Raw genomic sequence first — 121,896 nt, forward strand, 5'->3', positions numbered from 1 at the left:
GCTCCAAGCATGCTGGGCAGTCTGGCAGTAGGCACAACCATGCGACCACAAAATGGATAATTCGGGACATCAGCCCATTACAATATGTGCCCAAAGGGAACATGACTGGAAAAGGCCACTGTCCCTATGTATCCTTGGCCTTTGTTGACCTCCCTATAACTCACTTGATATTATACATTTTTGTGCCAAATAATACATCATAATAATGTTAAGTGCTTCAATTTACACAAGCTAGGGTCACTGAGTCAGAATTGACTCAACAGCAGTGGGTAAAGGATTGGAGGTTCTTCTCTGAGTCTTGCAGGCAATCATACATTCTGTGTCTCAGTTCTTGGTCCATCTATTCACTACTTCTATATCTTCCTGTCTTTTTATCTCCATAAAGTGAAACAAACAGTGTCCTCTTTTTTTCAATCCGGCTCTCCGCCTTCATAGCACCCAGGAGACATCAGCCCTGAATTGGAGAGACAAGGTGACCCCTGGTAGTAATACAGCTGATTCGATCAGGGTCCTTGAAAATTCTTTTGCTCACTCACTCGTTCACTCAATACATATTTTTTAAATGCCTTTAAGTCACTCTGTTAAGCACTGTGAGAAAATGAAGATGATTCAGACCCAGGGTCTATCCTGAAGGGGTTACTATTCACCAGCGGAGATAAAACATGCACATAAATAACAACTATAATGCCAGAAGACAGTGTAACCAAATCCACAGAAAAAGAGAGCCTGTAGGAGAAAGACGAAAAGAGAGTTCTCAAGTGCTAGTTGATGGGACCTGAGAAAGTTTCATAGAGAAGGAGGCATCTGAGGATAAGTTAGACCTGAACAGAATCCCTGAATGGTGCACATGGTTAACGGGCTTGGCTGCTAACTGAAAGGTTGAAGATTCAAATCCACTCAGAAGTACCTAAGAAGAAAGGCCTGGCAACCAACTTCTGAAAAATCAGCCATTGAGAACCTTATGGAGCAAAAAAAAAAGAAAGCCCTATGGAGCACAGTTCTACTCTGACACACATGATGTCGCCAGGAGTCAGAATCGACTCCACAACAACTGGTTTTACTGGTTTTACTGGAGGACCTGAAGCTTGGGAAGGGCACAGAAGTTGATTTGTGTGCCCGAGCAAAGATGCAGAGGTGGGACAGTGCACTGTGACCGGATCATACAGTATGTCCTGACGGTTCAGCACGGTGAAAAAAAAATACTAGTCTTGGAATCAAAGCCATTGATCAAACTCCAGCTTGGCTAGCTTTTAGTCCTGCAACCTTAGTCACTTAACTTTAATGAGCTTCAGTTTCCTTTTGTAAAGTGGGAAAGATAATTACTGTTTTAACTTGCTGGGTTATTGCACAAATAAAATATGATAACAGGTAAGTTAAAGTGCATAATTATAACTAAATTCACGCCACCTTTTCTCAAGACTTCTTCCTACTTGCCCAGCATTTCTGCCTCCTGATTGCTTCCCACGGCTTCCTTCACCTTGCCTTCAATACTTCTTCTTCGAACAGAGAAATAATAACAAGAATCTCATAAATAGTCATCCCCTTTCTTCTGAGGCTGAGTGTAGGCGGTATTGTTTCCCTTTTAAAGATGGCTCTAGATTGATGCCCCAGCTAAAGCAATCCACAGAATTTACAACTTTTGATGAGCCCCAGTGAGAAACATTAGCCTTACAAATTCCGGCACATCGGGGTTGGAATTTTGGGCTCTTCTTTCAGTGCCATTTCTCTGTGTTACAGATGTAGACAAGACAGCTTTATCATGGGTCACATATAGATCCTCAAACTGTTCATCCAATGATCAAGTCAGTATTTGAGCTCTAAGTCACAAACTTCAAGCAATTATGTTTGTATGATGAAACTCCTTCTAAGACAAGCCTGTAATCATAGAAAAATATACATATTCATGCACATTGTTATAATGTTGATCTTGATTATTTAAAATTGTATTTCTATAGAGGAATGCCGTCTTCTTAGTCCTGGGTCAAAAGAGCTGGATATAGCAAAAAGAAATTCATTGGGGCAGGATTTATGATTTCATTTTTGTATTCTCAATGCCTAATCTAGTGTCTAGCATATACTAGATACTCAATAAATATTCACTGGATGAACAAATGAGTGAGTGAGTGAAAATGACATCTCTAATCCTGCCTCTAGCTCCAAATTCCATCACAAGCTGGATGGTACATTAAAAAAAAACTCATGCCGTCAAGTAGATTGCTTCCAACTCACAGTGACCCTATAGGACAGAGTAGAACTGCCCCATACGGTTTCCAAGAAGCACCTGGTGGATTCGAACTACCAACCTTTTGGTTAGCAGCTATAGCTCTTAACCGCTATGCCACCAAGGTTTCCGGATGGTCCACTGGTACCTTAAATTCAACAGGTTAAAAATCAAAATCTTCTTCTTCCCCCTCAAAAAAATCCCTGTTTTTACGATTTTCTATTTCTATTAATGGTACTATCATTTTCTGAGTCGCCCCAGCTCAAACCTGCATTTGATTCCTCATCTCAAACTCTGTCCCTTTCTATCAGTTATCAATTCCTGTTGGTGGTTTCCTTAGGATAATCCTCACATCTGTTCCTTATTTTTCATCTATCTCTACTCTTGACCACCTGAGACCATGGGCCAGTTTATCTTCCTATGGTTGTGCTCATTTTGCTACCTTTGTCAGATAAATTGTCTGAACACTTTAACTGGCATTCCAGACCCCCGTGATCTAACCCATTATTACCTTTCTAGCCTAATTTGTACAGGTCCATTACATCAGCCAATCCAATTCAACTAGATTCCTTGTCATTCTCTCCAGGCCCTGCTCCTTTATTCAGACCTGGGAAGCTCTGTCTCCTGAGGTGTCCAGCTCAAACATTCTTCTTTCATAAGTCTTTAACAACTCCTCTAACCAGAGTAAGTACCCACTCCATGAACTTCCAGACTTCTCAGTTCAAGTCTTTCTTATGAAACTTAACACATGTGGTTCTGCATTTTAGAAGTTCGTGAACTTGTTTTTTGTTTGTTTTTTCATCCTTACTAGCTTGAAAATTCATCTGCTTGAAAATATATATGGAATAACTATCATGCTCAAGGAACTGATTGACACTGAGGATACAGCAATGAAGACAGTCATGGCTTCTGCAGTACAGGAGACAGGAGTGTTCAAGGAACAAAATAAAAGGCCAAAATCAGTAAAGAGGGAAGTAGATGAGGCCAGATCAGAGATGTAGGCAGTGCCGGTCCATGAGGGGCTTGCTGTTGTTGTCAGGTGCTGTTGAGTCGGTTCTGATTCATAGTGACCCTACAGGACAAAATACCTGGCTTCATGGAGCTTACGTTGGGGACCCCCACCCAATTGCAATCAAGTCAATTCCTACACACAGCAACCCTAAAGGACAAAGTAGAACTGTGCCATAAGGTTTCCTAGGTGTGTTTAATCCTTACAGAAGCAGACTGCTACATCTTTCTTCCAATGATCGGCTGGTGGGTTCGAGCTGCTGACCTTTCAGTTAGCAGCCAAGAGCTTAACCACTGTACCATCAGGGCTCCTTCTACACTGGGGAAGGCAGACAATAAGGAATACGAACAAGTAAAATGTAAAGTAAATGAGATAGTGATAGGTGCCCAGAAGGAAAAATAAAGCAGGGAAGGGGGTATGAAGCTCTCATTAATCCTCACAGCAACTATATGTGGTAGATACTATTATACTCTTTTTTTAATTAAAAAAATTTTTTGAGGGAAAAAGGAGGCTAAGTAACTTGTCCAAGTTTTATGGAGTTAAAGTAGATACCCTTGCCTCTCTGTCTGTTTTTTTACTGTGGTAACTTGCATGTTGCAGTGATGCTGGAAGCTATTTCATTGGTATTTCAAATGCCAGCAGGGTCACCCGTGGTGGACAAGTTTCAGCAAAGCTTCCAAACTAAGACAGACTAGGAAGAAAGGCCTAATGACTTACTTCTAAAAATTATCCAATGAAAACACTGTTGGTCACAACAGAGCATTGTCTGACTCATTTGCTTTGGACACATCACCAGGAGACATCAACCACTGGAGGAGGACTTCTCGTTTGGTGAAGCAGAGGGTCAGTGAGGGTGAGAGAGACTTTTGGTGAGAGGGACAGTGGCAAGGATAGACTTGAACATGCTGGCAATCGTGAGGATGATGCAGTACTGGGCGACACTTTGTTCTGTTGTACATAAGGTCACCATGAGTTGGAGCTGGCTCATGGCAGCTATCTATCTCTCTTTAAAGTAGATGAACAAGGGATGTACCAAGGGGGTCTGTAGAGGCTTTAGAGCCCAATCCCCAATAATCCCTATCTGCATCCCACCCCAAGCTTTGAAATGAGTCCTTGATGTTAAGAACCCTGGACGTGCAGACCCAATACCTATCAAATCAACACAAAGCACCATCTCATCATGACAGCCACTGCTCTGTGGAAATTCTGGATCTACCATAATATTCTGGAGGGCAGAGCTGGCACAGGATTTGCCCAATGGCAAACCGAAAGAGAGAATTATCACCCGTCTTAAAAACAACCTGTGAGGAAAGGTCAACACAAATGGACTAAACCAAAACCAAAGAAGTTTCCTGAATAAACTGAACACTTCAAAGGCCAGCATAGCAGGGGCAGGGATTTGAGGACCATGGTTTCAGGGGACATCTAAGCCAATTGGCATAATAAAATCTATTAAGAAAACATTGTACATCCCACTTTGGAGAGTTGCATCTGCAGTCTTAAACACTAGCAAGCGACCATCTAAGATGCATCAATTGGTCTTAACCCACCTGGAACAAGGAAAAATGAAGAACACCAAAGGCACAAAATAATTATGAGCCTAAGAGACAAAAAGGACCACATAAACCAGAGCCTACAACAGCCTGAGACCAGAAGAGCTAGATGGTACCTGGCCTCAATCAACAACTGCCCTGACAGGCAACTCAACAGAGAAACCCTGAGGGAGCAGGAGAGCAGTGGGATGCGGAACTCAAATTCTCGTAAAAAGACCAGACTTAAGGGTCAGACTGGGATGGGAGGGACCCCGGAGGCCCTGGATCCCAGACCTTCTGTTAGCCCAAGACAGGAACCATTCTCAAAGCCAACTCTTCAAACAGGGATTGGACTGGTATAAAAAAAAAAATGAGACTGGTGAAGAACAAGCTTCTTGGATCAAGTCGACACATGAGACTATGTTGGCATCTCCTGTCTGGAGGGGAGATGAAAGGGCAGAGGTGGCCAGGAGCTACCCAAATGGACATGAGGAGAGAGAGTAGAGGGAAATACTGTGCTATCTCATTAGAGGGAGAGCAATTAGGAGTGTATAGCAAGGTGTATATAAATTTTTATATGAGAGACTGAAGTGATTTGTAAACTTTCATTTAAAGCACAATAAAAATTCATTTAAAAAAAAACAAACCTGTGAGACTGGTATCATTACCCCCAATGTGGACCCCGAGACTTTAAAGATGGGCAAATTGAGGGAAGTTGTGCTTACACAGTGTCACACAGCCAACAATAGCTGGGGAGGATTCCAACCGACATTTCTCTGTCTTCTGAAGCTAATCTGGATGATGGATCCCACAGCAGGCTAAGGCTTCGTCAACGCTGCACCATGACACCCCTGTCAGAGCTGTATCCTCTGAGGAGAGACATCAGACAGGCCCAGGCCACAGTGGCCTGACTTTAGCACAGGACTTCAGAGAAAGTTGTGTGTTGGAAGAAGTACTTATGAAATCATTTTGGAGGAAAAAAAAAATTCCTCAAAAAGAAACCATCCTCAAAGAAGCAGCAGCAAAGAGGTTGGCTCAAGAGAAAGGAGGTCTTGGGTCCTAAGTATTTTTCCACTCCCTGAATTATATTTTGGCCCCAGCCCCACCCCCACCCTGTGATTAATAGAATTTCAAGAGCTATTCAGTCTCCGAGCCATTTTGCTTTAGGGAGCTCTGATTTGAAAAATGAGACAAGGAGTTTCAGCGCTGTCATCAATAGGAAATAAGGGGATGAAAAGAAATCTATTTAAATGGCTTTGAAATATTCACAATGAGAGCATCAGGCAGTTGCCCTGTTCTGCTCCTCTGCCCCCTTCCCCAGATAACCTGCTGGCATCGGTATAATGAACATAAGATAAGCTTAGACACCCTCAGCAGATGCAAAACCAGGCATAGAATGGCAGACGATGGCCTGAGCTCTTGCCCTCTCAGGAACTTGTGTCTTTAGGGAAATGGTTCAGAAGAGGGTGTCTGCCATGGCTTCTTTCAAGCAACGTGCAAGGTAAGAGGCGTTGGAGAGCAACAGGCACAAAGAGAAGGCATCTGGTTTTAAAGAAGCCTGTAAGGGACTATACGTTGGTATAACATGTTTGGATGTAATTTGACAAGATGCATCAAAAATTAAAATATGGATTCCCTTTGACCCACTCATTCCGCTTCTACGACACTTGTTAGAACAAGGGCCCAGATGTGCACGCGAGGATGTTTGCTGCCGCACTGTCTGTAATTTGAAAAACAGCTGACAAAGTAAGCAGGCATCAGTCAGGAAATGGTTATGTGCATTACGATTCCACTGTACAATGGTAAGTTATGCAGTGAGTCAATAAGATAAGGTAGATTTACGTGTTTCAACCAGGAATAAAGCCCATGTATGTTGTTGTGTTGATGTAAAAAAAAAAAAAAAAATTTTTTTAATGTTATTCTTTGCAAAAAAGTAGGTTGCAAGGCTGTATATATGGTATGATTCCACTTATGTAATACATGCAGATAACATGCTTGTGTTTGCATGTAAAAGATGAGGATGACATATACCAAACTGCCAGCACTCATGGACTCTGAGATGTGGGCTGAGGCTCGGCCTGGGGGAGAACAGACTTTCATTCCTTGCTGCATGTTGTTCTCCAGTAGTTGAATTTTGACAAGCGTGTGATATTTTATATTTTTTTTAAAGACTGGTAGGCCTCATAATGAGGTTAGCCACTCTTGGAGAGAGAAAAATTAAGCAAAACAGACACAGACATACTAGCAAATGAAGCAGTAAGTGGGTAATTATATGGTCCATTTCAGCTATTTCAAAGGAATAAAATTCAATGTAATAAACGATTGAATTATGAAGATTTTACTTTGGGATTTGCAGTACGCATTTGGACTCAAATTGCTTAACTTAATAAATTCTTATAAAAATATACTTTGTTTTTTTTATTTTATAAACGTTTAATTTTCTTTTCTGATCCGTGACTTCCCTCCAAGCCTGAGTACCTGCCTGGTGGGTATTTCCGCCAGGATGTTCCAGTATACTTAAAACTACCATTTATAAAACTAAGTCTATCATCTTCCTAAAATACTTCATTTCTTCCCAGATTATTCCCGTTTTCCCCATCACTCAAGCTTGAAACTCCAACTCTTGTCTTGTTCCCTGGGCAAATTAGAGGTCAAGTACTGCTTATTCTTCATCCACAGTATCTCTTACATCAGTTCCCTCTTTTCCATTTCTAAAGCCAGTCCCTAAATGTAGTCCTCCTTCCTCCTGTCACCTTGACCCTTTAGTATAAGTCTATAACATTGTCTGTATCTCCCCCCGCCTCGCAAGCCCCAACACACCATGTTTTGGTTGTTGTCAGTCGTCATCAAGTCATGGCAACCCTTTGTACAACAGAGTAAAACATCCAGTCCTGCACCACAATCACTGGCATGCTAGAGCCTGTTGTTGCAGCCACTGTGTGTTTTCAGTGCCTTCCAACCTAGTGGGCTCATCTTCCGGCACTATATCAGAAAATAGTCTGCTGTGATCCATAGGGTTTTCACTGGCTAATTTCCAAATGTAGATGGCCAGGCCTTTCTTCCTAGTCTGTCTTAGTCTGGAAGCTCTGCTGAAACCTACCCACCATGGGTGACCCTGCTGGTATTTGAAACACCGGTGAAATAGCTTCCAGCATCATAGCAACATGCAAGCCACCACAGGACAACAAACTGACAGGTGGTGGAGCCACTACCTTTTCGTTGTTTTCAGTTGCCATCGAGTCAATTCTGACTCGTGGCAACCTTATGAGCGTTAGAGTAGAACTGTGCCCCACAGGATTTTCAAGGGCTAATTGGAAATATATTACTAGGTCTTTCTTTGCAGTCTGTCTTAGTCTGGAAGCTCCACTAAAACCTATTGACCATGGGTGACCATGGTGGCCCTAATAGGCTATAAGCTCCTCAAAAGGATTCAGGTTATAGCTATCTGAGCACCTACTATCCTGCCTAGGACACAGTGGGTGCTCGATTAATATATTTTCAGTGAACAACAGAAGGAAAAGAGTAGCTGGTCTTTGTTCCTGGCAGGTTCTCCTTTTCCCACCCCCACCCAATCTTCTTCAATAGTCTCCCTTGTTGATCATTTAAATTCATCATCATCGTCACTGGTGTTTTACCACTTCTCAGATGAGACCATAATCATTTCAAACTCAGTCATGGATGGAATTTAAAGACTTTTTTATTTTCTTGATATATTCAATGGTTTTCAAAGAAAACTTGAAAAATTCAAAGCTATAGAAGCTAAAAAACTCCAGAATGTCCCTAAACTTCTACTGAGACTCTTACAAAACAGTAGAAATATGCATTTATGAATCATTAGAGGGGTAAAGACCCATTCCCTTAATTATCAATCCTTAAATATTATTTTACGAAGGGACTGCAGGATAATGAAGAACAGAGTCATGTAACTTCAAAAATGTCTAGGCAGCTCTCCAACTATGATATTCAGCTATTAGGAACTGTTAATATTCTATTACTCAGAGGCCTTTAGCACATTCTGCTAGCAATATAGATCACATAATATCAAACGACAAGGAGAGAACATGAAGTGTCCTAATTATGGTGTCTTTTAAAAAGGGCTGCCGTGACCTTCTCCCCAGAAGGAGAACTGTATCTTGCAAAGTCTGAAAACACTACAACCATTCTCTCTTAAATGGGCTACCATGGAAAGAGAAAGAACTACCTAAACGGAATAATGGCTAATATTTATTATATTCTTAGTATGTGCCAAGCACAGATCTAAGAGATTTTCACAATATCTTAAATTCTACAAAAAACTTGATGAGACAGGTATTATCATTACCCCCACTGAGTCCCATTGTAAGCAACATGTCCAAGGTTACTGTTATGGATTGAAATGTGTCCTCCAAAAATATATGTTGTAAATCCTAATCCCTATACTGGTTATAATCCCATTTGGGAATAGATTTTGTTATATTAATGAGGCAGTATTAGTGCAGGGTGTGTTTTAAATCAATCTCCTTTGAGAAACGAAAGAGCAGATTAAGCAAGCAAGCATAGATGGGGGCCACATGAAGATCACAAAGGAACCGAGGAACAGAAGCTGAAAAGAGATAAGGACCATCCCAAGAGCCAACAGAGAGAGAGAGCCTTCCCCCAGAGCTGGGTCCTGAATTCAGACTTCTAGCCTCCTAAATTTCAAGAAAATTAATTTCTTTTCATTAAAGCCACCTACTTGTCGTATTTTTGTTATAACAGCGCTAGATAACTAAGACAGCTACATAGCTTCTAAAAAGAAATTCAGGTGTAGTGGATAGAGGGATGCTCCACCCAGACCTTCCTTTAAGGAAGGACTTGTTCCAGCAGCTTCTCAGGGTTTGCCTCAGTTGCAGAGGGCTCCTACCCCAAGAGCACACTCTTCCCAGGACAGCCTGTACCCAATGGTGATTACAGAAGAGGTAAAAAGATCTGGCCTTTTTGGCTTTCTGAGGGACAACTCTGATGAGTCATACACACTCCAGCATTCCCAAGGGGCGGGCTGAGGCTTCTCCTGCTGCCCAAACCTGCTTCCTCCCTCCCCAGTCCACTGGAGTCAATCCCTATAAATACTCTGCATGCCAAACTCCATTCAGAGAACCCAACCCCCGACACCAGGATTTGAACCAAGTCATCTGACTCCATAGCCCTCACTCTTAACTCTTCTGTCTTCCCAGATAGAACCACAGACAGACTAAAAAAAAAAATCCACAAATTATTCTAAAGCCTCACCTTAGCTAATGATTTCTGCCTCCACTTATACCAAACGTTTGTCAGAACTGCTAAGAATAAGTGACATTTTTCTATGCTTTAGTCCAAAATCTGAAAAGAGAAAAATAAATAAATAAATAACAGATCTTCGCTAATATCTAGACCAATATTGGTCCCCAAAATACTTTTTGGAAATTCTAAGATATTCCTACTCGCTATTCTTAATAATCAACTTACCAATCCATATGCTTTCCTCTCCTGTCCATTTTACACCACTCACTGCTTTTAAGTGTGCACTATATGTTTATATGTAGGCCACACTGACAGATTTCATGGCTTCCATTTACTCTTAATGAGTGGTTGCATGCTCAACTTCTTTACCCAAGTAACTTTTAACTTTTCACTTTTCTGTGGAAAAATGCACAAAGGAAACAACAGCAACTCTCTTTCTCTTTCTCCTCTTTTTCTCTTTCTCTGCTTTCTTGCAATAAGCTAATGGGACAACTTAGAAACCAAGGCTAAAACAACAAGAAGTTCTCAGTGGTTTTCCTAATATCACAAGAGCCTAAGTAGAGACCAGCATGGCTTCCTGAATTCTAATGGAGCTGTCACTTGGGCACTGACACATGTTTAAGGTGGTAACATATGATCAAGAACTGAAGGAAGAAGTTCAAGCAGCACTGAAGGCATTGGCAAAAAACAAGGCTCTAGGAATTCATGGAATACTAATTGAGATGTTTCAACAAATGGATGCAACACTGTAAATGCTCACTCGTCTACGCCAAGAAATTTGGAAGACAGTTTCCCTGCCAATAGACTGGAGGAGATTCATATTTGTGCCCATTCCAAAGAAAGGCAATGCAACAGAATTCAGAAATTGCCATACAATATCATTAACATTACACGTAAGTAAAATTTTGCTGAAGATAATTAAAAAACTAGCACAGTGGTACCTCAACAGACAACTGCCAGAATTTCAAGCCAGATTCAGAAGAGGATGAGAAATGAGGGACATGATTGCTGATATCAGATGAATATTGGCCGAAAGCTGAGAATACCAGAAAGAGGTTTACCTGTATTTTGTTGTCTATGCAAATGCATTAGACTGTGTGGCTCATAACAAATTATGGATAACATTGTGAAGAACGGAAATTCCAGAACACTTAACTGTGCTCATGAGGAGCCTGTACATAGACCAAGAGGCAGTCATTCGAACAGAACAAGGGGATACTGCATGGTTCAAAGTCAGGAAAGGTGCATCAGAGTTGTATCCTTTCGCCACACTTATTCAATTTGTATGCTGAGCAAATAGTCTGAGACACTGGACCGTATATGAAGAAGAACGTGGTATCAAGATTGGAGGAAGACTCACTAACAACCTGTGATACGCAGATGACACAACCTTGCTTGCTGAAGGTGAAGAGGACTTGAAGCACTTACTGATGAAGATCAAAGACCACAGCCTTCAGTATGGATTACCCCCAACATAAAGAAAACAAAAATCTTCACAACTGGACCAATAAGCAACATCATGATAAATGGAGAAAAGATTGAAGTTGTCAAGGATTTCATTTTACTTGAGTCCACAATCAATGCCCATGGAAGCAGCAATCAACAAACCAAAAGACAAATTGCATTGGACAAATCTACTGCAAAAAACTTCTTTAAAGTGTTAAAAAGCTAAGATGTCACTTTGAAGACTAAGGTGCACCTGACTTAAGCCATGGCGTTTTCAGTTATCTTATATGCATATGAAAGCTGGACAATGAATAAGGAAGACCGAAGAAGAATTGATGCCTTTCAATTACGAAATTGGCAAAGAATATTGAATATACCGTGAACTGATAGAGGAATGAACAAATCTCTGTTGGAGGAAGTCCAGCCAGAACGCTTCTTAGAAATGAGGATGATAGGACTTTGTCACATGTACTTTGAACATGTTATCAGGAGGGTCAAGTCCCGGGAGAAGAGCATCATGCTTGGTAAAGTACAGGGTCAGCGAAAAAGAGAAAGACCCTCGATGAGATGGATTGACACAGTGGCTACAACAATGGGCTCACACATAGCAACGACGGTGAGGATGGCACAGAGTTTCCTTCTGTTGTACATAAGGTCACTATGAGTCAGAACCTACTCAACTGGCACCTCACAACAACAACATATTGCTTGGAGCTTCAAAAATACTTATCCTTTAACCTGCATTTTTTTTTTTAAATCCACATTTCTAATATGTATTTTATTCATTCAAAAAGGGACATAACTGCTGGAAGTGCTGGTACTCATTCTGATGACTCAGCAGGACTGTTTAAGTACGTCACTTGTGATTTCTCTCTCCTCACCGACAGGAGCCCACAGCTTCCTCTATTCACCATCAGGGAAGAATGAGTCCATGTGCACAGAGGATCCTTGGTGAGAAATGGGTCCATGTTTGATGTCTTGACCTCAAAGATAAAGAATCAATATTAGCACTAGAAATAATGCAGAAAGATACAGAACACAGGTAACACACTGGTTTTGATTCTGTTAGAATTTTATCATTGATTTTGGGTATGCTCTGGCAAAGGAAAGGGGCATTAGATATTCAGTTTAAAGAGAATATGGATTACTCATGCATTGAGATGGTCATATCCACCAAAACTCACTGCTATCAACCAATTCCGACTCATAGTGACCCTACAGGACAGAGTAGAACTGCCCCATAGTTTCCAAGGAGCGCCTAGTGGATTCAAACTGTCAACCTTTTGGTTAGCAGCTGTAACTCTTAACCACTAGGCCACCATGGTTCCCGAGATGGTCATAATAATCTCCTTAAATAGTTGATGACACAGACACCAAGGTCTTGTTCTCCAATCTCATTTGCATCTTCAGCTTTCTCTTGTTTGCTTTGGCTCTTCCTGTATGCCACCGTGGGGAACTGAATTAAACCCAGTTTGTGGTACAAATGTAAACAATGAAAGATGTGAAAAGGATTCCCACTCCTACCCCGCGGTCTTTACGCTGGGTGATTCTCCAATTTCCTAGCCTGTTTGTCCACTTCTTCCCTCTTCCAAGCACTTCGTTCCCTAGCAGGCTGACTTTCTGAGTGTTTCACGGAACAGCTCAAGACTCACTGCCGAAAGGAAGGAACAGCTTTGACCGACATTGGATAAACTCTTCCAGCCAGGCCTTCAAGATCTTCTTAGGCCCCAGCTGGCCCCGCAGAGTTTAAGCATCCAAGGCCAGAGCACTCCCCCTAGCATCTACACGGAGAAGTACAACGACGCCACCCTCAGAACTGGGAAAGATGACTCCTCCGTTCTGGAGGAGGCTTGCTGAAACAGGAGGAAACACTCAAATCTTTTCCTCAAAATTCTGGAGGCCAGATCTCCAGGCTCGAAGTTACCTAATAATAACCTGTGACAGTTTAAACCTAAGTCCTTCCACGCCAAGGCTGGGTGTTCTCTCACACTTGGTTTTAGTAGCATTATGAAGATAATTTCATTCATTCATATCCATACACATTTGTGAAATCAGTCTGACCTTAATTATGATGGGCTCAACAAAAGAGAACTACCCTGACTCGGCTATACATGTAATGACTGGAGAAAATTCACAGAAATCAAAAATATAGCCAACATTCTTTGTGTGCTTACCCTAACAGTAGAAAAGGATCACTGATGTCTAATGAACTGTACATTCCTAACAGTACTAATATCATATCATATATCATATCATATCATATCATATCATATCATATCATATCATATCATGTACTTTTGTGTTTACACAGAGCTCAGGAAGGTAGGGCCAAATAATAACTGCAATTATAATAGCTAACATGTATTTAGCACATATTATTCATCCAGTAAGAAACGAATCAATGCTTAACGTATTAATGACATTAATAAGGATTCATTTAATCCCCATAACAACCCTAGAAGGTATGCACTACTATTATTTCTATTTTATATATGAGGAAACTGAGGCTTAAATTAATGAAATAAATTGCCAAGGGTTAAATAACTAGTAAGCCACAGACCCAGGATTCAAAATCAGGCTGCTCCAGGGCCTGTGCTCTCAACTATGGGATACACAGTGACCATGAGGAAGTCTCTCAACTTCTCAGACATTCAGTTTTCTCCTCTGAAAAGTGAGTAAACCAGTAAACTTCCATAAACATGGAGGCTTGTCGTTTATCTCCTCTGCCTTCCAAAACCAATAAACATCATTTTTTAAAAAGAAGAATGAAAATGATATCCAACCAGAAGTAAAATGAGAATGGGACAGAAGGCAACAACAGATGAATGATTTCAATCTATCTTTTGGAAGATGGGTATTAGGTAGAAGGTAGCTATCTTAAGAGTGCTTGGTATTCCAACCTTAGCACCTTCAGAACAGGAATTCTGGCCAGGAAAGAGCCAGTGTGCCTTGCAGAGCCCCTGAGAAGCTCAGCACTTGAAAGCAAGGATAGGAAGTGAAGCTAAAAACAGGCGCGTATCTTAAAAACCTGTCCTGATTTGTTGATCTCCAGCTTCCCTCCTCTACATTATACAGCCAGATCAGAACTATCTTTCACACACACACACACACACACACACACACATACACGAAGAAGATTATTCTCTGGAGAAAGTGAGCCAGAGAAACTCCGATCTTGAGTATGCCGGGCACAGTAGTATGGCACAGACTTGAAAACAGAGGGAGGGAGGCAGATAATGAAAGTCTAATAATGTACTATAAGAACATCAACCCCTTTCCCCAGAATGCCAACAGACAGGTATACATACACACACACACCCTTTAGAGAGGAGGAGTCTGGAATATTCTTCTATAAGGAACTGAAGGTCTCAAAATACTTTCACATACTGGCATTTGGAGATCACTCTACAGTGAAACACACCAGTTTTACTTATGATAATTATGTAAAACAATTCACTGTTGAGCCAAGAAATGTTCTACAATTGTGTTTCTTTTCTCAACATTCTCCACCACCTCCTCCCACTCCATAGTTAGTAACTACTTTGGTTTTTATTTATTTATTTTCATTTTCTTAGTTTTCCATATATTTATGGCTATTTCCACCTTTCCCCCTTACTAAGATCCCATATATTTGACAAATGCTTTTTCTAAAATCTCCAACATGTCAGACAATATATTAGCTGCATTTCCTTCCTTCAAAGCCTCTCTCCCACAGTTGCCTGTTTTCTTGCTCCAGTTAAGGCTGATGTGCTCTGGGCCTGGTCCACCACAGTCAGCCTGTGACTTCCTTTGCAATTTTCCTGTGTGGGATACCATAAATCTTCACTTTTCATAGAACTCCCTTAAATTGCAGAAACTCCTACTGCAATTGCTTCCTGAGAAAGGGTGTATCTGAGAACCATGGCACTAGAATAGCTCTAAGGTTCCCTCCAAAGAAGAAAGTATGCTATAAAGTATTTTGGTGAACTACTGTTTTGCATATGTGAATTTTATTTTCTTAATATTAACAGTTTAAAATGGCTTAGTCTCTTTCATTAAATCTTTTTAAAATGTATTTTGTGTCTTCCTAGCTTTTGGTGGCCCAGTGGTTAAGAGCTCGGCTGCTAACTCAAAGGTCGGCAATTTGAATCCATGAGCCACTCCTTGGAAACGCCATGAGGCAGCTCTATTCTGTTCTGTTGGGTTGCTATGAGTTGGAATCCACCCGACAGCAAGGAGTTTGGTTCTGGGGGTTTTCATAGCTTTTAGAGTAAACCTTTCCTTATGACTGTGAGTCATCATTCAGCCAACAGAGAAGTCCTGCCTTCATCCTGGCACTTTGCTGGTGTCACAGTCCTGGCCTCAGCAAGCTCATAGTCTGTTGAGTAAAACCATCCTCCTAGACAGTATGCGTTTCAGCCATGGCCAACCTCACCTCTCTCCAGTGCATAGCCCTGATTCCCAGGCCCCACCCAAGTCTCACACCCTCAGCTCCACTTGTCATAAAAGAACTTTGATTAATTTTGTCCCTGACAAACTTTATCAAATATATGTAATGTACTGACCTTTTTTGGAAAAAAAAAATAAATAAAGCTTGTAAACACCTAAAGTTAAATTGTTTTTATTTTACTTAAATATATACAAATAAATATAGACCTATGTACATTATGTATTTAGCTCTTTTTTAACTATAAAAACTACAAATTTACAAAATAAATAAGACATTATAGTTAAGAGATCAGGCACCAGAATCAGAATATATGAGTTCAAATTCTACTTCCACGTTTACTAATTATGTGTCTTTATAAACATTATTTAATCTCTCCAGACCTCAGTTTTCTTATCTGTAAAAGGAAATGATAATTCATACTACATAGGTTGCTTGAGAATTAAATGAAATAATCCACATAAACTACTAATAAGTGCTCTGTAAATGTTAGCCATCATTTACATTGCTTTCATTATTATAAAACCAAACAAAAACCAAACTGAATTAATGTAATGTGATACATATTTTGCTGAAGCCAAGTAACCTGTATGAATATGGTACTAAGCTATAGCACAGGTTCTTTGGAGTCTCGCATGCCCATACTACCATCTGTGTGATAACTTTGTTTACCCACCATATTTTTTCAACTACTGGGAAACTTGCATTTGCTAAGTACACCACGATGGCACATCACCTTCTCCTGGAATGAAATACATCACTGTGCATTGTCTTCCTCTATTCTATTCTTGTCAGATTATAACAAAATATTAGCACAAAAGCAGACTCTGAAATTGCACAACTGTATTTGGTAATAAGATGGTCAGCCAGATTAGCCAGAAAATGTTTACAACATATTTCTTAAATTGTCATCAAAATGATAATACAATAAAGAACCTACCTCTGAAATATCTGAGAAACACTGACCTATGATGCAAAGCTAGGAAGAAGGCTAATGTTGGTGAGTGCCAGAATTTAGATCTTAAATGATAAGCCAACTGTAATAACATGAAAGTTAATAAATACAACTTCAAACTCTTATGCTTAAACAAAACCCAGTATTTTTCTTTGGTGGGGGGGCTTGTTTAAGCAATGAAAGTTAATAAATACGACTTCAAACTCTTATGCTTATGTACAAAAAATAAACCATACAAGCATAATTGGGAAGACATGCCCTGTCAGTTTGCAGTACCGTGGTGCCTAGTGTGTTGCTGTGGTGCTGGAAGCTTTGTCACTGGTATTGCAAATACCAGCAGGGTCACCCATGGTGGACAGTTTTCACTGGAGCTCCTAGACTAAGACAGACTAGGAAGAAGGACCTGGAAGTCTACTTCAGACAAAACTGAACAGTGAAAACCTTATGAATAGCAGCAGAATATTTTCTGATATAGTGCCAGAAGATGACCCCATCAGGTTGGAAGACACTCAAAATACAACTGGGGAAGGGCTGCCTCCTCAAAATAGAGTTGACCTTAATGACGTGGATGGAGTCAAGCTTTCAAAACCTTCATCTGCTGATGTGGCACAACTCAAAATGAGAAGAAACAGCTGAAAACATCCATTAATAATCAGAATGTGGAATGTACAAAGTAGGAATCTAGGAAAATTGGAAATAAACATTGATATCCTAGGCATTAGTGAACTGAAGTGGTCTGATATCGACCATTTTGAATAAGACAATCATGTAGACTAATCAAGAGGTCTACTATGCCAGAAAAGACAAATTGAAGAGGAATGGCATCACGTTTATCCATAAAAAGAACATTTCAAGATCTATGCTGAAGTACAACGCTGTCAGTGATAGGGTAATATCCATATGCCTGCAAGGAAGACCAGTTGCTACAACTATTATTCAAATTTACCCACCAACTGCTAAGGCCAAAAAAAAAAAAAAACAGATGAAGAAATTGAAGATATTTACCGACTTTGGCAGTCTGAAATTGATCAAACATACAATCAAGATGCATTGATAATTACTGGCAGTTGGAATCTGAAAATTGGAGACAAAGAAGAAGGATTGGTAGTTGGAAAATATGGCCTTGGTGACAAAAATGACACCAGAGATAGCATGTTAGAATCTTACAAGACCAATGACTCCTTCTTTGCAAATATCTTCTTTCAACAATGTAAACCAAGACTATACATGTGGACCTCATCAGATGGAATACACAGGAAGCAGATCGACTACATCTGTGGGAAGGGATGATGGAAAAGCTCAATATCATCAGTCAGAACAAGGCTAGGGGCCTACTGTGCAACAGATCATCAATTGCTCTATGCAAGTTCAAGCTGAAGTTGAAGAAAAGTAAAAATTAGAGCAAGTCCAAAACAGCCAAAGTATGACCTTGAATACATCCCTCTTGAATTTAGAGACTATCTCAAGAATAGATTTTATGCACTGAACAATGACCAAAGACCAGACGAGTTGTGGAATGACATCACACTTAAAGAAAGCAAGAGGTCACTAAAAAGGCAGGAGAGAAAGAAAAGACCAGAAAGGATGTCAGAAAAGACTCTGGAAGTTGCTCTTGAACTTAGAGTAGCTAAAAGGAAAGGAAGCAATGATGAAGTCAAAGAGCTGAACAGAAGATTTCAAACGGCGGTTTGAGAAGACAAAGTATTATAATGAACTATGCAAAGACCTGGAGTTAGAAAACCAAAAGGGAAGAACACACTCAGCATTTCTCATGCTGAAATAACTAAAGAGAAAATTCAAGCCTCGAGTTGCAATATTGGAGGATTCTATGGGGAAAATACTAAATGATGCCGGAAGCAGCGAAAGAAAATGGAAAGAAAACACAGAGTCACTGTATCAAAAAAATTGGTTGATGTTCAACCATTTCAGAAGGTAGCATATGACCAAGAACCAATGGTATTGAAAGAAGAGGTCCAAGTTGCACTGGAAGGACTCAAGATTCCAGAAATTGAAAGAATACCAATTGAGATATTTCAACAAACAGATGCAGTGCTGGAAATGCTCACTCATCTATGCCAAGAAATTTGGCCAACCAAGTGGAAGAGATCCATATTTGTACCCATTCCAAAGAAAGGTGATCCAACAGAATGTGGAAATTAATGAATGATATCATTAATATCACACACAAGTAATATTTTGCTGAAGATCATTCAAAAGGAGTTCCACCAGTACATCAACAGGGAACTGCCAGAAATTCAAGTGGGATTCAGAAGAGGACAAGGAATGACGGATATCATTGCTGATGCCTGATAGACCTTGGCTGAGAGCAGAGAACACCAGAAAGATGTTTACCTCTGTTTTATTAACTATGCAAAGGTATTCGACTGTGTGGATCACAACAAATTATGGATAACATTTCAAAGAACGGGAATTCCAAAACACTTAATTTTGCTCATGAGGAAACTGTACTTAGACCAAGAAACAGTTGTTCGGACAGAACAAGGGGATACTGCATGGTTTAAAGTTTTAAAAAAGTGTGTGTCCGGTTTGTATCCTTTCATCATATTTATTCGATCTGTATGCTGAGCAGATAATCCCAGAAGCTGGACTATATGAAGAAGAACGGGGCATCAGATTGGAGGAAGACTCATTACCAAACTGCAATATGCAGATGACACAACCTTGCTTGCTGAAAGTGAAGAGGATATGAAGCATTTACAGATGAAGATCAAAGACCACAGCCTTCCGTATGGATTCTACCTCCACATAAAGAAAACAAAAATCTTCACAACTGGACCAATAAGCAGCATCATGATAAACAGAGAAAAGACTGAGGTTGTCAAGGATTTCATTTTACTTGGATCCGCAATCAACACCCATGGAAGCAGCAGTCAGGACATCAAACAACACATTGCATTAGGCAAATCTGCTGCAAAAGATCTCTTTGTTAAAAATCAAAGATGTCACTTTAAGGACTAAGATATGCCTTACCCAAGCCATGGTGTTTTCAGTTGCCTCATATATATATGAAAGCTGGATAACAAATAAAGAAGCCTGAAGAAGCATTGATGCCTTTGAATATTGAATATAACATGGACTGCCAGAAGAACAAACGTATCTGTCTTAGAAGTACAGCCACAGTGCTCATTAGAAGCAAGGATGGCAAGACTTCGTCTCACATACTTTGGACTTGTTATCAGGAGGGATCAGTCCCTGGAGAAGGACATCATGCTTGGTAAAGAAGAGGGTCAGATAAAAAGAAGACCTTCAACGAGATGGATTGACACAGTGGCCACAATGATGAACTCAAACATAATGATTATGAGGATGGCACAGGACCAGGCAGCGTTTCATTCTGTTGTACATAGGGTTGCTCTGAGTCAGAACTGACTTAATGGCACATAGCAGCAACAACAACATTCTGATAATAGCACGTATTTTGAGAACCAAGAGATTGATGTGACTGTCAGTAGTGTGATGTGCTTGCTAAAAAACTAATGAGATCTTGGATACATTATCAGAAGCAAAGTCTCCAAAATAAAGGGAGCTCTACTCTGCTCTATGCAGATGAGATCACATCTACAGCCATGTATTTGGCTTTTTAATAGGATTATAGACTAATTAGAACAAGTCTACTGTGGTGATTTTTTTTTTTGCTCTGTGCCATTAAGTCAATTCCTACTCACAGAGACCCTATTTGGCAGAATAGAACTGCCCCACAGAGTTTCTGTTACTAGAGCAGATTGCCGGGTCTTTTCTCCCACAAAGTCACTGGTGGGCTCAACTGCTGCACTGTCCTTTAGGTTGGCAGCAAAGTGCTTACCCGTTGTACCACCAGGACTCTTATTTTGGTGACTAAAGACATAGAATTTGGAGTCAGAGATGGAAATTGCAATACTGGTTCTAGCAACTCCAGTATATTAACCTGTGCTTTCGCTTTCTTATCTGAAAATGGAGATATTAATAATACCTAGCTCACAGAAATGTTGAGTAATTAAATGAGAAAATATTTAGTACTTTTTAATGAATTCTAAAAATAAAGTGCTAAGCACAATGTCTGGTGAACAGAAATATTCTCTAAAAAAATAGTTTAAACATTTTTAAGTCCAAAGAAAGGACATGGAAATATGAATTTTCCTTAAATTCATTTCAGATGAAAAGTGATTAATAGATCTAGAAAGATTTTGCTGAGAGAAGAGTCACCTAAGAACATGTTGCAATGTTCAAATATTTGAAGGTTAGGTACGACACAGATGAAAGAACTAGAACCAATAAGTGGAAGTTACAGAGTGGCAGTTTTTTTGTTTTTGTTTTACTCAACATGTTGTTGTTGGTAGGTGCTGCCCAGTCAATTTCAACTCACAGTGACCCTGTGTACAAGAGAATGAAACACTGCCCGGTTAAGCCCATTGTTGCAGCCACTGTTTCAATCTATCTCATTGAGGGTCTTCCTCTTCCTCGATGACCCTCTACCAAGCATGACGTCATTCTCCAGGGACTGATCCCTCCTGATAACATGTCCAAAGTATGTGAGACATAGTCTCACCATCCTTGCTTCTAAGGAACATTCTAGTCATACTTTTTCGAAGACAGAATTGTTCATTCTTCTGGCAGTCCATAGCATATTCAATATTTGTCTCCAACATCACATGTCAAAGGATTCAATTCTTCTTCTGTCTTCCTTATTTAACATCCAGCTTTCCCACGCATATGAGGCACATTAGTCTTCAAGTTGACATCTTTGCTTTTCAACACTTTAAAGAGGTCCTTTGCAGCAGATTTGTCCAGCACAATTTGTCTTCTGATTACGTGACTGCTGCTTTCCTGAGTGTTGATTGTGGATCCAAGTAAAATGAAATCCTTGACAACTTCAATCTTTTCCCCCTTCATCATGATGTTGCTTATTAGTCTAGTTGTGAAGGTTTTTGTTTTATGTTGAGGTATAATCCATACTGAAGGTTGTGGTCTTTGATCTTCATCAGTAAGTGCTTCAAGTCCTCCTCACTTTCAGCAAGGAAGGTTGTGTCATCTGCATAACGCAGGTTGTTAATGAGTCTTCCTCCAATTCTGATGCCCCGTTCTTCTTCATATAGTCCAGCTTCTGGGATTATTTGCTCAGCACGTAGATTGAATAGGCATCGTGAAAGGATACAATCCTGACGTACACCTTTCCTGACTTTAAACCATGCAGTATCCCCTTGTTCTGTTTGAATGACTTCCTCTTGATCTATGTACAGGTTCCTCATGAGAACAATTAAGTGTTTTGGAATTCCCATTCTTCGCAACGTTATCCATAATTTGTTATGATCCATACAGTTGAATGCCTTTGCATAGTTAATAAAACACAGGAAAACATCTTTCTGGTGTTCTCTGCTTTCAGTCAAGATCCATCTAACATCAGCAATGATATCCCTCGTTTCATATACCCTTCTGAATCCAGCTTGAATTTCTGGCAGTTCCCTGTTGATATACTGCTGTAGCTGCTTTTCAATGATCTTCAGCAAAATTTTACTTGTGTGTGAGATTAATGACATTGTTCTATAATTTCCACATTCAGTTGGATCACCTTTCTTTAGAATAGGCATAAATATGAATCTCTTCCAGTCAGTTGGCCAGGTAGCTGCCTCCCAAATTTCTTGACATAGACAAGTGAGTACTTCCAGCGCTGCATTCGTTTGTTGAAACATCTCAGTTGGTATTGCGTCAATTCCTGGAGCCTTGTTTTTCACCAATGCCTTCAGTGCAGCTTGGACTTTTTCCTTCAGTTCCTGATCATATGTTATCTCCTGAAATGGTTGAATGTCAACCAGTTCTTTCTGGTATAGGGACTCTGTGTATTCCTTCCATCTTCTTTTGATGCTTCCTGTGTCATTTAATATTTTCCCCGTAGAATCCTTCAGTATTCCAACTTGAGGCTTGAATTTTTTCTTCAGTTCTTTCAGCTTGAGAAATGCTGAGTGTGTTCTTCCCTTTTTGATTTTCTATCTCCAGGTCTGCGCACATGTCATTATAATACTTTACTTTGTCTTCTCGAGCCACCCTTTGAAATCTTCTGTTCAGCTCCTTGACTTCATCATTTCTTCCTTTTGCTTCAGCTCCTCAACATTCCAGAGAAAGTTTCAGAGTCTCTTCTGACATCCATTTAGGTGTTTTTTTTCTTTCCTGTCTTTTTAATGACCTCTTGGTTTCATCATATATGATCTCCTTGATATCATTCCACAACTTGTCTGTTCTTTGGTCATTACTCAACATAGGAAAAATTTTCAATGACTAGTTCAAAATCTAAGTAGATGCCACAAGAAGTGGTGAGTTTCACAGCAATGGGGAGTTCCTTAACTACTCTGAGAGTCTATAAACCTATGAAGATCCCCTAACGATCCTCCATTCTGTGGAGTCTTTCTGTGGACATGTCATCAGCTTAGCAGTCACTTTAAGGTGGCAAAAACCCTGATGAGCAAAATTCTGTATCTCCAAGTCCCACAGTCATCTCAGTTTTTAATTCCCTGTCCTATAGTCCCTAGGCCAATTGCCCTTCCTTCCTCTCATAAAACTGATATACTTTTCATTTGGGGGGAAATTAGGAGAAAGTCATGACCCAAAACAAAGTCATCGCCTCCTTCAATGTCTAGCCCTAACACAGCCTAATTTGCTTCTACATCAGCCGTATTCTGCCCAAGCCTTCATCCTCTGTTCCAGTGGCACCTAATTAGCCCACTGGAAGTTTACTGTTTTTGCTGCTGTTGCTCTACTGTACTTTTACTGATCCCAAGAGTGAAGCAAGGACTGTAAGGGAGAAGTTTTATGGTGGCAGATGAAAGACATAGCTTGTAAACCATCACTGCTGTCCAGTAATGGAATCGGCTGCCCCTAGGGGTAATTACCGAGACTTCGTGGTTAGAGATGGGCAAACTAGATTACCTTTAAAATCCCTTTCAACCATAAAAATCTATTTAAAAATCTTCAAGTGGAAGTAGATAGCCAGAACTTTCTTCTGAGGCGCCTCTGGGTGGACTCAAACTTCCAACATTTTAGCTAGCACTTGAGCATGTTAACCATTGGCACCACCCAGGGACTCCTAAGAATTTGCACCTGTAAGTGTACAGTGATGTGATAACTCCAAATGGAGTCAAGGAAGAAAAATCACCTAGATGTAAAATAAATGAATCCGGATTGAAATAATATGCCTCTGGCTTGATATAGATGCTTTAATTAGAAAATAAAATAAAACAAAACTTTCAATTTCGTGTAGCTTACTCTGTGCTTTGCCAAAGATTAGTGTATTTTAAAAATAAATGTTTGCAGCACGTTACAAAGGAACAAGGAGTTTCCTAAAAACACACATGCAAATGACAAACAACAAACAAAATCTCTGTAATCTCCAAGTGAATTCCCAGGTCACCAATTATATAACATACTCTAAAAATGTGTAACAAGGCTTGACTTTCGTTCCTGATTCTACTTTCAGGTCATAAAAAATTCACCCAGTAGGGCATGAAATTTAATTCATAGGAGGTAGTTAGAAACACAAATGTATGTAGAAAAGAAGCTACTGTTGGATCATTCCAAGGCAGTTCCTGAAATAACCAACTGTAGCAACCAGTTAAAACTCTGCGTTTCTCCAGACTTACTGTACCAGTAGAGACTAGATAAACCCCCAGGACTACTGCCCTTTGAAACTCTTTGAACTTGAAACTCAAACCCCTCCCAGAGGTCACCCTTCAGCCATATGACAAATTGGCCCATAAAATAAATAACACCTGTCTTGGTTATCTACTTGCTATAACAGAAATACCACAAGTGGATGGCTTTAACAAAGAAATTTGTTTTCTCACAGTCTAGTAGGCTGGAAGTCAAAATTCAGGGTGTCAACTTCGAGGCAAGGCCTTCTCTCTCTGTTGGCTCTGGAGGAAGGTCCTTCTTATCAATCTTCCCCTGGACTAGGAGCTTCTCTGCACAGTAACCCCAGGTCCAAAGGATAAGTTCCACTCCTAGCACTATTTTCTTGGTGGTATGAGGTCCCCCGTCTCTCTGCTCACTTCTCCCTTTTATACCTCAAAAGAGATTGCTCGAGACACAATCCAATCTTATAGATTGAGTCCTGCCTCATTAACATAACTGCCGACTCATTAACATCATAGAGGTAGGATTTACAACATATAGGAAAATCATATCAGATGACAAAAATGGTGGACAATCACACAAAACTGGGAATCATGACCTAGCCAAATTGATACACATATTTTGGGGGGGGACACAATTCAATCCATGACAACACCCATGGATACTATGCACCTCAAAATAATCATCTAAGTGAAACCAAATGGTAAACATTTACCCTAGACTGAAGATGAGAAGGCAAAGGGGGACAGGGAAGCAAGATTAATGGGAACAGAATAACCAGAAAAGGAATAATGAAAACACTGATGTATCGTGAAAAATCTAACCATTGCCACTCAACTATATGTACAGAAATTGTGAAATAAGAACATAATTTCCTGTGTAAACTTTCACCAAGAACACAATATTTAAAAAAAAAAAACAAAACTCTACCTTTCTGACTTTATCACACGAGGAGCAATGGTGTCTTGTTCAACAATTTTATTCTTTCAGCATTATCAGGCACTTATGTGAAGATGAATGTGGAGGCTTTTGACATACTTCCTTCATATTCTTACAAGTATACACCCCTTCCAGAGAACATTCATTCTCTTCTTTTACAAAGAGCAAGATAATCTCAACTCTTGGAATTTCTTCTTTATTAAACAGGCAACTTGTGAATGGGCTGAAAAAAAAAATCATTAAATACATTCCTCTAGTCATGCAGTAACTTAGTTGCCATGGAAATCTTTGGTAAACTTGAAAAGTACTTTAGAGGGGTCGTTTCTAAGGCTTGTGTCTAAAATTCTAGAAATTTAAAAGTTCTGGAGGATAAAGAGGCTGAAAATACTTTTCTCTTCAATGCCTAACCATAAAGTCATCGAATTTAGCACAGCTCTTCACAATATGACATCCATTACACCTCTGACAATGATCACTTCATCATTTCCCACCTCAAGATCGTTCTCATAAACTGCCCATATCTCCCCAACCAAGTGAAAGCATTAATTCAGGTCTCTGTGGCAGTGCGGGGAACTAATTCATGAAATAAGCACTTTCTCGTAATAATCCTCAAAGCTTTTCACAATTGAGCACTGTAATTTTGGCCTTCCATCAATAATAGGGTGACAAAGTACACTCTGAGGCAGTTTAACAAAGGAACATCAGACAACTGAGGACTTGAACACATCCAGGCTGCTATACAAGGAAGCTGCTGTTGGGCAGGAGGCACTAATGACTCACAGCTCTCACTCACTCTGTTCATGAGCCATGGCAGCGCTCAAAAGGTTTCAGGAAACACTGTCTGGAAGACTTTTTGGCTAATAGCTATACTTGACAACTGACCTTTAATCTTTATTTCAAATTTTCATCCCGTCAGTAGCCAAGGATAATACACAATTATTTCTGAAATATGATTTCATGGCCTGAAGATGTTCTAAAGATTTTTCATCCAAAGAAAGATGCTATTATTGGCTTTACCAGACTCTGACTATATCTTGGATTTTTTTTAAAGAACTTAATAAAGTAAAATTAATGGTTTTGCTAAAACTGAATAAGTGGTCACACACTATTTGTTTCCTCTTCTGTGGTGCTCTCTCAGCCACATCATAGTAGGATAGCACTCACGAACAGCTGTGTGGTAGAAAAAGCACTGGTCTGGAAGGTAAGAGTCTGGTTTAACCTTAAGCAGACCACTTAATATCCCTTAGTCTATTGTCTCATCTGTGATCTATGGGGATTCAACTAAATTGGAGGGTATGTGGCTCCAACCAGTGTAGCTGGAGCACCAAAGGAGTGAAATGATGAGTTAGGCAAGGCCAGACCATACCATGCCTTGTAGAATTCCTCAAAGATTCTGATATTTACCCTAAGAGCAATAGGATTTAATCCACTGAAGGATTTCAGCAAGGGAGTGATGCAATCAGAGATGGATTTTTTTGGGAAGCTCACTGTACAGTTTGGGTTGAAGACCAAAGCAGATACATGGAGACTCAGTAGCCCAGGTAACAGACAGTAACCGCTTAAACTAAGGCAATGGCAATGAAGATGGAAATAAAAGAGAATGGATTTGAGAGGAATTTAGGAGGTAAAATCAAGAGCACTTGATGATGAAGGGTAGGGAAGGGACTTGTCAAAAATGGCTCCAAAGTTGATGGCTCATGCAACCAACTGGTTGGTGAACACATTGGCTAGAACGGAAAACACTGAAAGAGAACCAGGTATAAGAGAAAGGTTATAGTTCAGCTTTGGACAAATTGAGTTAGAAGTGCTTCTAAAATATCCAAATGGGGATGTCAACATATTAGATGGGTCTGGAAGGGATCTAAGCTGGAGATAAATATGAAAGTCACTGGTGGACGGAAGGCAACTGAAGCCATGGGTATGGAGTGAGTATAGAGTCAGGAAAGAACAGGCCCAAGAGCCAAGCTCTTGGAAGCTCCAACATTTAACAGCTGAGGACAGAAGTATGGTTTTTGAAAGGAGCTAGAAAGAAAGAAACCACATACATGTGAGGAAAATCACATGTGGTGTTACAGAATACAAGGAGAGAAATAGTTCTTGGAGAGGGAGCTCAACATTGAACTTAGTGACATGACGGTCATTGATGACCTCAGTGAAATTGCTCAGTGGAGTGGTGGGCTCAGAGCACGATTATATTGAGTTCTTTGAAAGTTTTTAAAAGTTAACCCAAAAGTTTTTAAAAGTCAACCCAAAAGTTAACCCACATAGTAACTTACCTTAAAAGAATATTGAAGGAGAGAGTCATCAAAAGAACACCTGAATAAATCGTGTCTTAAAAAAAAATGGATTCTGGGCAGATATCTGTTAAAGATCCAAAGTACTTTGTAAATAAAACTACAGTACATTCCCACACACCCAACCCCCATACCCAGAAGTAGTATCCCTTGGTTGAGAATTTATTAAAGTATAGGACAAGCCTTCATAATTCACAATCTCAACAAACCTTAGAGCTTTATTATACCATATTCTCATAATCTATGCCAGGAAACCACTAAACACATGAAAGTGCCTTACCGCAAGGACTTTTGGCATTTACTCATCATCAAGGACATTCACAAAGTACATTCTACGTACAAGGGACTGTGCTGGATGCTGATGCACCAAGAAAATGCCTGTAGATCAGTTTAAGCCTATGAAGGGACTACCCTGAGGGGCCCTACCTAGGTATGACATCACACTTACTCCCAAAGCAGGAAAATGCCCTGCATACCTACTAGAACATCCTCCTGTCCTGTTGCTTGATCTTAGAGTCACAAGTCAGAGTCGTGAGTCCCAGTCTCCATTTTGACACTTTCTGGGTATGTGAACTTAGGCACTTTGCAAGCTTGTTGTCCTCATCTGCAAAAGACAGGTAATATCTTTTTTTTTATAGTACTTTAGAAGCTTTACAGAGCAAACTAGCTTCCATTGAACAGTTTGTACACATATTGTTTTGTGACACTGGTTACCAACCCCACGACATGTCAAAACTCTCCCTTCTCAACCTCCGGTTCCCACTCACCAACTTTCCTGTCCCCTCCTGCCTTCTTGTCCTTGCCCCTGGGCTGGTGTGCCCTTTCAGTCTCGTTTTGTCTTATGGGCCTGTCTAATTTTTGACTAAAGGTTGAACCTCAGGAATGACTTCATTACTGAGCTAAAATGGTGTCTGGAGGCCATACTCTAGGGGTTTCTGCAGTCTCTGTCAGGCCAGTTAGTCTGGTCTTTCTTTTGAGTTAGAATTTTGTTCTCCATTTTTCTCCAACTCTGTTCAGGACCCTGTATTGTGATCCCTGTCAGAACAGTAGGTTGTGGTAGCCAGGCATCATCTAGTTGTACCGGACTCAGTCTGGTGGAGGCTGTGGCAGTGGACCATCAGTCCTTTGGGCTAATCTTTGCCCTATGTCTTTAGTTTTCTTCATTCTCCCTTGCTCCCGATAGGGTGAGACCAGTGGAGTATCTTAGATGGCCACTCACAAGCTTTCAAGACCCCATGTGCTATTCACCAAAGTAGAATGTAGAGCATTTTCTTTATAAACTATATTATGCCAATTGAGCTAGATATTCCCTGAGACCATGGTCCCCACAGCCCCCAGCCCAGCAATTCAGCCCCTCAGGGAGTTTGGATGTGTCTATGGAGCTTTCATGACCTTGCCTTGCAGAAGTTGTGCTGGCTTCCCCAGTATCGTGTACTGACTTACCCTTCACCATAGTTACCATTTATCTGTTGTGTATTTAGTGTTTTTCCATCCTCACTCTTCCCTTAGCTTGTAACCATCAAAGATGGCTTCTTTCTGTGTGTAAACCTTTTCATGAGTTTTTATAATAGTGGTCTCACAAAATTTGTCCTTTTGTGTTGACTTATTTCACTCAGCATAATGCCTTCCAGATTCCTCTATGTTGTGAGATGCTTCACAGATTCATCATTGTTCTTTATCATTGCATAGTACTCCACTGTGTGTATGTACCATAGTTTATTTATCCATTCATCTTTTGATGGGCATCTAGGTCGTTTCCATCTTTTTGCTATTGTGAACAATGCTGCAATGAACATGGGTGTGCATATGTCTATTCACATGATGGCTCTTATTTCTCTAGGATATATTCCTAGGAGTGGCGTTGCTGGATCATATGGTATTTCTATTTCTAGCTTCCTAAGGAAATGCCATATCATTTTCCGAAATGGCTGTACCATTTTGAATTCCCACCAGCAGTGCATAAGAGTTCCAATCTGCAGTCTCTCCAACATTTGTTATTCTGTTTTTCTGATTCATTGCATTAATGCCGGGATAAAAGACAGGTAATACATATCTTTAGATGGCATCAGGATGATCAAATGAGATGATACGTGGAAAGCACTTTGTAAACATGGAGCACTGTGCATGAATGTCCCTGCCCTCTCTGCCTTGGGGAAGCAGTCACATTGCAGAACTGGACATTCCAGCCTGCTCCACTGTGGACAAACCCTCAGGAGTAGCAATGAATAAATCAACCCCCCTCTTAAATACATGAAGCCAGCTATCACATCAGATGATGGCCGTGCTTGCAGGCCTCCTTTAGCCTTAATTATTGTTGCTGTTAGTTGCTGTCTAGTCAATTCAAACTCATAGTGACCAATCAGTTACCATTAAGTCAATTTGACTCATGGTGACCCTACATGTGTCAGAGTAGAACTGTGGTCCACAGAGTTTTCAATGGCTGATTTTTTGGAAGTAGATCACCAGGCCTTTTTTCCAAGGTGTCCCTAGTGAACTCAAACCACCAACCTTTTGATTAACAGATGAATATGCTAAGAGTTTGTGCCATTCCCCATTGCCATTGAGTCAATTCTGATTCATGGCAATCCCACGTGTTACAAAGAACTGCTCCATAGAGTTTTCTTGGCTATAATCTTTAAGAAAGCAGATTGCCAGACCTTTCTTCCACGATGCCCTGGGTATGTTTAAACCACCAACATTTAGGTTAGTAGTTGAATGCAAATGGTTTCTGTCACCCAGGGCCCCTATTTAGTAATATTCCCTCTTAAACACTTCTTTCTCCCAATAATGTCACTTTCTATCACTACTAGCTTAAGTTTTCATCAGGCTGCTCCCTTCTATCCTTCTCTACAATTTTCCAATTAGGCTCTTCTTCTAAGAGAATTGAGAGCAGGAAGGCAGGGAGGAGGCTGTAGAGTCCCCTGAACTTTCTGAAACATACGTTCCATGAGGAGGGTGGCTGCTATTGGAAGAAGCCTCATCAGTTTTCCAGCTGCCTCTGTGTGTGTATCTTGCTACGGACAGTGATTATGCAAATGTGATATTTGTTTTAATGAGCACGTCAAGAGTGTTTTGCTATAACATTAAATATGATTGAGTGTGGTATTAAAGGAACAACTTGATGACAACTGCATAAGAATATTTGAAGCTGTAAAAATAGAGGTCTGGCAAACTTCTTGTCTAATAGTAGCACAATCTCTGCTGGACAATAGGAGCCTGAATATTCTGTAAACCAATTCCCCTGATAGGAAAAAAAATACAGATATTCACAGTCCTTACCTATTCATCACTTCTGCCAAACTCCTTTGGAGGCACAAGAGAGAAGATTAAGTGGCCTGGGACTCCAATTGACCGGTTGACTAATCTCATAGGGGCAGTCTTTGAACCATTTTGGGACTTCCCCTGGAACTGTCCTGGGGCTGAGTAAACGTATTTTTTATTATGGAGACACAGCATGGCAGGGTGGCTTTGGAGTCAGACCACATTTGAGATGAATTCTGGTTATTGCCCTTTCCTTGTCATGTAATCCTAGAAAAGTTACTTACTCTTTGTGGACCTGGGTTTTCTCAACTGTATAGTGAAGACAAAGAATAAAGCCTACTTCATGGAGTGTTGTAAGAATTGAAGGAGTAAAGCACTCAGCACAGTACATGGGCCTTCAGTAAGTTGTTCATGTTCTTAGAGGCGAGGACTGCCAAAGGCATTACTTTCTGTTCACTGTCTTAGAAGCTGGGGAGAACATTTGACCCTAGGTTTTCCCTTCTATATTTTCCTCCCAACTCCAGCTTCAGCCTTCCTCACCCTAACTGCCCTTCTCCACCTGTCTTGCAAAATGTCAAACTCTCTTCTGAAGCATATCAGTAAATCTGAACTGACCAAAACTCTGGGGACTGCTGATCTCTTCTCTCACAGCATTGACAGTTATCTGATGGGGACAGGGGAGGAGCTTATTAAAAAGGAGGCTCTCCTATTTCAGCCCCCGGTATTTTATTATACATGGTTGGGTAGGGAGAAAAGATGGCTGCTATAGGGAAGAGTCTTGTCATTCTCTGAGACACAAACAGAGGCAGCAGTAAGGAAACCCACACATCAAAATTGAGCCAGTCACCCAGATAATAACTTTTAGCCAAAATCATTTGCATGTCTTTGATTTGGTGATTAGACTCTTCCTACCACAACACACTTCTACATATTTCACACAAATCACATAAGGTTGGTGGTGAAGAAGCAAACATCATGGGCTACCACTTGACAATTTTACCTTCCTATTCCTGACTCTAGAAAAAATATGTGATGGGAAATGCACAAACTACAACAAAAAAAGTTGACAGAGTATCTAAATTCTTAAGACAAATTTTAGAAAATCTGAAAGCTTCTGAGCAGCTTCTGTTATCATAAAGACAAAAACATATTTCATTATCTAGGAAGTCTGAGGATCAACAAGGACCAACAAGTCTGACCTTTAGGCTTACTCTCTTTCCAGCATTATCTAAGTCCTTTGTAACTTTGGGGCCAGCATTGGTAAAATTGGGAAGATTCTACTCTGTGCTTTTCAAGTTCTTATGGAGAATTCCTGTTCAATTCCCTCTCCTTAAAATGTCAAAGTCCTTATATGTACATATAAAAGTTTGCCTTATGAATTAAGGTCATCTATTTCCTGTGCCATCAGTCAGCCAGTGATAGTTTCAGGACTTGATCAGATAAAGCTGGATGTGTGTTTAGTCAATGGCTTCCTCGGGTTTTAAGTTTGTGTTCCTCTTGGGTTTTATTATAAAACAGATTTATACACTTCAAATACTGGAAGCTTTTTTGAAATGAAAATGTCTGAAATTTTTAGAGTAGCTTGCTAGACTATAAGATCCACATATCATCCAAAAACTTTAATAATTAAAGGCCTCTACCTCTCCCTCATGAAAAATGTAGCCAGAATTCCTAATGAAATAAAGTGATTTGAACTTTTAACTCATATAACATAGGATTAAATGTTTCCACACCAGTTTGCTCAAAAAGATACAAAAGGCCTAAATAATTCATTGACGGTCAAGAGTTAGATATCATTGTCAAACCCCAAAAATAGGGTTAAACTGAATGAGCAGAAAAATGATGTATAAAGTCAGATACAGCTTGGTGAGGCCTGCCCAAATGGGCAGCACTATAACACCTCACCCCTCACAGCAGAAATAGCAATTCGTCATCATATGCTACTATCTTTTTTATTTAAGAATAGCATTTAACAACCTTATTTTAGAATCTGATTCATTATCATTTTTAGGAAATATAAAGGCCTAAAACCTCTCCCAGACTATGTGCGATTACACTTAATTAAAGTTCACATCTTTCGCAGAAAGGTGGAACATCAGCTCTAATTTTATATACTAGTGAGCATCAGACTGCAGGTCAGGAGACCCAGGTCCTATTCCTGACTCTGTCACTACTTTTCTGGCTTGTCTTAGATGCCTCACTTCTTCCATCCATAATATACAGGCATTAACACCTGGACCTTGTCAGATTTCATAGGAACAGGTTATATCATCAGCATTTGCATATGTCACCATCCTATTTGCTGGAAATACAATAGTGAACAAGACAGACACATTCTTGATCTCACAGAGCTTACACTTACTCAAACACTGTTACTGCTATTCAATAACTAAGATGACACTTTCAGGATCCACTGTGGACACTTGAAGTCAATAAGTCAACCAACAAGTCAACAAATATTTATTGGATATTTACAATGTGCAAGGCATTGCACTAGATGCAGTGAGAAATAAAAATGTCCCTCACTAGACCATATGCTGCAAGAGGATAGAGGTTATGCTCATCATTACACTTCTCTATCCGCATTATACAGCAGAGGGCCTGGTACTCTTCAGGTGCTTGATATATATTTGGTGAATAAAAAAAGTCAGTATGTGAGTGGGAAAAAATCATGGGCCCTGTTCTCAGGGAGTTAGAATCAAACAGGGAATTTAAAGCACCTTTGATCCATGTATCAACCACAATAAACGAAATATGTTATTAAAAGATATGAAGGAGTTTGGGGAGGCAGAGGGAAACACCTGCCTGGCATAACCAAGGTCCTATCACATCAGAGCACTTTTCCTTTCAATACCTACAAATCAAAGTGCTCACGAAGTTTTCAGTAAGAAGCAAGAATTTATTTTCATGTAATTCACCAGTTTTTATGACTCCGTCTTACACAAGAAGCTGGTAAGAGCAATTGCTTCTGGGGAGAGGCATTAGAAGTCTGGAGGTTCAGGGATCTGATGGCCTGATCTGGGGTAGGAAAGATATGTTTTTCACTGTGTACTCTTTAGAGTCATTTCAATCCTATATCTTGGACATTTATGCTTTTTTATGTAAAATACTAACATTAAAATAAATTTTAAAATAAAAATAAATGACTCCTGATCCTCTTTACAAAAATTCCCTAAATGTGATCTGAAAGGTACATTAACTTCTTGGTCTCTTGTACTTTTTTTATTCAAAGGACATAAAGACACAACAGACATAAAGATGATTAATGTTCCGTACTAAAAACATCAATCACACAGCAGACTATACTGCTGTTGTTGTTGGTTCTCATCACTTGGCTCTGAGTCATGGTGACTCGGTCCTGCACCATGTTCACGACCTTTGGTGTGCTGGGGCCCTTAGTTTCAGCCACTATGTCAATCCATCTCATTGAGGGTTTCCCTCATTCTCACTGACCCTCTACCAAACATGAAGTCCTTTTCTAGAGACTGGTCTTTTCTAACGATGTGTCCAAAGTAAGCATTCTGAAGTCTTGCCATCCTCACTTTTAATGAGTATTCTGGTTGTACGTCTTCCAGGATCGATTTATTTGTTCTTCTGGCAGTCCCCAATATATTCATGTTCTTTGCCAACACCACAATTTGAATAAACTACCAATTTAATATAAAATTTAATTAAACTACCAAAGCACCTTTGCAACTTGAAACTCCAACCATTCCTTTTGGGGACATAAATTTTGTAAATATGAAATTTCCCTCCCAGCTAATCATCCCTCACCACAGAGACTTCCTTCCCACTGACACAAGGACCATAATTGGGTCTTGCTACTTCAGATAATATATGATTGTTATACTGAGGCTTGAAACAGACAAGAAATTGAAAGACACCACATTATGGATGAAATTATAAGCATACTTATTAAACAGTTAATTAAATATAAAGAACTAATAATATCCAATTGTGCAGATGGTACATTTTTAACTACCAATCCTTTCTCCACAACATTAAGTCAGGTTCTTGGTCTGGCTCTATTATGCTCTATGTTTTAACCTTGGGTCTTCTTCTAATGAATTGCAATTTATGCATATATTCTTATGCCACAGATATTTGTGGTGGCAACGCCCCAGATTTAAAGTTTTCCTAGACTCCTTTGAAGCTAGATGTGGCCAATGAGAAATATTGTGTCCCTTTCTGAAAGATTCCCCAGCTGCGAGATGCAACCCTTTTGTCCTTTCTTTCGCTTCCTTCTAGGAAGTGGTTTTGAGGATAAAAGGCACCTTCTGAGGATGGTAGCACAGCAAGGTAGCAGGCTGGGTGCCGGATGAGGTCATGGAGCTTCCATCCTGTAGAAAACTTGGTTGCCTCCTATGAATTTCTTTAATGTGGGAGGATAAACCATTGTGTGCTTAAGCCACTGTTATTTAGGGTTCCTGTTGTATGCTGTTTATATAAGTTTTCCTCCTCTCTCCTCTACATATCCTTTCTTCTTCGTGCTCACTTTTCTGTAATTCCTATACTTTCATACACTGGGATATACTCTAGGAGCCCAAATGAGGATATCAGGTCTAGGGGAGAGTCCCTCCTTGTCAATAACCACGGGCATTCCTTGGCTTGTAGACAGATGTCCGCATGGCCTCTTCCTCCTCTGTGTTGTCTGTGTGTCTATTCTGCTCTTTTTATAAGACACCACTCAGAAGGGACGAGGTTTAGGACCCACCCTACTCCAGAATGCCCTCATTGACATAACAAATGAAAACCGTTATTTCCAAACAGACTGACAGTCACAGGTACAGGGGTTAGGACTTCAACATATAGGACACAATACTAGGTGTTCTCTGTCTCTGGCTGCGGTGGCTGCTTCATCAGTCCTATCACGCTGCAATCTTCTACACAAAATGCTATACACTCTGCACTTCTGCGATTTTGCAGTAAGTTCCCACTAGGAACATCAGCTTCCTGAGGGCAGGGGTGGGCTAGTTTACTGTTGTATTGCTAGAACTTAGAGCAGACCACTGAACAGGTGTCTTAGGTAATTATATTTAGGCCCAGATTAACCTTTAGGTGCAAAGTAATGTTTTCTAAATTTCTACACCAAGGAAGCTGTAAACCTAGAGATCTTTGCAAATAGTCAGAATGTATGGCAACGATCAATGAGTACTGAGGGGTGAGATCTCCTGCGCACTCCTGGTCACTATGGCTCTCACCTGGCTTCACTCATGTACATTACCTGCTTGATTTTTGGGGGCATTGGAGTTACCATGCCCAATCTAGCAATTGTTCTCATAGGTTCAAGACCTCGGAGCTATGTTTTCAATCTACTATATCAAAGAAAAAGTAACTTGATTCAGCATGCCATGGAGAATCTGATACTAGAGGATCTTTAGAAAGCACTTGTGCCATTTTTAAATCATAAAGTCCAAACTCTTGTGGTGTTTCTAGTTATTTCCAAAATTCTATCTATGTCTGACTTTGGTTCTGCTGAGCAAAATGTTTATCTTTTAAACTATAGCAGTCACTTTTCATTTATTCCCATTTCTAAAATGATATCACATTATATTTATAAAATTTAGTTGTTCAAAACATTCCAAGTTTGCTTTATACGTTACATCTAAATTCAGCAAGACAGCAGAAGGACTGAGAGTCCAGAACAGAAACAAGAGACCATAAGGAATCATGATTTAATTACGAGAGAGCCTGCCTGAGGTCGTTGGCCCAGAGCATTCCCCAAATGGGCTCAGACCTAACCTGTGTCACCCAAAGAGGATAGGATCCAGGAGAGGGGAGAGGCAAAGAAGAGGGAGTCAGAAAGAGCCACCTCTGACAACTCTCAGCCTCAAGCACCCACGCCACCTTGACTCCAGTATTCACAGAAAGAGATCACAGCTGGGGCCCCAGTACAATAAAGGTGGTTGTCCTAGATCTTAGTTCCCTAGGCAAGGACAGTCCCCTTCTCTTGTAAGCCAGGAGATGACAGCATCACCGAAGGAAAATTTGAATTTTTCTAATTAAAACTCATGAGCTTATGACTCCCACTGGTTGTTACTAAGAATACCAGGAAGGGCTTCATAAATATTCAAACTTTTGTCCTCCACTTTATTTAGATGGTACCTCGTTCAGAGGGAACAGTGGTGGCTCAGTGGTAGAATTCTCACCTTTCATATGGGAGACCCTGTTTCAATTCCTAGCCAATGCACCTCACAAGCACCTAGTACCCATCTGTCAGTGGAGGCTTGCGTGTTACTATGATGCTGAACAGGTCTCAGTGGAGCTTCCAGACTGAGAAGAAAGGCCTGCCAATCTACTTTCAGAAAATCTGCCAATGAAAACACTATGGATCTCAATGATTCAATCCCATTGTGGCATGTGGTCCCCATGAGTTGGAAGCCAACACAAGTGCAGCTAACAACAACATTCCATTCAGAGCTTGCTTCCCCCGAGAGGCACTGGGTCTTATTCCCAAACTATTGATAGACAGTTGTGTAGATCATTTCCCTCTTCTTTTTCTAAAAGTATAGGAGGTATGATGGGAAGAAATCAAACATATATGCTACAGTATGTTACAACGTCTGGAAAGTTCTGTCACACTTTTCATATGCTTTCCCATAATGGCATTTTGCCTTTTCAGTTAGATTGACAGCTCCTGTAACACAGGCATCTTGTCTTTCTTTCACGAATCTTCCATAGCACTTGGTGTTGGTGTTCCATTGCATTTACCAAGTATTTGTTGATTCATGTTTGATACAAGCCAAAAAAGGAAAAAAATAAAGATATCCTATCATGTGTCCATTTTCAAGGCTGCAAACAGCATAAGACACTGTCACCGAGGCTTAGCAGAAACTCTGCAGTGTGCAGTGTAAGTATATGGTTAACCCGGGAGCTGTAAACAGAAAAGAAAAATACAATGTAACAAAATGTTCTCAACACTTATTTGCCTGCAAGAAATTGAGAAATTACCGTTTGGAAAGTATTGACAGTGTCTGCTAAATTGTCTGCTATTAAATACATTGTCAAGGGAATAAGCCCTTTTGTTACATATTGTAGGAAAACAGCTTTAAACAAGACACCAAGGGGAGGGGAAGAGAGGAGAAAAGATATTTGTTAAAACGTCCTTTGTTAAAACGGCAGTTGCCATTTCCCCTTTATTTTTACAGCTGTTAAAAGACCATTAAGGCAATAGCCAATAGTGCCAAATATTTCAAAATAAATACCTACATAAGTATATATTTATTTATATTTGGGTATTTTTATTCTAGGGTATAATATTGCCTTATTTAGCAACTCTTTTTACAACAGCTATGTAAGACAACCCACAGAATTGCCTCAAAGGAATTCTAACTGCTCTAGAAAAATCTTAGAAAATAATTGAATTCCTCCACAGGAGGGTTTCCAGTAAATCAATTACTGTTAACCAGTTGTCTTTGAACTCTAACCTGGCTGAGCACTGGAACAACAGCCTCCAGGCACAGCCCAGATTTACCGGAAACACTGATGAAATGCCTCAAGCCATGGGGAACAGGATAGGTGGTTAGACTCTCTCCAAAAACTCACAAGAAGCAGAAACAAGAGCTGAAGTGTAGCATTCCTGTGCTATCTTTAAGTCAAAGGAGGAAAGACACGTAGCAAGAGGCTATTGGCCTGCTCCCGCTCTAGATGCAGGATGCTGTTCAATGAGAAAGCACAATGAGAAGTCTCCTTGACTTTCTCCTGGTCCTGTGCATTTGACAAACATCTCTACATTGCTTCCCTTCCTGTGACCTTCCATCCACTCCATGGTTCCAGGTTCTCATCATTCCTCACTTGAACTATGGCAGCTGTCTCCTAGTTGGACTTCCTGTTTCCAGCCCCTCTCCCTTTAACTGACACGAAAGTGAGCTTCCCAGTTGGGGGGCAGGGGGCACTTGTGGGTCACTGGTAATAAATTCATTCAGTGGTAAAATTCTTGCCTTCAAATAAGGAAGGCTTGGGATCCATTCCCAGCCAATACACCTCATGAGCCATCTGTCTGTGGAGGCTTGGTTTTAGTAGAGCTCCCAGATTAAGATGGATTAAGAAGAAAGGCCTGGTGAGCTATTTCTGAAAAACCAGCCAATGAAAATCCTGTGGATCACAATAGTATGCTCCACAGCTGATCATGGAGGTGATGCAGTAGCAGGCACCGTTTCATTCTGTTGTGCATGAGTCAGGGGCTAACAACGAGAGGAAAAGAGAAAGTATGTAAAAAACAATTGTGATCCATAAGTCTACTAAAATATACAGCTATACCTAAGCATATGATGGTATTATGTTTGTGTAAGTTTAAAAAAAAAAAAAATACTTCTCAAGAGCAGGAAAGAAAATCAAAAAAACAGTGTGAATAATACCTTTAAAGTGCAGAAAGACAATAACTATCAATCTAGTTTCATATTCAACTAAACTAAATTTCATTAACTAGGGTAAAATAAAGACATTTTCAGATAAACAAAAGCTGCAAGACATTACTGAAGGATTTTATGATGAGGTTCTTCAGGAAGATAGAAAATGAACCCAAAAGAATTTTTGAAAGACAAGAAGGAAAAATGATCAAATAAATTGGTAACTACTAAACAAATAGGTAAATTTAAACATATTACCTGTTGTTGTTGTTGTTAGATGCCACAGAGTCAGTTCTGACTCACAGCGACCCTATGTACAACAGAGGGAAACACTGCCTGGTCCTGCACCATTCTCACAATCGTTGCTATTTTTGAGCCCATTGTTGCAACCGCTGTGTCAATTCATCCCATGGAAGGCCCTTCTCATTTTCGCTGACCCTCTACATTACCAACCAGAATGTCTTTCTTCAGGGACTGGTCCTTCCTGATAATACGTTTGTGTTAGGCTGGGTTCTCTAGAGAAGCAAAACCACTAAAACATACAAATATTGAGAGAAATGGCTCATGCTGTCATAGAGGCTGGAACATCCCAAGTCTGTGAGTCAGGATAGAGGCTTCTCATGATTCATGTAGCCGCAGGGACTGGTGAAACCAAGATTGGCAGGTCAGAGAGCAGGGCTGTTGCTCACAGGCTGTGAAGATCAGTGAATTCCAAGACCAGCAGGCAAGACCACAGGTAAGCTGCTAGCTCAAGTCCCAAGAACTGGAGGTCAGACGAACAGGAGCCAACAACAGGATCCAGTGCAAGCAAAAGGCCCATAAGCCTTGCCAGAATATCCACTTATATTAGATGCAGGCCACATACCCAAGGAAACTCCCTTTCAGCTGATTGGCTACTCACAGCAGATCCCATCATAAAGCTGATCACAATATCATATGACTGCCAAACCACTGAGAATCACGACCCAGCCAAGTTGACATACAACCTTAACCATTGCAGTCCACCCCTTGTCAAATTGGCATCTATACATATCTCCTTAAACCACACATAATCTCTGAATAAAGACCACTAAAAAGTCATACCTGCACCTGACATGATACAACGAACATACGTACAACCGAAAATGCACTAGCCCTGTTTACGTCTTATATTTTATAAGTGTAGAAAACAAAATATTTGAGGCACACATACAAAGCACAAATACCATAACAAATACAGTCCTCGTTTCTGCAACTAGTCGCATGGTTGTAACTGGTATTTAGAACTACATTCTTCTACCACCCATTCCATATTCCCTGTGCCCTCAGCAAGCAGCTCAGCTGGTAGTGGTTCTTTGCCTGGTGGGGTTACCCAAACCTTCATTCCTGAAGGGCCTGGGCCACTAGTAGTCATATCAGAATTGGGTTGCTGCAGTTTTCCATTGACTTTAATCACAGGGCATGGTAATACTAAGAGACTTCCTAAGGGATCTGCTGCATTCCAGACATAACCTTCTTTACCTCCATTATGCAATATCAATCCAAGCTCCTTTTGGTAATCAGGATCAGTCACAACAGCCAGTGTGGAAGCTCCTTTCTTTGCCTGTTGATCCAGAGGCATAAGGAGCCCAAAGTAGCCAGGTGGTATTATTAGCTTCCAGTTCAATAGAATCAGTGATGTGTCTCCAGGTAGGAGCATTCCTTCCTTTGGAACTAAGACCTCTAGGCCTGCAAAGCATAAGGTCACAGAGACAGGAAGCAAAAACCTTGCGAGTGGGTCACTAGGGGTAATAGTGAGTGGTGCCACTCCCATTTCCACCCCTTGATTCCTGGACCTATGAATACTAGCTATGGGAGAAACAGCACCATATATCAGACACTGGTTTAAAGCATTTAAAGCCTCCTGGATAACATTGCCCCAATGCTGCAAGGTATTGCCACCTAGCTGGTGCCATAATTGTGTCTTTAGAAGGCCATTCCATCATTCTATAAACCCAGCTGCTTCAGGATGATGGGAAACATGGTAAGACCAGTGAATTCCATGAGCACGGGCCCATTGACACACTTTATTTGCTATGAGGTGAGTCCCTTGATCCGAGGTGATGGTGTGTGGGATACCATGACGGTGGATAAGGCATTCTGTAAGTCCACGGATGGTGGTTTTGGCAGAAGCATTGCTTGCAGAGAAGGCAAATCCATATCCAGAGTAAGTGTATATTCCATAAGAACAAAATGCTGCCCTTTCCATGATGGAAGTTGTCCAGTGTGATCAATGCTACCAGGTTGCTAGCTGATCACCTCGCAGGATGATGCAATATCAGGGACTCAGTGTTGGTCTCTGCTGCTGGCAGGTTGTGCACTCAGCAGTGGCTGTGGCCAAGTCGTCCTTAGTGAGTGGAAGTCTGTGTTGCTGAGCCCATGCATAATATCCATCCCTGCCACCATAGCCACTTTGTTTGTGAGACCATTAAGCAATGATGGGAGTAGTTGGGGAAAGAGGATGACCAGTTTCCACAGAACACATCATTCTAATCACTTGACTGTTAAAATTCTCCACTGCTGAAGTCATCCTTTGGTGAACATTCCTATGTGACACAAATAACTTCCCTTAAGAGAGGTCTGTCTACATACCTCTTCCCCATACCTCCTTGTCTCCAATTTTCCAATTATGTTCCTTCCAAGTCCCTGACCATCCAGCCAAACCATTAGCCACAGCCCATGAATCAGTATACAATTGCACATCTGGCCATTTCTCCTTCCAAGCAAAGTGAACAACCAGGTGCACTGCTCAAAGTTCTGCCCATTGGGAGGATTTCCCTTCACCATTTTCCTTCAAGGAGGTCCCAGAAAGGGGCGGTAGTGCTGCCACTGTCCACTTTCAAGTGGTACCTGTATATCATCCAGAATTGTCTGCAAGCCAGGCATGCGTTTTCTCTTCCTCAGTCAACTGATCAGGAACTGATAAGGAACTCCCCATGAGGCCATAGGTGCAGGCTGGGAGGTGAGAGGTAATATGACAGGAGTGGAGACCATGGGCATTTGGGCCCCTTCCTCGGGCAACTTAATCGAGCCTTTGGGTCATGCTCGGACCCAGCCTTGTATATACCACTTCTATTTAATGACGGAGTGCTGCTATGCACATCCAACTTTATGACTCCGTGGGTCAGACACCACCCAGTTCATGATGGATAACTCAGGCCGCATGGTGACATGGTGTCCCATGGTTAAGCATTCACTCTCTACTAAGGCCTGGTAACAAGCTAAATCTGTTTCTCAAAAGCAGAGTAGTATCTGCAGAGGATGGAAGGGCTTTGCTCCAAAATCCTAAGGATCTGTGCTGTGATTCAACAATAGGGAACTGCCAAAGACTGCAAACAGCATCTCTATCTGCCACTGACACTTCAAGCACCATTGGATCAGCCAGATCATATGGCCTAAGGGGCAGAATGGCTTGCATGGTAGCCTGAACCTGTTGCAGAGCCCTCTGTTATTCTGGGCCCCACTCAAAACTAGCAGCTTTTCAACTCATTTAATAAACAGGCCAGAGTAGCACACCCAAATGAGGAATATGTTGCCTCCAAAATCTAAAGAGACCCACTAGGTGTTATGCCTCCTTTTTAGTTGTGGCACAAGCCAGATGCAATAATTTATTCTTCACTGGGCCCCTAGAAATTTCACTGAGGTGGAAGGCACCTGAATTGTTGTGGGATTGATTTCCCACCCTTTAGCACACAAATGTTTTACCAATAAATCTAGAGTAATTGACCCTTCTTCTTTACTAGGCCCAATCAGCATAATGTCATCAAGGTAATGGACCAATGTGACATCTTGTGGAAGGGACAGGCGACTCAGGTCCCTGCAGACTAAATACGGCTGCAGAGTTGATGCAGCCCTCAGGTAGGCAACTAAGGTGTATTGCTGACCTTGCCAGCTGAAGGCAAATTGATTCTGACGGTCCTTTGATACAGGTATGGAGAAAAAGGCATTAGCCAGATCAATAGCTGCATACCAGGTACCAGGAGGTGTATTAATTTGCTCAAGAAATGAAACTATATCTGGACCAGCAGCTGCAATTGGAGTCACCACCTGGTTAAGTTTTCTATAATCCGCTGTCATTTTCCAAGATCCACCTGTTTTTTGCACAGGCGAAATAGGCAAATTGAATGGAGATGTGGTGGGAATCACCACTCCTGCATCCTTCAGGCCCTTGATGGTGGCAGTAATCTCTGCAATCCCTCCAGGAATGCTGCATTTCTTTTGGTTTACTAATTTCCTAGGTATGGGCAGTTCTAATGATTTCCCCTTGGCTTTTCCTACCATAATATCCCTTACTCTATTTGTCAGGGGTCCATTGTGGGGATTTTGTCAGTTGCTGAGTATATCTATTCCAATTATGCATTCTGGAACTTGAGAAATCACTATAGGATGGGTTTGGGGACCCACTGCACCTACTATGAGACAGATACAAGCTAAGATTCCACTAATAACCTAACTTCCATATGCTCCCTCTCTGACTGGTGGGCAACAGGGATGTTTTGGGTATCCTGGAATTAGTCTCAGTTCAGAGCCAGTATCCAGTAATCTCCAAAAAGTCTGATTATCTCCTTTTCCCCAATGAACAGTCACTGTCGTAAAAGGCCATAGATCCCTTTTGGGAAGGCTGGGAGAAAGATTAACAGTATAAGTTTTTGGCAGTGTACTGGAGTCCTTCCTCAAGGGGACCTGGCCTCCCCTTCATTCAAGGGGCAGCATGTCTTTAAACTCACTCAAGTCTGCAAATTGACTGAGGGGAGGTGACTCTATTTCAACGATTCAAGTTAGACTGCTATTCACTTGACCTAGAATTCATCCACTTGTACAGATCAAGTAAATATTTAGTAGATTATCTATTTCACTCCTAGGGACACCATAACCAAGTATCCAACACCATAAGTCCATATGAGTCAGGCTATTCTGATTACTGCTTTGACTCTACTTTCCATTATGGTAACCACACATACCTTGTCTTTGTCGATTGAGAGCCACCACTTGGCTCCTACTACCACAGGGTTCAATCTGCCCCATTATAGTTAGGTGTCTTAATTCAGTTAGGGCAATTCCTACTGTCAAATCTGACATATAAAATAGCAATCACAGCAGTCTTCAGTGATGATGGGGCTCCCTTCACAAATTTGTTCCTCACAATTGTGGCAAAAGGTGTGTCCTCTGGGCACACCATATGTGGGTCTGTGGGTCTAACCTGATAAATCCACTCTAACATGCCAATTTCCCTAAAGCCTTTGGATACTTTCTTCTATGGTATACCAAGGCACGTCTGGTACTTCAACTTGATTTAGGGCATGCTACCACGTGATCCGTGCTTTAGCAACCCAACCAAATAAACAACTAGATCCTTTCCTAACTTCTTGAGCTGAAACACCTGAATGAAGAATCTATGCTTAGTTGGCCCATATCAATAAACTCAGACTGATCCATCTTTATGTTCCTTGCACCATTATCCCACACCCTTAATAGCCATGCCCACACATATTCCCCAGGTTTCTGTTCGTACATGTTAGGAAAGACAAGCAGTTCTTTTGGAGTGTACCATACCTCCTTCTGGGTCATGCTTTGTATTTCACCATTTGGGGCTCCCTGGGACTTAAGTCTAGTTATAGGTCTAGAAGCCAAAATGGCTGTGAAGTGTTTTGAGAAGATTCAGCATTGTCTTCAAAAGCATTGGCCTCAGGCAATGCCCCAGGCAATGACTCAGACAAAGTCTCTTTAGAAGTAGCTGTTTTAGTCTCCTTAGATGGTTGTGGAGGGACTAGTAGTTTTACTGGGGGTGGGAGGTAGGGGATGCAGTGGTCTAGCAGATAAACATGGAGTAGTCTCTTCAGTGGAAGTGAGAGGGTTGGCTCTGTTGGCAGATGTGATTTAACGGAATTCAGGAGCTCAGTGTCTCCAGCTTCCTGATTATCTGCCCATAAGTCCCCATTCCAAGTTTCAGGATCCCATTTCTTCCCAAACAATGCCCTCACTTCAGATACCTCTTGATGTTGGCACTTCAGTTTTTTTATGTGCAGTTATATGCTGCTTACAAGAAACATACCCAAAACATAAAGACAGAAAAGTTGAATGAAAATGGAAGAAAAAAATACGTATCAGGAAAACATAGAGAACTGAATGAAAATTAAAGTGCTGAACATCAAAATGTGGTAAGCTAAAATATACATCAACAGATGAATGGATAAACAAAATGTGGTACATATACACAATGGAACGTCGCTCAGCCAAAAAGAGAAGTGAAGTCCTGATACATGCACTAACACGGATCAACCCTGAAAACATTACACTGAGTGAAATAAGTCAATCACAAAAGGACAAATACTGTATGATCTCACTTACATGAAATACCTACAATAGGCAAATGTATAGAGATGAAAGTTTAATAGTGGTTATTAGGGGTGGGAGGGAGAGAGAGGGGGAAATCATTATTTACGGAGCATAAAGTTTCTATTTGGAGCCCTGGTGGCCCAGTGGTTAAGTGCTACAGCTGCTAACCAAAAGGTCAGCAGTTTGAATCCACCAGCGCCTCCTTGGAAACCTGATGGGCAGTTGTGCTCTGTCCTATAGGGTAGCTATGAGTCTGAATCAATGGGACCGCAACGGTAAGTTTCTGTTTATGGTGATGGAAAATTTGTCAAAGGATATTGGTGATGGTTGCACACAGAGAGAGAGAGAGAGAGAGAGAGAGAGAAACTCATATACAGGTTTCCTCCACTATCTGAAAGTAGAGTGTTCCTACGAAATCTTTCATAAGCCAAAGTTGCATGAATCGAAGAAGTAATTACCGTTAATTTATATAGGAAACTTTTTTGAGCTTTCCTAAACCCAAAAAATAACCTACCAATCATATCAAATAACATAAAACCCGGTGGGGAGCTGTGGAGGACAGAAGGCCCAGTGGAGCACGCCCATCGGCTGAGAGGACAGCAGCCACTTCCGCCTCCCCAACGCCTCCCCAACACCATGCGAAGACAAGAAGCCAGAGGAAGAGGAGGAGGAGAGCGCGTCAGCTGAGGAAGGCAAGGAAGAGATAGTGGTGTGAGGGATGGGGAGCAGCTGCTGGGCTTTCTAACCAGGCTGCCCCTCCACCTGGACTGCAGTGCCCTGGCCCGCGACCAGGACCCTTCCCCCCTTTCAGGTACATGCACTTCGAGTTCCCCAACTACTGCATACACCTCCCCCCCACCCCACGGGGTTACCTAGACGATCGCAGGGGACTGGCACCTTGTCTAGTATGGCAGACCTGGTTTTCACCTACTGAGCCCACCAACAGCGAAGCGAGTACGCCCCCAAACCAGCTGTTTACATAGAGTAACGCTATTTTCCCTTTTCGCCTTTTTCCATAAAAGGAAAACTCCTCTTCGGGATTCTTTGCATCAGCAAAAACAGATACTAATGTAAGTCTTTTCAAACAGTGAAGCAGCATAGGGCGAACTGCCAGATCGGTGGGAGGCTGTATTTATAATGAGCTTTTATAAAGCAATAGGAAAAAGAAGACAACTCACAGAAAAACAGTCAAAGAATACAAACAGGTTAATAATAAATATATCACAAAATAATAATTTCATGAGTAGTCAAAAATGCAAATTAAAAACAAATGTGGTATCATTGTTCATCCACCACATTGGCAAAAAATAGAAAGACTACTATTATCCAAAGTTGATGAGAGCGTAAACTGATAATAATTTTGGACTGTACATCAAAACTAAATATGCAAGTGCCCTTTGACTCAGGTATTCTATTGCTCAGAATCTATCCCACATGTATACAAAGATATACTTGCAAAAGTGTTCACTGCAACGTTGTAAAATGCAAATAATGAGACCAACTTTAATGTCCATCAATAGGGATGGCGTTATGGATTGAATTGTGTCCCCCCAAAATAAGTGTTGCAGATCCATAGGGTCGTTATGAGTTGGAATCGACTCCACAGCAAGGGGTTCGGTTATCGGTTTTATGCCCCTAGTTATAATTCCATTTGGGAATGGGTTGTCTTTACATTAATGAGGCAAGGTCTAAGATGAGTTTTGGGTCAATCTCTTTTGAGGTATAAAAAAGGCTAAGCAAGCTAGCAGAGATCGGGGAAGGAAGATGCCAACCCACATGAAAGTTGCCCAGGTACAGAAGGTCAAAGAGACCAGGACCTTCCTCCAGCGCCGACAGAGAGAGAAAGCCTTCCCCTGGAGCTGGCACCCCGAATTTAGACTTCTAGCCTCCTAAACTGTGAGAAAATAAATTTCTCTTTGTTAAAGCCACCCACTTGTGGTATTTCTGTCATAGTGGCACTAGATAACTAAGACAGATGGTTAAATTATGATGCATTCACATTATGGAATACGATGCAGTTTTGTTTTGTTTTTTTAATTAGAAGATTTCTATATACTGACATTGAAATAGCTTTAAGACAATGCAAGACAGAGATAGTAATGCTCCCCAAATGTTACATTCACTCCTGTTGCTCACACCCCTGGCAGTTAGATGGGTCCACATGACCAGTTCTGACCAATGGGCTTAGGAGGAAAGTGACATGTGTCATTACTGGGCTAAGGCAGAGAAAAAGCCCATGCCCAACTCTCCGTTTGCATTTGTCCTACGATAGCAACCAAGGATGGTGCAGTTACAAGATGTGAAATCTCCAGTAACCTAGGACCCTGAGTAACTCTGTGGAGCAGAGATATCACACACATGCACACACCAATCCATGAAATATGAGTGAAAAATAAATTTTATTGGGTTAGACCACTGGAATTTTGGCATTAATTTGTTAGTACAGTGCAACCTGATTAATGGTCAATTCTAGTTATATATATTGTTTAGTGAAAAAAAGGCAAATCACAGGACAAAAGAATATTATCTTGTATGTTTTTTAAACTGTATATATGTGTGTGTGTATTTACATATATATGAATGTAAATTTATCAAAGGCAACAATTTTGAGCCCTATGCACCAAGGAATTAACCCGAAAGGAAATTATAGTATTTTGTACAAAACAGTTCATTGCAGTGAAATGAAAGAGTGAAAAAAACGAATCACTACAAATGCCAACAATAGGAGAATACCTAAGATTCTTGGTGACACAGTGGTTAAAGCTCTCAGCTGTTAACTGAAAGACTGGCAGTTCGAACCCATCAACCACTCCTCAGGAGAAGGATGTGGCAGCCTGCTTCCATAAAGATTACAGCCTTATGAGGAAAGGGAGGGTTGAGGGGGGGGAAATCACTAACTAGGCAGTAGACAAGTGTTAACTTTGGTGAAGGGAAAGACAACACACAAAGACAGCACCAAAGCAAAGCCATAGAAGCTTCCTAGACATATATAAACACCTTGAGGGACCAAGTTGTTGGGGCTGAGACCTGGGGACCATGGTCTCAGAGGACATTTAGGTCAAATGCCATAACATAGTTCATAAAAAAAAATGTTCTACATCCTACTTTGGTAAGACGTGCCTGAGGTCTTAAAAGCTTATCAGTGGCCATCTAAAATACATCTATTAGTCTCATCATGCTCAGAGCAAAGGAGAAAGAGGAAAACCAAAGACACAAGGAAAATATTAGTCCAAAGGACTAGTGAGCCACGTGAATCACAGCCTCCACCAGCCTGAGCACAGAACTAGACGGTACCTGGCTACCACCACCGACCACTCTGTCAGGGATCACGATAGAGGGTCCTGGACGGAGCAGGAGAAAAACATAGAACAAAATTCAAATTCATGAAAAAAGACCAGGCTTACTGGTTTTAGAGACTGGAGGAACCCCTGAGACTATGGCCCCCAGAAACCCTGCTAACTCAGAACTGAAGCCACTTCTGAAGTTCACCTTTCAGCCAAAGATTAGACAAGCCTATAAAACAAACAATAACACACATGAGAAATGTGTTTCTTAGTTTAATCAGGTCTTCTGACTATTTTTAAATACCACACTTTGGTTGTAATAATTTGCATATGAGATATTCTAAAGGAATAGTTTGGACTATAAAAACCCCAGTTGTAGTAAGTTGAGATTTTGGTAATTCAAAACGGAGAGAAAACATGAGTGCCTGAAGACACTTACAAAATAATAAAAGATAAACCAATCTGCTACTTAAAGATACCACACTGAATACTGTTTTCAACACTAGTAATAAAAACTAACATGTATGAAACACTGTGTTCCAGACACTATACATACATTATTACATTTAATCCTCGTAACGGCCTGAGGAAGATACTATCATTTATCTTCATTTTACAGGTAAGAAAACTGAGGTCTACACAAGTTATTTAATTTGGACAGTGGCAGAACAAGGACTTGAACCAAAGTCTCTAACTTCAAAGCCTGTACTCATAACCATTCTACTGTCTTGTGGTGGCTTGATTCTGCATATTTTCCCCGTCCGATATATATTTAATTTCCCTAGTAAGCCATAACTCCTTGAAGCCAAGAACTGTATCTTATTAATTCAATAGACACTTACTGAGCAGGAAACACAAATATCACTGGCATTATTCTAGGATGTTCTATGTACTGTTCTAGCACTATAGCTAGAACAGTGAACAACACAGATGTAATCCCTGTTCTCAAAGAGTTTATTTTATGTGAGTGAGAGAGGACAGGCAATAAAAGAATAAATAAGTGCTGTAAAGACAATAAAACAGGATCACGTGGTGGATGCGAGGCTTCTTTAGATGGTGACCTAACGCAAAGGAACAGATCCTCAAATTAGACTCACATGAACCAAAGACTTTACACGATATCAAGGCTTTATTAATACTATCAAGGATACAGGCAATCAAAAGGCTCAGAAGAGAAGGTCTAAGACATCGAGGGCAGCTCCTCAGGTCCTTCCTTCCAACGTCGGACGTACACTCTTTAGCCCAGAAATATATATGAGGCTTCTAAGTGAGGTTCGCAGATCACCTCACATAGGAGGAATGATTAAGTTATTAACACCTCCATTCTATCTCCCGGAGAGTTGTAGAGTTTATATAACACTATCTAGGGAACTGTGCCTAATATCTTCAGAGATTCTGGGGTTATATACTAGAAGTAGCCCTTTAGCCAGGGACATTCTGTTGAGCACATTCTATAGATAAGATCTGTTACTCCTTGCAAATATCATGAGTCTATTTACTTGGAGGTCCAGCTGACAAGGTGATTAGACCACAACATCTGCCTTATTTTTTCCTCCTAGAAACGTACCCTAGTGAAGGAAGTCAATGGATCACTGACCTCAAACCCTTCCTCCTTGGATGATATGGTCAGGGAACACTCCTATGTGGAAGTGACATTTGACCCATCACTTTTCATACCCCAAAATTATTACAAATATTACCTATTGTCAGTTGTACGTGTCCCTAATTTCACATGAAAAACACCACACTTCCATATCCAACAATATTGTATACTAAGTAACCTTAAATTCTCCTGCTACAAACATCCACAAATTCTGGATAAAACAAAACAAACATTTTGAATTCATAGCTGAGTTCTCATGAAAACAGAAGAGAGTCTCAGTGGCCAAAAACAAAGGAAGAACTAAATACCAGAGTGGAAGTCTTGAGCACTGAAGTTATAATGGCCCAGGGTGTGAAAGGCATGGGGTGTGAATCTGCATAGCCTAGGAGTTTGGTTTTTACTGCTCAGAGGGATAGGGCCTTTGGGCCATGTAAGGTGAGAAAGTTGGAACTAAGATCTCCAAAGAAGTGAACATTCATGAAGAGCCTAGATGAAACAATAAACTAGGGGGAAAAAAAAAAAACAACCACTAGCAGAAGGAAATTATAAAAAAGAAGCTTATCTGACATGGCCTGGATCAGATGGTGGGGAAAAAAGTTTTCCCTAAATTTTAGCTATGGGTTCATAAAGTCTATTAAAAAAAATTTTAATTAGTGCCTGAGACATTTTATTTGCTCCATGAATATTGGCTAGATGCCTTTATTCATACTATTACCCTCTACTAGAAGGCCCTCCCCTTCTTCCTCCCACCAATTCATATTCTACCAAAGCTCAAAGGCCAACTCAAGTTCCTCCTCTTTCAGATAACCTTTCCCAGTTACCCTCTCCAAATTTCGTTTACCTTCCCTTCTACAGTGGAAACTCTGGTGCCATAGTAACTAAGAGCTATGGCTGCTAACCAAAAGGTTGGCAATTCAAATCCACCAGGTGCTCCTGGGAACCCTATGGGGCAGTCCTACTCTCTGTCCTATAGGGTCCTTACAGGGTCACTATGACTCAGCATTGACTCAACTGCAACGTTTGTTTTTTTAGTTTTCTGCAGTGGTTCTTAACCTTTTAAGGGAGGATAGAGAGTCACAGATGCCTTTGAGGATCTGATGAAAAGCAAAATCTCCTATTTATAAAAATCCACATGTCTTATACACACAAAATTTTACATAAATCATCAGGGGGTCCATGTCCCTCTGAAGCTCACGTGGAATCCCAATTAAAACCTCTGACTTTGAGTCTTTATCATTCCCCACCCTTCCCCCTGAGACCATCTTAACAAAAGCACAGAGCAATACAAGAGCTAAAGCAGGCATAGAGAGAAGCTCACCTCACGGATAACTGACTCTTAGAGAGGTGAAGTGACTTACTAAAGCCACACCCATTCTACAGAGGCCAAGAAGGAGCCAGAACCTGTCTTCCAACTGCTATGCTAGGGTTCTCTGGAAAAGTGTGTTTGAATAATTTATCATTGATTCACAGAACTCTAAAACTTAGAAATAATGTTAGACATTTTTCAGATGCGGTAATAATTCCTTGGAAAATTTGTCCTCAGGTAATCCGGCCAGAAATTACTAAGACTCAGAATGATAATTATTAAACATATCAGCAATGCTATTATATTTTACTCTGTGCTACATTCCTTGGGTTGAAATTCCCTCACTAACTTTCTCTGAAGCAATGCCTAAATATGAGGCTGTGTTAGTCATCTAGTGCTGCCATAACAGAAATACCACAAGTGGATGGCTTTAACAAAAAGAAATTTATTCACAGTCTAGTAGGTTACAAGTCCAAATTCAGGGCACCGGCTCTGGGGGGAAGGCTTTCTTTCTCTGTCAGCTCTGGAAGAAGGTCCTTGTCATCAATCTTCCCCTGGTCGAGGAGCTTCTCAGCCTCAGGGACACCGTGTCCAAAGGACACACTCTGCTCCTGGTGCTGCTTTCTTGGTGGTATGAGGTCCCCAACTCTCTGCTTGCTTCCCTTTCCTTTTATCTCTTGAGAGATAAAAGGTGGTGCAGGCCACACCCCAGGGAAGCTCCCTTTACCTTGGATCAGAGAGGTGACCTGAGTAAGGGTGGTGTTACAATCCCACCCTCACCCTCTTAACATAAAATTACAATCACAAAATGGAGGACAACCACACAATACTGGGAATCGTGGCCTAACCAAGTTGACACATACTTTTGGGGGAACACAATTCAATCCATGACATTCCACCCTTTGGCCCCCCCAAAATCACATCCTTGTAACATGGAAAACATATTCTCCCTGTCGTGTCATAGCAAAAGTCTTAGCTCCAAGTCCAAAATCCCAAAATCCCTCTACATCTGTGAAGTCTAGAATACAAGTTATCTGCTTCCAATGGTACAATGGCAGAACAGGCATAAGCTAGACATTTCCACTACAAATGGGAGAAACGGAGGGGAAAGAAGGCATAACAGGCACCAAGCAAGTCAGCATAACACATTACATTATCCCTCAAAGCTTTGAAAACAATCCTCTGTTCTCTGAGACAATTTACACAATAACCCTGCCCTCCAGCCTCTCAGTATTGGCCACACTCTCCGGATCCTGAGTGGAAGCCCCTCTGCACTGGGCTTCAGCTCTGCCTTCTGGGCCCACTGGGACAGCAAGTCTGCTCTCTCAGCTTTAGGTGCATAATTCTCCTAGTCCATCTGAGTGGCAACTCCACCCTTAGAAACACCAGAGGCCATGGCTCCACCCCTGAGGTCACGGCCATACCTTTTGAGACTGAGGCAGCTCAGCTTCTCGTGTTCTTTGTCTCTTCAGCTTCTGTTTCCTGGTTTCTTGTCCTCCTGGCTCCTTGGGCCTCACACCCACATCTGCCCAGCTGGGGCAAGCATTCATTGCTCCACCGAAAAGTGCCTGGAGGCACACCACTCCACCAGGAAGCCTCCTGCACATAGGCACTCCGCTCTCTAGCTCTGTGGGTCAGATCTAGTACTGTCTTGCCCTGGTCTTCTGGTTCTGCTGCTGCTGCTTCTCTGCTGTTACCGTTTCTCTGCCGCTGCATGTTCTCTGCTGCGCTGGTCCTCTGCCTCTGTCACAACTCTACCCATTCACAGTTTCAAAACCGCTTCCACATTTTAGGTATTTGTTAGGGCAGCACCCCACTCTCTTGGTACCAAATTCTGTCTTAGTTATCTAGTGCTGCCATAACAGAAATATCACAAGTGGATGGCTTTAACAAAAAGAAATTTATTTTCTCACAGTCTAGTAGGTTACAAGTCCAAATTCAGGCTATCAGCTCCAGGGGAAGGCTTTCTCTCTCTTTTGGCTCTGGAGGAAGGTCCTTGTCGTCAATCTTCCTCTGGTTGAGGAGCTTCTCAGGCGCAGGTACCCTATGTCCAAAGGACGCACTCTGCTCCTGGTGCTGCTTTCTTGCTGGTATGAGGTCCCCAATTCTCTGCTTGCTTCTCTTTCCTTTTATCTCTTGAGAGATAAAAGGTGGTGCAGGCCACACCCCAGGGAAGCTCCCTTTACCTTGGTTCAGGGAGGTGACCTGAGTAAGGGTGGTGTTACAATCCCACCCTCATCCTCTTAACATAAACTTACAATCACAAAATGGAGGACAACCACACAATACTGGGAATCATGGCCTAACCAAGTTGACTCATATTTTTGGAGGGACCCAATTCAATCCATGACAGAGGCATAAACCTGCCCCGATTTTATCATTTGGGGGAGTTCACGTCGAAGCTTTAAAACTTTTCTGTAACTGTAATGTAAGTTACATAATGAGGTCTAGATTTCAGGCCAGGAAAGACACAGACAAGATCACTCCACACTTCATTCTCCAAATCAACTTTATAAATATAAATATTTTTATAAATATTTAATAAATACATTTTCTACTTTCTTCCCTATAAAACATTTTTCAGAACTATCAGAGCAAAATGCTCTGTTCCCTGCTCATTTCTGCCCTTACCTTCCAATTCTCCAAAAAGTTTAGTGGTAAGCAAAGCAAAGAATCACAAATAATCTACAAAACGCTGCAAACAGCCTCCATATAATTAGACACTTATTGACACTTGTTCACAGTCTCCTGTGCACACGGGGACCTGTTTCACTCGGTGGAGTCAGTCATATGCCACCTTAGGAAATGAGATCGATGACTCAGAAGAGAGAGAGGTTTATAAAATGAGATATATTGATCAAAAACCTTGATAAACAGTCAGGAAAGGAAGCATTTTATAAGCAAATAATACTGGAGCACCTGACGAGTTGAGGGTTTTAACAACAACAACAAAAGAGATCACAGAGATATATCGTAAAGGCCAACTAGTCAAAACCCTTCATTTTCCAGATGAATGAGCTGAAGCCAGGTATCTAAACTATACTTCCTTTGCAACCCACAGGCTTTCCTGGGAGGGGAACCCATAATAAGTCAGCTTCCCCCAGCCAAAAATTCACAGTATCTTGGATAATGAGGCAAGGGAAATAAATATTGGAAAACGCCAGGAACTTTCTACATTCTAAATAATAAGTCATCTTTAGGCCTTGGGGAAAAGTACACACGCCACTAGCAACTGGATCTACTGCATTAACAGGCAGCTCATGTGCTGTATCCTCAGGATGCTGACAAGGACACAGTGACACCTACCTGGTATGAAGAGGTACTCTCTGCTGTCTTTCTTCAGGCAAGGAAAAACACCTAGAAAAGGGAAAGCATAGGCTACAGAATTTGTCTTATATGTGCCATATTTTTAGTTTTTCTGTCCACCGTTTTCATTTTGCATAGAACCCACTGCCGTCGAGTCAATTCCGACTCATAGCAACCCTATAGGACAGAGTAGAACTGTCCCATAGAGTTTCCAGGGAGCGCCTGGTGAATTCAAACTGCCGACCTTTTGGCTAGCAGCCGCAGCACTTAGCCGCTATGTGTTAATAATGTTCAGAAACAATTGTTAAGAGGCGTCAAGAATTTATAACTGTTTGGCATAGCAGTTAACTTCCCAGTGTTTTCTTAATATTGTTCATGCAGGAAATTTGGAAAAAGAGAAATCTGATGGGCATGTACTTCAGGTAGAAAGGATTTAGTATATGCTCATATATGCTCTATGTTGGCAAAGCCAAGCTAAATGGTGCATGTCAGCTAGGTTGCTCTGCCTATGGAAAAGGTACTCAGGACTCAATTGCCTAGTCTGGATTAAATCTACTCTAAAGTTATTTACAAAGATCGTTCAGATTTTATTTAATTAGAAAAACAAAAAGGAGGAATCCCTGCAGGGCACAAATGGTTAAGTGCTTGACTACTAACTGAAAAGTTGGCCGTTCAAACCTACCCAGAGATGCCTTGGAAGACAGGCCTGGTGATTTGCTTCTGAAAGGTCACAGCAGTTCTACCCTGCACACCTGGGGTCGCCATGTGTCAGAAACAGCTTGATGGTAACTAACAAGAATCAACACTGGTACACAAAACAGTTTCCTGAGCTCTAGGTTTGACTAAGAAAAACTTAAAACAGTTTCTTATTCATTGCAATTTTACTTTTATAAATTAAAATATAATCGAATAATGATGTTTATGAATGGATCTAAATTTTCTACATTAGTTTTTTAAGCGCAAATATCCCTAAAATTCTGGAACTTCCATTTTCATTTTTACATCAATCTTACATTCATATACTGAATTCCTTACAGTAAAATCTAAAGCCTGACACCAACCTCATTCCCTTGGTGACGATGTTTTACAAGTGAAAACCATCAACCAGTCATGTGGACTTATCTTACAGGTGGAGATAAAATTTTGGCAAATACAAAGACTGTTGTGTATTTTACAGAGAGCAAAACAACTTAAGTTCATTCCAAAAAGCTGACATCATTTTATTATCCTGAAATCCAAAGTTCTTTACAAACAAATGTACAAGGTCTGGTAATTATTCTGTCTGCTTCTACACCAACTACACAAAATCCGAATGCTTTATCTTTTGTCCTTTTCAAAAACCAAATAATGGGTTTCTAGTAGTGGTTTCTGATTAAACTGAAACACATGAGTATACAAAGTTTATAATGGCTAAAATTAAGAAATTTTTTTGAAATTCAATTTTCACTTCAAGTTCTTCCAAATTAAAATTATAAATCAGTAGAAATGAACCATGTGGGAATAATGTAATCATTTTAAGGGCCCTTTTCTGCTATTTTATCAAATTACTGGCACACTGAATTGCCTAGACAAAAGTACTCAAAATAACTATGTTCACTACAAGATCAAAGAATGGTTGAATCATCCCTAACAATTTCTGCTGCCAGAAAGAGGCAATTGAGAAACACTTGGAAAGTAAATCTAAGTTAATGTGGTATCAAAGGAATGATGGAAGAAATAGCATAAAAAATGTTTTATTGACCAAAGTGGCTGTGTTTTGACGGAGCTTGGAAGGTGCTACTTGCACGTCCTTAACTTTCTAGTCACTGGTTAGGGAAAAAAAGGTTCAGTATTGCTAATAGACAAAAAAAGCTCTCAATAGTTGCTACAAAATTATAATTGCTGGGGTTTTTTTTGTTTGTGTTTGTTTTTTTTTTTTGTCCTGCACCTCCTATTTGCTTTTTTGAGGAATCTTCGTGTGTGTGTGTGTGTGTGTGCTTTAGGTGAAAGTTTACAGAACAAATATAGTTTCTCATTAAACAATTAATACATTTATTGTTTTGTGATATTGGTTGCCAACTGTGTGACATGTCAACATTCTCCCCTTCTCAATCTTGGGTTCCCCATTTCCATTTGTTCAGTTTTCCCAACCCTTCCTGCCTTCTCATCCTTGCCCCTGAGCTGGCGTGTCCATTTAGTCTCGTATATGCGGTTGAGCTACATCTATTATTGTTTGTTTTATGGGCCTGTCTAATCTTTGCTGAAGGGTGAACCTCAGAAGTGACTTCACTACTGAGTTAAAAGGCTGTTCAGGGGCCATACTCTCGGGCTTCTCTAGTCTCTGTCAGACCAGTAAGTCTGGTTTGTTTTTTGGGGGTTTTGTGTGTGTGTGTGTGTGAGTTTGAATTTTGTTCTACATTTTTCTCCAGCTCTGTCCAGGACCCTCTATTGTGATCCCTGTCAGACTAGCCAGTGGTGGTAGTCCAGCGCCATCTAGTTGTGCTGGACTCAGCCTGGTGGAGGCTGTGGTAGTTGTGGTCCATTAGTCCTTTGAATTAATCTTTCCCTTGTATCTTTGGTTTTCTTCATTCTCCCTTGCTCCAGATGGGGTGGGACCAGTAGAGATATCTTAGATGGCCGTTCACAAGCTTTTAAGACTCCAGACACTACTCACCAAAGTAGGATGCAGAACATTTTCTTTATGAACTATATTATGCCAGTCGAGCTAGATGTTCCTTGAAACCATGGTCCCTAGTCCTCAGCCCAGTAACTCAGTCCCTCAGGGAGTTTGGATGTGTCTGTGAATCTTCTATGACTTTGCCTTGGCCAAATTGTGCTGACTTTCGCAGTACTGTGCATTGTCTTACACTTCACCAAAGCTACCATGTATCTAATAGGAGTGGGAAAGAAATACTTAGAAAACAAGCATAAGGAAGACTCACAGGACACATGATTAAAAACAGTTGTTTGAGGTCAGATCATGAACAGCTAAGACCAAGAACAATCATTGTTTTGTAAGGTAGAGAGGGAAGTTTTAGAGGAGAATGTGATTTGGCCAGATTCATGGAAGATAAACCTTCAGGACTGGACTGAAGAGAAAATGGAGGTAGGAAAATGTTAGGGTTCTCCGGAGACAGCATCTGGGGTTTAAGGCAGAAAACGAAATAAACAAAAAAAAGTTGCCATCGTGTCGATTCCAACTCAAGAGAACCCTATGTATGTCAGAGTAAAACTGTATTCCATAGAGTTTTTAATGGCTGATTTTTCAGAAGTAGATTGCCAGGCCTTTCTTCTGAGAAGCCTCTAGGTAGACTTGAACTTCTGACCTTTCAGTTACACCACCCAGGTACTCCAGTGGAAAACAGCGAGCAGTCAAACCTGGCAACTGAAGAAAGATTAATAGAGAAAATATTTTAAAAGATGAGGAGAGGGTTTAAGGTAACCCACAAAGAATAGGGCAATAATAGTGGACAGTCATAATCACCCCAGGCCTATAGGGCCAGGGCAGGGTCAGAGAAGCCCCCAAAGGGTGTCTGCACTAAGAGGGCTGCCTGATGGCACCAGAAAACCCACCAACCAACCCAGATAATTTGCAGAGGGCTGGATAAGCACAGCAGACCTCACTCTTCCCACTCTCTGATCTTCTGCCAATGCCTCCCACTGGCTGAACACAGTTGGAAGCCAGGGGCAGACAGCAGAGTGGAGAGAGGGCCTGGAGAAGTAGACAGAAGAGATACAGTCTAGGGGGACAGTGGTAAGGTCATGGCAGCAGGAATGGAAAGGGCACAACACAGAGACAAATTTAACTGGACGTTCAGGCTGATTAGATTTGGAGATGGGGAAAAAAATTCAAAGATGACTTCATAGTTTCAAGCCCAAGTTACTAGGTGAGAATAATAACATCAACTGATCCTGTTTTCACCAACCATCATATTCCTCAAAGGAGTCCCTAAGTGGTGCAAATGGTTAACATGCAGGCTACTAACAGAAAGGTTAAAGGTTCAAATCCACCCAGAGGCACCTCAAAAGAAAGGCCTGGCAATCTACTTTTGAAAAATCAGCTCTCGAAAACCCTATGGAACAGATTTCTGCTCTGAGACAAATGGGTGACCATAACTTGGAAACAACTCAACGGCAACTGTTTTTGTTGTTTGGTTGGTTGGTTTAAAGATGTATTTCTAAGAACCATCTACACAAAAGTAGCAACTGAAAACATGTGAGTGAATGAAATGGCAGAGAGAGCGGGGATAGAAAAGAAGTCAGGTCTGAACAGCAAACTTGAGAACCATCTTCATTTACGGGACAAAAGGGGGAAGAAATCCAACAAAGGGGAAGGGCAACATGTACAACTATTGGCCATATTGTTTAAACATATTTGCACATTTCTGGTAGGGCTTTTTTTCCCCCCTTAACACTGCACAGGTTTGCCTAAGTTAAGGATGACATAAGTGCAAGCTGGAGACCATCACTTACCCACATGCCTCAGCAAGATTATTTTTAAGCCCCAAATCGCAATCTTACTACTTTCACTCGCTTTGAATTTAACACAGCCAACATTTGTTGTTGTTGTTTTTAGATGTCATCAAGTCAATTCCGACTCATAGCAACCCCCATGTGACAGAGCAGAACTGCCCCATAAGGTTTTCTAGGCTGTAATCTTTCTAGGAGCAGATGGCCTGGTCTTCTCTCCCCCAGAGCTACTGGTGAGTTCAAACCTCCAACCTCTCGGTTAGCAGCCCAGCGTTGAAGCACCGTACCAGCTAACGTTAATACTTTTCTTAATTTAGGAAAGCTTATAATTCTTATTCTTTCAATCAATCACATGTAGAGTGCCTATTGTGTATTCAGCACTATGCTGAGCAAAAACCAAAAACCAAACCCATTGCCATCAAGCCGGTTCCGACTCACAGCAACCCTATGGGACAGAGCAGAACCACCCCATAGGGTTCCCAAGGAGCAGCTGGTGGATTCGAACTGCCAACCTTTTTTGTTAGCAGCCAAGGTCTTAATCACTGTGCCACCCAAAGTGATAATGAAATTCAGCCTCCAGTCATCAAGGAAATTAAAATCCAGTTGGACTATAAAAAACAATTTATTAAAACAATTAGGGAATAATTCAGAACTGACCTATATGATCCAGACCACTTTTCATCCAGTGAGAAGTCATCCCATTCAACACCTGTACTCTACTCTTTTTTTTCCTGATCCCGAAGATTGACAGAGGAGCTAAATCCTACATAGCTGCACACCCTACTAAAGGCCCAATCACACTTTATATTACTCCTCTCTTACCCAGTGTTCCATAAGGTTTCAGTGATCTTTGTATCCAGTGACTTACACATAGTAGCCATTTAACTTAGTATGCGTTGAGTGAATGAATGAATCAGCAGCCAAGTCAAGCACAGAGCAGTCGTATCAATAACCTTAACTCTCTCCTATGACAAACTGCAAAAGCTCTAAGGTTCAAGGCAGTTACCTAATGCGGCCTTTGATCTAGCCTTGGCCCCATGGAATGACTGGGAGTAAAGACTTAGTGCAGACAGAAAACCAGAAAATCCTCAACTTCTTTAATTTAGATAAGAGGAAGAAAGGACAGTCTAGTATAATGCCTGACACATAACCTGGGCTCAGTAAATGTCTGATGAATCAATGAACAAAGGAAAGGTAGTGAGCTCAAGAAAAGAGCAAACTCAGGGCCCACGTAGCGTGGGTGAGCTGTATCTAGGGCCCTCTATAGCTGAAACTCAACTGAGTCTGTTTCCCAACCACTTGTATGTTAATTTCTGCTGCTTAATTCTCCAGCATAAGCCTCCCTTCAGCCTCCAAATCTCGGTTAAAAAATAAATAAAACCTTTAGGTTACACAATCAGCAGTGCCTCCCAAACCTGGACGTGCATACTAATAATCATCTAGAATCTTGTTAAAATGAAGATTCTGATTCAGTCCATCTGGGGTTAGGCCTGAGACTCTGCATTTCTAATAAGCTCCCAAGTGATGCTATGCCGCTGATTAACCCTTTGAGTATCAAGAGCCTGGAACACATTGCAGACTAATGTATGTAGATACCTCCTGCTCCCACATTTCCTAGGTATATAACCTTAGACAAGTCATTTCACCTCTCCGAGTCTTCCTTTTCCATCAGTGGGCTAGGGTTAATAACAATTATAGCTAGCATTTATTGAATACTTAGTATGTACCAGGAACTAATGTTTCATATTTTTTAAAGTGTCATTATTTGACCCTTTTAACAACCCTGAGGTAACCTCATTTTGAGAATGTGCAGGGCTTAGAGACGTCATGCTTAGTAGAAAGTGAAAAAGGAGAGCCTCAATGAGATAGACTGACATAGTGGCTGCAACAATGGGCTCGAACATACCTATTATTATGAGGATGGCACAGGACTGGGCAACGTTTCGTTCTGTTATACATGGGGTCACTATGAGTTGGAACTTACTAGACAGCACCTAACAACAGGGCTTGAAGAGGTTATAAACAACCTGTCCAGGATGTATGTAAACAGTAAACTCAGATCTGATCTTAGGTGATTTGACTCAAGAACCTGGTGCTTAACCGCAATGTAACACTGCCTCTTCAACTTACCTCCCAGAGCCATCATGAATATTAAATAATTAGCTTTAGGCTGACATGCATTGACCAGTTCGCCCATGTTCCAGGGCCTAGTCTAAGCCTCCCTTGGGGCACATTAGCTTATTTAGCTTCCTAACAGTCTCGCATCTTACACGTTTTAAAATAGGCCCAGACAAGTTAAACAGAGGAAGGTCAAACTGCTCCTAAGTGGCAAATTCGAGACGTCCCTGGTGCTCTTTAGCTAAAGCCCCGGAGCTCTGAAGTACCAGCCATCTGCCCGCTCCCAAACCGACCCAAACCTTCTTCTGCACTTAGCTCTACGTTTATCTGTGCGATGTGTCCACACCTAGAACCTGGTGAGCGGATTAGGGCCCAAGAACAGCTGGGTGGCTACAAATCTTTGCAAGATATTTAACCTGAACTTGTAACACCGTCGCTCCGGAACCCCCTTGATCTCCTGCCCTAGCAATTGGCCCCGCCCCGAGGCCCCGCCCCCGAGGCCCCGCCCCGAGGCCCCCACCCGCAATCTCGGAGCCGCGGTCCCAATCAGGCTCTGGAACTTGTAGTCCGCGCTCCTCGTGCCAGCTCCGCCTACATCCGGGCGCAAGTCGAACGGCCCTGCCTCTAATACCATAAACTCTCCAACACCGCCCTCTGCCGGCTTTTGGGGAAAGGTCACCCAGACGGCAAGCCGGTTCCGGATGCTCCGGAAGTGAAGCTTTCTTTTCCGGACCGAGCATCTGGGCGTCTGCACGTGGTTGTTTTGCCGAACTTGAACCGGCGCCGGGGGAAAAGTGAGTTCAGCTTCAACCTCAGAGCTAGTGAGCTGAACCAGAGCCATGGAGAGTCAGAGCGTGGAGGAGCTACTAGCAAAGGCGGAGCGGGACGAGGCAGAAAAGCTGCAGCGTATCACGGTGCATAAGGAACTGGAATTGGAGTTTGACTTAGGCAATTTGTTGGCCTCAGACCGGAACCCCCCAACGGGACTGCGGTGCGCGGGACCCACACTGGAGGCTGAGCTGCGGAGCTTGGCGCGGGACAACACGCAGCTGCTCATCAATCAGCTGTGGCAGCTGCCCACGGAGCGCGTGGAGGAGGCGCTAGTGGCACGGCTGCCCGAGCCCACCACGCGCCTGCCTCGCGAGAAGCCGGTGCCCCGGCCGCGGCCGCTTACGCGCTGGCAGCAGTTTGCGCGCCTGAAAGGCATACGACCCAAGAAGAAGACCAATCTGGTGTGGGACGAGGTGAGCGGTCAGTGGCGGCGCCGCTGGGGCTACCAGCGCGCCCGCGACGACACCAAGGAGTGGCTGATCGAGGTGCCTGGCAGGGCCGACCCCTTGGAGGACCAGTTCGCCAAGCGGGTACAGGCCAAGAAGGAACGGGTGGCCAAGAACGAACTGAACCGGCTGCGTAACCTGGCCCGTGCACACAAAATGCAGCTACCCAGTGCGGCCGGCATGCACCCAACTGGACACCAGAGCAAGGAGGAGCTGGGCCGCGCCATGCAAGTGGCCAAAGTCTCTACCGCTTCTGTGGGACGCTTCCAGGAGCGTCTGCCCAAGGAGAAGGCGCCTCGGGGCTCCGGCAAGAAGAGGAAGTTTCAGCCTCTCTTCGGGGACTTTGCAGCCGAGAAGAAGAGCCAGTTGGAGCTGCTGCGAGTCATGAACAGCAAAAAGCCTCAGCTGGACGTGACGAGGGCCACCAATAAGCAGATGAGGGAGGAGGACCAGGAGGAGGCCGCCAAGAAGAGAAAGATGAGCCAGAAGGGCAAGAGAAAGGGGGGTCGGCAGGGCCCTGGGGGCAAGAGGAAAGGGGGCCCGCCCCACCTGGAAGGGAGGAGAAAAGGGGGCTTTGGAGGCAAGATTAATTCTGGGCCGCCTGGCTTGGGTGGCAAAAAGAAGGGAGGCCAGCACCAAGGAGGAAAGAGGAGGAAGTAATAGTTTTCACCCTTGGGTCCCCTCTGTAAACCAAAAACTATGCTAAACATTAAACTTTAGTTAAAGTAGCGGGATGCACAAGAAAGTGGCAGCTGCCTTCATTGAACTTGAGGTTAAAGGGACAGTGTTGCCCTCCCTTCAAGAGGGTATTTTAAGTGTTGGACTCTACAAATTAGTGTTATTCCTGCAACGGAGGGTTTGGCTGGAGTTTAAAGGACGCGTTTGAGGGCATCAGAATTAGGGCAAGAATTTGATGGAAAGTGGGAATGAGTCTATTCTTAAAACAGCCTTTTTCTTTTTAATGTTGGCTATAGGGCAAGAGAGAGTTGGTCATATATCAGAGACTTACTGATTTATACGTTTCTTCATTTTTATCAAAGCAAAGGGAAAGGAAAGATTACAAACATTTTCTCAAGTGGGCTTTAAAGTAACTATTTTAAAGGTTATTTAATAAAGCTGTGTCTGTATCCAGTGTTACTTTTAACTTCTTTTGGTAGAAATCAAGTGAAACCTGTCATCTGAATACCAGGTATAGAATCTTTTTATTCATTTTAGAAAAAACACAAAGCAGCTATATTATGGTTTCAGAGAGACCACTTTAGTTAGAAAAACTCATAACTTGTTTTGTTACCAAGTGTATTGAAGGTGTACAACAGATGTTTGTTTGAAAAAAAGATATTAAGCTTTTTCATGCTTTGAAAACTATTGGTTCACTGTAAATATAAGTGTGGGCGTAACTAAATAATGCTAATAATCCTCATTAATCCAGAAAATATTTAAAGTTTTCTGGATATTTAAGTCCCTAATTTGTTTTTCTTTTGGTTTATTTTCTTTTGTTTTTAGCTTCATGTTAAATAGGGTACCAGAGAAAGAGACCCACAAAGTCTTTAATTGGATCATTGTTATTTTTTGTTTTATCTGTCAGATTGACCTGAGCTGGTTTGATTAGAGGAGTCCCTAGGTGGTTCGCTCAACTGCCAACCAGATTTGGAGTTTTGAGTTCACCCACAAGCACCTCGGAAGAAAGGCCTGGCCATCTGTTTCTGAAAAATCAGTCATTGAGAGCCCTGTGGAGCACTGTCTGCGACACACAGGGTCGCCATGACCAGAGTTGACTCCTTGGCAGCTGCTGTGGTGGTGCTTTGATTAGAAGGGAAAATGTTTATGGCTGTCCTGGTGTACTTTTCTGCCCATCAGTCTCTTTCCCTAATAAAGATCTGAAAAGGATTCATAGTTGATCTAAAACCCAGGGGCACTTTTGTGCTGCTGTAGAGCAAAGGGCCACCCAGCTGTTTTTAGTCTGACAGTTGATAGGAAAAGGGAGAATTTGTCTTATCTTTCAGTTTTTCTGTGTAGTCTCTTACAAAGGTACTTGTAGAGGTTTCTGTGAAAAAAAATTCAGATTTCATTGTCGATGTGTAACGGTTATTAAAAACAAAGACGTTCAAATGTTACTGTCTTCAGATACTTTCTGATTAAATTAAAGCTGGAGGTTTTTGGTTTGGGCCATCATTAACCAAGTTTTCCCCTGAGAATGATAGGAACATGACACTGTTAAGGTCTTTCAGAATACAGTGTGATTGTGGAAAGTTTTAGCTAAGATCAAGTTAAACTATTTAATGGTACCATGAACAACAACATCAAAAACCAAGCAGTTCACAGTATTTGCTAATTTAACACCTTTTAAGTTCTTCCCAATTGTCAGGGTTTTTTCAGGTTTTGTTTTCAGACGTTTTTGATTTGGCAGTGGGATTCTAACACTGGCCTGTAAAATAGGTCTCTTGGGCTTTTTGAAAGATTATTGTTCACTGATAAAACAGTTTAAATTCAGTGTCTTAATCCGTTATTTAGCCCTGGAAAGACTTTAAGAAGGCAAAGTAGCATTTTAAAGGGTTCAGAGTGGGAAAATCTGTTCATCCCCCTCTCCCCAAGGTCTGCAACTTGTGAAAAATAGAGGATTTTAAATAGGCTTTCAGAAGTACAGAAGACTCTCACAGAGCAGTTTTCTTCTATGGCTATTTCAAAGCTGGGTGATGAAACTTTGCGCCTGATGCAACAGTAGTTTTAACTCCTGGAGAAACAGTTTTGGGCCCCTGTGGGGCTAAATCTCAAGCAGGTGACCTAAGCTGAGCAGGTAGGGGAGACGCGCCCAGTGGGCGGGAGGAGGAGGACGGCGGGGCCGGGGATTGGCCTGCGAGGGAGGAGGGTCTAGGGGGCGGGCTCGGGAGGCACAGTGGCGCAGCCATGGCAGCCGCCTGCAGGGCCCGGGTCGCGCGCTTGCTGAAGGATCTGCAGAGCGCAGCGTGAGTGTGGGGCTGGCGGGCGGGCGGGCGGGCGACTAGAGGATCCCACCGTGCCCACCGCAGCCACCTAGGTGTGAGTGGGCATTCTTCCGGTTTCAAGAACTTGAAGCGGGTCCCGCTGTGCACGGCCACTCCGCGCAGGGCCGTGCGCTGCAGCATTGTCACGTGTGCTGTGTGGCCTTGCAGGGCCCGGGGAAGCAGGTGTTCCCCTGCTTCTTGTTAGTTAAGGAAACTAAGGGCCAGACAGGGTAGTGCCTTGTCCCACGTCGTCGCAGGCCGTGGAGAGCTTGGCACAGTAACTGGAACAAATGCATCCACTCAATTATCACATGTTTATTGAGTGTATATTGTGTGCTGGACCCTGGTAGCTCAGTGGTAAGTAAAAGGTCTGTAGTTCAAATTCACCAGTTGTTCTTTGGAGCAGCTCTACCCTGTCCTATAGGGTCGCTATAGGTTGGAATCAACTCGAGGGCAACGGGTTTGGTTTTTGGTATTAGGTGCTAGAAACTACTCTGGGTGCTGGGGATACAAAGCTTCAAGGCTGTGAAGCAGTTCAGAGTCTGTGGGGGCAGGTCTAAAAGGGGCCTGTGCAGAGCACAGGGGCAGAGGGTGTCTACGGGAGGATGGACATGAGAAATGACAGTTACACTCCCCGGGCCGATTCAGGAGGTGCGCATGCACGTTATGACCTGTCTGATATACCCCACTCCAGAAATGCCTGAGACCTACTAGCTGCCTGGTAGATATTTGTCAAGGGTAAAACGCACAAGTCAGGCTAGGAAAACATGGAAGAGTTTTGAGTTAAGATAAATGGGAAGGGAGAGAAACTGAAGACAGGAATTTCCGGCAGAAGGAAGTATAGTACCAGAGCCCTCTAGATGGAAGTGAACTTGTAGCTCCAGGATCTATAAGTAGTTAAGGTATGGGTGTACCTTCATAGGAGGAAGTGAGGATGGAAAGACAAATGGTGAAAGACTAGGAACAAAATAAAAAAAAAAAAAAAAATAGCCCACACTTATTGTGCATTGCATGTGTCAGGTGCTGGCCTAGACACTTAACATGTACTGCCAATGAATCTACAACAGCCCTATGAAATGCTGTGTTATTTTCATAGTACAGATAAAAAATATAAAGGCATCGAGAAAAATAATCTGCCCATGTTACATGGCTAAGCAAATGACACAGCCGTAATTTGAACCCAGACATCTGGTTTCACAGTCCTGGTTCTCAGTCTACACTAAGGAATTCCAGTTGTGTCCTGTAGATAATGGAAGGCTACTGAAGCAATATTTCTCATGATGAAACACTAATAACCTGTGATGCCCCATGAAAAAGAGAATTCCATGGCCAAATTATTTTGAGAAACGGCATACTGCTGTTTACTCTTCTCGGAAGAGTCAGATATATATTAGCACAAGAAGGGCTTTGAAAAGTCCTATTAAAAAAAAAAAAAAGTTAAGCTGTGGTTAAACTCTATGTTCTAAACCTGCCATCATTTAAAAAAAAAAAAAAAAACTCATTGCCCACTAGTCAGTTTCGACTCATAGCAACCCTGTATGTTGCAGAGTAGAACAGTTCCATAGGGTTTTCTTGGCTGTAATCTTTATGAAAGCAGATTGCCAGACCTTTCTTCCTCAGGGCCACTGGCTGACTGGGTTCCTACCTAGCTGGGTTCCAACCGCCAACCTTTAGGTTAGTAGTCAGGCACAAACCATTTGCGCTGCTCAGGGGCCTCGTATCATCATAGAACTCTTTTTATCAAGCATCGTCATTAGTATCCCTGGAACCAGTGTAACACGGAACACGTTTTTGGAATTTTGCATGGGAAAGGAGGGTGGAATGGTTAGAATTATGATAGAAAGAGCAGTCTATCATAATGGATCAGTGTGGAGTAGAGAGGAACCACAAGGTTATTGTCATGCTCTAGCTAAAAGGTGATGACTTCAGGCACCCAGGCAGGGGCAGTTGATATAAGGGGTATGTCTTAGTTTGCTAGGGTTGCCATAATAAAATACCACAAAGTAGGTGCTTTGAAGAACAGAAATTTATCTCCTCAAAGTTCTGGAGGCTAGAAGCCCAAATTCAGAGTGTTGGCCTGGTTATGCTCTGTCTGTCTGTTCTTAGGGGAAGATCTTGTCTCTTTCAGCTTCTGTAGCCCCAGGTGCTCCTTGGCTTGTAAAAAGATCCTCACATGCTGTCTTCTGCCTGCCTGTGACTCTACTTCTGTGTCTGTCTTTTACATGAAGTGCCACTCAGAAGAAATTAGGACCCACCCTACTCTGGTGCCACCTAGTTTAATTTAACTGATAATACCTGCAGAGAGAGGCCCCATCTCCCCAAACAAGGTCACATACAGGAGTTAGAATTTCAGCCTACCTTTTTGAGGGACACAATTCAATCCATGACAAGTTACTCACTTCTATCAAGTAGATTCCAACTCATCGCGACCCTGTAGGACAGTAGAACTGCCCCATAGGGTTTCCAAGGCTGTAATCTATACAGAAGCAGACTGTCACATCCTTCTCCCGCGGAGTAGCTGGTAGGTTCAAACCACTGAGCTTTTGGTTAGCAGCCAAGTACTTAACCACTGTGCCACCAAGGCTCCTCTATGAGGATAAAAACAATCTCAGCTCCTCTCTCTGCCTCACCCCTCACATCTAATCAGTTACAAAATCCTCTTGATGTAAGCAGAGAGGCAGAGGGAGGAGTTAAGTTTCCTGGCTGGAAAGTCTCAGTAAACACTGAGGCCATTTACAAAGATAGGGATTATAGGAGGGGGTTAGCTTCAAGGGTAACTTCAGTCGCAGGACATACCCAGGTGAAGACCTCCAGTAGGTCGTTGAATATATTGTTCTGGAGCTCAAGAGTGAGGTTGGAACTCATCCATGTGTATAGACGACAGTTGAAACCATAGGTATAGAAGCAAAGGCCTTGGGAAACTGTAGAAGCAAATGGCTGAGGACAAAGTCCTGGGAAGCAGCACTGTTACTTAAATAGCAAATGGTGCTTTGTTTTTTGTTTGTTTGTTTTTCTGCACAAAATTTTTTAATAGGGTAAACATTTAAAAATTGGGAGAATTCACATAAAAATCTTGGAAAATGGCATCTTTGAGCCTGCTGGGATTGAAGTGGTGGCTGCTGCCTGTAGACAAAGCCTTTCCTGGTAGACCCAGCCTACAGCCCACACTCACCCCACATCACAGAGGCAGTGACCCCAGTGCTTCAGTCTCAGTACACTATCTGCCAAGCTTCCTTAGACATTTGAGTTTGCAAATGATTTGTAGGTTGAATGGAGGAAAAGGAACTAGCTCTTAAGGATATATAAGGCAAGACCAGAGAGGTGGGAGAAGCTCACTTCACAGATACGCAGTGCCTATGCTCTGTCAGGCAGGGTCCTCATTGCTGGGGTACAGCAGGAAAAAAAGCACATCAATATCCCTGCCGTCATGGAGCCGATGTGGCTCCATGGGAGAAAAACCAGACAATCTGCTTTCCTGAAGATTAAACCCAAAAACCCATTGCCGTCAAGTTAGTTCTAACTCAAAGCGACCCTATAGGACAGAGTAAAACTGCCCCACAGGCTTTCCAAGGAGCGCCTGATGGATTCAAACTCCTGACCTTTTGGTTAGCAGCCGAACTCTTAACCACTACGCTCGCTGCCAGGGTTTCCCCCTAAAGATAATAGCCTACAAACCTCTGCAGGGCAATTCTCTGTCACATGGGGTCAACTCAACAGCACCTACCAACAATAATATCCTTGAGAAGAAAATAAAGCAGGGAAGGGTATTGGGGGAAAGGATGTGACTTTAGAGTCAATGGTCAGAACAGGCCTCACTGTGTCAGTTTCCTGTGGCTGCTGTAACAGGTTACCACAAATGGGTGGTTTGAATCAGCACAGGTTTGTCCTCTTACAGTCATGGAGTTCAGAAGTCTAAAGTCAGTTATTCCGGGCCAAAGTCAAGGTGTAGGCAGGGCCACCCTCCCTCTGGAGGCTCTAGGGGAGAATCCATTCTTTGCCTTTCCCGGCTCCTGGAGCTGCATTCACTGTAACCCTTGGCTGGTGTCCTTTTCTTCTACCTTCAAAGCCAGCAGCATAGCATCTTGCATCAGTGGTCACATTGCCTTCTTCTGTGTCCTCTTCTCCCACTGCCTCCCTCTTATTAGGACATTTGTGATTATATTTAGGGCCCATTTGGATAATCCAGGATAATCTCAAGATGCTTAAATTAATCATACCTGCATGTGACAGAGTAGAACTGCCCCGAAGAGTTTTCCAGGCCGTAATTGTTATGGAAGCAGATCACCATATAAGGTAATACTCAGAGCATTCTGGAATTAGGATGTGGGTATCTTTGGGGGCCGTTATTTAGCCTCCCACACTCATTGAGAAGGTAACTTTTGTTTAAAGACCTGTTGGAGGTTGGAAGAGAACCATGTGGCTGTCTGGGGATGGTATCCCAAAGATGGGACCACATCTGACCTGTTTTCACATAAAAGTGACTGGAGCTAAGTGAGTGAGGGGGAGATAAAGCCAGAGAGGGGCCAAGGATGACCCCATGATTTTTTTTCCTGAACAACTGAAAGGGTGACGTTGACATTAATTGGGATAGAGAGGACTGTGGAGGACCAGGTGTTGAGGGAAGACCAGACATGGAAAACCTGCGATGCCTAATGTATGTCCAGGTGAAGATGTGAAGGAGGCAGTTGAACCTGGAGCTCGGGAGAGAGGTCTAAGATGGAAAGATAAATGCAGAAGTCACAAGCATAGAAGATATTCGAAGCCATGAGGCCAGGTGACGTCACTAAGGGAATGAGTGTGGATAGAAAAGAGACTACTCAGCATTCAGAGTAACAAGGATGAAGAGAAACCAGGCCAGGACAGCCAGCACAGTCAGAAGAAAAGCAGAGATGGGGGTCCTGGGAGCCACATGATCAGAGGATGCCACTGGTAGGTCATTATGATGAGGACTGAACTGGAATTGAGCAGCTTGTTAGCCAAGTGAAGGTCACCGGTGACCTCACCAAAGTCATGTCAGTGGAGTAGTGGGCATAAGCCAATTTCAGGAAGTTCCAGAGAGAACAGGAGAAGAGAAATTGGATAGTCAACTAAAGAAACATGTGGGTGGCAGCAAGAGAGGAAGAGAGACAAGAGAAGGATCTTTTTTAAATATATTGTGGGAAAAATCCACCACTGGTCTTCAGTTTGTGGTACTGTGGGGGCTTGCGTGTTGCTGTGATGCTGGAAGCTATGCCACCACTATTTCAAATGCCAGCGGGATCAACCATGGTGGACAGGCTTCAGCAAAGCTTCCAGACTAAGAGCGGGAAGAAGGACCTGGTGATCTACTTCTGAAAAAATTGGCCAGTGAAAACCATATGAATACTAGAAGAACATTGTCTAATATAGTGCCAGAAGATGAGCCCCTCAGATAGGAAGGCATTCAAAATACGACTGGGGAAGAGCTGCCTCCTCAAAGTAGAATTGACCTTAATGATGTGGATGGAATGAATCTTTCAGGACCTTCATTTGCTGATGTGGCACAACTCAAAATGAGAAAAAACACCTCTCCCTGTAACAATGTTTGCAGACATACTTTGACAAATACTGACCTAGAGAGAAGAGACCCCATGGCTCAAAATCATTTTTTACAGTATACCTCCAGAGGTTTAAATGAGAAGTAAAATTTTCTAAATTCTAAGATGAAAAGTGGGCAATGATTATGACTAACCATAATCAAATGTCTTATTAAAGTGTCTAGCCCTAAATTAAACAATTAAAAAGTGTTAGCTTTGTCCTGAAGTTTTGTGAGTAGCTGATCTTTGACTAACGGAAGTGCTGCAAGAAGGAGAGGTCAAGGGTGGAATATGGGCATGAAATTATTGAACACTCCTACCTTGCAATCCCCCACTTGCCTGTCAGTTTGTTGTACTGCAGGGGCTTGTGTGTTGCAGTGATGCTAGAAGCTATGCCACCGGTATTCAGATACCAGCAGGGTCACTCATGGTGGACAGGTCTCAGCTGAGCTTCCAGACTAAGAGAGACTAGGAAGAAGGACCCGGCAGTCTACTTCTGAAAAGCATTAGCCAGTGAAAACCTTATGAATAGCAGTGGAACATTGTCTGATATAGTGCCAGAAGATGAGCCCGCCAGGTTGGAAGGCACTCAAAAGATGACTGGGGAAGAGCTGCCTCCTCAAAGTAGAGTCGACTTTAATGACGTGGATGGAGTCAAACTGTTGGGACCTTCATCTGCTGATGTGGTGTGACTCAAAATGATAAGAAACAGCTGCAAAAATCCATTAATAATTGGAACATGGAATGTATGAAGTCTGAGTCTAGAACAATTGGAAATCATCAAAAATGAAATGGAATGCAAAAACATCGATATCTTAGGCATCAGTGAGCTGAAATGGACTGATATTGGCCATTTTGAATCAGACAATCATATGGTCTACTATGCTGGGAATGACAACTTGAAGAGGAATGGCATTGCATTCATCGTCCAAAAGAACAATTCGAGATCTATCCTGAAGTACAATGCTGTCGGTGATAGGATGATATCCATACTTCTACAAGGAAGACCAGTTAATATGACTATTATTCAAATTTATGCAGCACCCAGTAAGGCCAAAGATGAAGAAATAGAAGATTTTTATCAGCTGCTGCAGTCTTAAATTGATCCAACATGCAATTAGAATGCATTGGTAATTATTGGTAATTGGGATGCAAAAGTTGGTAACAAAGAAGAAGGATCAGTAGTTAGAAAATATGACCTTGGTGATAGAAATGACAGTGGAGATCGCATGATAGAACTTTACAAGACCACCAATGTATTCATTGCAAATACCTTTTTTCACCAACATAAACAGCGACTATACACATAGACCTCACTAGATGGAATACACAGGAATCAAATCGACTGCATCTCTGGAAAGAGATGATGGAGAAGCTTAATATCATCAGTCAGAAAAAGTCCAGGAGCCAACTGCTCATATGCAAGTTCAAGTTGGAGCTGAAGAAAATTAAAACAAGTCCACAAGAGGTATATCCCACCTGAATTTAGAGACCTATCTCAAGAATAGATTTGATACACTGAACACTAATGACCAGAGACCAGACAAGTTGTGAGATGACATCAAAGACATCATCCATGAAGAAAGCAAAAGGTCATTCGAAAGACAGGAAAGAAAGAAAAGACCAAAACAGATGTCAGAAGAGAGTCTGAAACTTGCTCTTGAACATAAAGTAGCTAAAGGGAACGGAAGAAATGGTGAAGTAAAAGAGCTGAGCAGAAGATTTCAAAGGGCAGCTCAAGAAGACAAAGCAAATTATTAAAAAGAAATGTGCAAAAACCTGGAGTTAAAAAACCAAAAGGGAAGAACACGCTTGGCATTTCTCAAGCTGAAAGAACTGAAGAAAAAATTCAAGCCTCAAGTTGCAATGTTGAAAGGTTCTATGGGGAAAATATTGAATAATACAGGAAGCATCAAAAGAAGACGGAGGGAGTACACAGAGTCGGTGTACCAAAAAGAATTGATTGACATTTAACCATTTCAGGAGGTAGCATATGATCAAGAACCCATGGTACTTAAGGAGAAAGTCCAAGCTGCACTGAAGGCATTGGTGAAAAACAAGGCTCTGGGAATTGATGGAATACCAACTGAGATTTTTTAATAAATGGATGTAATGCTGGAAGTGCTTACTTATCTATACCCAAAAATTTGAAAGACAGATGACTGGCCAGTCAACTGGAAGAGATCTGTATTTGTGCCCATTCCAAAGAAAGGTGATCCAACAGAATGGAGAAATTATCAAACAATATCATTAACATCACATGCAAGCAAAATTTTGCTGAAGATAACTCAAAAATGGTTGCAGCAGTACATCAACAGGGAACTGCCAGAAATTCAAGCCAGATTCAGAAGAGGATGTGGAAAGAGGGATATCATTGCTGTTGTCAGATAGGTCTTGGCTCAAAGCAGAGAATACCAGAAAGGTGGTTACCTGTGTTTTATTGACTATGCAAAGGCATTCAACTGTGTGGATCATAACAAATTATGGATAACATTTCGAAGAATGGGAATTCCAGAACACTTAATTGTGCTCAAGAGGAACCTGTACATAGACCAAAAGGCAGTCATTTGGACAGTACAAGGGGATACTGAGTGGGTTTCAAAGCGGGAAAAGTGTGCGTCAGGTTTGTATCCTTTCACCATACTTATTCAATCTGTACAGGGGCAGATTATCCAATAAGCAAGGCAAGCACAGTCTTACTTGTGCTTACTTACTAATCTGTAGTGAACAATTTCACATTTTTTTCACCACATCAGAGATTCTGCTTCTAGGTATGGCTGGCATCTAGCTGTCTCTCCCAGCCCCACAGCACCTTCCTACAGAATCAAAGATTCTTTTCAAATTTACAATCCCTGACAGGCAGATGACCCAGTAGGCAAGGTAAGCACAAGCTTACTTGTGCTTACTTACTAATCTGTAGTAAGCAATTTCACATGTTTCACCACAGATGGATATTGCTTATTAGATAATCTGCCCCTGAATCTGTATGCCAAGCAAATAATCCCAGAAGCTGGACTGTATGAGGAAAAACACAGCATCAGGATTGGAGCAAGACTTATTAACAACCTGCAATATGCAGATGACACAACCTTGCTTGCTAAAAATGAAGAGGACTTGAAGTGCTTACTGATGAAGATCAAAGAATACAGTCTTCAGTATGGATTGCACCTGAACATAAAGAAAACAAAAATCATCACAACTGGACCGATAAATAACATCATGATCAACAGAGAAAATACTGAAGTTGTCAAGGATTTCACTTTACTCGGGTGCACAATCAACACCCATGGAAGCAGCAGTCAAGACATCAAATAATGACCCATACCTGACACCATACACAGAAACTAATTCAAAATGGGCCAAACCTAAATATAAAACCAAAAACAATAAAGATCATAGAAGAAAAAATCGGGTCAATGCTAGAGGCCCTAATGCACAGCATAAACAGGATACAAACCATAACTAGCAATACACAAACACAAGAAGATAAGCTAGGTAACAGGGATCTTTTAAAAAATTAAACACTTGTGTTTTTCTGAAGACTTCACCAAAAGAGTAAAAAGAGAAACTACAGACTGGGAAAAATTTTTTGGCTATGACAAATCGGACAAAGGTATAATCTCTAAAATTTACAGGAAAATCCAGCACCTCTACAACAAAAAGATGAATAATCCAATTAAAAAGTGGCAAAAGGATATGAACAGACACGAAGAAGACTTTTAGGCAGCTAACAGACACATGAGGAAATGCTCCAGATCACTAGCCATTAAAAAAAACAAACCAAACCCACTGCTGTCGAGTCGATTCCGACTCATAGCGACCCTACAGGACAGAGTGGAAGTCCCCCATATGGTTTCAAAGGAACACCTGGTGGATTCAAAACTGCAGTCATTTTGGTTAGCAGCTGTAGCTCTTAACCACTATGCCACCAGGGTTTCCCACTAGCCATTAAAGAAATGAAAGTCAAAGCCACAGTGAGATACTATCTCCCTCTGACATCAATGGCATGAATCAAAAAAACAGAAAACAACAAACGTTGGAGAGGCTGCAGGGAGATTGGAACTCTTATGCACTGCTAGTGGGAATGCAAAATGGTACAACCATTTTGGAAAACGATATGGCGCTTCCTTAAAAAGCTAGAAATAGAAATAGCATATTATCCAGCAATCCCCCTCCTAAGAATGTATCCTAGAGAAATAAGAGCCATCACACGAACAGACATGCACACCCACGTTCATTGCAGCATTGTTCACGATAGCAAAAAGATGGAAACAACCTGAGGGCCCATCAATAGATGAATGGGTAAACAAACTATGGTACATACACACAATGGAATACTACGCAATGATAATGAATAATGATGAATCTATGAAACATCTCACAATATGGATGAATCTGGAGGGCACTATGCTGAGTAAAATAAGTCAATCACAAAAAGACAAATTTGTATGAGACCACTATTATAAAAACTCGTGAAAAAGGTTTACACACAAAAAGAAACAATCTTTGATGGGAGGAGAGAGGTGGGAGGGAAAAACACTAAGTAGACAAGAGATAAGTGGTAAATTTGGTGAAGGGTAAGACAGTACACAGCACTGGGGAAGCCAGCACAACTTGACCAAGGCAAGGTCATGGAAGTCCATAGACATATCCAAACTCCCTGAGGGACCGAATTACTGGGCTGAGGGCTAGAGAACCATGGTCTGGGGAACATCTAGCTCAATTGGCATAACATAGTTTATAAAGAAAATGTTCTACATTCTACTTTGGTGAGTAACGTCTAGGTTCTTAAAAGCTTGCGAGCAGTCATCTAAGATACTCCACTGATCTCGCCCCATCTGGAGCAGGAGAGAAGAAGAAAACCAAAGATACAAGGGAAAGATTAGTCCAAAGGACTAATAGAAGACAAGTACCACAGTCTTCACCAGACTGAGTCCACCACAACTAGATGCTGCCCGGCTACGAACCACCAACTGCTCTGACAGGGATCACGGTAGAGGGTCCTGGACAGAGCTAGAGAAAAATGCAGAACAAAATTCTAACTCACAAAAAAAAAAGACCAGACTTACTGGTCTGACAGAGACTGGAGAAACCCTGAAACTATGGCCCCCAGACTCCCTTTTAACTCAGTACTGAAGCCGCTCCTGAGGTTCACCTTTCAACCAAAAATTAGAGAAGCCCATAAAAGAAAATGAGACTAAATAGGCATACCAACCCAGGGGCAAGGACAAGAAGGTAGGAGGGGACAGGAAAGCTGATAACGGGGAACCCAAGGTCAAGAAGGGGAGAGTGTTGACACATCACAGGGTTGGCAACCAATGTCACAAAACAATGTGTATATTAATTATTTAATGAGAAACTAATTTGCTCTGTAAACCCTCATCTAAAATACAATTTAAAAAAGAAGAAGAAATCAAATGACTTGTATTGCCTTGGGCAAACCTGCTGCAAAAGACCTCTTTAATGTGTTAAAAAGTAAAGATATCACTTTGAGAACTAAGGTGCGCCTGACCCAAGCCATGGTATTTTCAATCACCTCATATGCATGGGACGGCTGGACAATGAATAAGGAAGACCAAAGAAGAATTGATGCCTTTGAATTACGGTATTGGTGAAGTATATTGAATATACCATGGGCTGCCAGAAGAATGAGCAAATCTGTCTTGGAAGAAGTACAGCCAGAATGCTCCTTAGAAGCAAAGATGGCAAGAGTTCATCTTAGTACTTTGAACATGTTGTCAGGAGGGACCAGTCCCTGGAGAAGGACATCATGTTTGGTAAAGTAGAGGGTCAGCAAAAAGAGGAAGACCCTCAAAAAGATGGACTAACACAGTGGCTGCAACAATGGGCTCAAACATAGCAACAATTGTGAGGATGGTACAGACCAGACAGTTTCGCTCTATTGTACATAGGGTCGCTATGAGTTGAAACCAACTCAAGAGCGCCTAACAACAATAATAACAACACTTGGGATAATAATATCTTCATGCTGATGGATGAGGTCTAATGAGGAGGCAAATTTTGACTGTGGAGGAGAGAGAAGGAAGCACTGTTGGTAGTGATGTTCTTGAGTAGATGAGAAGGCTGAGACTTAGTGCACAGGGGAAGGCTGTAGTCAGTAATACCAGGAGAGAAGACACAATCACCAGGCCAGATACAGGAAGAGGGTAAATGAGGTCCTTTCTCTAACCATGTTTCTCCGTTTCTCAGGGAGAGTCCGAAGAAGCCCACCAGTGGTTCCAGGCCCTCATAAGAAGGTGGGGGACTCCACAGCTTATTCTCCTCACCCCAGTTCTGTGTCTTGGCACACCAGGACAATGAGAGAAGAGGGTCAGGGGAATGGAAATGTCTACATTCATTTATTTATTCATTTAATCACTCATCCAATCAGTATTAAGGGCTTACTTTGTGCCTAACACTGTGCTAACCATTGAGGATAAAGTTGTAAGAAAGGGTACTAGATCTTGCCCTGCCATCTCAAAATTTACAATCCAGAGGCAGTGGCAACAAGAAAACGGCACCAGCAATACAGTGTGATTGACATTTTAGTGGTGAGGAGGTGCGGCACTCTGGACCACAGATAAAAGTGTCTAACCAGGGCCTGAAGTCATCTGAACTGACATCTGAACAACTGGAAAAAGAACCATAGTTAGCCAGACGAAGAGGGTGAAGAATGTTCCCTGCGGGAGAAATCACAAGGGCAAAGGTCTGAAGGCAAGAGACAGACTCACTCAAGGAAAAGAAAGAAGTTCAATTTTTCCAGAGCATGATGAGAGAACCAGCTAGATAGGTAAGCAGGGCCAGTCAGGTGGGGCCATGGCTGAATTTACCACAAGAGCCACCGAAGCTGTTTTAATCAAGGGAGTGATGTCATCAGGAAAATTACTCAGACTACAGTGTGGGGAATAGAGGTGGCCAACATGGAGCCAAGAGAAGCCAGTTAGAAACCTGGTAGTAATCCAGGTGAGAGATGCCCAGGACCAGGTGTTGACACAGGGAAGAAAAGTGGATGGATTCCATGGGAGAAATACTTAGGGAATGAGAACCCTTGGCCTCTGTGCTTGGCTGGCTGTAAAGGGTCAGGGAAGAGGAAGGTTCAGAATGGCTGAAGGCAGCTCAGGGCAAAACCCAACATTTAAGGAACGAGCAGGAGGGAAGAGCTAGAAAAGGAGCTGGAGAAAGCACAGGACAGTCAAGGGTCCTGCAAGCCAAAGAAGGAGCAGTGGGTCCAAGAGGGAGGGGGTGCAGAGCCAAGGAATGTGTGGGAGACCAGGAAATGCACCCAGCAAATGTCAGCAGGGAGGGGAGAACCAGGGGGTGAGCTGGAGGGGATGTGAGGATGAAGAGTTTGAGGCATGAAATGTCAGGATAAGAAGAGTCCAGTGGGGAGGAAGAGCTAGGAAATCCCAAGAAGGCAGAACTTTGAACCAGTTATTCTGGTTTAAACCCCTACTGAGATTTTGCATTTCCACCCCCAGATGTACTGAGTCAGAATCTACATTTTAACAAGATCTCCCAGTGATTCTTAGGCATAATAAATTTTGAAAGCCAGTGCTCTACTAGTGGGAAACACTGGTGGTGTGATGGTTAAGCGTTACAGCTGCTTACCAAAAGGTTGGCAGTTCCAATCCCCCAGGCGCTCCTTGGAAACTCGGTGGGGCAGTTCTGCCCTATAGGGTCGCTATGAGTCGGAATCCACAGCAATGGGGTCTGGGTGGTTTGGGGCTCTACTAGTGATTGTCAGAATTGGTCCCTAACCAGCAGCATTAGCATTGCCTAGGAGCATCTCCGCAAGGGTTGGAACTAGAAAGAACCAGTTGGAAGCCCTGCGCGAAGGCCAGATAGGGTGGAGAACAAACTGCATATAAGAAGGAGCAGAAATGGTGAACTGAGGTAGCCTCAGTGCTTGAATAAAGAGATAGGGTGGGAAGGAGCATGCGCGCCCACGAGCAACTAACAGGATATTGACGCCTTCGTGCTGGAAATCTTTGCGTTTGAATTTTTTCTTCACTTTGCCCGCTTTTTTATTCCTTGGAGGGTGTGAGGCAGGAAAAGTACTCCAAAGTAAAGCCCATCTCGGAAGGACACAGCGTTGGCATTGGCTGCTTTCGTGTCCCGAGCCGCGGAATTTGAGACAAACCGTGATTCGCCTGGAAACCCGCTGAGACCACTAGATGGCAGTCGTGATTTATGGCATCGCTTACACGCGCCAGATGGTCTGTTTTCATAATTCTCAGAATTTTTGAGATCACAACGGTCATCCCGTCTCACCCTTTTCCTTCCTCTTCCTTGGATGTTTTATTTCCAAATCTGATGGGGGGCGGGGGCTGTATGCAAGCAAGTATCTACTGAGACTCCACTGTGACAAGGTCCCCAAGGGAATGAATGGGAACATACTGCCCCTTTCCTACCCTCTGTCAGATCCGGAGCAGAAGGAGAAAGAAGCTGCATAAGGGACTGTCAAAGAAACGGGAGACAACCGGGACGGGGAGGGATGCAGAAGCCAAGGGAGGAGGGAGGGAGGAAGGTTTCCAAAAAAGAGGATGTGGGGCCTCTGTAGAGAAGCAGACTAGGGGTGAGACGAGGGGGTGGAATTTTGTGAGAAGAACCACACCGGTGTGAGTGTAATTTCAGTAGCTTGGTGAGCGGCGGAAACCGAGCGTCAGCGACCGGGGAGGGGAGCAGGGTGCGGAGACAGGATGAAGACGGAGGGGGTGGCTGGGGAGGGCTGCGGGTCAAGTGGTGGCTTTCCCGGAGGGACGGGGCCGCAGCCTCTTGGAAGAAAAAACACCTTAGAGACATTGGGAAAGTGCAAGGAAAGTTTCCAGCAGCGAGGGACAGGATGAGACCGTGGGATGGAGGGACTCTGGTGAATCTGGGCTAAGCTCCTAACCTATTAAGAGGTAGGACCCATGGAGACCAGCTTACACACACTGTATTCCCGGAGTGCCTGTGTCCGTTCCTCGCGGGCATTTGATAAAGGAATTTGTATTTAAAAAAAAAAAAAAAATCCTACAGTGCTGGAAACACTACCCTAGTTGCCGGGGAGTAGATTCCAACTCAGAGGGACCCCATGTGTTACACAGTAGAACTGAGTTCCGTAAACTTTTCTTGGCTATAATTTTTACCAGAGCAGATCGACGGGTCCTTTGCAGTGCAGCCGTGTGGGTTCAGATGCCAACTTTTTGGTTAGTAGTCCAACAGCCCAGAGCAAACTGTTCTCACCACCAGGGACCTGGAAAGACTCTAAAATCAACTTTTTGTCCGTCTCCAATTCCTATTTCTTCTATTGTACATTATATGCCAGTAATTATTCCTGTCGTAGCATTTTAGGACTAGTAAAGGCTTTTCATCTTTTGGTTTTCGTAGTCTCACTTTACATTTTTCTTTTTTTCTTAGATGCCAATGCCCAACTCATTCTCATACTTACTTCCAAGGTAATGCGCTTTGTGTTTTTCAACTAGCCACAATTTTGGGTTCTGTCATTGGCGTTTATAACACATTTAGGCAAAGTGTAAAGCAAGCAAATCAACGCCTGTAAGGGGGAGGTTGATGAAAACGGTCACCTTTTCACTGTGAAATTGCTAATACGTCAGTTTAACTACACAGTGTTAGCTGAATGTGTGTGGCTAGTTAAGTGTGTGTTAAAGTATATATTTAGTGCTATTTCATAATCTTTTTCTATCTTAAATAGATAGAATTAGAAAGCTGAAAATGGTGACACAGATAGGGTTTTAAGGTTGTCTGAGTGCATCAATTAACCAAGATGAAGACTTTCAAGGTTCTAATACATTTCAAAAAACAAAGAGGTAAAGAACAAGGTGGCTCCTAGAAAGACAAAACTTGTTGGTATCAATTTTTAAAATAACATTCTATTCTTGATCATTCAAAATAATGAAAAAAAGGCCCCCAGACACCCTTATAGCTCAGCAATGAATTCAGTCCTGGTATTTCCCCTTTAGCCAAAGATTAAACAGACCCATAAAAAGAAACGAGACTAAATGAGCACACCAGCCCAGGGGCAAGGACCAGAAGGCAGGAGGGGACAGGAAAGCTGGTAATGGGGAACCCAAAGTCGAAAAGGAGAGAGTGCTGACATGTGGGGTTGGCCACCAGTGTCACAAAACAATGTGTGTATTGTTTAATGAGAAACTAGTTTGCTCTGTAAACCTTCATCCAAAGTGCAATAATAAATAAATAATAAAGTGTATGTAAAAAAATAAAAATAATAACGACAAAAATTTTCAGTTCCCACCAACTTCTTAATCCTTTCCAAACTCCACTGTCCACAGAGTAGGAGGAAGCCGTTGTTGTCCTCAGAACGTCCTATGAATTACTGACGTAAAAGCTGGTTTTGGCTCTAGGAAGTAAAGGTCAAATCTAAACAAGGAGGCGGGGAATGGAAAGGGTGCCTGCCCTTACAGGAGCTGGGAGGAGGAGAAAGAGCAACTAACTGAGTGCTTTTTCCTGCGGGTGGAGTGGCTCACCCTTCAGGATAAGCCAAGAGACCTCCCGGTTCTTAACTAGGCGGAAGCGTTATCAGCCTGTAAGGCTCCCCTGGACAAATGCAGAATCTTTGTGATCAGCTGGTTTTCTCTGGTTCTTACTAGGTTTTAACAAAGAACCAATAATTTCCTATTAGGTGGAACGAAATTAGTAATTTAGAGAAAGATAATCTCACTGTTATCTACAGTCCAATTTATATCTTTCCTAAACTTTAGTAACAGGAATAATTTCTTTAAAGCCTGTAGGGACCAAAGAAATTTGAATTTTGATTAAGGGTGCTTTTGCCCTCAGGAAGCCAAAGTTAGTCTTCTAGCTGTGGTCTGTTTTTATTTAAAAAATGGTGGAAAAAATTGTTTTGTAGATGTTCATTTCATTTATCTTATGGCAATCAGGACTGATGTGAATAGGTAGATAAAAAGAAGAAATAAATTCATTATCTGGGTCCCTCATGCTTTTTCAGTGACAGAAAATCATTTTTACCATAATTAAAACTTGGTATTTTGCAAAGAAATACCCGCTTATAGTTTTATTAAATGTCATGAAGAAAACAATTATTTACCTGCTTTAAAAATGTAAATACCTTACTGTGATATGTTACCTCTATTAAAAAAAAAAAGAATCTTAAACAAATTATCACAATTGCTATAAGAAGTATAAAAAAAAACATACAAAAATTTACTAATAGTTGTTCTCTAACAATAACCCACTTTGGACCTTTAGCTCTGACATTGACTTTTATATTGCTTTTCATCACTGAGATTTAAGTAATGAAAACAAGCTCTGAACAAATTGTGTAGATTCTAGAGGAATTTTTACAAATTATGTTCTCAAAACTATTATCTTAATTTCAATGGAGAAAATATTTTAAATAACTTTATTTCCACAAAATCGGCATCAAATTAGCATGATTGTATGCAGATTTGAATTTTAATTGATTGTGCAGCAATGAAACCTGAAAGATAAATATATTTAGGCAAGACAGAGAAATGGCTATATTCCCTGCTGGAATGCCAATTTACTATCAAACAAGATTTTTTGCTTTATTTTTGAGGCTTACTCTGATGTGTTTTGTTTGTTTTTTATTTCTAGCTCCTGGACTGTCACCTTCTGGGAAAACAACAGATTATGCCTTTGAGGTAGATTTAATCAACCCATTCTTTCTTTTATGAATGACATGAGAAAATATAACTACAGTATTTTTTTAGTGCATGATTATTTCACTTTAAATTTGTTATTAATTGATGCTCTATAATCTAATTATTTAACCCATCAGCACTTATTTAGCAAAATACCTTGTCAGAATAATGGAATATAAATTATCTGATAATGTGAATAATAGCTAGAATACTATCTGCTGTGTTGTCATTAGAATACAATAAATTCCCACTTCTACAAACTCTCCAAATTTTATATATGTTAAATTTTGCTTACTTTTGTAATTATATCGATTCCAAAAGAGGTAAAAGTAATCTATTTAAGGAAAAGTAAAGGAAGAATTAATTGCAATGAGTTTTTAATCACACAGGAATTAAGAATTGAAATTATTTGCTTAAGTCCCTGTCTCCTCCTAGTGCAGGAGTCACCAACTGATGTGTGACCAGGAGCCTGACAGTTACTAACAGACTGAGCAGACTGGGTGAGGACCCTGCAGAATTCACTGAGGGCACAGTCCCCAGCTAAAGGGTGGAGCCTCCACTCAGCTCCACGTGATTGCTGAGTATCTATTGCTGACAATATAGGAATGCAAGCCCAGTGTTGCCAGATTATTCAAGAGAAATAGAAATTCAGATTGCCGCCTTGGATTTTTTTACCCTGATTTTTTAAAATTATTAACCAATCCAAAAAAAAATTAACCATAAACAAAATATATAGTTGATCAAAAGTGGCCCATCATTCATCAGTTTAAAAGCTCTTCTCTCAGCTGTAAACTTTGTGAGGTCATGTTTCTCTTGTTCATATTATATTACCAGAGCCAAGCACAGTAGCCCAGTGCCTGGAACATACCAGACACTCAATAGCATTGGGTGGATGGGAGAAGGGATTGATGGATGCAGGGGTGAATGGATAAATGCAAGGGTGGATGGATGGATGCAAGGGTAGATGGATGGACAGATTCAAGGGTGGGTGGATGGGTGGGTGGGTGGGTGGGTGGGTGGATGGACGGACGGATGGACGGATGGATGGATGCAAGAGTGGGTGGATGGATGGATGCAAGGGTGGGTGGGTGGATGGATGCAAGGGTGGGTGGGTGGATGGATGGATGGATACAAGGGTGGACGGATGGATAGATGGATACAAGGGTGGACGGATGGATGGATGGATGGATGGATGGATGGATGGATGGATGGATGGATGGATGGATGGATGGATGGATGGATGGATGGATGCAAGGGCGGATGGATGCAAGGGCGGATGGATGAATGGATGCAAGGGTGGATGGATGGATGGAAGGATGGAAGGGTAGATGGATGGGTGGACAAATGTAAAGATGGATGGATGCAAGGGTAGACAACTGGATGACTGGATAGTGAATTAGTGCATAAAGGGGCAAAAAATAAATGAAAGAGATAACCACATTTAAGCTGGAAAATAGAAAATCGGAAGAAATTTGATAGGGAATTTAAACATGGAGGTGGGAGGAGGCAGACATTTGAAGCTGAAAGAACAATTGAGAGTATACAATGTGTTTGGAAAAAGAAGTAATTCCAATGTTACTGGAGTCGAGGTTTTTTTAAAGAGGTGTAGTAAGTGTGAGGCCTGATTGACAGTGACTTGGAAGGCCATATTAAGGAGTATGTACTTTATTCTCCAGACAATGGGAAACCATTTCAGGTTTTTAGAAAAGGAGTGGCCAACTCTCTAAAGCACTCAAAACCCAAATCTTATTTTTCAGATGGCTGTTTCAAATATTAGATATGGAGCAGGAGTTACAAAGGAAGTGGGCATGGCAAGTATATGAGATTTCTGCAATCTCCTGCTATAAATGTTGCAGTTTTTTAAAAAAAAATAAGTGCTAATTAACAACAGTTGAATCTTTTCTTTTTAAAAACGTAGTGTTGAGTTTGTCAGAAGAGTCTGTTACTACTCTAATGCAATCAAACCTAACTGATGAATTATTTTTGTTATCATAGGACCTACAAAACATGGGCGCTAAAAATGTTTGCTTGATGACTGACAAGAACCTCTCCCAGCTCCCTCCTGTTCAAGTAGTTATGAATTCCCTAGTCAAGAGTAGTATAAACTTTACAGTCTATGATAATGTAAGGGTGGAGCCAACTGATACAAGGTATTCTTGTGTTGTTGTTTACTGGAAATGTAAACAGCACTATCACTGTTGTTTAAAACTTGCCCCAGGATTTATTTAATGGCATGGCAATTTATTTCTGAAAAATATGACATAATGTTTTGTTTTGTTTTGTTTTAACCTTCTCCAAGCTTCATGGAAGCTATTGAATTTGCCAAAAATGGAGCTTTCGATGCTTACGTGGCTGTGGGTGGCGGCTCCACCATTGACACCTGTAAAGCTGCTAATCTTTATTCATCGAGCCCTGACTCTGAGTTCTTAGATTATGTCAATGCCCCCATTGGGAAGGGAAAACCTGTGTCTGTGCCTCTTAAGCCTCTGATTGCAGGTAAAGACTTGCTTGTTTGACTTCACAGTTGCCAAAAGGCCTTGGGAGAGATGTAAGCTAATAATTTGAGGGTGGATGTTTCTCAAACATTCTGATTTTTTCATATCAGTATAAAGGCCTTGTTTGGAGACCAAAACAGATAGCAATTCATTAATTTTGGAAATCCTGGTCTTTGTTATTGCACTGATAGAGACAATTTGGGTCAATGGTAGGAAAGTTTGCAGGTTTAAGCAGTGAAGTTGCTATGTGTATGTGTTTGCAGGGGAGGGAGGTGCCTCATTGATACATGTTACCATATCCCTCTAAACTCCTCTTTGTTCCGTCCCATTTTGCCAGCCACCGTGGAGTTTAAGTGGAACATTCGCTATTATTTTTCTGGTGTTGACCCAACCCTCTCTTCCGGCTGATCGCTCTTCAGCTGACCTCAGGCTTTGTCTCTTTCCTGAGACATGTGGCCGGCATGGATGCCCTGTGCTGGGCGACATCTGCTCTGTGGCCGTCCCAGGCACAGACATGCAAATGCAAATCAGAATGGCATGTTGGTTCCACAGGGGGTCTTGGGGTCTTCTGGTCTTGTTTTCCCTCGCATCTTTATGGCTGCTAGCTTCTTCTTACTTTAGAGTTTTACAACTAAGATGTACTACTTTGGTAACTGGAAAATGTCCTTCAGGTTTTGCTCTCTCTCTCCCTCATCATGAAAGGGCCTTGTGATGGGATACGGGTTAGCTGACGGCAGATGAACTGTTTTGACATGAATTAGGAATCAGCAGGGAACAGCCTAATTGATGTCTGGCAAATGGACCCCTCTGGTGAAGCTGTGTCAGTACCACACAGAGGGACGATTAGTAAAGTTTAGAAACTTGACAGAGCTACAAAACCGCGAGCCCAGCAAAGGCAGAGCATTACTGTGCTTCTGCCAAGAGGGAATAAAGATGTCTTTTAGAGACGGCAAAAAGGAATTTTCTTGCAGGAGACGCAGAGTCATAATACTCGGCTGCAGCTGCTTCAGCTCCAGAGCTACAGGAGCCGAGGTGGCTAGAGGCCTCTCTGTTAATACAGACTCACTGAACATCATGTTAACTTTGTGCCTTATTTCCTCAGGCTGAATTAAGTATCTCTACTCACCTTTATTTTTTGTTGTTAGTTGCCATCAATTCGATTCCAAATAATGGCAGGTCCATGCGTGCAGAGTAGAACTGCTTGCTCCATAGGGTTTTCAAGGCTATGACCTTTTGGAAACAGATAGCCAAGCCTGTCTCCCAAGGTGCCTCTAGGTGAATTACAACCGCCAGTGTTTTAGTTAGTAGTCAAGCGCTTAACCCTTTGGCCACCCAGGGACTCCTTTACTTTTATTTAGATGCCTTGTTATAATTTGAGCCCTGGTGGCTCAGGAGTTAAGAGCTCAGCTGCTAACCAAAGTCTACAGTTCGAATCCACCAGCCCTCCTCGAGAACTCTATGGGGCAGCTCTACTCTGTCCTGTAGGGTCGCTGTGAGTCGGAATCAACTCTATGGCAATGGATTTGGATTGTTTTTTGGTTTTTGTTTGTTTGTTTGTTTGTTTTTGGGTTTTTTTTTGCTTTTTATTATAATTAACATTATTTTGTTCAAGTCCCAACTACCTCAGGAACTGGAAGTGAAACGACAGGGGTTGCCATTTTTGACTATGAGCACTTGAAAGTAAAAACTGGTAAGAACTTTGGCCATAGTTGTTGTTTTGTTTTGTTTTTGTAATCCTCTCTCCTACCTTTCAACACCCTGTTTTTTAATTCTGATACTTAAAACTCAAGGCATTATGGAACTAAGAGTAAGTGCATTTATGTGTTTTCTTTTCCCAAGTACATATAAAAATGTAAATCAGTCAAACAAACTTCCTTTGAGAATATCTATGAAAACCGTATGGAAATGCCGTAAACCTTGACTGACCCTTTTTCTACCCTACTTAGTCACTATCAGTGGAAATGGTTGTTCCCTTTCTTAATCATCTTTTTTATGTTTTTAAGTCAACTCTATTAAGATATAGTTTTTATACAATAAAATACATCCATTTCAAGAGTCCAGTTTGATGAATTTTGACAGATATATACACTCATGTTGCCACTACCACATCAAGCTAGAAAACATTATCTCCTCAGAAAGTTCCTTCATGCTCCTTCCCAGCTCTGCCCCCAGGTAACAACTGTTCTGTTTTCTGTCTTCTCAGTTATCTTTATCCCTTTGTCTTCTCTGCCTCTCATTTACTGCCAGCTGATGTGGTAGAAATGTCCCTCTCCTTGACTCTGGCTCAACAGCCTTCTTCTAGTCCTTTGTAGCAGAATACAATTGACATTCCACTGCACATTTATAGTAACTTGTCTTTTTAAAATTACATTCTCCTTTGACACTGTTAAAGATAATATGAGTAACAGTGGCCAACACTGAAATTCTGCCTACAGTTTATAAAACAGTTTTACATAATATTATGTCATTTGATCCTTATGACAACTCTGTGAGGGATGAGGCCCTGTGCTGTTATAATCCAGCCTTATAAATGAGCGAGCTCAGGGAGGCTAAGTTACTTGCCCAAAGGAACACAATACATTGTAGAGCAAGGGCCAAATTGTGGTGTGATGGTTAGCCAGCTCTGTGAAATTTAAAAATTTTTTTCAAAGCTCTGATTTGTAGCATTTGTCAATTCCCGTGGTGTAAGCACTCCCACCCTGGCCAGTGATGTTACTCAACTCAGAGTTGGAAGGAGATACATATGGTTAGCTTTTGTCAACCAGTAGGGCCCTCTCATGCATGCCGCTGAAAAACCCAGGCTTCTGTCTCCAAATCTCTTTCTACTGTTTCTTTCTGCCTCCCTACATGAGAATGAATCTTATCCCATATTTTTATTTTTTAAGATAACTATAGAAGTTAAGTTATTTAATTTTTTAAAATGCTGTTCATGCCTCGAGCCTCTCTTGAAAAGCCCCATGTTTTAGGCATTGCTTCCCGAGCCATCAAACCCACACTGGGATTGATTGATCCTCTGCACACCCTTCACATGCCTGACCGGGTGGTAGCTAACAGTGGCTTCGATGTGCTTTGGTAAGTCCTGGTCCCACCTGGAGGGGCTTTTTTAGTACGTGGGTCAATAGGCTGTATTTCATTGCTCAAAGCCCTTGATAAGCATTCATAGATCAGCAGCAGGTAGATCTGGTGCCAGGATTTACCCCTGGGTGGCTGCCCCAGGAGTCTGGCTCTCACCCACTGTGCTGTACAATTAATAAAACGTGGGTTAGCAGGATCTAGTTAACAATGACCCTCTTTTGGTATCATAGTATTTGATCAAGGCATAAAATGGTAAGTAGCTTCAACAAGGAAGTCGTTTTTCAGATTCAATGTGTTTTTTCAAGGCTCAAATGTTTAATAATGCAGCACCATAAAGATTTGTTTTCATTGGAAAGGAGTCATAGGTGGTCAAAAACAAGGAAGTGCTGTTCATATAAGTGTCATGTATTCATTTCTATAACAGTGATGATTGTCCGTGGACAAGGGGCTTGCTAATGGGATGTGCTGTTTTCTAAGTGCCAGGTAGCATATCCACAGGGAACGTGTCCCAAGTATCTCAAAGACAACTTACAATCTGAATGGAGGGAAGGATGAAGACAGCACCTTGAATCCATGTATTTTGAATGTCTCTTGTTAGCCATGCCCTGGAGTCCTACACTGCCCTCCCCTACCACCTGCGGAGTCCCTGCCCTCCCAATCCCATCAGCCGGCCAGCGTACCAGGGCAGCAACCCAATCAGCGACATCTGGGCAGTGCATGCGCTGCGAATCGTTGCTAAGTATCTGAAGAGGTATGTCACCCAGCAGGGGATAGAAACAGAACAGAAAAAGTGGGATCCGCCCTCCTGAAATGTCCTGAGCAGGACTGTTTACCAGAAGCTCAGTCAGTGGACGTAGAGAAGGGACAAGAGGGCTGGTGTGGGTGCCCCATGGGGACAGATGAAATCTGGATCCTCCTGTCTGAAAACACAAAGGCAGCTGCGAGGTGACGAAAAAAAAAAAAAAAAAGAAGCCCCTAAATTAGGAAGGATGTGGACAGGATAAATGGAGGCTGATTCAGCAAACCTTCAAAACTAAAGCTAGTGTGAGGTGGGATGTCCTTTGAGGTTTGGCCACTAGACCCTGCCCAAAGGACACCGAATCGACCCATTAAGTAAACTGACATGAACTCAATTTAAGAGATAAATGTATAGAGTTCACAGTACCAGGAGACTTAAAAGGGAGGAAATATAAAAGGGCTCCTAAAAGGTTTTGAAAAATTTATGAATGACATAGCCATAAGAGGCTCCTGAGAGAGCAAAGATACACCTCAGGATGGAGGCTGATAACAGACATTAAGACCTACGGAAAGTCAGACTCACCTTTTGTATTTATGCATAACGGAGGGAAAGGACACCGGCAGGTTAGGCCCACACGAAGCAAGGGGCCTCATTTGGCCTTGAGATCAAAAGCTTTCCTGGGGAGATGGGCTTGGAACTGCAATTCATAGCCGAGAAGGGGGAAACACAAAGACCACCACAGAGACACAGCAGCATTGGAGTAGGTGGGAGCAGGCACAGGTAATGGTCAGCCAGGGTGTTTGACAAGGACAGAAGGTTCCACAGGGCCATTGTGGGAGGTGAAGGAGTAAAATAGACAAATGACAGTCTGAAATCTCCACCATCTGCTACTTTAACTTGTTATAAGGAGAATAAGGAACTAACATTGGGTTTTGAAAGGAGATGCAAACACCTAATAAATCCAAAATGAGAGGCAAAAAAAACACGGTAGCACTTTTATTTCATGTCAGGAGCCCTCACGCAAAGTCACAGGAAGCTAAGTAAGAAGCGGCTTCGTCCTGGGGCGGTTACTCCAAGCAGTGTGAGCTGGATCTGAAAGCAGCCTTTCAGAATTTGCTTTTTCCAAGTAGCATTGGGGACATACAGAGTAAACAAAGGCTTGTCCTGCAATAACATCACACTTCCACAATAATAAATATTAGAATATGTGTGCAGTTTCCACAGACACCAAGAGAGGTCCCAGAAGGTCCGATCTGAGCTGCCTGGGCTGCATTTGGCCTGCAGGTAGAGCCAGCGACAGGGCGCACGTCAGTGAGCCAGTCATGCGGGTGCTTTCTGAGTACGCCTTTACTTTGAGTCCATTCACAGCCTCAGTCATGGTCACTGACAAATGAAGAAGAAGAATGAGTCCCAGGGTACTTTTCTGGAGCAGCTTTTACAGTCCAAGGGTCAGTGCTCTGCTCCCCCAGCACTGTTCTGTCACATGAGCAGCCTGACAGTGTATTTATTATACCTTTGCTGAGACCATCGATGGCAAAACGTGTTTGCCTTTGGTTTTCATTCAGAAGACAGAATGTCGTTTGAATTACTTGCCTGATTTTTCTTCCTACAGAGTAGCATTTTTTTTTTTCCAGATCTTTCCCTAAGGCGGCTCTTTATTCAACAGGAGATGCCAGTGTTGACGTGTTATTGTTAATTATTGATGTCATTCACAGGGCTGTCAGAAATCCTGATGATCTTGAAGCAAGGTCTAATATGCACTTGGCAAGTGCTTTTGCTGGCATTGGCTTTGGAAATGCTGGGGTTCATCTGTGGTAAGCTGACTCTCCATTTTATTTCTTCCCCCAAACTACTGCTTTTAAATTAAAAAAAAGTTTATGACTTAGGATAGGTGGGAAATTTAAATATGCTATCACTACCACCACACTGCCATTGAGTCAATTCTGACTCATAGTGATTCTATAGGACAGAGTAGAACTGCCCCATAGTCTTTCCAAGGCTGTATAATCTTTATGGAAGCAGAGTGCCACCTCTTTTTCTCTTGGAGCAGCTGGGTTCAAACTGCCGACCTTTCAGTTAGCACCTGAGCGCTTAACCACTGAACCACCAGGGCTCTTAAATATGCTATAGAAAGAAGAAATTTAATTTAGTGTTCCCAAATATTTTCTTAGTTCAAATGTAGTTTATTTAGTCACGGATCTTTTTTTTAACCACTTTATTCTTTCATACCATACAATTCTTCCATTTAAGTATATATTTCAGTCGTTTTTAATATAGTCACAGAGTTGTGTCGCAGTCACCAAAATAAGTTTTAGAATATTTTTATCATCCTAGAAAGAAACCTGTACCCTTTAGCTGTCACCCGCCAATCCTTCCGTCCCCCGAGTCCTAAACAACCAGTCATCTACTCTCTGTCTCTACACCAGTTGCCAGCGAGTAGACTCTGACTCTTGGCAGTCCCGTGTGTGTCAGAGCAGAACTGTGCTCCACAGGATTTTCAACAACTGAATGTTTTAAAGTAGATCATCAGGCCTTTCTTTCAAGTTGCCTCTGGGCAGACTGGAACCTCCTGTCCACCTTAAGAGTTTACATCACCCGGGGACTCCCTGTCTCTGGACATGTTATATAAATGGAATCATACAATGTGTGGTTTTTTGTGGCTTCTTTCACTTAGCATTATGTTTTCAGGATTCATCCATGTTGTAGCATGTATCAGTACTTCATTACTTTTTATTGCCAAATAATGTCCTATTTTATAGATATACCATAACTTACTTATCCATTTATCAGTTGATAGACATTTGGGTTTCTTCTACCTTTTAGTTATTATGAACAACATGGCTATGAATGTTGGTGTTTTTATGTGCACAAGTATTCGTGTGAATGTATGTCTTCATTTTTCTGGGGTATATACCCAGGAGTAGAATATAGTAACTCTGTTTAATTTTTTGAGGAACTGCTGGACTGTTTTCCTAGGTGAGTGCATGATTTCATATCCCACCTGTAGTGTATGAGGGGTCTAATTTCTCTACATCCTTACCACATGACATTGATTTTCAAAACCCCAAATATAGGATTTTCCCGTCCTAATTTCTCATAAAAAGAGAATCTTTGTCATTAGCCAAGAATTAATCTTTTTGATCAGAACTTTATTGATATGTTGCCTTAAAATTGAAAAACAGTGACCACTAAGAATTAAGAAGAGGCCTTTGCCAAAAAAAAAAAAAAAAGTGCAATGAAGTGGATACCCTCAAACTCTGCTGCTAATGAGAATATAGACTGGTACCACTTTTCCAAAAAGCAGTTGAGCAAAGTGTATCCAGGGCCTTAAAAATGTGTATATTCTTTGACCCACAAATTTCACTTCTGGGAGTCTAGCCTAAAGAAATAACTATAGGACCAAAGAATTTCCTTACAAGGGTGTTCACTCAAGTGTTATTTATAATTGAAAATTTGGAAGTAACCTACATGTCCAACAGCTTGGGAATGGTTAACTAAAACACAGTACTTAAAGAATAAAATAATAACAAAAAGGGCGACTCCTGTCTAGAGACAGAATGAGAAGACAGGAAGGGACCGGAGCTGGATGAATGGACACAGAAAACCCAGGGTGAAAAGGGGGGATGTCCTGTCACAGTATAGGCATTGCAACTAGTGTCACATAACAATATGTGTATAAATTTTTATATGAAAAATTAACTTGAGCTGTAAACTTTCACCTAAAGCACAATTAAAAAAAAGAATAAAATAAGGCCATTAAGAATAATGTTTTAGAAGAATATAAAATGATATGGGAAGATATTTACAAAGAATATTAAGTTACCAAAAGCAATGTATAAAACTATATACATGGTATGATCATAAATTAAATATATGCATAAACAGACTGGAATGAAATATTCTATAGTGGTTATCTTGAGGATATAGAAGCATGAATAATATACGAAGAGCATATACAACTTTTAGAATAAAGGAAACCACCTATCTTTTGGAAGTGGATAGGGTGATGGTAGCAAAACATAGTGAGTGTAATTAATGTCAATGAATTGTACTCCTAAAAATAGTTAAAATGACAAACGTTTTGTTATATGTATTTTCCAAAAAGAAAGCTTTAAAAAAATCACCTACAAACTAGAATTATGGACTTACTGATTAGTTGTTGGAAAGGTACCTTTGAAAGCTACATGAATCCTTTCACATCCTGAAATGCCATTAAGCAATAATTTTCAGAATACGTAGATCCCAAGAGAGTTAAAGCAGGTCTCACGGTACCCAGCCACTCAGAACAGACGGTGTCCCGTCTGCTTCACAAAGGATGATAGGCTGGGAGCATCTTTTTTTTGATAGACAATCGTACAGTTCACCAAAATACTTTTCCTTTCCACAAAATATAAATCTTTGGTGAACAAGAATAAAGTCATCCAATAACCCACATAAAAAGATGTACGGGCCATTTTATTATTGTAAAGCATTTCATCTTCAATATACTAATGGTAAATGTATTAACTTGTCACAGTGTTTATCTTCTGGACCATCTAGTAACCTATAATATTTTCCTATTTGTTCACTAAGAATTCAAGAAGGTATAAAGAATTTTTCAGGTAAAAGACAAACAAATGGTGCCTTTTCTTGATGGCAACTAAATTTAAATAAATCCTTAAGGTATAATTCAAGCAAGAGATTCCATCAAACTAGAATTGATTAACATAGCCTTTCTCACTAGATCAATCATTTATTTCCCAGCTCTATTAGGGGTCCCTGGGTGGTGCAGATGGTTTGCACTTGACTACTAACTGAAAAGTTGGCAGTTCTAGTCCATCCAGCAGCACCATGGAAGAAAGGCCTGGCAATCTGCTTCCATAAAGATTACAGCCATTAAAAATCCTATGGAGTGCTGTCCTACTCTGAAATGCATGGGGGCACCATGACTTAGAATTAACTTGATGGCAACAGGTTTGGTTTTGGTTGTATTAGTATGTAACCTGTGACGAATGTATCAGTTATGGGCGGGACAGATCCCAGGCAGGCCAGGTGTGCATGTAGAGTGCAGCGCACCGTGACTTTTAAGGCTCGCACCAACTGCATGGTCAGCTTGCACGGGAGCATGCCACCAGGGCAACGTCAGGGTAAAACGGAAAACGAATGCCCCAATGCTTCAAGTAGATTCTTGATTCTTAGGGGTGATAAGGTTAACTGATGTGTTTGGGAAGCTACTTCTGGATCAGCACTTTTTAATGACATCCTGTTCTATGAGCATTTGAATTCAAACACTTCAGAGGTCTTGTTCGTGAATCCACTAAACGTAGCGTGCACGTATGATAATTTATTTTTGTATCAAAGAAAACAGAATGTGTAACTTTGAGAAGTCACACTAATGTGGAGAGACTACGAAGGGCTCTCCCATAAGAGTTATTTTTTATTGTTAACTTGAATTCCTGTTATCTGCATGTCAACATAAGCAATCTCTTTCTTTTCTAGCCACGGAATGTCCTACCCAATTTCAGGTTTAGTGAAGACGTATAAAGCAAAGGATTACAGTGTGGATCACCCACTGGTGGTAAAAAATAGTCGATTCGTTAAATGTTCTATTCCTGTCAATTTGCAGAAATATGTTTGTCAATTCTTGATTTTTTGGGGGGTACAGGGTAATGTAATTCAGTGTTCAGAATATGCAGGTTGAGGAATAGCTGTGCCCATTATTCACCGTGTTTTACTTCTCTTCAGCCTCACGGCCTTTCTGTGGTAATCACCTCCCCTGCGGTATTCACTTTTACGGCAGAGATGTTTCCAGAGCGACACCTGGAGACAGCAAAAATATTGGGTATGAGCCATTACTCATAAACCTGTGACCCACAAATGTGGAGCATTTGTGAGGGTTACTTCTGAAGATAAATCATAAAGGGTAATATAAAAAAAAATGTTGCTTTGAGGTAATTTAATAATAAAATGTCAGTGACATGCCCAAAGTCCTCTATAGTACTAAAATTCCATAATTTTATGCTTCTAAGAGTCTAGTAACAATGAAATGGAACTAAATGTTGCTTATGTTAAATTTGTAGTAATATTTCCTTTGTTTTCATGAAAAATGTAACACTATACTGGTAATGTTATAAATGGCTTTTGCTATATTTAATAAATAATGAGTCTCTGGATGGTGCACAGTTAAGCACTTGACTACTAACCAAAGGTTGGCAGTTTGAACCCATCCAGAGGTGCCTTGGAAGAAAGGCCTGGCTATGTACTTCCAAAAGGTCACAGCCTTGACAACCCTATGGAGCACAGCTCTACTACACTATACACATGGGGTCGCTGTGAGTCGAAATCAATTACATGGCAATAAGTTTTATAATAAGCCATCCAGAGTGCTTTTTTAATCTTTAAGTAAACTTTTGGCATTTTTCTAATTCTTTAAAAACGATGAGTTATTAATGACATCTACTAGACATCTTCTAGTCTGGAGTATTTGATTAACTTTCAAAACATCTTATTCCCCTACTTGTGTTTAGGATAGGAAGGGAAAGACTAAAAAGAAAACTTCATTATGCTCTCCTAGCACCAGCCGTTGGAAAGATTCTTTCCAAGGTAGGAATGACCGCAGACATCCTTCTGCGTGTCCCCTTCGCCTCCACCTCTTCCTTCTACGCTCTGGCGTTTGTTCTTCCGCCCAGTTCCAGGTGACGTGCTGGTAACGTTAACAGAAGCAGCCCAGGGCAGATAAGCAGTGTGCGGGGGCTTGATTTCCCAGCACGAGCTGAGGCAAACATGCGAATTTCCCAAGGATCTTGTTTCTGTTTTCCCTTTTTGACCCGGATGTTGTTCAGCCGTAAGTTGGGGTTCAAAAGCCTTTGTACTATGCAAACTGTGTAAACCGGAGGAAGCCCAAATACTATCGTAGATTAGATTTATGGCAAACGGGAAAATCCTGAAGAACTCTAAGTTAACATTCCAGGCCACAGTGAAATTACTGAGAAAACAGTTTCTCTGTTAGACAAAACCCACCGGTTCTTTCTTCTTGCAGAGGAAATTTTGTTTGATATTATGCTGTACTCAGCCATTAAAGTATTTTGATTCTCTACGTAATCTTAGATTTTCCTAGCTTTAGACCAGTGTATTCTCTTTCCTACCATCTTTTTTCTAAAACACCTCACAGGAAAGCCCAGCGGTCTTGATGGTGTGTTTTATGGCAGCAGTCCCAGGAACATAAAAACCTAATAAACCTCATATCATATGTCACCTCCCCACCTAACCCATATTTTAGCTGCTGCTGTTTAATACAGACCGGTCTTGTCAAGCAAGGTTTACCTTCCATCCAGCTCTCTGCCACCTACCCCTGTATCTGGTTCTATTTATACCTCTTCCTGGATTACTAAAAACGGCCCTCACCGTCCTAAAAGAGAAAGGTTCAAATCGATTTACTAATGTGCGTCAAGTACATGGAGGTGAACGGAACATTCTGGTCTCCTTTTGAACAAAGCAAGAGGAAGTGGACTTGGAATACAGCATGAAGCTTTTGGATAGACTCCGTATAATTCCCCATTACGTTTGTAGAGTGCCTACCTTGTTGGCAGCCAGTGTGTTCCAGGAGAATAGGTAGGGGCGTGCTGAGGGCTTCCGGGTCAGTTCTCTGTGCCTGGGAATGTTCCCTTCCTCCTTGCCTGAAGGCAGGACTTGCTGCTGTACCAGATTTACTTCTCCATGATTTCATGTATTAATTATTATGTCACAATTCTGCCCTTACAGATCTCAGGTGCTGGGCAACCTTCTTCCCACTTCACCAGTGTGATTATTGTGTACACGTTAAATATTGCTTTCTCAGTCTTCATGTTCTTGGCTCTGTCCTGTTGGTTTGGTAATATTTATTTAAAAGAACCCACCCTACCCTCTGGCAACAGAGCCCAAAATAAAAGATTTCGTAGCTACGGAGGAGAAATATTTCCTTCTCTGAGCACACGCAATCCATTTTTGTCATACTTATTTTCCTACTTTGGGAGTTTTTGTATTTCTATACTCTTGTCGGAATCCACTGGACTGCACCTCACAATAACAACCACTCTTGTCTCACAAGGGGTTTGCAAAGGATTTGTCTTCTTTTTCCTCCTAAGACGATTCTGTGAGAGGAGACATGGAGCATTGACACCTCTAGATGTCAGCAGATTCAAAGCCTGGACGATTACATGACCTGCCTTCGCCTCTATCCAAACGCTAGCTGCACTCTTGATCTCCTTTCTGTGTCTCTTCTCTTTGCTCTCCTCCCCTCTTCTCCGCCCCACTAGCAGTTAAGAATGGCAGTCCTTTGGAAATGTGAGGGCGAAGTTAGCTCCCCCAGCCGACTTCTCTGGCAGAGGCTCTGATGCACTTCCGCACGGCCTTGCCCATCTGTCTGTCTGTCTGTCTGTCTTCTGTGGGATTGTGGTCCCGGCCTCGGCGTGGAGGCCAGCGGCGGCCCTGGCCCTCGGTTTGAAACACGTGGGCGTAGAAGCACATTATGTATTCGGCTGGTACCGGGACCACATTACTCCCGGGGCCGGCTTCCTCCTCTCTCCCCACAGTCAGGGCTTCGTGTCTTCCAGGAGCTGACATCCGCACTGCCAGGACCCAAGATGCGGGGCTTGTTTTGGCAGACACACTCCGGAAATTCTTGTTCGATCTGAACGTTGATGACGGCCTAGCTGCTCTGGGTTACTCCACAGCAGATATCCCCGCGCTAGTGAGAGGAACTCTGCCCCAGGTAAGAGAGGCAGCCACGCCCCTCAGTCCCTTCTGAGAAAGCACAGAGCTAGCCCTTCCATCTCCCAGGAGACGCGTGGTCCAACTGTGCGTGTTTGGGAGATGAGCGCCCACGGTCCTCCTGTGGCCCTCGGGCTCCTGTACACCCCGCAACTGCTCTCCCGTCCCGAGGGGAAGCGGCCAAGGTTCCTTCGCCTTTATGCTTTCCCATGAAACTGTGGCTTATATGAAGCATTTATGATACAAATGAAAGAATTCTTTACAAAACTTCCAAGGCAAAACAACCAAATCTGTCATGAGCTATGGCAAAACTTCCCCTCTCTCCATTTCTTCTAAGAGCCCTGGTGATGTAGTGGTTAAGAGCTAAGCTGCTAACCAAAAGGTAGGCAGTTCGAATCTACTAGCTGCTCCTTGGAAACCCTAGGGGACGGTTATAGTGTCCATATAGGGTCACTATGAGTTGGAATCAACTTGAGGCCAATGGGTTTGGGTTTTTGTTTGTTCGTTTGTTTGTTTATGGGTATGTGAAGATGTTTCAAAAAGGCCACTAATATTGTTTTCCATTACAGAGAGTTACGGATTCCTACTATTTTGTGACGAACAGACATGACCTTTAATTTAAGACCATTACCAAGTTGTTTCTTAACATATTCGGAAGATTGTAGATTTTATACCTATTTTTGTCACTTTGGGTGTTATTTAAACGTTGCTAAAGAATTTTAAATTGAGCTGACATCCTTTACTGAGTAGAATCTTAGTGGATTGAAAGTTTCCCCTCTCAAGGTTCCCATAAAAGGAGTTTACCCTTCCTTGGATTGTTTCTTTCATTTAAGATCAGATACCCTTGTGCTATAGCATCAGACCCTAATAGACCAAGATCCTATTTGCTGCAATTCAACATTCAATAGGCTGTTCAGAGCCATGAGGACTTGGTTTGTGGACCATGCTGTGTGCCCACCACACCCAGGGCACTCAGTATATTCAAGGAAACCCTGATGGCACAGTGGTTAAGAGCTACTGCTGCTAACCAAAAGGGTGGCAGTTTGGATCCACCAGGCACTCCTTGGAAACCCTGTGGGGCAGTCCTGTTCTGCCCTGTAGGGTCGCTATGAGTCGGAATTGACTTGACAGCAACGGGTATCAAGAATGGGAAGGGCAAGGATCACATAAATGCTGTAGGATGAGGCACTTCTGCCCAAGGTTACAGCATTCACGGACCAATTCCTGACACTGGAACAGGGCTAACAACTGGAATATCCACTCACATAGAATCCAGCTTACCACAAGTAGCAGTATTTTTCCTTCATTCCCGTGCAGTTAATTAAAGGCCTCAAACAAGCTTCTTCTTCACCACTTAGTAAGCACTTAAAATGTTAAAGATCTCACCACTCACATAAGACAATATTTGTATAGATTGGATTCACAAATTCACATGTCCATAGGAACCAGGCAGGTAGTGTCAATGAGCAAAGTAATGTAACACAGTAGGGAGCTGTGAGGACTTTGGTGAACTAGAAAGTACATGACCCATTTAATTGGATAAATAGCTGTCTGGTTATGATTTACTATTACCAAGCAGAAATTCAGGCTGTATTGTTGGTGGCATTGTTGTTAGTTGCCATTGAGCTGATTTTCAACTCACACCAACCCCATGTGACAGAGTAAAATTGCCCCATAGGGATTCCTAGGCTATAATCTTGATGGCTGAAGGAGCCCTGGTAGCTTAGCAGTTAAGCACTCAGCTGCTAATCAAAAGGTCTGCAGTTGGAACCCACCAGCCGCTCTGTGGCAGAAAAATGTGGCAGGCTGCTTCCTTAAAGATTTACAGCCTTGGAAACCCTATGAGGTAGTTCTGTTCTGTTCTGTCCTATAGGTCACTACGAATTGGAATCAACTTGATTATAACGGGTTTGGTTTAAACCTTCTGGAAGCAGATTGACAGGTCTTTCTCCCTCAAAGCTGCTGAGTGGGTTCAAACCACCAGCCTTTTGGTTAGCAGCCAAGCACTTAACCATTGAGCTATCTACCAGGGCTCCTTGCATTGTTGGTAGCACTTCCAGTTTTTGAGGGAAATCAGCAATCTGGATGTTTGTGTGAAGTTTTCTGATCTTCCAATGTACAGCCCAACATGGCCCAGGGGCCAGCAGTTTGCAAACCCTGATTTAGATTCAGGCTCAGTGGATTCAATTGCATCTAGAAACATCAATCAGTGAGAAGCAGAGGTTTCTCAGAGTTTAGCAAGGCCTTTACTATGCCCTGGAGCAAACCAACAACACCTCAGTTGTAAATCATAAGTCCAAAGAGCTAAATGCACAAAAACCATGACTCACGAAGGCCATCACAGTTACGTTATCCAAACCTACTAGGCTGTGTATTCCGTGAAGGCAGTACCCTGTCTGCTTTGCTTATCCATCCTCTACCTTACAACTAGCACAGGCCCCTGAAGCTTGGTAAATGTGTTACGTGAACACATGCCTCCAGCCCCTCCTAGGGGCTAAATCTTCTGTCCAGGTGAGCTCACCGGCTGCATGGTGGTAACTTCTTTGAGATATTCCCTTAAGCTGAATGGGATTCAGCCAAAGACAGGGCAGACTATGAAATGCTGTCCAGGGACACCAGAGACATTGTGGTTGCCGTGGTTTTAATGTAGCCCCTGTCTTTTATAGCATGGTCCCAGTGATACTGTCCATTTTGTAAGGGAACCTCTAGAAAATTCTTTTTATTGCCCAGGGGAGTGTTCAGGAATATGTGTTTGCCTACCTCCAGGAACGGTATCCATGATTTTCCAGTGAGACTGTCTGATATTCTTGGCTATCTAATTCCTGGTAGCAATGCGTCTTCCAGCCATGAGCATAAATTGGCAAGTGTTTACTGTTCTAATTCTACTCTGCTCAGACTTTCATTTTCATAAGCTGTTCCGGATGGCACTAGATCCAGACTAACATCTGAGACCATCCCCTAAAATAACAAGTTAATTAGGTATCATTGTGAATGCTGCAGGCACATGTCATGCTGGGAGATTACAGATAGCAGAACCTTAATTAGACAAAACTAATTTTTTTTTTTTAATTTCTTAGTTTGACAAAAGATTTTAGGTAAATTGAATTTTTTTTAGTATAAGTCATACCTAGGTTTTCCTCAAGCTTTATTCACAAAGCAGATTGTATGATGCCTTTTTTTCCTTTACCTGGCACTATCCAGTTCCATTTTGGAGTCAAGATAGATAGATAGTTAACCATTTGCCATCCAGTGGATTCCGACTCATGGCAACCCTGTATGTTTCAGAACAGAACTGTGCTCCATAGGGTTTTCCATGGCTGTGACCTTTCGGAAGTAGATCACGAATCCTTTCTTCCAAGGTGCCCTTGAGTGAATTCGAACTGCCAGCCTTTCAGTTGGTAGCCAAGTGCTTCACCATTTGTGCCACCCAAATGGTTTTGACCTGCCACAAACATGTATCTATCTAGGGACTCTAGATGGATAGACAGATAGATGTATATACGTGTATTTTCATAGACTCACAGGAATTTAGAAGGAATCTTAGATATAAGTGTCTTAGGTATCTAGTGCTGCTACAACAGATATAGCTCAAGTGGGTGGGTGGCTTTAACAAACAAATGCATTTCCTCACAGTTTAAGAGGCTAGAAGTCCAAATGCAGAGTGCCAGCTCTAGGGGAAGGCTTCCTATCTCTGTTAGCTCTGAAGGAAGGTCCTTATCTCTTCAGCTTCTGCCCCCTGGTTCCTTGGAGATCTCCGTGTGGCTTGCCATCTCTCTTCCCCCATCTCTGCTTCCTAGCTTGCTTGTTTAATCTCTTTTATATCTCAAAAGAGATTGACTCAAGATACACCCTACACTAACCCTGCCTCCTTAAACATAACAAAGACAACCCATTCTCAAATGGGATTATAACCACAGGTATAGGGGTTAGGATTTACAAACATTTTGGGGGGGACACAATTCAATCCATAAGAATAAGCCTCTGCATTTTGCAAATGAAGAACGACTGTGGGGCGGGGGGGAGGTTGGTGGTTTGTTTTGTCTGTTTTTGGCAGCAGTGACCACTTTAGAGGAATACCAGGGCAACTTCAGAATTTCACACATGTGGTAGACTAATCTCCACTTCTTAGTGTCTGTAAGACTCAAGGCAGTGAATGGGGTAGACTGGTTCCTGCATTGCCAGAAAGCTATTTCATGTAGTTGACATTTGATAAAGGATCGTTTATGTTCTGCAAGGAGGGGTCAGTTTTCTCTGGAGGGAACAACCAGGCCAGTCTTCTTGACCCCACACCACAGCCCGTACCAGTGGCAGCGAATAGCAGCACTGTGTCCGAAGGTTCCAACTGCCTCAGCCAGGCTGCGCGGGAACAGGCAAGAGAAAATTAATCTTCCAAGCTGGATTTCTCAAACCTCTGGAAAGAAACATTTGCATTTCAAATCAAAACATTTCATTACTGAGGAGAGCTGTCTACCAAAATGAGCACTTCCACGCCCCAGCAGACAGGCCAGCTGAAATGTTGTTATTTTATGAATGTGCTAAAAGTAGTAGTCTGAATTTATTTCCGTGCCTGTGTTAATCAGCCATTTCTTTGGGTCTTACATGTCTATAAATAATAGCACACGGCTTGACACATGTTAACTCTGAGAGAGCTTAGCTTTTGTATGGTATAGATGGTATGGACAGGGATGAGTCACAAGCTTTACGTGTGTCCTTGCCCACATTTAACCAATTGTTGGGATTAGAAAGAAACGGGACTCAGGTTTGTCTTCTAAGAGTCTGAAACCACTATGCCAAAAACCAATGGGATCATTTTAAGGGCATTTGAACTCATCAGGTAAGACTTTCTCCTGTTATAAACAGAATAACGAGGCAATAATCTTCATCCATAGCAAATGCTGAACTTAAGTTTTTGACCTGCCACAGACATATACATATGTCACTATGAACAAGTCTCTGCCTTGCTACAGATTTTCAAAAAATCCACTGGGATTTCAAAATTTACTCAACAGCCTTGTCCTCACTCTTCCTCTCCCATCTGTCCATCCTGCCTTCTTTTCATTACTCCTTTTACTTGGTAAGATTTATTGAGTGCTTACTACATACATGAAGAGCAAAACAGAGTCCCTTCCCTCCCTTATAGAGCTTGAGTTCTAGTGGAAGAAAACAGACAATAAACATCTAATCAAAGATACAAAGGCAGTCATTACTGGGAAAAGATAAAGACTGGGTAGGGGTAGAGGGTGATTTCACACAGGGCAGTGGGGGGGCAGCCACTAGGGACAGCATTCCTGGCAGAGGGGACACGAGGAGAAAAGCCCTGAGGCAGGATCAAGTTCATGTTCATGGGCCTGAAAGAGGACAGTGGGGCTAAGTGAGGTGAACCAATGGGAGACAGAGCCAGATGGGGTGAGAAACAGGGCTATATCCGGTCAGGCATTAGAAGCCTTGGTAAAGGGTTTGGGTTTTTTTGTAATTGCAATGAGAAGTCACTGGGGAGTGTTAAGCAAGAGAATGGTATGATCAGATTTATGCTGAACAAAAGTCGCTCTGGCTGTTGGGGGGGAGAATGAACTCTAGGGGGCGAGAGTGAAACAAAATAGGAAGCAGAAGGCTCCTTTAGGAGATTGTTCAGGTAGGACAGGAAGTAATAATGGTGACTTAGATGCAAGGTGTAGTAAAACAGGAAGTGAGCAACGGTCAGATTTGGGATTTATTTTAGAGGTAGATCTGACAGGCTTGCTGATGGATTGAATGTGTAGGGCAAGGGAAAGAGGAATCAAGGATGGTTTTCCCTGAGTTGTTGGGGGACATTTCTGAGATGAGGAAAATGTAAAGGTTGGGGGGGTGGTCAGAGTTCTGTCTGGTGCATGTGAACTTGGAGATGCCAGTATCCCCACTCCCCACCATCGTCATAAATTCAGCAAATAACTGTTGAGCACCTACTACATGTCAAGCAGTCCAGTCTGGTAGGCGCTGGGCATAGGGCCCTGAGCAAGTGAGCCCTGCCCTCAGGGAGCTTTGCTTTTCTGCCAGGTATGCACCCAAACCAACACTCATAATAGGAAAACAGACCAAGAGACCCATGAAAATGGAAGCAAAAAATGACTCATCATCTATTTTAGTATCTTTTAGGCCCAGAAACTTGGGCACAGGGTAGTCATAAGAATATTTTAATCCCCTCTCCAAAAGGGATAAAGAAGCTACTGACGGGTATACAAATAGCAATAGGACAAAGGGAAAAATACTATATGATTCCACTTATATGAAATACCTAGTATAGGCAAGTGTATAGAGACCAAAGTTTATTAGCGGTTAATAGGGGCGGGTGGGAGGGAGGGGAAAAGGGGAGTTACTGCTTAGGGGACACTGAGCTTCTGTTAAGGGTGATGGAAAATCTGGCAATGGATAATAGTAATGGTTAAACGACACAATAAACTAACTAATGTCACTGAATTGTACATACGAAGAATGTTGAGAAGGCAAACGATTTGTTTCATACATGTTTACCACAATAAAGAAAATAATCATTTGAAAAAAAAATAGCAATAAGATGTGCTCGCTATCTTAGCGGACTGATTAATCATTCAAGAAATTAAGCCAATCCCTGAATTAGTGTGGGGAAGTAAAGATAAAAGCTTAGTTAATATAAAAAAGGGAGTCACTTGTTGCAGGTAGCCTGAGAGCTGCTGTTCTTCTGATGAAGCCCTTTGAATATGCTTTAAGTACAAGTTGTCTTTGAAGTCGAGGACAGCCTTGTTCTGTTTCCCTGGCAGCAGACGCTGTGCCTGGGACAGTGCTCACCCACACCGAGAGCCTGCAGAGGTGCTTGACCTACGTGGCTTGGTCATTAGAACAGATGTTTTTCCCACGGTTGGTTTGGTTCTCTACTTTGGGGCAGAGACTATTGCTTCATGGGAAAGAGAAATTACCTAATAAGCTTCTGAGTTGAGTATCAGTTAGTACAAAGTACATAGGCTGTGTCTCGAGAAATATGATCTTCACACAATGGGATACTATTCAGCCATAAAGAGAAATGAAGTCCTGATCCATGCCACCACATGGATGAACCTTGAAAACATTGTGCTGAGTGAGAAGTCAGTGGCTAAAGGGCAAATATTACATGATCTCACTTATATGAAATAAGCAAATATATAGAAACCAAAGGCTATTAGTAGCTACCAAGGGTAGGAAGGAGAGGGAAAGGCGGGGTCGGATTAACCAGTAAGCAAGGTACACACAGGCTTAACTGTGTTTACTTACTAATCCTGTAGCGCACAATTTCACGTGGGTTTCACCACATCGTCAATGTGAAAAATAGGTGAAATTGTGCAGTACCAATTAGTAAGTAAGCCCATGCATACCTTGCTTATTGGGTAATCCATTCCTGGAGAAAGGGAGAGTTTTTGCTTAGGAGACATTGAGTTTATGTTAATAGGGGTGGAATGATAGGGAAAAGGATAGCGAGAATGGTTGCACAACAAGAACGTAACCAAGGTTACTCAATTGTACACATAGAAATTGTTGAGATGGCATATGTTTTGTTATGTGTATTTTTACCACAATACAATTGTAAAAAGAAATATGATTTTTAAATACAGGACTATTATCAAGTCATCGTTTCTTATAACCAAGTTGATTTACATAATTTTTTTTTTTTTTTTTTTTAGTAGCTTTTACAAACTGTCCCTGCAAAAACCCTGGGTAACTCCTTTATTTGCTGTTTCAGGAAAGGGTCACCAAGCTTGCACCACGTCCTCAGTCAGAGGAGGATCTCTCTGCTCTGTTTGAAGCTTCAATGAAACTGTATTAATTTTCATTTTTACTGAAAGAACCACCACTGGCCACCTTAGTTCTAAAAGCAGAAGTTCCTCTAGCTAGAGCTTTGTCTTCTCATCTCTACACATAACGTGCCAGCTACCAACCCTCCTGCAAGTGAAGTCGTTGGATTTTCACGAGATATATTAAATGCAGAAGATTCCCTGATGCTCAGAGTCAAGCTGCTTCCATAAAACAGACTGGACAGATGCCCACGATGTCGGGCCCTTGGGCAAAAACTCAGTGTCTGTCAAAAATGTGCACTCACATACCCTGTGCCAAGCGATCCCATGACTAGAAACATCTCCTGTAGGAATATGAGCCCAAGTATGTAAAGAAATATGGCAAGGATGTTTGTGGCACTACTTTTTCTAACAATAAAAAATTTGAAACCACCTAAACTTTCTCAAGTATATGTAAATATATGTGTCTATATATGCATGAAAAAAAAATCCAGAAGGATCAAAAAATTCAAAGTTATCACTGGAGAAATGGATTTTGGGAGGTGGTGAATTGAAAGAAAACTTCATTTGTTATAAATACATGTATTGTTCACATAGATTACTTTTCTGATTTTAAAAAAAAGAAGAATATCATTTTACTGCTTTAAGGCAGATTTGTCTAATTTTATAAAAATACTAATTACACTGATATTTAAAAGGTAGAAACAAAGCCAAATGGATTACTGTTTTGAGATAAACACTAACATCCAATATGGTAATTCCCTTTTTGGAAAAACGTTTCTGGTGCTGAGAATAAATTCAAAAGCAAGCATTTTGTTCTTAATGGCTTTATTGAGGTATAAATGACATGCTCTCAACTGCATATATTTAAAGTATGCAATTTGGTAGGTTTTGACATATGTATACACCCCTGAAACCATCGCTACAACCACGAAAGTAACTATGTCCACCCTCTGCCCGCACTGTGGCCTAGAAACTCTGAAGGCCATGAGCTGGGGCAATCACAGGACTCCCCCCATCTGTCTGCCATCTCTCAGGGCTCACTGGTTTTCATTGCCTAATGTCCTGTATGTTGAAAGTGTTTCGTGTTTTCTTCAGTTTTTTGGTTGTTTCAGGCAAGAGGATAAATCCGGTCCCTGTTATCCTGTCTTGGCTGGGAGCAGAAGAAAACAAGTAGAATTTTAAGCTTTCACTGGTATAAGGGTTTGAGTAGGTATCAGATCCTTCCTAAAGCCAGTGATGGTTCCATAATTTCCATAAAAGCCAGCCTGAAGGGCAGTAAAAGGGGTTGAGGTGATCAGTCTCATTTCTTAGACTATAAACTTATTTGGGGGTAGCTAGAAACTCTTTTTCTCAGGCAGAAATACACTGTTTTTACATAAAACCAAACCAAACCCATTGCTATTGAATCAATTCCGACTCATAGTGACCCTATAGAACAGAGTAGAACTGCCCCATAGGGCTTCCAAGGAGTGAGTGGCTGGTGGATTCAAACTGCTGACCTTTGATTAGCAGCCTGAGCTCTTAACCACTGTACCACCAGGGCTCTGTTTTTTACATAGCATATGTATTTATTTGTGGTGGCTTGGGGGATGGCTATTAAAGATCCTAGGGCATGAGGGGCACTAATGCCCTCTCTCCTCTAAAAGCAAGCAGGTTTGTAGTTTACAGACTTCAGCTTTGCAGACAGATCTAAAGAATATGGTGATCTGCCTCCCTGATCCTCCTACAGAATGAGCCTCCAGAAACTTCTACGGCTCCTTCTTCCTCACAAAGGTTACCACCTAGGTTTTCCTGCCTGCCCAGTCTTTGGAAGTATATATCCCACTGTACTTGTGAATTGACTCACATTTTAAATTGAATTAAATTTCAATCTTGTAAATAAATTATACACACATATATGTTATAAATACATATATATATAAAATAATATCAGGCCTTTTTAAAAAACAGATGAGGAAGACATTACGATGCCTTGTTCAGACCCACTATATAAAATCTTTATTTCATTTAGATTTTTAAATAAGATTTTAAATAATATTTATTGGCAATTTATGAATGTAAAATGTGCTCATTGCCAAAAATTGATAATGTGAAGATAAAGACAAAAGAAAATAATTGTTCATGTATAATTATTTCATAATAATTGCATCATCCAAATGATACCAAAATCAACAAATGATAGCCACTGTTAAAAAATTTGGTATATGCTCTTCCAGTAATTTTCTATGCCCAAGTATATTGGGTATCTATCTACATACATATATACACATTTTTTACTTAGAGATGATAGCATTAAGGTATAGTTTTAATTCCAATAGAACATTCAGATTCTTTATGCCAAATGCCCAAAAAGCAAGCTTATAAGCCAGTACCAACAGAATTTCAGCTATACCTTGCAGACCCTACTTAGCTAAAATTCCCTCAGCTTTTCAGGAGAATCGTGGAATCTGAGAGCAGAAATTGTGTGAATGAATTAGAGAACTTTCCGCCAATCTGAGGTCCTTCAGGAAACTTTAGTAAAAGTTGTTCATGAACGGCTCAAAATACATTTGTCATAACAAAAACTGTAAAACATTGAGGGAGAAAAAAAAATATATATATATCCACCTTTTTAAAAAGTCCAGGTGGGTTGTAGAACTCCCATAATATATTCTGTAACGTGATGTGGCATCAGAAAAACACCATTAGACTAGGGTTCAGGAGCCCTGGGTTCTGCTCCAGCCCATTGACCTGTCTGAGTCTTACCTTATACAACCAAGGCCCTCATCCAGCTTGAAAATGTGATGACTAGATTTTATTTATGTCCTAGTCTTTAATGTGAGGTTTTGAGTTTCAGAAATACAATGTAAAATAATTTGAGATATGAAAATACATTCTTTCTCTTCAATGTTTGAGGCCTTTGCTAACAGTACCCAGCTGTCTCAATATGACTCACCAGGAGAAGTGATTGATATTCATATTGATGATGAGTCTGAAGAGAAAGAATTTAAAGGTCAAGCATGAAGAAGCCAGATTTAGACAGCCTTAATGTTTTTTAATCTTAATACTCATTTAGTTCTTACAATTTAAAAATATAGAAAAGATGCATTTCTTACCAGCTTTTAAAAGAGTCTGAGATAGCGTCTTAGGACCATTTTTGTAAGCCAAACATAGGTAGCTCTCACATTTCAATGTTTCAGAGACAACAATTAAGTGCATTTTTCTAAGTCAAATCCTATTTTTCTATTGATTTCCTTAGTCATTGTTAGATACCATGGAGTTGGTTCCAACTCATTGCAACCGTATGTACAACAGAACGAAACACTGGCGGGTCCTGCGCCATCCTCACAATCATTGCTATGCTTGAGCTCATTGTTGCAGCCACTGTGTCTATCCATCTAGTTGAGGGCCTTGCTCTTTTTCACTGACCCTTACTTTACCAAGCATGATGTCCTTCTCCAGGGACTGATCCCTCCTGACAACATGTCCAAAGTGTGTAAGATGCAGTCTCACCATTCTTGCTTCTAAGGAGCATTCTGGTTGTACTTCTTCCAAGACAGATTTGTTCGTTCTTTTGGCAGTTCATGGTATATTCAATATTCTTCACCAACACCACAATTCAAAGGCATCAATTCTTCTTCAGCCTTCCTTATTCACTGTCTAGCTTTCCCATTCACATAAGACGATTGTGCGCACCCTAGTCCTCAAGGTGACATCTTTGCTTTTTAACACTTTAAAGAGATCTCTTGCAACCGATTTGCCCAATGCAATGCATCTTTTGATTTCTTGACTGCTGCTTCTATGGGTGTTGATTGTGGATCCAAGTAAAATGAAATCCTTGACAGCTTCAATCTTTTCTCCATTTATCATGATGTTGCTTACTGGTCCAGTTGTGAGGATTTTTGTTTTCTTTATGTTGAGGTGTAATCCATACTGAAGGCTGTGGTCTTTGATCTTTATCAGTAAGTGCTTCAAATCCTCTTCACTTGCAGCAAGCAAGGTTGTTAATAACGCAGGTTGTTAATGAGTCCTCCTCCAATCCTGATGCCCCATTCTTCTACATATAGTCCCGCTTCTTAGATTATTTGCTCAGCATACAGACTGAATAGGTGTGGTGAAAGGATACAACCCCGATACACACCTTTCCTAACTTTAAACCATGCAGTATCCCTTTGTTCTATCCAAACAACAGCCTCTGGATCCATGTACAGATTCCTCATGAGCACAATTAAGTGTTCTGGAATTCCCATTCTTTGCAATCTTATCCATAATTTGTCATGATCCATTCAGTCAAATGCCTTAGCATAGTCAATAATCCTTTAGAAGATTAAAAAAAAAATTTTTAGGAGTCATAACTCCACTTATATAGATTAATTTACTTGGTAAGGCAAGGAAAATTAAATGAATAGTATTCGAAAGTTTGTATAACACTTTCATGAAACTATGATGTTGTTGGTTAGCTGCCATATGCAACCCCATGCACAACAGAATGAAACACCATCCCTATGATCAGTTTCGGATCAGACTGTTGCGATCCATAGGACTTTCATTGGCTGATTTTCAGAAGTAGATCTCCAGGCTTTCTCCCTAGTTCATCTCAGTCTGGAAGCTCCACAGAAACCTGTTCAGCATCATAGCAACATGCAAGCCTCCACTGACAGATGGGTGGTAGTTACACACAGGGTGCATTGACCAGGAACCAAACCCAGGTCTCCCACATGGAAGGTGAGAACTCTACTACCGAACCACCACTGCCCCCATGAAACTATCGTACATGGTGTCATTTTTACTTAAAATACATGCACATCCCTAATTTATTTTGTGATACAAAATACTAATTTGTTCCAAATAGGTCAAGTTTCCATGATTTATTGTCAAGTGCCACAATAATCAGCGCCCTTTTTGGAGCACAGGAATGACTATATTGGGCTTGGCATTGTTTACTTAGCTGCGAACACAGCTGTGGAGTGTTCTCAAGTAGTCAATGAAGTACGTCTGCTCTTGTAAAATACAGACAAGTACAGTATCAAAATAGAGAGCAAAAATTGCTTTTCTGGCCTTTTAACCCCGAGAAAGATTAATGGTTGTTTGGATTAGAAACTGTACCCTAATGAGGGACTTGCCTCTGGGGACTGGGTATGAGAAAGGGGACTTTTCACCTCCAGGTCAACATTGCACATGCTGCCATGTCTCTGATGACCAGCAACCCCAAGTCGAGACAGCTGCCTGGGCTCCACCATTAAGGCCTAGTCCTCTGGGAGCTTTTGGGGAGGCCAGTCCTACATCCCAGCCATCACCATTACAATGGCCTCGGGGAGGCAGTCGGTCTCCATGGGCCAGCCAAACTTTGGGCAGAAATCAGTTCTTGAAGAGCTAGGTTGAATTACTGGCAGCTGGGGGTAGGGTGGGAGTCTACTTTCTCATGCTATTATTCCACTGTCTTTCCAACCACTCAAATTACTCTCAGAATAAATGCAAAAAAAAAAATCAAAAAAACAACCCACTACTGTCTAGTTGATTCTGTCTCATTGCAACCTTATAGGACAGAGTAGAACTGCCCCACAGGGTTTCCAAGGCTGTATATCTTTATGGAAGCAAACTGACACATCTTTCTGCTGCGAAGCGGCTGGTGAGTTCAAACCGCCGACCTTTCAGTTAGCAGTCAAATGAGTTGCTTAACCACTGCACCATCAGGGCTTCTTCAGAATAAATTCAACTGCCTGCAAACTGCAATAATTCTTTGAGATTTTGTCCCATGTGGAATCTCTCATGAAGCTATATGTAGGGCAGCTAACTTAAAAGTAACCCGTTTCGTATCTGTTGGTTTTAAATATTGTATTTTTAGTTTGCAGGCTTTAAATTGGTTTTCCAATTTATAATATGTCTAACTCATTAAAATAATCAAGAGGAAAAAGGAGATTAAAAACTACTCCTAGTCTCTTTACCCAAACACAGCCCTTATCATGTGGTGTGCCCCCTTTCAATCTTTAATCGTTTGTGTTGTGTTACCTCCTGCCTTTGGCTCTCTTCTCCTAAGCCTTGACATTTTAAATATTTCATAATCTTCGTCACCCTTGTTTTTAAAAAGTACACTGTCATTTATTGAATAGGAATTTAATAATTATTCCTTATTATGGGACATCAAGAGTGCTTCCAAATTTTTACTCCTACCAATAGCATTGCAATGAATAAATGAAAAATGTGGGTTTTTCCATACTTTAAATTAGTTCCTGCAATTGAATTTTTACTTTACAGTATGGACATTTTTATGGCTCTGAATTCATATTGTCAGATTATATATACCTCACTATTGTTTAAAGTGTTGCTTTGCCTCCCCTTCAGTCTTATGATCTTCAAAATCAATACTAGCGCAGAGCAACAGGAAGTGAAACAAAACTCACATGGATGTCCTGGGCTAGACTTTATGCAGACCTGCAAAAGTTAATTGGTTTTGCTTTAGGTCAGTCTGTGTTAACAGTTCACATGAACAGACTGAATTTTTCAAATAGAATTATGAACCTTACTTTAGTTTCATAGTATTGCCTTTAAAGCGAAGCTATAAATCACCAAGTCTACTTTTTTTTTGGTCACTTACATGTCTTTTCTCCTTCTAGAACCCGCTGCAGGCCACTGGACCAGTATTATTACATTCATAGTCCTCAGTTTTACAGTGGCTAAGAAAAAAGACCCAAGGGAGTAACATATAAGTGACCTTTTCTATGAGTGTTCTAGAAAAAAGGATTGCTGGGGCAGGAGGTTGATGAGTGAGACCATGGAATCTCCTTACCACCCTCACCAGAATCCCTTCCAAGGACCTAAGTTGCTCCTCTGATTTGGAACTACTCAAAGCTTTACAATGATAAGCATTGGCCCCATGATGGTTTTGGCAGCATTTACAGGGGCCAATGCGCTTCATGCCAACTATTGCGTATGAGAAAAGAGTGTGTATAAAGAAACATGTAATGAGGACCTGACAACATATAACCAACAGGCTGGGGTGCCCACCTGAGTAACGACAGGCCAATTTTCTTTCATTTTTAAAATCTCATTTCACCACTACATATTCACTGCTTAGCTCAGAACCCTGAAGAAGTGGGTGCCCAATGGACAAGCAAAACATGGATTTGGAGATAGAAGAATAAGGGTTTTGCAGGTGGGATTGTTGGACAGGGGGAATGATTACAGAAACATGACATTTGGTAGTTTTTTTTTTTTTTCAGTCAAACTATTGATCCAATAGTTTTAGTCAAACTATTGGAGCCCTGGTGGTGCAGTGGTTTAGAGCCAAGGCTGCTAACCAAAAGCTCAGCGGTTTGAATCTAACAGCCACTCCTTAGAAACCCTATGGGGCAGTTTCACTCTGTCCTGTAGGGTCTCTATGAGTCGACTTGATGGCAATGGGTTTAGTTTTTTCCAATTTTTTTTTTTTTTTTTTTTGATGATTTAGGAGCCCCTGGGCTACGCAAATGGTTAAGCATTTGGCTATTAACCAAAAGGTTGGCGTTTCAAACTCATCTAGAGGTGCTTCAGAGAAAGGCCTGGCAATCTACTTCCAGAAAGATCACAACCCTTGAAAAACCTATTGAGTGCAGTTCTACCCTCAAACACATGGGATTGTCATGAGACAGAACAGATGGTTTAGTTTTTGGTTTACTGATGCTTTATAAGTAAAAATATCAGCTCTTATGGAACACAGTGTCCTATTTATCAGGGCATCTGCTACAACTGACAGTAACAATAAACTAATAACAAATAATAATAATGGCTAACATTTATTGAGCCCTCTAACCTGTGTCAGGCTCTATACCAGGAATTATCTCGTTTACCTACTATGAGTGAGACATTGCTATCATCCTCCTGTACAAATGAGAAAACTAAGGCTCCCATTAAAAGAAACAAACACTATCTTCAGACAGCTAGCCAGGACTCAAGCCCCAGGTTTTCCTGCCCTATGTTCTTTTTTTTTTTTTTTTTTTTATGTTCTTAGCCACGACATTAGGCTGCCTCTTGAATGCCTTCTGTTGTCACAGGGGAGTTTCTTGAATCACATTTAATTGCTATATACATGTGTGCATGGTGCAGTCCCTTGAATACAGTCCTGCCAAAAACCAAACCCACTGCCGTCAAGTCAATTCCAACTCATAACGACCCTGCAGGACAGAGTAGAACTGCCCCACAGGTTTTTCAAGGAGCACCTGTTGAATTCGAACTGCCAATGTTTTGGTTAATGATCATAGCTCTTAACCAATATGCCATCAGGGTTTCCTTGAATATAGTAGGGGCTCCAAAAGTATTTGTGGGATAAAACCAGAAAACCAAACCCATTGCCATCAAGTCGACTCCTAATTATAGAGTCCCCATAGGACAGAGTAGAACTGTCCCATAGGTTTCCAAGGCTATAAATCTCTACGAAAGCAGACTGCCCCATCTTTCTCCTGTGGTGACACCGTGGTTTACAAACCACTGACCTTGCGGTTAGCGGTCAATCACTTTAACCCCAGGGCCAACAGGGCTCCTTAGTTTGTGGAATAGAGAAATGTATTTCATTAGAAAAGGCAGCAGAAAATAGAAGAGAAAAAGAAGCCTCTGCAAGCCTTTGACAAGCCAGTGGGAGGCCTCGCTGTCCATGCAGATGGCCCTGCAGGAGAGCCTATTACAACAGTTAGTAGGAGGGGAGAATCCCAGCACCACCTCCTATTAACTGTGAACCTTGGGTAAGTCACTTTATTTCAAGCACAAGCTTTACCTTACAGGGTTGTTATAAGCATCTATATGCAATAATGTATGTTAAATGCCTAGAAGAGTGCCAGGCACATGGCCGTTTCTCAGTAAATGTTAGTTCCCTTCCCTGATGCTCAGCATGAAGGAAGCCTTTCATTCCAGCAGCTGACTATAGGATCACTACGTGGATGTCAATCAGGCCCCAACAGTTTCCTAAGCTTCCCTCAGCATCGAAATTACCTGAGGTTCTAGCTAAAGATACAGCTGTTCCCAGAAATTCAGATTCGGTCCTCCTGGGTTGGAGCCCAGGCATAGTTGTTTCTAACGACAGCTCCAGGTGATTCCTGCTGTCAGCTAAGTTTGGTTGAGGAAAAGCAAAGCGCACCAACTTATGGCGACCCCACAGGTGTCAGAGTAGAACTGTGCTCCACAGGGCTTTCAATGGTTGAGTTTTTGGAAGTAGATCATCAAGCCTTTTATCCAATGTACCTCTGGGTGGACTCAAACAGCCAACCTTTCAGTTAGCAGCCTAGCACAGGCATTAACTGTTCCACTACCCAGGGCCTCCTTGTTTAAACCCAGATTGTTCGGCCCCACCCAGAGTTTGTATTTCTAACCAGTTCTAAGTGTTGCCGCTGCTGCTTGGGGACCACCATTCGATAACCGTTGAACCAGAGATTCGCAATTCTCTTATATTCCAAACGCAGTTGGCTAAGGAGATTCCTGCTGGAATGAGTTCTCCCCAGTGTGCTACAGGAATGTGGGCTGGTTCAGAGAGGTGGGACATCACCTGACAGGAGCCCAAGGCCCCTGGGGACAGGGCCTGTCCCATCCTTTCTCCACATGACTATTTGGCCGTTGGCTCCTACTCTCTGGTTTCCACCTTCTTTTCAATTAAGGCTTTCTAGCATGTGGGCAGTCTCTGCCCATCAGAACCCGAGGGGAGGAGACCCTGGCTTGCAACTCCAGCGTTGAGAAAGGCCATGGTACTTGCTTCAACCATGACTTTACTATTAAAAAGCACACCAAGTACCAGGGCACTGAGCTTTGTTTCAGTACAATCATGAAAAAGGGTGTAAAACTGCCAGCTACTAGGTTAACAGACAGGTAAAGCCGTTCTGTCTTACCTCTTTTAAAAACAAAATGAAAAGCCGTCCTTGTTACTTTCCTGTTTAAAAAGTTATGTTGTGAAAAGTTTCAATTTGGAACTGGGAAGTGGATGTAGAAAGAGTAAATTTATGTACAGTTGTGTGTGTAATTATTGGTCAAGGAACCATTTGATAAAAACTAGAAATACAACAAGCTGTGCTTCAAAGGGCCAAAGAGTAGAGGTTAAGAGGACTCACGTCCGATTAGAAAAAGGTGCACTCAGAGGCACAACAAGGTTCTGTATTCCAGCTCTTACTCCTGACCTCAGTTAGAAGGGTCGGGAAGGAGGAATGAGCCCTAGGTGAATAAATGATCACATGCAGTCACCACAGATGAGCAAAGGCTGGGACGGCTTGCCCCTGGAAAGTTCCTGAAACACCAAAACCTATAATTTTAGGAATTTGACTTAAAAAATCAAATTGGGAAAATAAATAAAAGATAATTACCTAGGTTTGTGGGAAGAGAGAGATGGAGCATCTTTCAAACTCTTACTAAGGGTCCGCTATGCCCAGGCCCTGAGATGGGGCTGGAACATAAAGAAGACATGACCTCTCCATTCAAGGAGCTCCCTGTCCTCAGGGCTCAAAACCAGAAAGTGGTGCAAAAAAAAAAAAAAAACATTGCCATCGAGTCCATTCTAACTCACAGTGACCCTATAGGACAGAGTAGAACTGCCCCATAGGGTTTCCGTAAAGTGGTGCAGGAGAGGAAAGTCTACCTGAGGATGCGCGCTCACCTTCTCCTGGCCTGTGCACTACGAGGAATTTTTCTTTGCTAACCCAGTTTTCCACCCTTAGTTGATCGGGAGGTGAAAGGCATTTATATCAGAAAGAACTGAGAGAAGAATGTAGTAAATTGGAAGGCAAGAAAAGAGGAAAGGACTGGAGGCAGCACAACTGAGTGTGAGAGGGTCTTGGGGGAGGTCAGAAGGGAGGTGAGGGTGGGGCGCCTGGCAAGCAGGACATTAGAACTAAGGAGGGAAAGAGGTTTTGTCTTATTTTTCATGTTGGTTGTGTGTTATGAATGGAACTCACTTTAAAGTTTCTCAAGAGAACAGCAATAAAGGCGTAGATTGTCTTAAAATTATTTCTGGATGACCCCCCCCCAAAAAAAAAACCCAAACAATTGATAAGTTGATACGATTCGTCCATTTTATTTGGTATCACCAGTTTATGTGCTCTCATTTGTGTGTGTGTGTGTACGTGTGTGTGCATTTGTTGTTAGGTGCAGTCGAATCGATTCCGACTCAGCAACCCCATGAGCAACAGAACAAAACACTGCCTGGTCCTACACCATCCTCACAATTCTTGCTATCCCTGAGCACATTGCTGCAGCCGCTGAAGGTCATCTTGCAGAGGGTCTTCCTCTTTTTCACTGACCCTCTACTTTACCAAGCATGATGTCCTCCATGGACTTGGTCCCTCTTGATAACATGTCCAAGGTACGTGAGACCAAGTGTCGACATCCTCGCTTCTAAAGAGCATTCTTGCCGTACTTCTTCCAAGACAGATTTGTTCTTTCTTCTGGCAGTCCATGCTATATTCAATATTCTTCACCAACACCCTGATTCAAAGGCATCAATTCTTTTTTGGTCTTTCTTATTCATTGTTCAGCCCTTGCATGCATGTTAGGTGATTGAAAATACCGAGGCTTGGGTCAGCCCACTTTAGTCCTCAAAGTAACATCTTTGCCTTTGAACACTTTAAACAGGCCTTTTGCAGCACATTTGCCCAATGTGATACATCCTTTGATTTCTTTTTTTTTTAATTGTGCTTTAGATGAAGGTTTACAGAGCAAATTAGTTTCTCATTAAACAATTAAGACACATACTGTTTTGTGACATTGGTTGCCAACCCCTATGATGTGTCGACACTTTCCCTTTCTTGACATTGAGTTCCCCATTTCCGTTTGTCCAGCTTTCCTGTCCCCTTCTGCCTTCTCATCCTTCCTTTGGGCTGGTGTGCCCATTTAGTCTCATATACGTGGTCGAGCTATGTGTATTACTGTTTGCTTTATGGGCCTGTCATCTTTGGCTGAAGGGTGAAACTCGGCAGTGACTTCAGTACTGAGTTAAAAGGATGTTCAAGGGCCATACTATTGGGGTTTCTCCAGTCTCTGTCAGGCCAGTAAGTCTGGTCTTTTTTTGTGAGTTTGAATTTTGTTCTACATTTTTCCCTAGTTCTGTCCAGGACCCTCAATTGTGATCCCTGTCAGAGCAGTTGGTGGTGGTAGTTGGACACCATGTAGTTGCGCTGGACTTGGTCTGGTGGAGGCTGTGGTAGTTGTGATCCATTAGTCCTTTGGACTAATCTTTCCCTTCTGTGTTTAGTTTTCTTCATTCTTCCTTGCTCCAGATGGAATGGGACCAGTGAAGTATCTTAGACGGCCACTCACAAACTTTTAAGATCCCAGATGCTACTCACCAAAGCAGGATGTAGAACATTTTCTTTATAAACTACGTTATGCCAATTGAACTGGATGTCCCCCAAGACCATGGTCCTCAGCCCTCAGCCCAGGGAGTTGGGATGTGTCTATGAAGCTTCTGGAGCCCTGGTGGTTCAGTGGTTAAGAGCTAAGCCCCTAGCCAAAAGGTTGGCAGTTCAAATCCACTAGCCGCTCCTTGGAAACCCTGTGGGGCAGTTCTACTCTGTCCTATAGGGTCACTATAAGTTGGAATCGACTCAACGGCAATAGTTTTTTGTTTTTTTTTTAATGAAGCTTCTATGACTTTGCCTTGGTCAGGTTGTGCTGACTTCCCCAGTCATACCCTTCATCAAAGTGACCACTTATCTACTGTCTAGTTAGTGTTTTCCCTCCCTACCGTTCTCCTCCCTAGTAACCATCAAAGGTTCTTTCTTTCTGTGTGTAAACCTGTTCACAAGTTTTTATAATAGTGATCTTATACTGTATTGGTCCCTTTGTGATTGACTTATTTCACTCAGCCTAATGCCCTCCAGGTTCATACATGTCGTGAGGTGTTTTGCAGATTCATCATTGTTCTTTATCATTGTGTAATATTCCATTGTGTGTATGTACCATAGTTTATCCATTTATCTGTTGATAGGAACTTAGCTCGTTTCCATCCTCTTGCTATCGTGAATGATGCTGCAATGAACATGGATATGCTCTGCGTTGTTTGATTTCTTGACTTCTGCTCCCATGGACATAGATTGTGGATCTGAGTAAACTGAAATCCTTAACAAGTTCAATATTTCTCTGTTTATGATGATGTTGCTTATTGGCCCAGTTGTGAGGATTTTTGTTTTCTTTATGTTGAGGTGTAATCCATACAGAAGGTTATTGTCTTTGATCTTCATCAGTAAGTGCCTCAAGTCCTCTTCACTTTAAACAACCAAGGTTGTGTCATCTTCATATCACAGGTTGTCAATGATTCTTCCTCCAATCCTGATGCCCCGTTCTTCTTCATTTAGTCCTGCTTCCTTATTTCCTCAGCATACAGACTGAATAAGTATGGTGAAATGATACAACTCTCATGCATACCTTTCCTGATTTTAAAAAATGCAGTATCCCCTTGTTCTGTTCAAACAAACGACTGCCTCTTGGTCTACATACAGGTTCCACATGAGCACAATGAAGTGTTCTGAAATTCCCATTCTTCACAATGTTATCCATAATTTGTTATGATTCACACAGTTGAATGCCTTTACATAGTCAATAAAACACATGTAAACATCTTTCTGGTATTCTCTGCTTTCAGCCAGGATCCATCTGACATCATCAATGATATCCTTGGTTCTATATCCTCTTCTGAATCTGGCTGGAATTTCTGGGAGTTTCCTGTTGATGTACTGCTGCAACCACTTCTAAATTATCTTCAGCAAAATTTTACTTGCATGTGATATTAATGGTATTGTTTGATAATTTCTGCATTCTGTTGGATCATCTCTCTTTGAACTGGGCACAAATATGGATCTCTTTCAGTCGATTGGCCAAGTAGCTTTCTTCCAAATTTCTTGGCACAGACAAGTGAGCATTTCCAGAGTTAAAGCCTGGACTTCTTCTTTAATTACCATTAATTCTTGATCATATGCTATCTCCTGAAATGGTTGAACGTCAACCAATTAATTTTGATACAGTGACTCTGTATATTCCTTCCATTTTACTTTGATGCTTCCTGCGTTGTTCAATATTTTGCCCACAGAATCCTACAATATTGAAACTCAAGGCTTGAATTTTTTCTTCAGTTCTTTTAGCTTGAGAAATACCAAGGGAGTTTTTCCCTTTTGGTTTTCTAACTCCAGATCTTTGCACATTTTATTTTAATACTTTTTCTTCTTGAACCAGCCTTTTAAATCTTCTGTTCAGCTCTTTTACTTGGTCGTTTCTCCTGTTCTCTTTAGCTACTCTATGCTCAAGAGCAAGTTTCAGAGTCTCTTCTAACATTCATTTTGGTCTTTTCTTTTCTTTTTAATGATCTTTTCCTTTCTTCATGTATGATGTCCTTGATGTCATCCCACAATTTGTCTTGTCTTTGGTCATCAGGGTTCGGTGCATAAATCTGTTCTTGAAATGGTCTCTAAACTCAGGTAGGATATATTCAAGATCGTACTTTGGCTCTCATGGACTTGTTTCAATTTTCTTCAGGTTCAACTTGAACTTGCACATGAGCAATTGATGGTGTATTCTGCAGTCATCTCCTGGCCTTGTTCTGACAGATGATATTTGCGTCTTCATTATCTCTTTCCACAGATGGAGGTTTGATTCCTATGTATTCCATCCAGCAAGGTCCAAGTGGATAGATAGTGGCGATTTATGTTGTTGAAAAAAGGTATTTGCAATGAATAAGTTGTTGGTCTTGCAGAATTCTATCATGTGATCTCAGCGTCATTTACATTACCAAGGCCATATTTTCCAACTACCGATCCTTCTTCTCTGTTTCCAACTTTCACATTCCAGTCACCAGTAGTTATCAATGCATCTTGATTGCATGTTTGTTCAATTTCAGACTGCAGAAGTTGGTAAAAATGGTCAATTTCTTCGTCTTTGGCCTTAGTGGTTGGTGTGTAAATTTGAATAATAGTTGTATTAACTGGTCTTCCTTGTAGGTGTGTGAATATTATCCTATCACTGACAGGATAGATCTTGAAATGTTCTTTTTGAGAAAGAATGTGATGCCATTTTGTCATTTTGTTCTCTTTAATTTGTCATTCCTGGCATAGTAGACCATGTGATTGTCTGATTCAAAATGGCCAATACTAATCCATTTCAGCTCACTAATGAGATATTGATCTTTATGTGTTATATTTCACTTTTTACAACTTCGAATTTTCCTATATTCATACTTCGTACATTCTATGTTCCGGTTACTGATGGATGTTTGCAGCCGTTTCTTCTCATTGTGAGTTGTGCCACATCAGCAGATGAAGGTCCCAAAAGCTGTACTCTATCCACATCATTAAGATGGACTCTACTCTGAATAGGCAACTCTTTCCCAGTTGTATTTTGAGTGCCTTCCAACCTAAGGGGCTCATCTTCTGGCACTACATCAGACAATGTTCTACTGCTATTTATAAAGTTTTCACCAGACAATTTTTTTTTAGAAGTAGATCGCCAGGTCCCTTTTTCTACTTTGTCTTATTCTAGTCTTAGTTCTATGAAATTTTATTACACATGTAGATTCATCCACTTCCGTCCATTCCCAATCTCTGTTGTTCTTATTAGGGGCTCTCAATTACCTTCTAAGATTGGCTTTTTCTTCACTCAGCAAATTATCAGAAGATTCATCCAGATTGTTGTATGTATCAATATTTTGTTCCTTTTTGTTGCTGGGTAGTATTCCATGATACTGATGTACCACTGTTTATTTAATAATTCAGCCACTGAAGGACATTTTGCTTTCTTTCAGTTTTTTGCTCTTGTGAATAAAGCTTCTATGGACATTCATGAACAGGCTTTGTATGAACAAAAGTTTTTATTCTCAGGAATAAATGTTCAAGGGTGCGATTTCTGGGTCATATGGTAAGTACTTGTTTAGTTTTGTAAGAAATTATCAGATTGTTTTTCTAAGGGCTGTACCATTTTACATTTCTATCAGAAATGTATGAG

General features: G+C 41.6%; 2 protein-coding genes across 5 annotated transcripts; both read left to right on the forward strand.

Moving 5' to 3' along the window:
- The first annotated feature begins 62,354 nt into the window (after nt 1-62,354).
- Nucleotides 62,355-65,762, forward strand: RRS1 (ribosome biogenesis regulator 1 homolog). The gene is made up of 2 exons (XM_064267764.1): nt 62,355-64,175; nt 64,572-65,762. Exon 1 carries the CDS (start codon nt 62,549-62,551, stop codon nt 63,644-63,646), a length of 1,098 nt encoding a protein of 365 aa, XP_064123834.1. The 5' UTR covers nt 62,355-62,548; the 3' UTR covers nt 63,647-64,175; nt 64,572-65,762.
- Nucleotides 65,763-65,891: 129 nt separating this feature from the next.
- ADHFE1 (alcohol dehydrogenase iron containing 1) lies at nt 65,892-106,799 on the forward strand. 4 transcript variants are annotated; one of them, XR_010317769.1, is made up of 15 exons: nt 65,892-65,949; nt 70,134-70,260; nt 80,922-80,959; nt 83,118-83,164; nt 84,922-84,975; nt 85,160-85,314; nt 85,464-85,660; nt 87,272-87,349; nt 88,626-88,731; nt 89,333-89,485; nt 91,189-91,287; nt 94,952-95,030; nt 95,198-95,294; nt 95,980-96,055; nt 98,044-98,153. XR_010317769.1 is itself a non-coding variant. In XM_064267766.1 (15 exons), the coding sequence occupies exons 5-15, from the start codon at nt 84,922-84,924 to the stop codon at nt 106,008-106,010; spliced, it is 1,260 nt and encodes a 419-aa protein (XP_064123836.1). In that variant the 5' UTR covers nt 65,893-65,949; nt 77,733-77,779; nt 80,922-80,959; nt 83,118-83,164; the 3' UTR covers nt 106,011-106,799. The 4 variants fall into 4 exon arrangements, 2 of the variants coding, with proteins under 2 accessions (XP_064123835.1, XP_064123836.1); XR_010317770.1 differs by lacking the exon at nt 98,044-98,153 and adding an exon at nt 96,142-96,196; XM_064267766.1 differs by lacking the exons at nt 70,134-70,260; nt 95,980-96,055 and adding exons at nt 77,733-77,779; nt 105,927-106,799 and having other exon boundaries at nt 65,893-65,949; nt 98,044-98,201.
- The last annotated feature ends 15,097 nt before the right edge of the window (nt 106,800-121,896 follow it).

This window comes from Loxodonta africana, chromosome 14 (assembly GCF_030014295.1).
Source record: "Loxodonta africana isolate mLoxAfr1 chromosome 14, mLoxAfr1.hap2, whole genome shotgun sequence".
In the NCBI taxonomy this organism is placed as follows: Eukaryota; Metazoa; Chordata; class Mammalia; order Proboscidea; family Elephantidae; genus Loxodonta; species Loxodonta africana.

Coding starts and splice junctions, on each gene's coding strand:
- RRS1 (XM_064267764.1), top strand. CDS start 62,549: ATGGAGAGTCAGAGCGTGGAGGAGCTACTAGCAAAGGCGGAGCGGGAC.
- ADHFE1 (XM_064267766.1), top strand. CDS start 84,922: ATGGCTGTTTCAAATATTAGATATGGAGCAGGAGTTACAAAGGAAGTG. Junction 84,976..85,159: donor TTACAAAGGAAGTGGGCATG/GCAAGTATATGA, acceptor TTGTTATCATAG/GACCTACAAAACATGGGCGC. Junction 87,350..88,625: donor GCACTTGAAAGTAAAAACTG/GTAAGAACTTTG, acceptor CCCATGTTTTAG/GCATTGCTTCCCGAGCCATC.